The sequence below is a fragment of the Pecten maximus genome, chromosome 8 (assembly GCF_902652985.1).
Source record: "Pecten maximus chromosome 8, xPecMax1.1, whole genome shotgun sequence".
Taxonomy (NCBI): Eukaryota; Metazoa; Mollusca; class Bivalvia; order Pectinida; family Pectinidae; genus Pecten; species Pecten maximus.
The window spans coordinates 43,248,124-43,390,359 of NC_047022.1; the positions used below are offsets into that span (position 1 = coordinate 43,248,124).

The window sequence follows — 142,236 nt, forward strand, 5'->3', positions numbered from 1 at the left end:
AATGATACATAAACGGAGTTTGCTAGGAGTTGTGGTTTAATACTGACGTGAAGGGTCATCTATAAAGCAAAATAATGTTGAATTTCAAACAGGAATTAATATATAAAAAAAATGCACAAAAATAGTCATGTAATATACCAAAATGTTTGTTTGGACATGTTGTTTCTTACAATAACCAGTAATTTGCTGTAGATGCTATCAGTTTCTTCTACAGAGTTAATTTGTGGTAAGATGTAGCATGGAATAATTCTGAGTCACAAAAATGACCAAACCTAAAAAAAAAAACAGTCAAACTGTTATGCTCACAAATGTCTGAAGCACAGGGTAGGAGCATTTGTTTGACCAGTTTTGACTGCATGTAAGTATAAACACTTATTTTGTTTTGACCATGAAATGCAAATGGCGGCTGTGAAAAATATTTCACCAATATGGCATAAAGCTAGGCATATCAATCAATAAAAATGTTCCTATATCATATTTTAAAGATATCTAATCATAGTAAGACAGACTTTTCAAATTGTTAAACTGGTGAGTTTGTGGCCTCTTTCTGAAATAGGCATATTTTACCACAAACTCGAACGTTGAACATTTCATTCTAAAAGCTGTCTTCTATTTGTGTCTAGAGTTCTTTATAGTGTCTCATAAGAGCATTTTTGATGTCTGAAATACCTCCTTATATGCTATATTTGTGTGATATTATTCACGACCGCCATTTGCATTTCAAAGTTCAAATAGAAACAGTGTTTATACATATAATAAAGTCAAATCTAGTCAAACTAATGCTCCTATTTTGTGCTTTAGACTCTTGTGAACAAAACGACATGGGTATTCTGTGCAATATATGCGATAAAAATGAACTAATTATGTCCCCCTGAAACATGCATTTTTGTTTGTTTTGGTAAAATTTTAAAACATCTTAACAAACTACATGTCAACAGCAAGTCCTAGGTTCGCCACGATACAAACTAAAAGTTGATCAAGTTATTTCTGTTTAATTGCATCCTAGTAGGAATTTATAGGCTTGTAAAATATCACTGTTTTGACTTGATTTGCTGTTTAGATGCCCCTTAAACATGGTGATAAGAATTAATGGTTGAGTCCGGTGAGGCGCCTATCACAGACATACACAATACACAGATATTATACTAGTTTGGGCACTGAGGTCAACGGCTATCATCTCATTGTTTTCTAATGAGACAGTCAGAGACACCCGATAGAGAATCGACCCACCTTGAATGTGAAAAGGGCGTGTCTTTACTACATATCTCGATCATTTTGTGACGTCATGAATATCAAATTGGTCCTTAAAAAGTGTTAAATATAGAAAGTGGTGTGCATTAACTACAGATTTTGATCATTTCGTGACGTCAGGAAAATCATATTGTCCAAACCAGATGTTCTATATAGAAATTGGTGCGCCGAAACCCAATATTTGAATCATTTTGTGAGGTCGGTAAATTCAAATTGGTCCTAAACATTGTTTAAAGCAGAAAAGGTTTTTTTTACGTCATAGGAAAGCTATGACGTAAAAAAAACCCTTTTCTGCTTTTCTGTTTTAATCGGGAAATCAAATTGGTTTTAAACAGATGTTTAATAAAGAAAAGGATGCTTTAACTTCTTAATTTGGTCATTCATTGGAAGTCAATAAATTGGTCCTAAACAAATATTTGATGTAAAAAGGGTTTGCCGAAACTCCATATTTGGATCATAAAAAGAGTGTGCTGAAACTCCGTATTTGGATCATAAAAAGGGTGTGCCGAAACTCCATATTTAGATCATTAAAAGGGTGTGCCGAAACTCCATATTTAGATCATTAAAAGGGTGTGCCGAAACTCCATATTTAGATCATTAAAAGGGTGTGCCGAAACTCCATATTTAGATCATTAAAAGGGTGTGCCGAAACTCCATATTTAGATTATTAAAAGGGTGTGCCGAAACTCCATATTTAGATCATTGAAAGGGTGTGCCGAAACTCCATATTTAGATCATTAAAAGGGCGTGCCGAAACTCCATATTTAGATCATAAAAAGGGTGTGCCGAAACTCCATATTTAGATAAGTTTGGGAGTCAGGAAAATCAAAGTCCTAAGCAGATTTTTATATAACGGGAGGTCTCTTAATTCCATGAATATAGAATGGGGTATGTCTTAACTCCATAAATATAGGAGGAAAAGTGTCTTAACACCATGAATATAGAAAGAGATGTGTCTTAAATACATGAATATAGAAAGAGATGTGTCTTAACCCCATGAATATAGAAAGAGATGTGTCTTAACCCCATGAATATAGAAGGGGATGTGTCTTAACCCCATGAATATAGAAGGGGATGTGTCTTAACACCATGAATATAGAAAGAGATGTGTCTTAACTCCATGAATATAGAAAGAGATGTGTCTTAACTCCATGAATATAGAAGGGGATGTGTCTTAACCCCATGAATATAGAAGGGGATGTGTCTTAACACCATGAATATAGAAAGAGATGTGTCTTAACACCATGAATATAGAAAGAGATGTGTCTTAACACCATGAATATAGAAAGAGATGTGTCTTAACCCCATGAATATAGAAGGGGATGTGTCTTAACACCATGAATATAGAAAGAGATGTGTCTTAACCCCATGAATATAGAAGGGGATGTGTCTTAACACCATGAATATAGAAAGAGATGTGTCTTAACTCCATGAATATAGAAAGAGATGTGTCTTAACTCCATGAATATAGAAGGGGATGTGTCTTAACCCCATGAATATAGAAGGGGATGTGTCTTAACTCCATGAATATAGAAAGAAATGTGTCTTAACACCATGAATATAGAAAGAGATGTGTCTTAACACCATGAATATAGAAAGGGATGTGTCTTAACCCCATGAATATAGAAAGAGATGTGTCTTAACACCATGAATATAGAAGGGGATGTGTCTTAACCCCATGAATATAGAAAGAGATGTGTCTTAACACCATGAATATAGAAAGAGATGTGTCTTAACACCATGAATATAGAAAGAGATGTGTCTTAACACCATGAATATAGAAAGGGATGTGTCTTAACCCCATGAATATAGAAGGGGATGTGTCTTAACTCTATGAATATAGAAGGGGATGTGTCTTAACTCCATGAATATAGAAAGAGATGTGTTTTAACTCCATGAATATAGAAAGAGATGTGTTTTAACTCCATGAATATAGAAAGAGATGTGTTTTAACTCCATGAATATAGAAAGAGATGTGTTTTAACTCCATGAATATAGAAAGAGATGTGTCTTAACTCCATGAATATAGAAAGAAATGTGTCTTAACTCCATGAATATAGAAAGAAATGTGTCTTAACTCCATGAATATAGAAAGAGATGTGTTTTAACTCCATGAATATAGAAAGAGATGTGTTTTAACTCCATGAATATAGAAAGAGATGTGTCTTAACTCCATGAATATAGAAAGAAATGTGTCTTAACTCCATGAATATAGAAAGGGATGTGTCTTAACCCCATGAATATAGAAGGGGATGTGTCTTAACTCCATGATTATAGAAAGAGATGTGTCTTAACTCCATGAATATAGAAAGAGATGTGTCTTAACTCCATGAATATAGAAAGAGATGTGTTTTAACTCCATGAATATAGAAAGAAATGTGTCTTAACTCCATGAATATAGAAAGAGATGTGTCTTAACTCCATGAATATAGAAAGAAATGTGTCTTAACTCCATGATTATAGATAGGGATATGTCTTAATCCCATGAATATAGAAAGAGATGTGTCTTAACTCCATGAATATAGAAAGAGATGTGTCTTAACTCCATGAATATAGAAAGAGATGTGTTTTAACTCCATGAATATAGAAAGAAATGTGTCTTAACTCCATGAATATAGAAAGAGATGTGTCTTAACTCCATGAATATAGAAAGAGATGTGTCTTAGCCCCATGATTATAGATAGGGATATGTCTTAATCCCATGAATATAGAAAGAGATGTGTCTTAACCCCATGAATATAGAAGGGGATGTGTCTTAACTTCATGAATATAGAAGGGGATGTGTCTTAACTCCATTATTATAGAAGGGGATGTGTCTTAACTCCATTATTATAGAAGGGGATGTGTCTTAACTCCATTATTATAGAAGGGGATGTGTCTTAACTCCATGAATATAGAAAGAGATGTGTCTTAACTCCATTATTATAGAAGGGGATATGTCTTAACCCCATGAATATAGAAGGGGATGTGTCTTAACACCATGAATATAGAAAGGGATATGTCTTAACTCCATTATTATAGATAGGGATATGTCTTAACTCAATGATTATAGAAGGGGATGTGTCTTAACCCCATGAATATAGAAGGGGATGTGTCTTAACCCCATGATTATAGAAGGGGATGTGTCTTAACTCCATGTTTATAAAACGGGATGTGTGTTAACACCATTGATATAAAACTGCGATGTGTCCAACTCCATGTTTTGCTCATTTCTTGGATATTCGATAATCTTCAAAGAACATGAGATACGGTGTGTATATGAATATTCAAAAGAATGTCAAAGTGAGATACCGGAGTAATGGCTCATGGTAACAGACGTCATTGTTTGGGAGTATACATTGATATATTCTTGTGACTTCGACCATCTATACTACGTTTGTATCAATAAACTTCATAACACCAGCTAAATGTTGATGTTTAAATCTGGGAGTTTAGTTAGGTGGTCTGGTATATAGCGCGTCACTTGACCTGTTTAGAGGACCCTTCAAAGCTATCTATTGTATGAGATAAACAAAAATGTTTACATGGTATAGGGATCGTTATCAGCGTTGTACACATTTGTCATCAAGTTACCACTTGTACTGAGGAAGTCCGGATTAAGTGACCAGGACGATCTGGCTATCTCCAGATAGCAAATTGCAAACTTAAAACGTAGAATAAATGTCAAACATATTCAGATATTAAGTATCATTTCTGTTCTTTTTTATCAAAATGTTTTTATAACAACAATGAAGAATACGACAACGTAATTCTGACTCAAAATCGAGAAAAAAAATGGAGGCAAAAATGCAAACAAAATATAGATTTTCTTGGAGACCGTTAAAAAAGTGCTAGGAGAATAAGATCAGTTGTTCAGGAATTGTTCTCTTAGAACAAGGGTTGTGACGATGAATCCGCCATGCATATCGACAAACAGCTAACACGTCGGCATTTATTTTAATAGCATTCAGTATGTTGGTCAATGTCTTCAAACATTTAGCTAGGTTAAATTATGTATAAGATATTATTCTATTTTTTATTTGGTTACACCAACTGAGCACTCTTTGATTTAGTTTTTTTGTTTTTTTTTTCAGTTTCTGTTTGACTTTCGTTTCACCTTGGACAGAAGAAGCAGTAATAGTCTGACTTTCTGGTAATGAATGGCTGGGCGTTGTTATCTGATCCTATAACTGAATACTTTCAGCTAAATATAGCGGCGCGTGAGTTGTTAAATACCAACATATGTCGCACTGAAATTAACAAGCAATGTTTTAATGGCAACATCTGCTCCCGCTCCACAATACTGTTAATGATACATTGCCTGTTTAATTGGTTGATGAGTGTTCTGACGTCATAAATTTCTTTTCTTTGATAACAGATATAATCCAATACAGGAAGTGCTCTATACAATTATTTATTTCTGGTACGAGAACTCGATGATAGACTTCTATATCGTGATACCAGGTGTGCTGAATGGATCGCTAATTAGCTCTCAGGTATATCTATCTGGTATTGTGTAAAGTTGTATAGGTTTTGTAATATGTTAAAATAGAGGACGACTTATCATTAAGATGTCACAAGAATAACAGCAAAGTTACAAAGTTCGGATACACAATACACATATAACGCCACACAGTAGTCTCTGTAGAGGAAACACCGTTTGAATTGTGATTCGTCTGTCTTATGCATAATTAAATAGTGATTCTTTAGTAAGTATTGTCTTATATTCTGAAAAACAGCAGTCATGTGATCAACACAATCGTATACTCATATTCCCGAAGGTTCATGACATGTCAACCTTGTTTAATCCATATGACATAATCACTAATCTTTTGTATAACTAACTCTATAAAGGATTGTACAAAAAACAGACATCAACGTGAATAGCGACTTTAAATTCAAATTAAGTAAAACATACAGTCGAATGAGATATCAGATAAAAACTACTACATGCAACTTTTTTGTCTTTCAAGGACCCGACAGTGTTGCTAGGGACTCGAATACCTGATGGTGGTGCTAGAGACTCAATGACCCGACATTGGTGCTTGGGATTCAAGGACCTGGCAGTGTTGCTAGGGACCCAAGAACCTGACAGTGTTGCTAGGGACTCAAGGACCTGACAGTGTTGCTAGGGACTCAAGGACCTGACAGTGTTGCTAGGGACTCAAGGACCTGACAGTGTTGCTAGGGACTCAATGACCCGACATTGGTGCTTGGGATTCAAGGACCTGACAGTGTTGCTAGGGACTCAAGGATCTGACAGTGTTGCTAGGGACCCAAGAACCTGACAGTGTTGCTATGGACTCAAGGACCTGACAGTGTTGCTAGGGACTCAAGGAACTGACAGTGTTGCTAGGGACCAAGAGCCTAACATTGTTGCTAGGGACTGAATGACCCGACAGTGTTGCTTGGGACTCAATGACCCGACAGTGTTGCTAGGGACCAAGAGCCTAACAGTGTTGCTAGGGACTCAATGACCCGACAGTGTTGCTAGGGACCAAGAGCCTAACATTGTTGCTAGGGACTGAATGACCCGACAGTGTTGCTAGGGACCAAGAGCCTAACAGTGTTGCTAAGAACTCTAGACCCGACAGTGTTTCTAGGATCTTAATGACCTGACAGTGTTGCTAGGGACTCAAGGACCTGACAGTGTTGCTAGGAAATCAAGTACCTGACAGTGTTGCTAGGGACCCAAGAACCTGACAGTGTTGCTAGGGACTCAAGGACCTGACAGTGTTGCTAGGGACTCGATGACCTGATAGTGTTGCTAGGGACTCAATGACCCGACAGTGTTGCTAGGGACTCAAGGACCTGACAGTGTTGCTAGGGACTCAAGGACCTGACAGTGTTGCTAGGGACTCAATGACCTGACAGTGTTGCTAGGGACTCAATGAACTGACAGTGGTACTAAGGACTCAATGACCCGACAGTGTTGCTAGGGACTCAATGACCCGACAGTGTTGCTAGGGACCAAGAGCCTAACAGTGTTGCTAGGGACTCAATGACCCGACAGTGTTGCTAGGGACCAAGAGCCTAACATTGTTGCTAGGGACTCAATGACCCGACAGTGTTGCTAGGGACCAAGAGCCTAACAGTGTTGCTAAGAACTCTAGACCCGACAGTGTTTCTAGGATCTTAATGACCCGGCAGTGATGCTAAGGACTCAAGGACCTGACGGTGGTGCTAAGGACTAAGAGCCTGAAAATCCAGAAGATAAAAATCAAATAAAAACTAAAGGGAAAAAGAAAGAAAGGTCATCAGCCCAATAAGTAAATCCTATTGTTATCGTAGAAGTCCCCAGCTCCCTGTAGACACTGGTTGTGGGTGGTAACAAGTTTGTGCACATAGATATTATATATCGATTTTGTTGAACGCTTCGTTGGATGATGGGTAGTATTGGTGTGAGAAATAATTCATTATGGAATATAAGGATGCAGAGATACTGTTCTCCTATACCAGAGATACTGTTCTCCTATACCAGAGATACTGTTCTCCTATACCAGAGATACTGTTCTCCTATACCAGAGATACTGTTCTCCTATACCAGAGATACTGTTCTCCTATACCAGAGATGCACCGTGCACAAAACTGAAATAAACCTTCCTTGGATGTCTTACCTTATATCATACATCACTGAGATTAATGAATTAATGACTCTAGCTAATTTCCAAGCGATTAGAATGTATACATTCTATTAAAATTTTATTTATGTTTTCAGATAACTTAACTTAGGATATAAAAACGAATTGCGCCAATGAAACACCATACACCAAGTCATGGAATCTAGTCATGTTTTACTGCATATATTTCTCTCGTTATTTTTGATATGCATGTATTGGGTATTACATAAATGGTTGGTTTACATTTAAAAGTACAATATTTCTCATGTATAATTTTTATGTATCAATATTCATTCAACACTATGAAAAGGAAAACACAAGGGTGGTTAACGTGATGGGAAATGAAACGTAAAACAAGGTGTAAGTTAACGAGATGAGAAATGAAATGTAAAGCAAGGTGTAAGTTAACGAGATGAGAAACGAAATGAAAAACAAGGTGTAAGTTAACGTGATCAGAATTAAAAAATGAAAAAAACAATGTGTAATTTAAAGGGATCAGAATTAAAATGAAAAACAATGTGTAAGTTAAAGGGATCAGAATTAAAATGTAAAGCAAGGTGTAAGTTAAAGGGATCAGAAATGAAATGAAACACTAGCCAGTTATTACTTTCTGAGTTAAGCCATTGTACATTGATGTATCGTGATGTATCGTGTGTGTCAATCATTGCCTGTGTGACCCTGTATGGTCAAAGATAGACAAAATGACACACTGCATGTCAGTAACGATTTATTTAATTACACAAAATTAATAAAATATCATAGATATGATTTGGATGCAATGCTCCACCTCACTAATAATGTCTCTGTCATCACTGAACGTGAATGACCATATTAGCATATCAAAAAACTTATATGTAGCATATTATGACGAACAAACAGCTGAAACATTTACATTAAAGCGAGCGCAAGATAATTTTAAAATATATTAGTAAAACAATAACAACTGCATACCATATTAAATATTAAGACACAAATGAAATAAGTTTTAAGGATGCACGGCAAAAATAAACGGACAGAGAAGGGATCTAGAAATGGTTACTGGAGGAGAACACATAATTTTATGTCAAAATTGATTAGTCGTTGACCATTTCAGAACAATCAGAAGGACTCCTTCCTTTCCTTAACTATCTTACCTCAAATGGTGTTTGCTAGGATCAAATAAGTATGAGAAAAAAACTGAACGAGAATTCCACGTAAGTAGATGTGGTGCCTGCACAGAAAGGGAATTACAAGAGTTATTGTATGGAAACAGATTTCTTTTTATAGTAACTGTACCCTTGACCTTTGACTCTTTGATCAATTCCATCAATTCCATGCAAACACTTGGTAAGGAAAAACTATGAAGTTGGAGGTCGAGTGTCCCAAAAGCACTTTAGTTATAGCACGACAACAAATTTTCTATTTTTTTTTTTTTTTTTTTTGTAACAGTGACATTGATCTTAAGAGTGTAAAGAAAGATTTGCATGAAATTTGAGTTTAATCGGCCAAAGGCATTTTGAGTTATCACACGGAAACAAATTTTCTATTTTAGTAATGGTGACCTTGACCTTTGACCTTCGGACCTGAAAATGTATCCCAAGCAAGCACGATTGGTAAGAAAGATCTGTATTAAGTTTGATTGTAACCGACCCGAGGAAACTTGAGTTTTCGCGCGGAAACAACTTTTCTATTTTCAGTAACAATGACCTTGAGAATATTGTAGACTTAGAAAAGTTAGATGAGAAAAAAAGGATTTGGAAAAGATAAGAGTTCATAAAATAAAAGGGAGTATAATACGTGCAAAAGCTTTATGGCTTGATGAGGAAAATAGACATTTTTTATCAAAAATTATTCCAAAGTTACAACTGGAGAATGGGGAAATTCTAACTAATCAATATGATATATTAAGTGAGGTAAAACAATTTTATGAACAGTTATACTCTGTTGATAGTGAAGTCAAGGATATAGATTTGGATGAATTTTTAGAAGATTTTAATGTTCCTAGATTAGATGGTGATGAAGCAGTCAGGTTAGAAGGTATCATTACCCTTAAAGAAGCATCTGAAACCCTTAAAAGAATGAAAAATAATAAGAGTCCGGGCTCAGATGGATTCACATCTGAATTTTTTAAATGTTTTTGGAATCAGATTGGTAACTTTGTGGTTCGGGCATTAAATTATGTTTTTTTAAATGGTCAGCTCTCTATTACTCAACGTCAGGGAATAATCACTTGTATACCCAAGGCTAACAAATCAAAGTATTTTATAAAAAATTGGAGACCTATTTCTTTATTAAATATTGTATACAAAATTGCTTCTGGTTCAATAACAAGTATCAGGCCGTTATTTAGGAGAAAATACCCGCCTGGTTTATGATATTATGCAATACACTGAGGAAAATAAAATACCTGGAATGCTATTAATGGTTGATTTTGAAAAGGCTTTTGATTCTGTTTCTTGGAAATTTATAGATGAAGTACTCAGATATTTTGGAACTGGAAATGATATAAGAAATTGGGTCAAAGTTTTGCATTGTAATTCTAGCTCTACTATAAACCAGGGGGGTAATTTATCATCTTTTTTTAGAATAAGTCGCGGTTGTCGTCAAGGTGACCCGATTGCTCCTTATATTTTTATATTATGTGCGGAAATATTGGCTATCCGGCTTAGAAATAATACGAATATTACTGGTATAAATGTCAATAACTGTCCAATATTAAACTCTCAGTACGCAGACGACACTACTTTAATATTAGATGGTTCTGAAAAATCACTGAAAGGGGCAGTTGATGAATTAGATATCTATGCAAAAATTTCTGGTCTTAAAGTAAATGTTGGTAAAACTGAGGTTGTCTGGATAGGTAGTAAAAAATACAGCAGTGATGTTCTCCTTCCAAATATGAATCTAAGATGGGGGGTTGATAAATTTACCCTTCTTGGGATAGACTTTCATGTAGATCTGTATAAAATACCTAAAATGAACTTTAATAAAAAAAAAAATAGTAAAACTCAAAGCTCTTATCAAGTGCTGGAGTAGAAGACTACTCACTCCCACTGGTAGAATTAATATAATCAAATCTTTATTAGTTTCTCAGATGAATCACCTTTTTATTTCCTTACCTAATCCACCTGAAAGTTTTATAAAACAGCTCAACTCGGTTCTTTTCAACTTTCTGTGGAATAGTAAAACTGATAAGGTTAAACGGGATGTCATTATTCACAATTATCAAGAGGGCGGGCTAAAAATGATTAGCTTAATGTCATTCATTGAATCGCTGAAAATAAGTTGGGTCAGAAGGATTTTTAGGTCAGAAGGAAAATGGATAAATATTTTAAAATCTACAGTAGATCCTCATATCTTGGCAAACTCGGGTAATGAGTATGTTTGTCAAATTCAAAGAAATTGTAAAAATGTGTTTTGGAAGGATGTTTTTAGAGCTTGGTATAAATTAAGAACAAAGGAAGAGCTGGTCAAAAAGGAGAATTTCTCATTACTTAAGACACCCTTATGGTATAACAGAAATGTGTCTGTAGGGAATAAAGTTGTTTTTTTTCGTAAGTGGTTTAAAAATGGCTTTATGATAATTAATGATTTGTTGAAAAATGACAGAGATTATTTGTTCTGGTCTTTTAAGGAATTTTGTGATCTATATGGCACAATAACTAACTATTTAGAGTTTCAAGGTTTGGTAATAAGTGTAAAGAAATATCTGAAGCAATTTAATTTACTAAATGAAGGTATAGTATACCCCATTATACCATTGCATCTTGAAATAGTTTTAAAAAGGAAGAAGGGAGCACAAGACTTCTATAGCATACTTAGTAAAAATAGTACTTCAATAACTGCACAAACAAAATGGGGAACTATATTTGATTATAATCAGGAAACTTGGGCTAAAATATATGCTATCCCTTTCAATGTAACTAGAAATACAAAATTGCAATGGCTGCAATTTAGAATTAATCATTTTATTTTAACAACCAATTCCTATTTATACAAAATTGGCCTTGTAAATAACCCACACTGTGTTATTTGTATGACAGAAAGGGAGACAACTACCCACATTTTTTGGGAATGCAGGGAAGTACAGATCCTTTTGACCAATTTTGAAAACTTATTAAGTGCTCTCTATATTCCTTTCTCACTAAATAAAGAAACAGTGATCTTCGGTTTCACAAACCAAACCGGAATTTATACTCGAATTGATAATGAAATTGCTTTATTGATTAAACAGTTTATTTACAAAGTAAGATGTTTACACAAGTCACTTAATGTTACATCATTATTAATTTCAATTCAAGAGTACTATAAGGTTCAGAAATATAGTGCTCGTGGTAAAGGGGAACAGTATTTTAAAAGATTTATTTGTGATTGGAAAAAATGGTCAAAACTAGTAGAGCTTGATCTCACCTAATACTGACAATTGTCCATCATATATGTGTATGTTAAATATCCATCCATTCTTTTTATGCTTTACATTGTCTTAAAAAGGCCAATCTCTATTTAGTCAGATTTTGTAGTTAAAGATTGCTGATTTTGATAATGATAAATTAGTCATGTAATATTAAACAGAACATTATCAAAGGTTCGCAGCAGGGATTTTTAATTAAATTCTTTATCCAGTCTGTCTGTCTGTCTCTGTCTGTCTGTCTGTCTGTCTGTTCATTTGTCTATCTGTCTGTCTGTTCATTTGTCTATCTGTCTCTCTCTCTGTGTGAGTGTGTGTGTGTGTGTGTGTGTGTGTGTGTGTGTGTGTGTGTGTGTCACAATAGATCTTAAAGAAATATGAGGTATGTTGTTTTTGGGGTTTTTTTATTAATTTTTTTGTGAGAGGATATGATAGATGTAATTGGCTGAATCAGTGTGGAGTCTGGTCAATCATGTCAATGACTCTGTTGATGTGGAAAGAGTTGATATGACCAACACAGACACTTAGCCCTTGACATGATTGATCAGGCTACCAGGAAACTGAATATGTTTGTGTGTGTTTGTATATTCTGTGTCGGTGTATGAGGATGTGTGTATGTTCTGTATGTTTGATGATGATGATGATGATGATGATGATGATGAGATGATGATGATGATGATGATGATGATGATGATGATGATGAAAGACATAAATTGTGATGGTGAAAATGAAAGTATGAAAAACATACCGATTGGAATCGATGTATGTGTGTGTGTGTGTGTGTGTGTGTGTGTGTGTGTGTGTGTGTGTGTGTGTGTGTGTGTGAATATTATTGTATTTATGTATTAAAAATGCCTTAGAAATTAAAAATTAAAAAAAAAACAATGACCTTGACCATTGAGCATCGGACCTGAAAAGCAATCCAAAGCAAGCACATGTGATAAGGATGATCTGCATGAAGTTTGAGTTTGATCGGCCAAACGTATAGCGTGTGCTTTTCGCAGGCGACATAATAAAAAATGAATAAATACAAGATGCACCGGAGTGTTACATCCTCTGGGTTTTTTAGCGGTATATTGACTTTGACAAAGAATATAATGAGTGATAGAATGGGCTTGAGTTGGACAGTGTTAGTTCAACCTCGACAAACCTCTCAAAATTAAGTTAAGTTCATGCTCTCTGACGTTGAGATTGAAATTAAGTAAAATGTGGAGCGTTTTGGCTCATATGTAATTTCGAATAGAATCTAAACAGACAAAATTCCGGCTAAAAACTGTGCAAACAGAACATGATGTATGTTCTAGCCGGCAAGGGTTGTTTTTGAAAGCTTCACAAAACAAGGAAAAAGGATTTCCTTCGAGTGCGAAAATTTCTATAAGTGTCTTCCGCAATAGCTGATCTGGTTGACTCCTTGAAGTCCCTCTTAAAACGTACCCATGCAAAGTCTACAGGAATGGTATCTGAAAATATATAAACGACTATAATGGAGTAATACAGAAACACATACAGATACACCTTAACTAACAGAGGTGAGAGAAGGAAACAGACTGCTGGAAACGACATCCTCTACCAACTCAGTAACTTCTGTCGAGCGGAAGAACTCCTGCTGGTGTACCAGATAAGTGATCTGGGTGGCGATTTTACAACACCAACGATATCCTGCGCTCTGATTTCAAATTCAAAACAAGCATCAAAGTAAATGAGCCATCTGAGACAACTCTGCGTGGACTCCACCCTAGGCCTACCTTAATTAATGACGGATTTAGTGGTCACGCAATATCACAATTAGTTTGCCTTTGAAATTACTTGCCCCGAGTTTGATACTAGCTATCACTGTTAGAAGCTCTTGGACATTGATACTTGGTGGCAGTTGGAGAAAGGTGCCCGGGAACTCGGAATGGAAATATCTTCCTATAAAGTATTTTCCACTACTGGTCATGCAGGTATCCATCTGATGCCAGCTAGGTACTAGGAGTTGAAGACATGCCATTACAAGTGTTCTTTCTGACCTCATCTGATAATCTCAACAACGGCTAGGGCGTATCCCCTGGTCAATTGACGCAGTGCGCAGGTGTGACTGATGCAATGCCTACCTTGATGAACACAGGCTGCTATGAAATGGACTTTCCTCAAAGGGGATTGAATTTCTTTCAAGGTAGCATGATCTTTACCTAACCACTCGATGGGTTACATAAATCTTGTAATCTGAACTCAGGGACTTCTAGTACCCTTAGTGTCTTACATTCCTAAGAATACCATACACATGTCAGGAGGTTATGTCATCTCAGATTCGATGAAATCACACTCTGAGAGAAAAAAACCCGAATCTCAAGAATGCAAAATAATCGAAGTAGTTGAGGAATTGTGATCCTTCCCGTAGCATAAGGAATGAAATAAGACATTTTACTCTATGACATCTAAAAGTTGCTGGACGCAAACCCATCGATAGAACCATATCGAAATATATCTTACCCTTCCAGGTAAAACCAAGAAAACGAGCTCCACGTTCTATGGGGCTTTGTCTGTCAGCCTTCCTCAAGTACCTTTAAAACAAAAGACAGCCTCTCCGTTTTTCCTTGATTATGTCTACCAGGTCTCGGGAAAGACAGGGATATAGGTTCAACCAAATAAAAAACCTTTGGTATACAGTTCTCAATTTACTTCGAATCAAGAAAACTAAACTCTAACATAATACGTCTTTCTTCTGGGTCCCTTTTTGGAACAAAGTTCATAAGGGAGATCAGCATGGTAAGGGAAAGGGTTGTTTATCAAATGGAACAAAAACCGACTTGCTAGCCAACTCACTATATCTCGGGGAAAATCCGTGACTCTGGGTCCTGTTCCTGGCATAGGGAAAAGAGTGGGTATTACAACCCTATTGGGATACCAAACTCGACAAATTGGAGAACCTCCTGAGCTGAGTACAGCTATAACCTGTTCTTTATATATTTGATGTTAGTGTCTGACTTCACAGGTATCTTTGTTTTTAATAAAAACTGGGTTAATCCTGTACTACACCGAGAGGCTCTTTGCAAACTTCCAGTAAACAATCTCCTACAACGCTAATAGGATTATGCGTGTGTATAACATAGCTTTCGGGTTTTTTAATTTTTCTGTGTCATCACCTGTTTAAACAAAATTTGTACTTCTATACTTCTCACCTAATTCTATCTTTCGAGCCAGGCCGTATACTATTAGAAAAAGGCTTTCTATATTCATATATAAATGCATTACGATAATAGACTACCTTTTGAAGGAAGACCGTCCTTTCATTTTTCTCTAATGCGGAGTGTATTTTGGAATTGATTTCAAGCTCTCCAGCAAGTAATTCAAAGGTGAGATCCTGAAATTGCGGATTTTTTCTAACGCATTCATTCTAAAGGAATTGACGGGGGAAAGCTTGAGGGTATTTCACTACGTCGCTGGCTTCACATTTTAAACTTGATTGAAGTTTTAAGTTTTTGCTATTCGCGCGTCTCGATTTGTATTTACACACTGATGAGGCGATGGACGCCGTATCCGAGTCTGCGTCATAGCCAGAATTCAGGGTATCCGGAAGCAGACGAGACATCTTATTAAATCTACTGACCAGCTGGTCCATTTTTCTACATTTTATTAGATCTGCTAACCAACTGGTCAATATTACTTGATTTCGTTAAATCAACGTCAGGTGGCATACCTGAACCGGTTGATATCAACCTCTTTCTCCTGCCGACATTCTGCTAACTGTCTTTGCAGGTCACCCCGTCTTCTTCTCTGCTTTTTAGGAATTTAAATACTCTTGCCATTTCAACCTTTGCTCCAGCAAGGCAGTTTTCCTATCTGCTTCGTCAAGACGCTTGTCTAGTTCATTTATTCATTTATTGTTTGCATATTCGACGAGAGAAGGTCGAATTTCTAAGGCAATTTATGGAGGACAAAACCAGACAGATCAAACACGCTATCGTTCTCATACCCTTCGTGAAAGGAACGGCAAATTATTTTCGGCTGAGATCTGAGCTTTCTTTGCGGATGTAATTTGTATCGTTCGTGTGGAAGTTTATTGTTTCGTTGATAGAATGTGATCTGAAACAATGTCCCATGTCGTATTGCAAACTCGAGGTCGACGTCGTAGGCATTGAAATTGGATTTTTCCTCCTGGGCTCCGAACTTCAAAAAGGTGAACTAAAAATGTTTTTGAATGTCCAAATATTGCGCTCTGCCGACCTAGACGGCGACTAATCTCTATGGAAGACACTGATTGGATCACCGGAGTTAACACCAGTTCACTGAAAACAGACCAATGTACAGTACAAGTTACAACGAAACATCCAAGGCTTATGGGCATTCAATTAGACTTTTTTTAAATGAGCAATATTACCACTGAGTCCTAGAAGGACAAACCAGCTGTATGATGCCTCGAAATCCATATTAATTTGTGTTTTATACAAGTCATTAAAGGAATCAACTTGATAAGATGAAAATGCAACATCTAACATGCAAATTTTAATTAATGTGTATTAGACTTTTTATCAAAGCAAATATTTTAAAAACTTAAAAGCGTTTTTCAAAGTATAAATCTGAATCAAGATCATATTTACTCTCTTCAACACTTAGTAGGCTGCTAATTACGTCGAGCAGCTGTTCCTGATACAGAGAAATGAAATATTAATCTTCAAATAAATGTTGGTATATTTCATAAGCAATATTCTGCCCATATTATTTTATTCCAGAGTCCAGACATTTCTTTGGTCAACAAAGATAATTCATCATTTACTTGTGTCAAAAATCCATTCCGTTTGCTGAGAGATACATATGCATTTGGATTGTAAGCTTCACAGGTCGACCTTTAGGTTGTACAGGTGGACTGTAATTTGAACAGGTGGTTTGTAAGTTGATCTGGTGAACTGTAAGTTGTACAGGTGGACTGTAAGTTGTACATGTGGACTGTAAGTTGTACAGGTAGACTGTAATTTGTACAGGTAGACTGTAAGTTGTACAGGTGAGCTATAAGTTGTACAGGTGGACTGTAAGTTGTACAGGTGAGCTATAAGTTGTACAGGTGGACTGTAAGTTGTACAGGTGGACTGTAAGTTGTACAGGTGAGCTATAAGTTGTACAGGTAGACTGTAAGTTGTACATGTGGACTGTAAGTTGTACAGGTGAGCTATAAGTTGTACAGGTAGACTGTAAGTTATACATGTGGACTGTAAGCTGTACAGGTGAGCTATAAGTTGTACAGGTAGACTGTAAGTTGTACATGTGGACTGTAAGTTATACAGGTAGACTGTAATTTGTACAGGGAGACTGTAAGTTGTACAGGTGGACTGTAAGTTGTACAGGTGGACTGTAAGTTGTACAGGTAGACTGTAATTTGTACAGGGAGACTGTAAGTTGTACAGGTGAGCTATAAGTTGTACAGGTGAACTGTAAGTTGAACATGTGGACTGTAAGTTGTACAGGTGGACTGTAAGTTGTACATGTGGACTGTAAGTTATACAGGTGGACTGTAAGTTGTACAGGTAGACTGTAAGTTGTTCAGGTAGACTGTAAGTTGTACAGGTGAGCTATAAGTTGTACAGGTGAACTGTAAGTTGTACAGGTGGACTGTAATTTGAACAGGTGGTTTGTAAGTTGATCTGGTGAACTGTAAGTTATACAGGTGGACTGTAAGTTGTACATGTGGACTGTAAGTTGTACAGGTAGACTGTAATTTGTACAGGTAGACTGTAAGTTTTACAGGTGAGCTATAAGTTGTACAGGTGGACTGTAAGTTGTACAGGTGAGCTATAAGTTGTACAGGTGGACTGTAAGTTGTACAGGTGGACTGTAAGTTGTACAGGTGAGCTATAAGTTGTACAGGTAGACTGTAAGTTGTACATGTGGACTGTAAGTTGTACAGGTGAGCTATAAGTTGTACAGGTAGACTGTAAGTTATACATGTGGACTGTAAGCTGTACAGGTGAGCTATAAGTTGTACAGGTAGACTGTAAGTTGTACATGTGGACTGTAAGTTATACAGGTGGACTGTAAGTTGTACAGGTGGACTGTAAGTTGTACAGGTAGACTGTAATTTGTACAGGGAGACTGTAAGTTGTACAGGTGAGCTATAAGTTGTACAGGTGAACTGTAAGTTGAACATGTGGACTGTAAGTTGTACAGGTGGACTGTAAGTTGTACATGTGGACTGTAAGTTATACAGGTGGACTGTAAGTTGTACAGGTAGACTGTAAGTTGTTCAGGTAGACTGTAAGTTGTACAGGTGAGCTATAAGTTGTACAGGTGAACTGTAAGTTGAACATGTGGACTGTAAGTTGTACAGGTGGCCTGTAAGTTGTACAGGTGGACTATAAGTTGTACAGGTGGACTGTAAGTTATACAGGTGGACTGTAAGTTGTACAGGTAGACTGTAATTTGTACAGGTAGACTGTAAGTTGTACAGGTGAGCTATAAGTTGTACAGGTGAACTGTAAGTTGTACAGGTGAGCTATAAGTTGTACAGGTGGACTGTAAGTTGTACAGGTGGACTGTAAGTTATACAGGTGGACTGTAAGTTGTACAGGTAGACTGTAAGTTGTTCAGGTAGACTATAAGTTGTACAGGTGGACTGTAAGTTATACAGGTGGACTGTAAGTTGTACAGGTAGACTGTAATTTGTACAGGTAGACTGTAAGTTGTACAGGTGAGCTATAAGTTGTACAGGTGAACTGTAAGTTGTACAGGTGAGCTATAAGTTGTACAGGTGGACTGTAAGTTGTACAGGTAGACTGTAATTTGTACAGGTAGACTGTAAGTTGTACAGGTGAGCTATAAGTTGTACAGGTGAACTGTAAGTTGTACAGGTGAGCTATAAGTTGTACAGGTGGACTGTAAGTTGTACAGGGAGACTGTAATTTGTACAGGTGGACTGTAAGTTGTACAGGTGGACTGTAATTTGTACAGGTAGACTGTAAGTTGTACAGGTGAGCTATAAGTTGTACAGGTGAACTGTAAGTTGTACAGGTGAGCTATAAGTTGTACAGGTGGACTGTAAGTTGTACAGGGAGACTGTAATTTGTACAGGTAGACTGTAAGTTGTACAGGTGAGCTATAAGTTGTACAGGTGAACTGTAAATTGTACAGGTGAGCTATAAGTTGTACAGGTGGACTGTAAGTTGTACAGGTAGACTGTAAGTTGTACAGGTGGACTGTAAGTTATACAGGTGGACTGTAAGTTGAACATGTGGACTGTAAGTTATACAGGTGAGCTATAAGTTGTACAGGTGAGCTATAAGTTGTACAGGTGGACTGTAAGTTGTACAGGTGGACTGTAAGTTGTACATGTGGACTATAAGTTGTACATGTGGACAATAAGTTGTACAGGTGAGCTATAAGTTGTACATGTGGACTATAAGTTGTACATGTGGACTATAAGTTGTACAGGTGGACTGTAAGTTGTACAGGTGGACTATAAGTTGTACAGGTGGACTGTAAGTTGTACAGGTGAACTGTAAGTTGTACATGTGGACTGTAAGCTGTACATGTGAGCTATAAGTTATACATGTGGACTATAAGTTGTACAGGTGGACTGTAAGTTGTACAGGTGGACTGTAAGTTATACATGTGGACTGTAAGTTGTACAGGTGGACTATAAGTTGTACAGGTGGACTGTAAGTTGTACAGGTGGACTGTAAGTTATACATGTGGACTATAAGTTGTACAAGTGGACTATAAGTTGTACAGGTGGACTGTAAGTTGTACAGGTGGACTGTAAGTTGTACAGGTGGACTATAAGTTGTACAGGTGGACTATAAGTTATACATGTGGACTGTAAGTTATACATGTGGACTGTAAGTTATACACGTGGACTGTAAGCTGTACATGTGGACTGTAGGTTGTACATGTGGACTGTAAGTTGTATAGGTGAACTGTAAGTTGTATAGGTGGACTGTAAGTTGTACATGTGGACTGTAAGTTGTATAGGTGGACTGTAAGTTGTACAGGTGGACTGTAAGTTGTATAGGTGAGCTATAAGTTGTACAGGTGGACTGTAAGTTGTACAGGTAGACTGTAATTTGTACAGGTAGACTGTAAGTTGTACAGGTGAGCTATAAGTTGTACAGGTGAACTGTAAGTTGTACAGGTGAGCTATAAGTTGTACATGTGGACTGTAAGTTGTACATGTGGACTGTAAGTTGTACAGGTGGACTGTAAGTTGTATAGGTGCGATATAAGTTGTACAGGTGAACTGTAAGTTGTACATGTGGACTATAAGTTGTACAGGTAGACTGTAAGTTGTATAGGTGGACTGTAAGTTGTACATGAGGACTGTAAGTTGTATAGTTGCGATATAAGTTGTACATGTGGACTCTAAGTTGTACAGGTGGACTGTAAGTTGTACAGGTGGACTGTAAGTTATACAGGTGGACTGTAATTTGAACAGGTGGTTTGTAAGTTGTTCTGGTGGACTGTAAGTTGTACAGGTGAGCTATAAGTTGTACAGGTAGACTGTAAGCTGTACAGGTGGACTGTAAGTTATACAGGTGGACTGTAAGTTGTACAGGTGAGCTATAAGTTGAACATGTGAACTGTAAGTTGAACAGGTGAAATGTAAGTTGTATAGGTGAACTGTAAGTTGTATAGGTGAACTGTAAGTTGTACAGGTGAGCTATACGTTGAACAATGGAACTGTACGTTGTACAGGTGAAATGTAAGTTGTATAGGTGAACTGTAAGCTGTACAGGTGGACTGTAAGTTGTATAGGTGAACTGTAAGTTGTACAGGTGAGCTATAAGTTGTACATATTTACTGTAATATTTACAGGTGAACGAAAACAAATGCATATTTGCCGTCAATGTCTCGTTCGATCATTGAACTACCCTGATAGTATATTAATATTCGTTATAAATGAGCTCTATAGTCATATTACACGCTTGCTATTGATAACGACTAAACAAATCACAGCAGAACTACCAGATGTGCTCTTTGCATTTTCCTGCCTGAATTATGTTCGAATTGGCTTCAAATAAAACGAGTTATGATTCCCGGGTGTTTACGAGTCCCGGTCGATTCCAAATTCAAGGACTTATATTCCCATTATCCCATTTTCGTGACAAGCTTGATGAAGACCATAGAAACGTTCAATGATCGATATCATGTTCTCATTTAGAAATATCATATATCACTGTGAAATATGAAGTCTGTTGTGTTTGATGTTGATATGCTTCGTGCTTTATGTTGATAAATCATGTTCGACCACGAGGAAACCATCCTGTTACACTGTCTAAACAGGAACACACACTTATACGCTTTGTCTAAATATTGACGATGTAATATACAACAATATAAAAATGATTTCACTTGTACCAAATATCCCAAAACATTTCAGTTTAATCTGACACGCTTAATTGATACAGTATAACAATACAAGTTAACCGTGTAATGATTAGTACACGTTAGTCGTGTATTGATATAGAACAAGGTCATCAGCTTTAATTAGTACACGTTAGTGGTGTATTTATATAGAGCAACGTCATCAGTTTTGACTAGTACACGTTTATCGTGTATTTATATAGAACAACGTCATCAGCTTTGATTAGTACACGTTTATCGTGTATTTATATAGAACAACGTCATCAGCTTTAATTAGTACACGTTTATCGTGTATTTATATAGAACAACGTCATCAGCTTTGATTAGTACACGTTAGTCGTGTATTTATATAGAACAACGTCATCAGCTTTGATTAGTACACGTTTGTCGTGTATTTATATAGAACAACGTCATCAGCTTTGATTAGTACACGTTAGTCGTGTATTTATATAGAACAACGTCATCAGCTTTGATTAGTACATGTTTATCGTGTATTTATATAGAACAACGTCATCAGCTTTGATTAGTACACGTTAGTGGTGTATTTATATAGAACAACGTCATCAGCTTTGATTAGTACACGTTTGTCGTGTATTTATATAGAACAACGTCATCAGCTTTAATTAGTACACGTTTATCGTGTATTTTTACAGAACAACGTCATCAGCTTTGATTAGTACACCTTTATCGTGTATTTATATAGAACAACGTCACCAGCTTTCATTAGTACACGTTAGTCGTGTATTTATATAGAACAACGTCATCAGCTTTGATTAGTACACGTTAGTGGTGTATTTATACAGAACAACGTCATCAGTTTTGACTAGTACACGTTTATTGTGTATTTATATAGAACAACGTCATCAGCTTTCATTAGTACACGTTTATCGTGTATTTATATAGAACAACGTCATCAGCTTTAATTAGTACACGTTTATCGTGTATTTATATAGAACAACGTCATCAGCTTTGATTAGTACACGTTAGTGGTGTATTTATATAGAACAACGTCATCAGCTTTGATTAGTACACGTTAGTCGTGTATTTATATAGAACAACGTCATCAGCTTTGATTAGTACACGTTAGTGGTGTATTTATATAGAACAACGTCATCAGCTTTAATTAGTACACGTTTATCGTGTATTTATATAGAACAACGTCATCAGCTTTGATTAGTACACGTTAGTGGTGTATTTATATAGAACAACGTCATCAGCTTTGATTAGTACACGTTTGTCGTGTATTTATATAGAACAACGTCATCAGCTTTGATTAGTACACGTTTATCGTGTATTTATATAGAACAACGTCATCAGCTTTGATTAGTACACGTAAGTCGTGTATTTATACAGAACAACGTCATCAGCTTGAATTAGTACACGTTAGTGGTGTATTTATATAGAACAACGTCATCAGCTTTGATTAGTGCACGTTAGTGGTGTATTTATATAGAACAACGTCATCAGCTTTGATTAGTACACGTTTATCGTGTATTTATATAGAACAACGTCATCAGCTTTGATAAGTACACGTTAGTGGTGTATTTATACAGAACAACGTCATCAGCTTTAATTAGTACACGTTAGTCGTGTATTTATACAGAACAACGTCATCAGCTTTCATTAGTACACGTTTATCGTGTATTTATATAGAACAACGTCATCAGCTTTGATTAGTACACGTTAGTCGTGTATCTTGTTCCAGGGGAATATCCTGTACGCTACTCAGCAAAAAATGGCGCTGTCTTTCGTCTGGAAGATATTCAAATTTTACATACTCTGTTACGTGTAAGAAATTGACCAAGAAGTCTAGAATTTTATCACGACTTATGAATAATGCCGGACACTGGATAAGAAAGTTCGTTGTGATATCGTCCGCTTGTTTTTTATAGAGTCTGCACACCTAGTTTCCATGTATAATTAGGATAATGGAGACTCAAAAGCCAGAGAGGGTTAGGACCGTGTACGGAGTGAATGCTGCTATAAGTTTTTGACACAATTGAGTTGTCCATAGCGTTCCGCCATTTATTGAAATAATAGTCTTCCACAATCCTATTTACGAAGTTTCTCCATGAACCGCGTGTGGGACAAAAACCGTCAAACATGAAATCGAACAAAAGTTAGTTTATATTTAGTCTAAGCGCTGTAAGGAAGATGTCTGGTATGAAACTTTCCACTTGAAGCATCTTATCCCCGAATATGAAAACGCAAAGCCGAATCAGGAAGAGAGTTTTCCAGACATATTTGTTACTTGCAGCGCAGAGCTTGTTCCAAAATAACAGTTTTCTTTTATCGACTTCGCCATGAATATCAAGTAGACCGATGGCACGAGTTGTAACAATTGTTTGTGATGTTTTCTCAAACCCTTGGCATTTCCGAGCAGCATATCGTTGAACTATGTCGAGTTCTTGTCGAGAATATTGCATAGGGTTAGCCCACAATTCAGATCCGTACAAAGCACGCGATTGTACTATACTTTTGATAAGCTTACAGCTTATTAACGGGTTCATGCCGTCTCCGTGAACACCAACACTGATGAGTGAGTTCAATGATTGTCTCCCCTTTGAGCATGCTATTTTTATGTTCTCGTCACAGTGAAGATTTGGGGATCAAGGTTATCCCGGCATATTCTTTTGTTGTAAGCCACGGAGTAGGTTTTCCTGCGAGCGTACAATCGATTCGTGGACCGCGTTTTGAGTAACCACACTGAAACTGCAGTAGGGAACTTTTTCCTGGGTTATAATTTAGGCACTATTTCCGGGAGAAATTATGAACAGTGTCAAGGAGGTTTTGCAGGTTTCCAATGGAGCAGTCCATGAGTAAAGTGTCATCCGCAAGAAATATAGCTGGTATATGTAAGTTATGAACAGTACGTCCAAGGCTAGATGAGTCAATTTCGTGAATTAGGTCATTGATCATGACCAGAAAAAACCACGCAGATAAAGTTCGACCTTGACCTACCCCTTGTTCAACTGGGTATGGACTTCCGGTTTTACCGTCATGTAGTACGCATGACGTGACTCCTTTAAAAGAATTTGCTATAGCTTAGAGAGGAGCCCATTTATCCAGACACTGTTAAAAGCGTTCGCGTTATCCAAGAATGCCGCGTATACTTTCGTGTTGCGTTCGAGGTGATGACATACAGCTTCTTTCATAGTGAAGGCAGCAACAATACTTCCACAATCTGGCCTAAACCCTTGTTGAAGGCGATGAGGAAAGTCGATTTTTGAACACACTTTTGCTATTCTTTGATATAGGACTTTTTCAAATAATTTCTGTAGGACATGAGTAAGAGTTATGTCTCGGTAGTTGTTTATGTCCAAGCGATCTTTTTTTCCGCCTTTAAATAACGATATAACAATTCCATGTTTGAAGCACGCAGGGTAGTCTTCAACGTCAAATATGGTGTTGTAAAGACGAGTAATTAGTGTTAAGAGTTGTAAACCTCCATATCGAATGTGTTCCGCTACAAGGTAGTCGTGGCCACTGGCTTTCCCGTTACTCATTTCCTTAAGGGCATTCGACACCTCTGGCTGAGTGATACTCTTAAGACATACCTTATTAAGATTAAGATGGCTCTTGTCATAAAGCGTATTAATATTGGAGTCTATATGCTGTTTATGTACAGCATCAAAGTCTTCGCTTTCCGACACGCTAGCAAGCCTACAGTAATGTTCCGTCCACAGTGTACGGTTGACATCAGCGTCTCGAGATATCGTACCGTTAATGCTTATCTCGGATGACTCATGGCCCCGGATTTTCCGCGCACGAACCGCCTTGTAGAAAGTCCCGCTATCAATTTATGCAGCTTTCTGTAGTTCATGCAGTTGTTCCTGCTCGTATTCCCGTCGTGCAGCCGTAAGTGCCTTTACAAAGTCTCGTTTGGAAACCTTGTATTGTCTGTACGAATGGAAATCCATTCCACGGGGGCGTCCCTCAAGAATCCAGCTCAAACGTTTTTCGCGCATTGTGGAGTGCAAGTTTTTAACTTGTCCATATTTCCAATACGGCTTTAAAAATGATCGGTATTTTTTCCTCGGGAGCGTTTCTTTTGCGGCTTCATGTATACAGCTTGCAATGAGTTTGAACTTTTCGTCAAGAGATACCACATCAACAGTTGTAGAATGCAGACTTTTGGAGTCACGAAGCTTCACACTCAATCATTTTGTATAATCAGACTTCTGTTCAGGGGAACATTTCTTCCAATTAACGGAGAATACGCTGCATTCATGTTTAGTAGCGATAGCAGGCACGTTATAATGCAATTGTATCGGAAGATGGTCAGAAACGTTCAAATAGTGATCGTCCAGGATAGTACAGCCAAGAACACAATCAACTTTACGGTTTTCGATTAGAATATGATCAATGAACGACTCGTGTCCGTCTTTGGACATATACGTTGCAGACCCGCCACTAGACCAATCTTGAGAATTAACTGAGACAAGGTTATGATCACGCATGAAGCTCTCTAAGTGGAGACCTCTTTCGTTTGCGGCGAGATCATTTTTCGTTCCAAATGCTTTGCTGATTTGAGTGTTAAAATCCCCAAGTAGAATAGCTTGTCCTTGCTCTGAGAATCGATCATACAGATCCCATACACATCTGAGAGTGTCTATATGAATCTGTATAGAAACATTGATAGATGGTAACAATGCTCCGATAACGAATATGTGTGACTTGTCGCGAAGCTGGACAGAACAACATATAACTCTATCGTTGCCTTCGTCAATAATCGGCGAAACGTTTATATTTTTCCTCCATAAAAGAGCTATTCCACCGAAACCTCTCTTACATGATCTCCTTTCGGGTTAAATGTGATCACTAGATTTAGTTACAACAATTCCTTTTCAAATTACCTGTTGTTATTAGTGTTACCGGACACCGAGGCTTTCTATCCTGCTTTTAAGTCATTTCTAAATGTCTTATTGTGCATGACTTTAAAAAATAATCCGAGCATTTTTCTGAACCCCTTGATTATAGCTCTCTGAATCATCACAAAGACATCAAACACACCATATTAATTGAAAACGCTAATGCTGATAATATATCAGAAATTCAGCTAATGTTAGACTTAGTAAGGCCGGCTGTGTGAGATTATGATGTAAGGCTACGGGATGGTCTACTTTAAGAAAGTTGTGTAGGGTTCGGGTAGAGCTAGGATATCAATAGGATATTTATTCGTTGCCAACTGAGGGCATACCACTGTATACGCAGTCAAAATATGGTACAATCATTTTTACATCAAACAAATCGTTCAAATACAGCACAAAGAAAATAAAATTCAGGATGTTTTGCTACGTCGGTAACTACTGCAGCCGTGGTAGCTATGATAATATAATTCCAGTGAATCTATATAAAGACACCAGTATTGTTAACAAAATTACAAGAAACGACTCAACATTTTTGTAATACCTTTTACGTTTTTAATTAATTGATATATTCACAATCCACAATTAGCCAAGCATAGCGTGTATTGACACAGATATAGTAGTGAGGTGATCAAAATGTTCTCTAGAAACTGTACGCTTCAGCCATTTCTGGGTAGCTAGTGGAGAATACATGCACCAATTTCCGCAATATCAAGCTTAGGTTTGGACAAAATACAACACGTTAGCTTTTATTGTGCAGAGATCATCGGGTAACAGGAGAAAGCGCTAAAATTGCGTTGACCAGTCCTTTCAAAATGACGCCGTCTAGTTGACGTTCTGGTTACGTCACAAACATATGACGTCATAATGATAATTCGCTGAGACTTTTTTCACTGCGTATAAGCTAATTAATTCGTATTCACCGTTTACTATAGACTGAAAAAGGGATAGATGTAAAAATTCCTTGATAAAATGATTCTATGTCTATATATATCTACAGTATAAAATGATTCTATGTCTATAGATATCTACAGTATATCATGATTCCATGTCTACAGTATCTACAGTATAAAATGATTCCATGTCTATAGTATCTACAGTATCTACAGTATAAAATGATTACATGTCTATAGATATCTACAGTATCTACAGTATATCATGATTCCATTTCTATAGATATCTACAGTATCTACAGTATAAAATGATTCCATGTCTTTAGATATCTACAGTATCTACAGTATTAAATGATTCCATGTCTATATATATCTACAGTATAAAATGATTCCATGTCTATATATATCTACAGTATCTACAATATAAAATGATTATATGTCTATATATATCTACAGTATAAAATGATTCCATGTCTTTAGATATCTACAGTATCTACAGTATTAAATGATTCCATGTCTATATATATCTACAGTATCTACAATATAAAATGATTATATGTCTATATATATCTACAGTATAAAATGATTATATGTCTTTAGATATCTACAGTATCTACAGTATTAAATGATTCCATGTCTATATATATCTACAGTATAAAATGATTCCATGTCTTTAGATATCTACAGTATCTACAGTATAAAATGATTCTATGTCTATATATATCTACCGTATAAAATGATTCCATGTCTATATATATCTACAGTATCTACAGTATAACATGATTCTATGTCTATATATATCTACAGTATCTACAGTATAAAATGATTCCATGTCTATATATATCTACAGTATCTACAGTATAAAATGATTCTATGTCTATATATATCTACAGTATCTACAGTATAAAATGAGTCTATGTATATAGATATCTACAGTATAAAATGATTCTATGTCTATATATATCTACAGTATCTACAGTATAAAATGATTCCATGTCTATATATATCTACAGTATCTACAGTATAAAATGATTCCATGTCTATAGATATCTACAGTATAAAATGATTCCATGTCTATAGTATCTACAGTATAAAATGATTCCATGTCTATAGTATCTACAGTATAAAATGATTCTATGTCTATATATATCTACAGTATAAAACGATTCCATGTCTATATATATCTACAGTATAAAATGATTCTATGTCTATATATATCTACAGTATCTACAGTATAAAATGATTCCATGTCTATATATATCTACAGTATAAAACGATTCCATGTCTATATATATCTACAGTATAAAATGATTCTATGTCTATAGTATCTACAGTATCTACAGTATAAAATGATTCCATGTCTATATATATCTACAGTATAAAACGATTCCATGTCTATATATATCTACAGTATCTACAGTATAAAATGATTCCATGTCTATAGTATCTACAGTATAAAATGATTCTATGTCTATAGATATCTACAGTATCTACAGTATAAAATGAGTCTATGTATATAGATATCTACAGTATAAAATGATTCCATGTCTATAGATATCTACAGTATCTACAGTATAAAATGATTCGATGTCTATAGATATCTACAGTATCTACAGTATAAAATGATTCCATGTCTATATATATCTACAGTATCTACAGTATAAAATGATTCCATGTCTATATATATCTACAGTATCTACAGTATAAAATGATTCCATGTCTATAGTATCTACAGTATAAAATGATTCCACGTCTATAGATATCTGCAGTATCTACAGTATAAAATGATTCTATATCTATGGATATCTACAGTATCTACAGTATAAAATGAGTCCAAGTATATAATTATATATATCTATAGTTTTAAATGCCTCCATATTTATAGATATCTACTAGTATGAGTCTATATCAATACATATACATTTCTACAGAACAAAATGAGTCCATGTCTATAAATATACATATCTACAGTATCTACAGTATAAAATGAGTCAATGTCTATAAATATACATATTTACAGTATCTACTGTATAAAACGAGTCAATGTCTATAAATATACATGTCTACAGTATCTATTTATAAAATGAGTCAATGTCTATAAATATACATACCTACATTATCTACTTATAAAACGAGTCAATGTCTATAAATATACATACCTACATTATCTACTTATAAAATGAGTCAATGTCTATAAATATACACATCTACAGTATCTACTGTATAAAACGAGTCAATGTCTATAAATATACATATCTACAGTATCTATTTATAAAATGAGTCAATGTCTATAAAACGAGTCAATGTCTATAAATATACATATCTACAGTATCTACTGTATAAAATGAGTCCATGTCTATAAATATACATACCTACATTATCTACTTATAAAATGAGTCAATGTCTATAAATATACACATCTACAGTATCTACTGTATAAAACGAGTCAATGTCTATAAATATACATATCTACAGTATCTACTTATAAAATGAGTCCATGTCTATAAATATACATATCTACAGTATCTACTGTATAAAATGAGTCCATGTCTATAAATATACATACCTACATTATCTACTTATAAAATGAGTCAATGTCTATAAATATACACATCTACAGTATCTACTGTATAAAATGAGTCCATGTCTATAAATATACATATCTACAGTATCTACTGTATAAAATGAGTCCATGTCTATAAATATACATACCTACATTATCTACTTATAAAATGAGTCAATGTCTATAAATATACACATCTACAGTATCTACTGTATAAAACGAGTCCATGTCTATAAATATACATACCTACAGTATCTACTTATAAAATGAGTCAATGTCTATAAAATGAGTCAATGTCTATAAATATACATACCTACCTTATCTACTGTATAAAATGAGTCCATGTCTATAAATATACCTATCTACAGTATCTACTGTATAAAATGAGTCCATGTCTATAAATATACATATCTACAGTATCTACTGTATACAATGAGTCCATGTCTATAAATATACATATCTACAGTATCTACTGTATAAAATGAGTCCATGTCTATAAATATACATACCTACATTATCTACTGTATAAAATGAGTCAATGTCTATAAATATACATATCTACAGTATCTACTTATAAAATGAGTCCATGTCTATAGATATGCATATCTACAGTATCTACTGTATAAAATGAGTCCATGTCTATAAATATACATATCTACAGTATCTACTGTATAAAATGAGTCCATGTCTATAAATATACATATCTACAGTATCTACTGTATAAAATGAGTCCATGTCTATAAATATACATATCTACAGTATCTCCTGTATAAAATGAGTCAATGTCTATAAATATACATATCTACAGTATCTACTGTATAAAATGAGTCCATGTCTATAAATATACATATCTACAGTATCTCCTGTATAAAATGAGTCCATGTCTATAAATATACATATCTACAGTATCTACTGTATAAAATGAGTCCATGTCTATAAATATACATACCTACAGTATCTACTATATAAAATGAGTCAATGTCTATAAATATACATATCTACAGTTTCTACTTATAAAATGAGTCAATGTCTATAAATATACATATTTACAGTATCTACTTATAAAATGAGTCAATGTCTATAAAATGAGTCAATGTCTATAAATATATATACCTACAGTATCTACTGTATAAAATGAGTCAATGTCTATAAATATACATATTTACAGTATCTACTTATAAAATGAGTCAATGTCTATAAAATGAGTCAATGTCTATAAATATACATATCTACAGTATCTACTGTATAAAATGAGTCCATGTCTATAAATATACATACCTACAGTATCTACTGAGAAAACGAGTCAATGTCTATAAATATACATATCTACAGTATCTACAGTATAAAACGAGTCAATGTCTATAAATATACATATCTACATTATCTATTTATAAAATGAGTCAATGTCTATAAATATACATACCTACAGTATCTACTTATAAAATGAGTCCATGTCTATAAATATACATATCTACAGTATCTACAGTATAAAATGAGTCAATGTCTATAAATATACATATCTACAGTATCTACTGTATAAAACGAGTCAATGTCTATAAATATACATACCTACATTATCTACTGTATAAAACGAGTCAATGTCTATAAATATACATATCTACAGTATCTACTGTATAAAATGAGTCCATGTCTATAAATATACATATCTACAGTATCTACTGTATAAAATGAGTCCATGTCTATAAAATGAGTCCATGTCTATCAATATACATATCTACAGTATCTACTGAGAAAATGAGTCAATGTCTATAAATATACATATCTACAGTATCTACTGTATAAAATGAGTCAATGTCTATAAATATACATATCTACAGTATCTACAGTATAAAATGAGTCAATGTCTATAAATATACATACCTACAGTATCTACTTATAAAATGAGTCAATGTCTATAAATATACATACCTACAGTATCTACTGAGAAAATGAGTCAATGTCTATAAATATACATATCTACAGTATCTACTGTATAAAATGAGTCATTGTCTATAAATATACATATCTACAGTATCTACTGTATAAAATGAGTCAATGTCTATAAATATACATACCTACATTATCTATTTATAAAGTGAGTCAATGTCATTAAATATACATACCTAAAATATCTACTATATAAAATGAGTCCATGTCTATAAATATACATACCTACAGTATCTACTTATAAAACGAGTCAATGTCTATAAATATACATATCTACAGTATCTACTGTATAAAACGAGTCAATGTCTATAAATATACATATCTACAGTATCTACTGTATAAAATGAGTCAATGTCTATAAATATATATACCTACAGTATCTACTATATAAAACGAGTCCATGTCTATAGATATACATATCTACAGTATCCATAGTATTTATTGTATAATTTTTTATTTTTTGTCCATTTTTATAGATCTAGATTGTTTTGAAAATAGCAAACGAGTCGCATTAATAACCAGGAGAAATATCAAATAGGGAACATCCGGTTCAACCTTTATAGAATCGATACGGAAAATCGAACAACATAGGCATGTTACTGTCAAACGTTGATGACAGTCAATATTATATCAAAGGAAATATCGGGGGAAAACATCAAAACGTATTTAATAAGACACTCTAAAACAGTATGCTGCATTGTATAATGTATAATTAGACAAATAATAAATATTCAAATTCAGACATCTGTTGAATATTTTAAGCTCTATTTTTATCCCTAGACAGTCAATAACAATAGAATTCCCGATACACTAGATGTTATCATTTAGTTATTACCTTTCTCCTTCCTGGTATTAAACGTGATAGTTCATTGGTTGGTGTCTGGTCGTTAGTAAACGATGTGTGACAGGCAACATTTGATACCGTATTAATAGTATCGGTCGATCAACAGCTCTCAATTGTAATGTGGTTTCAATATTAACCATTATAAACAGCCGTCTGTAATAGTGTGTTATGGTATCAATCATTATAAACAGCCATCTATAATAGTGTGTTATGGTATCAATCATTATTTACAGCCGTCTGTAATAGTGTGTTATGGTATCAATGTTAATCATTATAAACAGCCGTCTGTAATAGTGTGTTATGGTATCAATCATTATAAACAGCCGTCTGTAATAGTGTGTTATGGTATCAATGTTAATCATTATAAACAGTCGTCTGTAATAGTGTGTTATGGTATCAATCATTATAAACAGCCGTCTGTAATAGTGTGTTATGGTATCAATCATTATAAACAGCCGTCTGTAATAGTGTGTTATGGTATCAATCATTATAAACAGCCGTCTGTAATAGTGTGTTATGGTATCAATCATTATAAACAGCCGTCTGTAATAGTGTGTTATGGTATCAATCATTATAAACAGCCGTCTGTAATAGTGTGTTATGGTATCAAATGTTACTCATTATAACATCGTCTTTGCCACGATTCCAGCTTGACCTAGTTTCCCGAAAAACTGTTATTACTGTTAGCGGCCATCTTGGGACAACTAGATATCCAATGCCCAGGTTTCGTATAATAGTAATAATCAGATAACTGCCACCCAGATCACTGAGCAACTTCTGAGCTGTACGTCGCAAACTCATGCCTGGCAAATGGTTATTGTCATGACCTTGAGAAAAGGATTTCTGGAATATGCTATCCCTACTCAAATCAAGAGCTGATTCACCTTGTTGGGAAGGTATGGAGGGCAGTTTCCTACGTTTAGTGCGTAATGAGCTAAGCGGTGTTTTCACTGACGACTGAGAACTCAGAAAACTTATTCAAGCTTCTACGGGAACTAGCCATTGTCAAAATTTGTCAAAATTTTACAAAAATGATAAAGTGAAATATTTAGTTCAAAATTAAATGTATAAAAATGGATCATGATTCACAATACTTTGCCATCCTGGTCACGGCACCAAAATGTTTGTAGAAGGGCCGTGGGCAATCCCATGAGAGAGTGTCAACTCGCGTTGTATTTCAAATGTATAAATGAAAACTTACTGAACCGATGACACCCCAGTCATGTCCTGCTCCTACAACCCCAGATTCCATGTGCCAATGGTATGGAGTGAAAAGATCACCAAAATAATTACATATATAAACAACACCCTGCTTAACTATACAAATACTTGATAACTCATCAGGAATAATAATATACAACATTCCGCCGACGGAACGGTAGTTAACGTTTTATATTAGGACCATAACTCCTGTCACTACATCCCGCTGTCGGGACGACCTGTAGGGAGGCTTACCTTACATGACAGCTACACGATATAGTGGGGTGCCGACCATAAGTACAGAGAGCTCACACCCCGAACTACCGAGCTTTATACCCGAGAAAATAGTGCCTAACAAAGATTCTACAAGTCCTAAAAGAACAAACGATTGGTCCCCGAAACGAACAGCCAATCAAAAGCGGCCTCAAATAAAACCACTTCCGCCAGCGGCGAAATAGGATAACAAACAGGCAACAAAATTGCATGTACCAAAATACCGGAATCGTAAGGCTACAAACAATACACGGTACTACAATATGGAATTTAGAGGTGACTATCCCGGCTACCTAAATAACAATTTCACGATATACAGGGGTGTGTATGACTCTTACTTGTGCATATGAATCCTTGTCGATTTCTGGAGTCATAGCTGGTTCACTTTCGAAAAAATATGTCCTGCACGTGAGTCTCGCCTTGTGATATAATTTTAGCTAGATACATTATATCCTTAGTAATTAATACAAATATGTTGTATAGAGAATAAATGCAAAAAAATCTTACAAAACAAAGTTTATTTTGGCAGGAAAGACGAGAAGGCGAGCCGTCTCGCCTTTCGTTCACACCGCTCATTTCCGACCCAAAAATAAACCTTGTATTGTAAGAACCTAATCATGTATTCTGTTTATCTTGCAGCTATTTAACAGTAGCTGTAATTCAAGTCAAACAAAGCAAAGCTGTACCCTTTTTAACTGAAGCGATGCATCCGCTATGTCGCGTAGGAAAATATCCATTAATAAAAACTGTGTTTACTTTCTTCGGAAATGTCAATGCGCAGTTACAATATAGTTGCATTTTTTTGTTACCTCAAAGTGTAACTTCACTCATGTGCATGAAAATATCACACAAATACTATTTATTGCCGATAATGAACTGTTTAATACCATAACAATTCCATAAGTCAAACAAGTAAACAATTTGCACATGCACAAAAAACTGTTTATCTGTCACGTCACTTTAAAGCTGTGATTTCCGATACTCAGGACGTGATCTACGTCGACGTACATAACCAACTATAAAGTTGTAAAGACTTTTCTTTATAGGCCTGCTTGACTTAGCATTACACATTGATAAGGAATCTGAGACAAACATAACAAATAATATCAAGATACACATAGAGGTAGATAGTAGACGGACCTCACATAAGGGAATGAAAGAAGTTATAGAAGGACCACTCTCTCACAATATTGAATTAATATTCGTTAAGATTGTCAAACATCAATAAAGATAAGAGACGCGAGAATGGAGAGAAAATGTGGTTGATTTATGTAAATGAAGGCAAGCCAATAACAGTTTAACAAAAAAAATGATAATAAAGAAAAACAAATAAAGTTTAAAATCTTCCCAATCAGAAACGTCCTTTTATATCTTCTTTGGTTTGTTTGGGAAGATGGCAGTTAACAAACCAGGAACAAATATTGATATCATGCCTACACTGCTCTCTGGCAGGGTATATAAACCCTATCCCATTACCGATAATGTAGTAAACCCCGATGTGATTCACATCCCGCGGAATTATGTCTATTAAAGATTTGTAAGGAGGAAAAAAAAATTAACAAAAATAAAACATGTATATTGAGGATTCTGATACCTATCATCAATAAGTCCTATGATGTGTTTATAAGTGTCCAGATCCGTCCCCAGTCACTGCGATGTGTTATGAGTGTCCAGATCCGTCCCCAGTCCAATGATGTGTAATGAGAGTCCAGATCCGTCCCCGGTCCTATGATGTGTTATGAGTGTCCAGATCCGTCCCCAGTCCTATGATGTGTTATAAGTGTCCAGATCCCTCCCCTGTCCTATGAGGTGTTATGAGTGTCCAGATCCGTCCCCAGTCCTATGATGTGTTATCAGTGTCCAGATCCGTCCCCGGTCCTATGATGTGTTATGAGTGTCCAGATCCGTCCCCAGTCCTACGATGTGTTATGAGTGTCCAGATCCGTCCCCAGTCCTATGATGTGTTATGAGTGTCCAGATCCGTCCCCAGTCCTATGATGTGTTCTGAGTGTCCAGATCCGTCCCCAGTCCTATGATGTGTTATGAGTGTCCAGATCCGTCCCCGGTCCTATGATGTGTTAGGAGTGTCCAGATCCGTCCCCAGTCCTATGATGTGTTCTGAGTGTCCAGATCCGTCCCCAGTCTTATGATGTGTTATGAGTGTCCAGATCCGTCCCCAGTCTTATGATGTGTTGAGTGTCCAGATTCGTCCCCAGTCCTATGATGTGTTATGAGTGTCCAGATCCGTCCCCGGTCCTATGATGTGTTATGAGTGTCCAGATCCGTCCCCGGTCCTATGATGTGTTATGAGTGTCCAGATCCGTTCCCAGTCCTACGATGTGTTATGAGTGTCCAGATCCGTCCCCAGTCCTACGATGTGTTATGAGTGTCCAGATCCGTTCCCAGTCCTATGATGTGTTATGAGTGTCCAGATCCGTCCCCAGTCCTATGATGTGTTATGAGTGTCCAGATCCGTCCCCGGTCCTATGATGTGTTAGGAGTGTCCAGATCCGTCCCCAGTCCTATGATGTGTTCTGAGTGTCCAGATCCGTCCCCAGTCTTATGATGTGTAAGAGTGTCCAGATCCGTCCCCAGTCTTATGATGTGTTGAGTGTCCAGATTCGTCCCCAGTCCTATGATGTGTTATGTGTGTCCAGATCCGTCCCCGGTCCTATGATGTGTTATGAGTGTCCAGATCCGTCCCCGGTCCTATGATGTGTTATGAGTGTCCAGATCCGTTCCCAGTCCTACGATGTGTTATCAGTGTCCAGATCCGTCCCCAGTCCTACGATGTGTTATGAGTGTCCAGATCCGTCCCCAGTCCTATGATGTGTTAGGAGTGTCCAGATCCGTCCCCAGTCCTATGATGTGTTATGAGTGTCCAGATCCGTCCCCAGTCCTGTGATGTGTTATGAGTGTCCAGATCCGTCCCCAGTCCTGTGATGTGTTATGAGTGTCCAGATCCGTCCCCAGTCCTGTGATGTGTTATGAGTGTCCAGATCCGTCCCCTGTCCTATGATGTGTTATGAGTGTCCAGTTCCGTCCCCAGTTCTATGAGGTGTTATGAGTGTCCCGATCCGTCCCCAGTCCTATGAGGTGTTATGAGTGTCCAGATCCGTCCCCAGTCCTATGATGTGTTATGAGTGTCCTGATCCGTCCCCAGTCCTATGAGGTGTTATGAGTGTCCAGATCCGTCCCCAGTCCTATGATGTGTTATAAGTGTCCAGATCCGTCCCCAGTCCTATGATATGTTATGAGTGTCCACATCCGTCCCCGGTCCTATGATGTGTTATAAGTGTCCTGATCCGTCCCCAGTCCTACGATGTGTTATGAGTGTCCAGATCCGTCCCCAGTCCTATGATGTGTTATGAGTGTCCAGATCCGTCCCCAGTCCTATGATGTGTTCTGAGTGTCCAGATCCGTCCCCAGTCCTATGATGTGTTACGAGTGTCCAGATCCGTCCCCGGTCCTATGATGTGTTAGGAGTGTCCAGATCCGTCCCCAGTCCTATGATGTGTTCTGAGTGTCCAGATCCGTCCCCAGTCTTATGATGTGTTATGAGTGTCCAGTTCCGTCCCCAGTCCTATGATGTGTTATGAGTGTCCAGTTCCGTCCCCAGTCCTATGAGGTGTTATGAGTGTCCAGATCCGTCCCCGGTCCTATGATGTGTTATGCGTGTCCAGATCCGTCCCCAGTCCTATGATGTGTTATGAGTGTCCAGATCCGTCCCCAGTCCTATGATGTGTTATGAGTGTCCAGATCCGTCCCCAGTCCTATGATGTGTTATGAGTGTCTAGATCCGTCCCCAGTCCTGTGATGTGTTATGAGTGTCCTGATCCGTCCCCAGTCCTATGATGTGTTATGAGTGTCCAGTTCCGTCCCCAGTCCTATGATGTGTTATCAGTGTCCAGATCCGTCCCCGGTCCTATGATGTGTTATGAGTGTCCAGATACGTCCCCGGTCCTATGATGTGTTATGAGTGTCCAGATCCGTCCCCGGTCCTATGATGTGTTCTGAGTGTCCAGATCCGTCCCCAGTCCTATGATGTGTTATGAGTGTCCAGATCCGTCCCCAGTCCTATGATGTGTTATGGGTGTCCAGATCCGTCCCCAGTCCTATGATGTGTTATGAGTGTCCAGATCCGTCCCCAGTCCTATGATGTGTTATGAGTGTCCAGATCCGTCCCCAGTCCTATGATGTGTTATGAGTGTCCAGATCCGTCCCCAGTCCTATGATGTGTTGTGAGTGTCCAGATCCGTCCCCAGTCCTATGATGTGTTATGAGTGTCCAGATCCGTCCCCAGTCCTATGATGTGTTATGAGTGTCCAGATCCCTCCACAGTCCTATGATGTGTTATGAGTGTCCTGATCCGTCCCCAGTCCTATGATGTGTTATGAGTGTCCAGATCCGTCCCCAGTCCTATGAGGTGTTATGAGTCATTATCTTTATGTTCAGTTAACTGTTATAAATACCTCGTAATTGTATGACTCTTTATTTGGACCCTCACTTTATCTACGGTGTTTTTTGGTCTTCTTTAACAAACCACCGTTTTTATTCTTTGCTCTCCTTTGAAAACGTGTATGCGTGGTATACAAGTATTGGAAACCCCTCATTAACAACAACTAGCTGTATATAGTAAATACTCATGATTTCAGCATGCCTTAACGTGTTATCAGATCGTCTGTGTCCAATGCTAAGTAGTGTTTTAACGAAGCAAGTCGACTAATCACAAAGTACATTACGCATTCAAAATCTTTGTTATCATACTGTTTATTGAAAGTCCCATTCTTCACCGGTCTCTGCCTAGAGTAATGGTTGCCAACAGACGAGAAAACATGACTCCTATTCTACGTAAACAATTACAATGTCCCAGATGATTGGTCACAACGTCGAAAACGACTTCATAATTCATATGTTTATTCAATCGGTACAACAAGCTCTAGATTTTGAGTCTTTAAGATGAATTATCGATGATATACCAGTCTTAAGCGATCTGTTCCGTCAAGTCATTCAATCAATTCTTAAAACTTAAATCATCGCATCCTTATTTTAATGGTGTAGGTTATGGTGTTATATTAGGGAGCTCTCCCTTATTGTAAAGGTGTACGACCTGGTGTTATAGAGCTCTCCCTTATTGTAAAGGTGCACGTCCTGGTGTTATATTAGGGAGCTCTCCCTTATTGTAAAGGTGTACGTCTCGTTGTTATATTAGGGAGCTCTCCCTTATTGTAAAGGTGCACGTCCTGGTGTTATATTAGGGAACTCTCCCTTATTGTAAAGGTGTACGACCTGGTGTTATATTAGGGAGCTCTCCCTTATTGTAAAGGTCTACGTCCCTGTGTTATATTAGGGATCTCTCCCTTATTGTAAAGGTCTACGTCCCTGTGTTATATTAGGGAGCTCTCCCTTATTGTAAAGGTGTACGTCCTCGTGTTATATTAGGGAACTCTCCCTTATCGTAAAGGTGTACGACCTGGTGTTATATTAGGGAGTTCTCCCTTATTGTAAAGGTGTACGTCCTAGTGTTATATTAGGGAGCTCTCCCTTATTATAAAGGTGTACGTCCTGGTGTTATATTAGGGAGCTCTCCCTTGTTGTGAAGGTGTACGACCTGGTGTTATATTAGGGAGCTCTCCCTTATTGTAAAGGTATACGTCCCGGTGTTATATTAGGGAGCTCTCCCTTATTGTAAAGGTGTACGTCTTTGTGTTATATTAGGGAGCTCTCCCTTATTGTAAAGGTGTACGTCATGGTGTTATATTAGGGAGCTCTCCCTTATTGTAAAGGTGTACGTCCCGGTGTTATATAAGGGAGCTCTCCCTTATTGTAAAGGTGTACGTCCCGGTGTTATATTAGGGAACTCTCCCTTATTGTAAAGGTCTACGTCCCTGTGTTATATTAGGCAGCTCTCCCTTATTGTAAAGGTGTACGTCATGGTGTTATATTAGGGAGCTCTCCCTTATTGTAAAGGTGTACGTCCCGGTGTTATATTAGGGAGCTATCCCTTAATGTAAAGGTGTACGTCATGGTGTTATATTAGGGAGCTATCCCTTAATGTAAAGGTGTACGTCCTAGTGTTATATAAGGGAGCTATCCCTTAATGTAAAGGTGTACGTCCCGGTGTTATATTACGGAGCTCTCCCTTATTGTAAAGGTGATTTTATATTATGTCTGGAGGTGTACTATATCTGGAGGTGTACTATGTCTGAAGGTGTACAATGTCTGGAGGTGTACAATGTCTGGAGGTGTATTATGTCTGGAGGTGTACAATGTCTGGAGGTGTACAATGTCTGGAGGTGTACAATGTCTGGAGGTGTACAATGTCTGGAGGTGTATTATGTCTGGAGATGTATTATGTCTGGATGTGTACTATGTCTGGAGGTGTACTATGTCTGGAGGTGTACTATGTCTGGAGGTGTACAAGGTCTGGAGGTGTATTATGTCTGGAGGTGTACTATGTCTGGAGGTGTACAATGGCTGGAGTGTACAATGTATGGAGGTGTACAATGTCTTGAGGTGTATTATGTCTGGAGGTGTACAAAGTCTGGAGGTGTACTATGTCTGGAGGTGTACAATGTCTGGAGGTGTACAATGTCTGGAGGTGTACAATGTCTGGAGGTGTACAATGTCTGGAGGTGTACAATGTCTGGAGGTGTACTGTGTCTGGAGGTGTACTATGTCTGGAGGTGTACAATGTCTGGAGGTGTACAATGTCTGGAGGTGTACTGTGTCTGGAGGGTGTACTATGTCTGGAGGTGTACTGTGTCTGGAGGTGTACAATGTCTGGAAGTGTACTGTGTCTGGAGGTGTACTATGTCTGGAGGTGTACTGTGTCTGGAGGTGTACTATGTCTGGAGGTGTACAATGTCTGGAGGTGTACAATGTCTGGAGGTGTACTATGTCTGGAGGTGTACAATGTCTGGAGGTGTACTATGTCTGGAGGTGTACAATGTCTGGAGGTGTACAATGTCTGGAGGTGTACTATGTCTGGAGGTGTACAATGTCTGGAGGTGTACTATGTCTGGAGGTGTATTATGTCTGGAGGTGTACTATGTCTGGAGGTGTACTATGTCTGGAGGTGTGCAATGTCTGGAGGTGTACTGTGTCTGGATGTGTACTATGTCTGGACGTGTACTGTGTCTGGAGGTGTACAAAGTCTGGAGGTGTACAATGTTGATTATAAAGTATTCGTTTAAATCAATGTATATTAACATACTGTTTACATTTTCACTTTATTCTTGATAGATTCGTTTTAGTTACTTCATTTTTTATATTTGGCCATGTAACATCCTATCTCTCAGTTCTCACACAACACTGAATATACTGCCTCCTTAGACAGATATGAAACACAACATCCGGAAAAACAATGATTCAGCGATTTGTCATTTTATCTGAAGGGCGTCTGGGAATGTGCTGTATATTCTACTGACATCCTTATGTTTATTCAGCCAAGTGGAGCTATTAAAAAATGAACCCTGGCGTTGTTATTATTTTTATGCTAATGTGATATCACAACACCAGTACGACAAACATATAGTATAAAAGATATGATGAAGCACGCAGAAGATAAGTTTAAAAATCTGCTCTTGTGAAAAGTCAAAATTTTCTCATGGCGAACTTTTTAAATGTTTTACCTCATTGTAAAGGGGATACAGAGATATGAAAAATGAAAAGAAAATCATATGTCGATGTGCTCGTTTTTGACCTATGGTGGATCAAAGATAAGAATTTGACATGATATATGATTTTATGTGAATTCTGCTGTTTTGACCATACTCAAAACAAATCAAAGCAATATTTTATAAGTGTGTTATCGGATATGTATGAATGTTTTTAGATTTGACAAACCTGGTATATTTTTTAGAAATTTATAAGTTAGATTGACCAAGCTTTTCGGAGGTAAATTCTAAAGTGCTCCAGTTATATTAAAATGTGAAAATAAAATGAAAAAATGGCTATTTTCTCATTTTCTTGTGTATTATTTTCAATGTTTTGAATATTGCAAAATTTTAAAGCAAAAATGAATTAGAAACATTCAAAATTGCCAACGCAATGATGATTTAAGTGAAAACCTTAAGTCCAATAATGTGAAATTTGAGCTATGCACAAAATGCAAGAAAAACACATATTCAAAATGACCGCTAAATGGTTTTTGATTTTTGGAAATTCTTCAAAAAAACAAACCTACTAGCATAAGAAGTCCGAAATTTTGACACATTTTTCAGAAACAACCTTGTTATAAAATTCCCAAAATTTTGTTCCATATTAAAAATAATTTTCATGCAAGATCGAAACGAGACTTTAACGTGACTGAAACCTCAGAAGAGCATATCCTTAAGTGTGTAGAACGAAGATAAGTTCATACATATATACTAATTGCTGGCCTCTAAACCTTCTTAGAACTACCAAGTAAACGTAAGCAATGATACAAATGTATTAACGCAATTCTGTTATTTATAGAACACTTTACATCTTTTGGTGTCATGCTTGGATTCTAATTCGATATAAATTGATATCAGTTACTGCCTCGCCGTGGTGTTGTCTTTGTCTGTTAGTGACTGCCTCGCCGTGGTGTTGTCTTTATCTGTTAGTGACTGCCTCGCCGCGGTGTTGTCTTTATCTGTTAGTGCCTGCCTCGCCGCGGTGTTGTCTTTATCTGTTAGTGACTGCCTCGCCGTGGTGTTGTCTTTATCTGTTAGTGACTGCCTCGCCGCGGTGTTGTCTTTATCTGTTAGTGACTGCCTCGCCGTGGTGTTGTCTTTATCTGTTAGTGACTGCCTCGCCGTGGTGTTGTCTTTATCTGTTAGTGACTGCCTCGCCGCGGTGTTGTCTTTATCTGTTAGTGACTGCCTCGCCGTGGTGTTGTCTTTATCTGTTAGTGACTGCCTCGCCGCGGTGTTGTCTTTATCTGTTAGTTACTGCCTTGCCGTGGTGTTGTCTTTATCTGTTAGTGACTGCCTCGCCGTGGTGTTGTCTTTATCTGTTAGTGACTGCCTCGCCGCGGTGTTGTCTTTATCTGTTAGTGACTGCCTCGCCGTGGTGTTGTCTTTATCTGTTAGTGACTGCCTCGCCGCGGTGTTGTCTTTATCTGTTAGTGACTGCCTCGCCGTGGTGTTGTCTTTATCTGTTAGTGACTGCCTCGTCGTGGTGTTGTCTTTATCTGTTAGTGACTGCCTCGCCGCGGTGTTGTCTTTATCTGTTAGTGACTGCCTCGCCGTGGTGTTGTCTTTATCTGTTAGTGACTGCCTCGCCGCGGTGTTGTCTTTATCTGTTAGTTACTGCCTTGCCGTGGTGTTGTCTTTATCTGTTAGTGACTGCCTCGCCGTGGTGTTGTCTTTATCTGTTAGTGACTGCCTCGCCGCGGTGTTGTCTTTATCTGTTAGTGACTGCCTCGCCGTGGTGTTGTCTTTATCTGTTATAGTGACTGCCTCGCCGCGGTGTTGTCTTTATCTGTTAGTGACTGCCTCGCCGCGGTGTTGTCTTTATCTGTTAGTGACTGCCTCGCCGTGGTGTTGTCTTTATCTGTTAGTGACTGCCTCGCCGTGGTGTTGTCTTTATCTGTTAGTGACTGCCTCGCCGTGGTGTTGTCTTTATCTGTTAATTACTGCCTCGCCGTGGTATTTTCCTAATAGCTGTCTTCTCCTTGCTTCTTTATTTGTTCCTTTGCTTTCTTTATTAGTGTTTTATCTTGTCGGTGTCTCCTTGACACTTGTCCTCACTTGATTCTGACGTTTACGAGGACAGCACGACTCATTTCGTTACCTCGACTGATACCACATCTAAAGTCACGCTACACCAAATCCTTCTATCTCAGGACTGATGTAGTTTTAATGTTAATGGCGCGGCTTAGTTTTGTATGTATACGTTTCTCAGAACATTAGTATGACGATCTTGTAGAACTCGCTTTTTTTAATTATGAATGGCTTACTCTTTTTTATTTGGAACACTAATGGAAAGTCAAAACGTTGAAATATTCAATACAAATGGATGCCAGTAACAAGGTTTGCTACAGAAATCTTTTGGTGCATAAAACGTACAAGTCATTGAGTACATTCTGACTGTGTGAGTCTAGTAATTAAAATTATATTATATAATATTATATACTACTATTCACATATACAGATGTAGTTAAATAGTTTGTTTATACAAATGTGTATTCCATGCATGCGTACATTATATCCAACGTTCATTAAAAAGAACAGTGTTTTCTATCAATATATTTTTTGCCCCATTCGATCCTGTTTTAATTTCCAGCTAAATATTTTAGTATTTTGAGAATAACACATGTATGCGTGTTTCCTTGTTTACCGGAAGTCGCCGTGTAGAGGTTTACCGGTTTCCTAGTAACCACTTATGTAATGTTTCAGATCCCGCGATCTAACATCAACAAAAGTAAAAACTTCCGGCTTTCAAAATGAAATGAAAACAAAATGAAACACATTTTATGCGTTCAAAAAGACATTTTAAAAGTAAAATCTGTAAATGAATAAATATAAGTAAATAATCTGAAGTTGTATCTATAACAACTGTCCAAAGGTTTGTATATTTACATTGTATTTTGGTATTGACATAACAACTTCCAGCTGGGCCCAGTTGTTCAAAAGGTGATTAGGCTAATCACATTTTAACAACATTTTTCAAATCCTGATATAATAATTTCTGGTAGAACTAGCTTGACAAAACTTAATGAAATTCTGTAATTCTTAATTCTCTTCCTACCGGCATAATTTAAAGACATATACTCACAGGTTTTGCAACAAATGAGAAATGTAATTTTCACTAATCAAGTGATTAAGCTAATCACCTTTTGAACAACTGGTTCAGGTGAACATATGTACAGTGTAATCACATCACATGACATACCAAAGACAATGTCGCTAAATTTTAGGCTTTAAATTTTCCTACGAAAATTACAAGATTGATATTGGTTTGTTTGGTTTGTTTTTGTTTAACGTCCTATTAACAGCCAGGGCCATTTAAGGACGTGCCAGGTTTTGGAGGTGGAGGAAAGCCGGAGTACCCGGAGAAAAACCACCGGCCTACGGTCAGTACCTGGCAACTGCCCCACATAGGTTTCGAACTCGCAACCCAGTGGTGGAGGGCTAGTGATAAAGTGTCGGGACACCTTTACCACTCGGCCACCGCGGCCCCTTACAAGATTGAATATCGTCCCTTGCGAAAAAGCATATGTGCTTACACCAACGATAACGAAACTTGTAGCTTTAGGACACCTTATAAGTTACACACTTGTGGTTAGAATGTTAGAAACACTATATTTATCACACAGTCATATTGTCAGTTTTAACTCTGTGGTGAAAACAGGTGTGTGGGCAACATTCTCTATGGTCAAAGTAATTAATAACAAGCTATTCGGGAGACATGTAGATGTTTTATATTATGTCTTTAATACTATACTCCTATTGTTAGGAGCTATATATACAATTCACAAATATCAACATATAGACAATATATACAGGTAGTTACATATGTACAATTTATATCTTATATGTATTTACACGTGAACCCAGCCGATATTGTAACGCAGATCAGATTACAAGGGGATATAAGAGTTATCTTTATAATGTACAATATGGGGGTTCCGATCGCTGTAACAGGAACCCTCATCTTGTAATTAACCTTTAATAACCGGAACAATCGATGAAAAATGACTTCACTGAGCACCGCCTCGCTACTAATTAGAACGATATAGGGTGGCACACCTTTGAGTCAGATGTTCTCAGTCCCCCGCTGTCAATATATGGAGCTATTTTGAGTTGGAGATATATACTTTAATGAATATCATATCTCCAAGCCGGGTAAATACATAGAGACCGTTATCATTTCACAGAGTGAATGACAATAAATGTTTGGTATCCTATAAAATCGCCCACCTGGTCGGCACACAATAGCACTACATGTACAACTCCGTGTGTATCAACGGTTCCGTGTCCTTTAGAGGTCGGTTTAGTTCTATTTACACACAGACACGAAGTTGTTAAAATAATCAGTTAATTATAAGAAAACGTAGAACAGATGTCTCGATTTTCCCCGAGATCTAAAGCATATATTCTTCTGTCTGCGGTTCTCCGCACAGCTCCGGACAATTGCTCATAATATCCGGTGTCGTGTTAAGGAATTGTCGGACCTGGAAAATAAAAGTACGTGATTATTGATAACAGCTGAAATCAGCTAGTCACGCATCCGCATATGTGACCAGGCACAATTTTCATCATCGTTCCAAGTAACTTAGAAATTAAAAGAAAAAGAAACTATGAAAGGATTATTGGATTGAAGAGGTGGGATTTTCCCTAGATTCTTTAATGCTTCCCTATCGAAATTTTTAAGTTTGGAAATATTGATAAGACTGGGTCCAGTTGTGATATGAAGTCCGCGGTATAATGCTTTATTATATTAACACAGTAATGAACTGGTGAAATTACTGAATCAGTTTATAGGTCATAATGATTAACAAACACTTTGTCTTTGTTTTCTGTCATAACGTCTGTATACAATGATCCGTTTAAATTCGATATGGGGACATGTTTAACTTTCTGTAAAGTGGTGATGGTATCTATCCCGTTTGAAAAGTCGTAAAAATGCTTGAAAAAATTCTATAAAGCCACATAAAAGATATATAATTATGGTAGTATGCCGACCGTTGAGATTATTGTTCCTTTTTATATATTTATTTTGTTTATTTATTTATTTGTCACTACACAAAGGATGTGCTGCTGCATCCTGTATAACCAATCATTAACTTGTGACAAATCGAAAACAGCAAAATGGGTCTAACCAACCACTTACAAAATGCCTGTGAGTCAGACAGGGAAGTACCTTGGTGGGATAGCTCTGCTAAGTTGTGCATATTAAACAAAAATGTCAGCTAGATTTGTAATCGATTAAATCTCTTCTATCTAAAAATATTCACTGACGCTGTTTCTTCCATCAAGGGATTTTCTTTTGGTTTTCAATGAAGAAATTTCAGGAATCATTGCTTCTTAATATATGTATTTAACTTCCTTTTAACTAAATTAATTACAAAAACAAACATACCCTTTGCATCAGCATGCGCGTGTACTTAAAGTGTATGTACGTTCTTGCTGAGCACGTGAGGAGGGAAAGTGTGTCTGGCTTGATGCAATGGTTAGCGAACTCCCAGCATGCATCACGAAGTTCAGGGAAATCATAGGTGTGGGCGGCGTTCATCAAACCTAAACAGATTTCACATAAAGAATTTAAATCTCACCTGATATTTAAAAAAAGAACATAAAAATAACGTCCATAGCGCATGATAAACATTTCGTTACTACAGTAATTAGTAACACTTCAAGCGCAGGGACATTTCTGGGTTTTTCTTTAATATAAGATAGACATCTTCTTCGATTGTTTAAAGAGTCGTCTGGATAACAGAATTTCTGGAGGTATAAAATCTTATTCTACCATGTTTGCTATGTAACGCCAGTTTTGATTGGGTTAAAAACCATGTATTATTTTCCAATAACCCACGCTCGTGCCAATAATACACGCTCGTGAGTCACGGCTGTTACAATTTTAAATATCTAATATTCACCCGTTTCATAAAAGGTTACTATAGCCGAGTGGGCTAATGGGTTAGTCTCTCAATATATTTTTATCACGACGCGAGTTCGAATCCTACGGAGGCCCCCACTTTTTTTTCTTCTTTTTTTATCCTTTTTTTTTTTTTTTTTCAAAATCAATGCCATATGATAGATGCTCTTGATCGTAGTACTGTATTGCCTGTATATTTCATCAACAAATAATGCAATACTCAAGAAATAAATTACAAGGTTTTCCCGGGGTTTCTTTGCTGTTTTTCTTTTAGAAAGAGGTCGATCTCAGAACTAAACAGTACATGGTAGAATAGAAATAATCAACTTTGACTCGTGTATTGTTGCAGGATATACAACTCGGACTCGGATATTTTGCAATTTTAATTAATAACTCAGGCCTGCGGCCTTCGTTATTAATTTAATTGCAAAATATCCTCGTCCTCGTTGTATATCCTGCAATAATACACGAATCATCGTTAATTATTTCTTAAATAAAAGAGACCAAAGAAGCCCGCAAAAAGCGACATAAGTTGAAATTTCCCATCCCATAAAAAATATTTGTATATGTATTGACGTACTATTTTGATTATTGAATAAATATTGTTTAAACTAAGTTTAAAATTCCGGGACACTTACCGACGACATTAGATATATTGACAGCTACCGTTCCACAGTGGACATAACACATGAACCGTTCAAACACGGTGATGTCAAAGTTCTTCACCTCCACCTTTAGCTTCTGCACGACTTCATTGTTATACATGGCCTTGACCTTTTCGGTGGATGACGGGCTGAGGAGGTGCTGGATTTTCTTAAAAGCTTTCTTAATTGTCGACTTTTTCTTTTCCGATTTTTTCTTTGCGTCTCTAGTTGCGGCTAATAAAATTTGATACATATGCCTGAAAATAAGAGAATAGTAAGTTTAATGTTATACTCGCTTAGAATTAATGTATAAAGGGAGGTAACTTCTGTTTAATAAAGTTCTTCATCGTATACACTGCTCGTGACGAAAGTGGCACTTAGGGTGCGTATAGAAGTATATACTAGTATATAATTAACGCCAACGAAAGAAAACAAATGACAACAGGGACTGAAAATGATCGTTTGTAAGACTGGAAGTTACATACCAAATACAGAGGCGAGGAGTGATTGGGGTTTTTTTCGTGACGCAATAATTTATAAGACAAAAAGAGAAGATAAAACATTAATTGGAGTGTAGTAATAGTCTAAAGTATGTAGCTATTGGGGTGTAGTAATTAATGTAAAGTATGTTAATTGATATGTTGCCACAGTCTGCTATCAATCTAATTAAGATTACACCTGTGATTTCCGATCCTCTACATTACTCTACGATACACGGCAATACTTGTAGTAGAGGAGCCGAAATTACAAGTATATTTTTAATTAGATTGATTCTACTATTATTTTCAATCAATCATAATTACTCGTTTGTTTTTTTTGGAGATGCACATGAAATACCTTTAGTAGACATTCAATGTATTTGTATCTAAAATGTACTGTTTACCTGCTTCTTGTTGCGAGAATGGCTTTGATTCCGTACACAGGCAGCTGGTCTTCCCCCACGAGGAAGGTGACGTCACACAGGTCAGGGACAGAAATGACGTATTTCAGGTCTTCACACAGACTCCTTGTATCCTTGACAACCATTACATCTTGTTTGCTTCGTTCATTGCTCCAGAGGCTGGCTAAAAGTAAAACGTTTCATATGTCTTAAACATGCCCTTAAATGTAATTGATGACGAATGTTCAAAAAGAAATCAATATTGTAATCTCTGATCAGCAATACCCGTAAAGTACATTCTGTTATGATAGAACATCCTGTTCCCTACCGTTAAAGTTCGCATGGCCATGTCGTTATTAGTATGTATATACATATCAATATTTCAAATGAATAATTTGCGATTGGAGATGCCTTTTATCCTATCTTTTAGAATGTATCTTTTATTTCATCGAACTTTATAAAATCAACGTTAAGATATATATGAACAAGTTGTCAAATTGTTGTTTAGCAGTCGGATAGGGCGAACCTTGACAATCAGTATTGAGATAAGATGTCTGCATCTGGTTATTATTTATGAAAAGTATTAGTATCTATTCCATAGTAGGCGAGTAGGGGCTAATGCTTTCTCCTAAATACTGACCAGAGGCAGACGCATGCGAGATAACTTAATAAATTGTAGTTGTCCTCAGAAACCCATGAAATGTTAATTATTCACTTAATTTGTTGGATGTCACCATAGTAACTAGTTTCTTTAAAGTATCAAGCAATACACATTACCTTGACTAGCGCTGGATTTCCTCGACATTGCCATTTCTTCTGTCTGTCTTTAGCCCTGTTAGTATTGTATTAAGTCAGTAGAGACAGTGTTGATGGTACAGTCTGTCCATCACAGTTATATACAGAATTACCCTATGGAGCCCGAGTATTCCTCGCCATTTAACAGTAGTACAATGTACTTATCTAAAACAACAGCAGCTCGTGCCTGACCACGAGCGTCTGTACGGGCCAGTGGTCACTGTGTGTCCAGTTAAATATGTGTCAAGTAAAATTGACAGGTGAAATTGTCAGGCCAATCAAACCTAATCTTTAAACCATTAAAACGTTTATCAAAACAACCTTACCTAACATCGGTCGACACAATTGACTTTACAAAAGACTTGCTTGTATTACGGTATTTACTCACTGTCCAGACTGACTGTGATTTCTGGACTAGATATAGGATATTATTATTGTCCAGCTAGCGGTGGGTCAATATTGGTCCTGTCTAGCGTCATCACTCTGTGTAGGATTGGGGGGAAACATGTCGGACATTCGTGTCATATTGTTTATCAGTTTATCTCATCTAAGAATCGTCGGTAATAGCAATAGAGTCCAGATCGTCGGGACAGCTAATCCTATTGGCCGTGGCTATACCTGTATAATATTCTATAGGTCGGCTCCGAGTTTCTTTTAACGTAAGTGGGATATAGATTAAATCAACTTTATTTATAATTACTTTAAAAGAATCATTTATTATTAGAGTTTTGTAAACTAAACACCGCGCCACTTACATGTTTTTTTCGTGATATTACAAGTCTGATCGACAATTCAAATAAAATTATCCGGTGCTGTCTTTTTTTTAATAATCCTGGACTCTAACGCCACTATATAACAAGGGACGTACATATATACACATTTTATTTTTAATATTAACAATTGTTTACAACGCTGTTGTCTATAACAGAATTATGGAGACAAAATTACATAAGTATATGTTCCTGTTCATTTTGTACATCTCATCAGAGACATATATATACACATCTATATATGTCTCTGATCTCATCTTATCATTCTGGTTTTATAAAGAAATCGACATTAAACTTAATTGTTTATCACGACATTACATACACTAGTTCGATGCATTTGGCACACTAACTGGAGGCGACACTGTTAATGTTTTAGACACGGACCTAGACATATGTGGTTTCAGTTGTCAAACTTCAATAGTGGTTGGTAGACCTAAGCTTCGATCATTTGGTCTCTTTGTCGTGAAAGGGAAGTACGGAAGCGTATTAGGGCCACTATAAAAAAAATTAAATCGTACGTACGATTTAATATTTTTTTGATATTGGCCCTAATACGCTGCCGTAGGGAAGCACCTAGCTAGGTAGTAAGAAAAACAAGACATTGTACATGTTATGCTGATAGAGCTGGAATCCGAGGGGAAGTAATACTTTGAGATCTTATTCCGACTCGATAATGTGTCCGGGGTCGTCTTGACCATTTCACGACCCTAGCTAATAATCCTTACAGACGATCATTGGCGCTAACAGCAAGGGTGAGTTTCTGCTGATGTGCGCAGCTTGTCTCAGTAACGCATCCTGTGTCTATACGAAAACTGTGTGACGCGACGCGTTTTTGTTTTTTTGTTTGTTTTTTTGTTTTTTGTTGTTGTTGTTTTTTTTGTTGTTTTTTTTCTGATAAAACTACAGATGAATATATCTCCAGACAGGAGAAAATAAAGATTCATTAATTGACTTGTTTAAGGAACACCTATAGCCTCAAAATGTCACAGTACTTGGACCGAGAAAATGACCTACAGTGTTATTGTATAGATATTAAATACGATATCATTTGTCACTTGAAGAAAAACTTATTCTGGAAGACCAGTGTAAGCAGGAAATCAGTGACGAACCTACCGCCTATATAAAAGTGAAATTGGTACAAGTTACTGTGTTAAAAATGTTAGAAATAGATATCACAGAAGGATTGTGTCTAATTTTAGGAGTGGTTCTCTGCCATAAGCTATTGGAACTGGTAAACTGGAACTGAAGAAAGAAAGGAAATGTAAATAATGTACATCAAATTTTGTTGATGATAAAACTCATTGTTTTAATTGATTTTGAATCTGATATTAGACCTATAATCTTTGATAAGGCAGAAGTGATATTACAATTTTTTTAAGTAGTACAGATAAAGTGATCTTTCTTATGAAAGAAGATTACATGTATTTTCAAAAGATGTCGCAAAGCCATTGTTTTATCAGCGAAAACAGAACTTTTTATCAAATGTTTATTAAAATGATTATCATAAGAAAATATTACATGTACACAGTAGTATATAGGTCGCTGTTGTACAGTAATAGTGTCTCATAAGCCAAATATGGCTGGGTATTGATATATTTTAAAGAATATGTGACACTTTCATAAACATATCTGAATCTGAATCCTATAACGAATCATTATGGATAGGACAAGTTCCGTAATTACACAATTCTCGTGGTTGCCCTTCGATAGACATTTTCAACTACTATTTTTGCATATTTTAATTCTTATAGCTGTTTTATACGTTACTAAATGAAAATCTAACCATTTAGTCCCTTTAAGAACAGTTGACCAAACTTGGGTATATTAATTCTATCTTTTAAGCCTTACCTGACTTTTATAGAGCCATTGTTGTTATGTCCAAGTACATTAGTACATTAGTTGTGGGAAAACGTCAAGATACATCAAAGAAGTCAAATAAGACTTATATCGATGTCTTCCAGTGATACAGTGATTCAAGTACAATGTATGAAAAGTTCCGAACGACGATACCTAGATTTCTATAGGTCCTATTTTTTTACATATTGATTGCCGTCAAAATCCACACCAAAATCTTTTCATGTTCAACTTAAAAAGAAAAAAAAAGTTTTCTTTTCCATCTGATGCTTTTAAAAAGCGGGTGGGATACTCTTGTTCAAACTTCCTATGTCCTTTGTCTCTGTAGTGAGATTTGAAAGTCAGTCGATGACGGTACATCAGTTAGGACAGTGTTACCTGGTCTTTTTTTCGCGGACGTACAGTATATGTACTCCGACAATGTGTACATAGTGACTTTCGTATGGCTTTACGACTAGATTGTTAGAGAAGGGTATCGTGGCATGGAACAATATAAACCATTCAGAAAGGAGATAAAATAAATATTGCTGTGATATATTTAATTTGTCGTGATATCCATGATGACTAATTGATTGACTAAATTAATTCCCGCCAAGTGTCAAGTAAAAAGAAAAAAGTCAAATCGGGTCGTCCGCGTAAAAGACAGATCCCCAGTTGAATCATTTTGACCAATCAAATTTGAGCATTTTAGCCAGTGCTGCAATTCAAGATGTCTGCGCCCATGGCGATTGGGTGTCGAAAACATCCCCGGCTCTTTTCGAAGCATATATTGCACAAATACCGTCATCTGCTGAGATATTTGTCAAGTATATTTATATTTTAATATTTATATTTTATTAGTTGAAATATATGTTATCTCACATTAACGTTTAGTCGGTCTTCATATATATTTCAATTTATAGAACCAGAAAATTAGTAATCTTCAAAATTATCAGACATTTTTTTTTGTTATGGCCAACCTGAAATCGGCAACCTCACATAACACATTAAATAGTGTGTCATTTTCGAATCGAAATAATGTTATTTATCTTCAGACTGTATCGTTGTTCAGGGCACAAACTGAGACTGTCTGTTGATTGACAGCTGCATGTGCGCAGATACTGTATCAGGTCGGGGAAACCCCTGGATCGGCGTATAATACATCGATCGACCTATTATACGCCGATCCAGGGGTTTCCCCGACCTGCATGGCTACAAGCCACTGGTTACCTGATACATTGTACTTTTACCTGATTATATAAACTTATTAATTACTCACTTAGTCTTACTTAGTTGTTACTGGACTCGGACCTGAAGGCCTCTATAGTCAGATCCAAATCCCTGGAATCAGTTGAAACATCATTATCACTCCGGTTTGGATCTTTATGTTTGCATTGACCTTAAGCTTCCTTTTCCAATATTTGTCCTGGCTCCAGTCTGTTTTCAAATGAGTTGAGCGATGGTGCCTGTACAACCTCATTTGATTGCAAATTCCACTCATTCACAACCCTGTTTGTAAAAGAATAGTTCCAGTGTCCAGTCGTGATCTCATTTTCTCCAAGTTGTAGGAATTCCCTCTCGTTCATTTCTCATGTGATGACATTTCTTGGGATGAAACCTCAATAGTCACTTGTCAGACCAATTCTGAAGGTTTTCCTAGTCCTTCTGTAAATTCACCTTCTTCCTGGTATTACTATATAACTTTATGTCATCTAATAAGGCTATCGAGTCCACAATATCTGGAAGGTCATTGTTGTATACAATAAATAGTGTCGTTCCAAGAACACTTCCCTGAAGTATTTCACTTGTAACTGGTTTCCAGTTTGATGCATGTCGATTTACAGACACCTGTTACTGCCTATCTGTTAAAAATTCTCAGTTTTTATACTGTTCTGACAACCCATACCCTTCCAACTTTCCCATTAGTCTTCTGAGTGGCTCCATGCCAAATGCCTTCATATAATCCCTTTATATTGTAAAATTTCAGATTCACAGAAGGAAAGAGAATATGACCTTGTTGTGATTGGTGGCGGCTCTGGAGGATTGGCTTGTTCAAAAGAAGGTATGTTACATCTATATGTGTACACTAAAAAGTGAAGCTATGATATATTTGTAACCTGTGAAGACCAGGTTAGTGACACAGTTTACCTAGCACCATAGATATGTTGACATATTCATACCTTTTAATATGATACAGATAGTAGAACTTAAAGTGCACTTGCCTACTAATATACTCATAGCAGGAACACAACGCATCTCGAAACGATAATGAATGTTAATTGAAACGATGGTATTGTACATCGTAGTGCCAACCCACGCGTGTATGACCGATATCGGACCCAGAGTGACGAGTAGTAAACTATGAAGTGTATGCAAATATTTTTATTTGCACATTTACAAAGAATAACAACCCATGTATTTCGTATTTACTATTATATTTTAAATAATGTTGTTTTTTTTTAAATATATTTTTAATGCAAATAACGTAAACAATCATATAGCGCCCATTTTGAGTACCGACCTGACGATCTGCATGTGTATAAGAAGGGCCAAAACCCAACTCCGCCTATACGAATACTCCGGTTATTTGCATATTTTGTCATGGAAAAAGGGCTATGCAAATAAGCGGGTTGCTCTGTATATAATTACATGTATATGGTTAGGCCAGCTCTGTCATCATGATGGTAGAAAAAATGTACGCTCCAAGTAACAACAGGACTACTTAACGATACAGTTGTTAGAATCTGTTGGCTTAACTTGAAAAAAGAAAATGAAACGTAAAGTAAATTATCAATGTAAATGAAATAAGAATAACTACAGATGTGAAATAGAAGAACTGTTTTTATGTTGAACTTTTTCTCTTTTCAGCTGCACAGTTAGGGAAGAAAGTTGCTGTGCTTGATTATGTGAGTCCATCACCACACGGTAAGTTAGATACTATCCACACTTTTATAGTTCTCATTCAAACAATCATAGTCATGTTCCTCTCTTCTGTAGATCAGAGTTTATAAATCCCAAAATCCAGGTATCTTGTATATAGCTTGATCACAGGATCGATATAGAAGTCAAATGATTGCTAAATCATACTATTATGTGCAGTGTATGCTTCATAGACACACAACTCTGTTATAAAGACTCAATCATAAATATTATTTTATCTGGGGTCTGATTTATCTGTATGTAACCTCAATCATACATTACTGTAACTGGGGCCAATTTTTCAAAGTGTCCAATTCTGACCAAGATCTACAGATTGCTATCTCAATATTCCGGACAAAGGATTACTAATCATCCATTCTGTAGACATCAGACTTGTCTCTCATTTGGAAAGACTGTTGTTAAGTAAAGGATTACTGATTATTTTTCCAAAGTACTAAATACTGTGAGTAAATCAGGGAGTCTATACTGCCAGGTAGTCCTGTTCTACATTTGTTTCGTTATAAGGAGTATTCACGACATCAGCTTGATTTTATTGCATGTCTTTAGTGTTGTTGTAACTTGTCACATGGTCCCTGTGATGTAGGTTGGTCTGGTAGATGTGGGGAACGTAAGTAACATTATATAGGTTTATCTTTGTTTTTGTTCTTGTTTATGTTCTTGTTTTGTTTATTATTTTCCAAGTTTTTGTTGTCTGATTTAAATGCTTTAGTAGACAACTGAATATAAACAGATAACTTATGCGAATAATGCGAACATTTGAACACCCAGAGGATTGATCAGCGGTATCTAAAGTATATATTATATATTACACAGGAACCCAGTGGGGCCTCGGTGGTATCTAAAGTATATATTATATATTACACAAAACCCAGAAGGACCTCGATGGTATCTAAATTATATATTATATATTACACAGGAACCCAGTGTGGCCTCGATGGTATCTAAATTATATATTATATGTTACACAAAACCCAGAAGGACCTCGATGGTATCTAAAGTATATATTATATATTACACAAAACCCAGAGGGACCTCGATGGTATCTGAATTATATATTATATGTTACACAGGAACCCAGTGGGGCCTTGGTGGCACCTGTGTCAATGTTGGCTGTATCCCCAAGAAGCTGATGCACCAGGCAGCCCTGCTGGGACACTCTATACAGGACAGCAGGTCATATGGCTGGGACGTCCCAGAGTCTGTTAACAATGACTGGTAAATCTCTCATCTTTTACGATGTTATTCTCTGCAGGGGAAGTTTGGTGTTTGTAATTTAAATGTTTTTGGTTGACTAAGAAAATATATAATGTTTCTAATTGTAAAGAAACGCGTAATAACATTTGTTATGATAATAATGTTTTTTCCAGGAGAAAAAGCAATAATGATCATAATTGTTATTGTCATGTTTTTCCAGGGAAAAGATGTGTGGAGCTGTGCAGAATTATGTCAAGTCATTAAATTGGGGTCATAGAGTGCAGTTAAAGGACAAGTAAGATTTAAGTTGCAATATTGTTTTATCTCATCAAAGGTCAAGGACAGGTCAAATACCACCAACCTATCAGATCTTTAAGTTAATCCAGCTGATTTATATCATTGCTATTAAAACATTAAGTGCAAAGGTCAATGGGAACTTAGGTCAAATTTTTGATTTAAAGTAAAACATTTCATCCTGTATTTTGATGGATGTGATTGCCAGAAGTACAGGTCAAGTCTGATGATTCTGTCCTGAGGATTATTAGTTTTAAAGGTGATGAAATTTTTTTTTTTTTTAATTGGTTTTTTTTTCCTGTTTAGGAATGTAGAATACTTGAATGCCCTTGGATCCTTTGCTGACCAACACACTATCAGAGCCGTTGATTCTAAAGGTCAAGAGGTGCATATAAATTATAGTTAATCAACCTTTATGATAAAACTATTTCATATGCTGTATCAGTCTCATTAGTTCAATTTGAACCAATGTAGGAAAAGGATTGTATTCAAGGAAGTTATATTCAAGTATCATGAATCTTGCAACGTGACAGTTTTTTTTTTTAAATATTAATATTTGAAACCTTCAGGATTTTGCTCTGGAAATGGTGAACATCGGCACATATGTACATGAAACTCACTCAAAAATCACTCAAAAAATGAAGTGAAAAATGTTAAAACAAGGTTTATATGTAAAACTATATCATCATGCTTTTATGTGACTTCCATAATAGAAATTGCAAAGATACCCTGGCTTTCACCTGGTGGTTTTCTGTAATATATTTCCTATTGACAGAGACAATAGGTACTTTATCATGACATCAGTCTGTTGATGTTTGTTACAGAGATCACTTACTACAGAACATGCTGTTATTGCTGTTGGAGGTCGCCCTACATTACCTACACAGGTAAGTCACTCAAATAGGTAAGTCACTTCGACAGGTTAGTGACTATTACAAGTAAGTCACTCAAACAGGTCAGTCACTCAAACAGGTCAGTCACTCAATCATATAAGTCACTCAAATAGGTAAGTCACTTCGACAGGTTAGTGACTATTACAAGTAAGTCACTCAAACAGGTCAGTCACTCAATCATATAAGTCACTCAAATAGGTCAGTCACTTTGACAGTAAAGTTACTAATAGAAGTAGGTCACAAACAATTGAGTCACTCAAGCAGTTGAATCACTCAGACAGGTGAGTCACAAACAGTTGAGTCACTCAAACAGTTGAGTCACACAAACAGGTGAGTCACTTAAAAAATTTAGGTAGTCAAATAGGTGAGTCAGTCTTTCATAGTTACTACGTTGTTTAATTTTATTTGATGGATATAATGTACGTACCTACTGCTGTTAGAACAGAGAAGAATAGGTTCTAGAATTTCTTGAAATTATAAGTTTTTGTTCAAGTTGTTTTGAAAATGAAATTTTATTCCAAAATGACTCAACACAAGTTTTTTGTGACTTTTGACAGATCAATAACTTTATTTTTAATCAACAGTTCTTTTTGCTTTCTTATTTGTGTTTTTACAAGGGAGGTAACTCTGTTGGGTTTCCTTTTACAACCATTTTATTTACACTATGTAATGTGTAATGTTTTTGACTGGTCTATAAACGGTTCCTTTGTCATCCCCAGATCCCAGGAATGGTAGAACATGCCATCACAAGTGATGATATATTTTGGATGAAGAAACCTCCCGGAAAAACGTAATTTTCCCTTTTGCATCAACTGATTAATCTTCATGCATTAAGTGATGAAGAATTGGTATTTTTCTCGATTCGATGTTAATTAAATCTTTAACTCCTGCAATACTTTATTCTCTTCTATCAAATAAAAACATACCAGAAGATTTTAACATACATTGGAAACTTTTCCCACTGCAAGACTTTATTTTTGATAGAGTTTAGCGAAAGCGATATAAAAGTTAACTTCACAAAGAAAACAGAACAATTCAATACATCATACATATTGTTATCACTGTCCTAAAGCCATGGAAGTTTAATTTAGAAACAAATTATTACAGAGGAATTTGATGCTTCATAAATTAGGTCCATCATAACTATTTCTAATTTAAAGTTTAAGGGACTTAAACGCAATTTTCATTTTTTCTTTCAGGTTAGTTGTAGGCGGAAGTTGTATCCTTTTTTTAGCTTATCTGCCTAAAGGACAAATGAAATGATACTATTAGACATTGTTGGTCATTTCCCAACATCATTCAATAGATCTACATTGTAGACATTTTATTCACAAAGAAAAAAAAATTATAGGAAAGAGGAGAAAAGATAAGATCCCCTCAAATTAGTCGCTTCTTATGATCATTCAATTGGGACAGACGGTACAATTATTACACCCTACCTTAGGGCAGAGTATGTGTAAGGGTTTCGAGGAATGATAAATACATTGGTATTATTTTCAAAATAGTTGTTTGGTTGCTTTGGTGATTTTGTCACTATACACAGGTTTTGGTACAAATGCAGGGGCCGCGGTGGCCGAGTTGTTAAGGTGTCCCGACACTACAACACTAGCCCTCCACCTCTGGGTTGCGAGTTCGAAACCTACGTGGGGCAGTTGCCAGGTACTGACCGTAGGTCGGTGGTTTTTCTCCGGGTACTCCGGCTTTCCTCCACCTCCAAAACCTGGCACGTCCTTAAATGACCCTGGCTGTTAATAGGACGTTAAACAAAAACAAACCAAACAAACCAAATGGTACAAATACCCTGATAGCTCCTGGAGACCTTAGATCAGTTTTTAAGTAGGAACAATTAGCTTGCTTATCTGTTCAACTTGACATGTTGGCATGGAGTAGGCTGTTTGGTTTGACGTTCAGTTTGTGAAGCTGTTGCTTCCTATCAGATTAACGATGGATATATCCTGTACTTGCAAAACATGCTTATATTACAGGTGTAAACTGTATCCAGTGGTTGTGATGATATTCACAATGGTTTTTTTTTTTTATAATTCTGAATATTGTATTGTAACTTCAAACTAAAGGTGGGACTCCTCTTTGCGACAGTGTGTCAGGGGGTCCCATCAGAAATTAATCAGAAGAATTTTAAAAAAAACTATACTGCTGCACTTGTGTAAATGTTAGTTTGTTTATTGCAATATTTGATGAAGTTTTATAGAATTTTTTGTTATTACAAAACTCCTTGACTACAGAAAGACATTGCGTTGGAGTCTGCTGGGTTCCTCACTGGTCTGGGGTTTGACACCACTGTCATGGTTAGATCTATATGTCTGAGGATGTTTGACCAGGTAGGCATTCTGTTGAAACTCATCATTTGATAAAGATTCTTCTCTGGAGTTGTTGCCCTTTGTCCAGAAATCGGATCACCCTAAGTACTTTATGTTGTAACTAAATATGGTGCTCTATCGGATGTCTTGTTTGATAAAATGAAAATTTATGTTTATTAAAATCTACTGTGTAATTATTTTGTAGCAATTGGCAAATTTAGTAACAGATTATATGGAAAACAACGGAACAAGGTTTCTAAAGCAATGTATACCTTTAGGAGTTGTGAAAAATGGAGAAGGAAAATTGGAAGTTACATATCAGGATGGAAATGGCAACCAAATTCAGGAGACATTTGATACGATCCTCATGGCTATAGGTAGGTAGTACTGAGGTGGGGTTTAATACGATCCTCACGGCTATAGGTAGGTAATACTGAGGTGGGGTATGATACGATCCTCATGGCTATAGGTAGGTAATACTGAGGTGGGGTTTAATATACGATCCTCACGGCTATAGGTAGGTAATACTGAGGTGGGGTTTAATACGATCCTCATGGCTATAGGTAGGTAATACTGAGGTGGTAGGTAATACTGAGGTGGGGTTTAATACGATCCTCATGGCTATAGGTAGGTAATACTGAGGTGGGGTTTAATACGATCCTCATGGCTATAGGTAGGTAATACTGAGGTAGGGTTTTAATACGATCCACATAGCTATAGGTAGGTAATACTGAGGTGGTGTTTAATACAATCCTCATGGCTATAGGTAGGTAATACTGAGGTGGGGTTTGATACGATCCTCACGGCTATAGGTAGGTAATACTGAGGTATAATACGATCCTCACGGCTATAGGTAGGTAATACTGAGGTGGGGTTTGATACGATCCTCATGGCTATAGGTAGGTAATACTGAGGTGGTAGGTAATACTGAGGTGGGGTTTGATACGATCCTCACGGCTATAGGTAGGTAATACTGAGGTGGAAGGTAATACTGAGGTGGGGTTTGATACGATCCTCACGGCTATAGGTAGGTAATACTGAGGTATTATACGATCCTCATGGCTATAGGTAGGTAATACTGAGGTGGTAGGTAATACTGAGGTGGTAGGTAATACTGAGGTGGGGTTTGATACGATCCTCACGGCTATAGGTAGGTAATACTGAGGTGGGGTTTGATACGATCCTCACGGCTATAGGTAGGTAATACTGAGGTATTATACGATCCTCACGGCTATAGGTAGGTAATACCGAGGTTGGGTTTGATACGATCCTCACGGCTATAGGTAGGTAATACTGAGGTGGGGTTTAATACAATCCTCATGGCTATAGGTAGGTAATACTGAGGTGGGGTTTGATACGATCCTCACGGCTATAGGTAGGTAATACTGAGGTGGGGTTTGATACGATCCTCATGGCTATAGGTAGGTAATACTGAGGTGGGGTTTGATACGATCCTCATGGCTATAGGTAGGTAGTACTGAGGTGGGGTTTAATACGATCCTCATGGCTATAGGTAGGTAATACTGAGGTGGGGTTTAATACGATCCTCATGGCTATAGGTAGGTAATACTGAGGTGGGGTTTAATACGATCCTCATGGCTATAGGTAGGTAATACTCATGAGGTGGGGTTTAATACGATCCTCATGGCTATAGGTAGGTAATACTGAGGTGGTAGGTAATACTGAGGTGGTAGGTAATACTGAGGTGGGGTTTAATACGATCCTCATGGCTATAGGTAGGTAATACTGAGGTGGGGTTTAATACGATCCTCATATCACAGTAATATAAGGAGTGACACTCTAGGGAGATTTTAGGTGACAGTAATTTACACAGGGACACAAGAGGGCTTAATAGGGTTTAATACAACATTATAATAAGGGGACACATTGGGGTGATATAAGGTTTAATACGGCATTATAAGGGGACACATTGGAGTGATATAGGGTTTAATACGGCATTATAAGGGGAGACATTGTGGTGATATAGGGTTTAATACGGCATTATAAGGGGACACATTGGGGTGATATAGGGTTTAATACGGCATTATAAGGGGACACATTGGGGTGATATAGGGTTAAATACAACATTATAAGGGGACACATTGGGGTGATATAAGGTTTAATACGGCATTATAAGGGGACACATTGGGGTGATATATGGTTTAATACGGCATTATAAGGGCACACATTGGGGTGATATAGGGTTTAATACGGCATTATAAGGGGACACATTGGGGTGATATAGGGTTTAATACGGCATTATAAGGGGAGACATTGGGTGATATAAGGTTTAATACGGCATTATAAGGGGACACATTGGGGTGATATAGGGTTTAATACGGCATTATAAGGGGACACATTGGGGTGATAAGGTTTAATACGGCATTATAAGGGGACACATTGGGGTGATAAGGTTTAATACGGCATTATAAGGGGACACATTGGGGTGATATAGGGTTTAATACGGCATTATAAGGGGACCCATTGGGGTGATATAGGGTTTAATAGGGCATTATAAGGGGACACATTGGGGTGATATAGGGTTTAATACGGCATTATAAGGGGACACATTGGGTTGATATAGGGTTTTAATACGGCATTATAAGGGGACACATTGGGGTGATATAAGGGTTTAATACGGCATTATAAGGGGACACATTGGGGTGATATAGGGTTTAATACGGCATTATAAGGGGACACATTGGGGTGATATAGGGTTTAATACGGCATTATAAGGGGACACATTGGGGTGATATAGGGTTTAATACGGCATTATAAGGGGACACATTGGGGTGATATAGGGTTTAATACGGCATTATAAGGGGGCACATTGAGGTGATATAGGGTTTAATACGGCATTATAAGGGGACACATTGGGGTGATATATGGTTTAATACGGCATTATAAGGGGACACATTGGGGTGATATAGGGTTTAATACAACATTATAAGGGGACACATTGGGGTGATATAGGGTTTAATACAACATTATAAGGGGACACATTGGGGTGATATAGGGTTTAATACGGCATTATAAGGGGACACATTGGGGTGATATAGGGTTTAATACGGCATTATAAGGGGGCACATTGAGGTGATATAGGGTTTAATACGGCATTATAAGGGGACACATTGGGGTGATATATGGTTTAATACGGCATTATAAGGGGACACATTGGGGTAATATAAGGTTTAATATGGCATTATAAGGGGAGACATTGGGGTGATATAGGGTTTAATACGGCATTATAAGGGGACACATTGGGGTGATATAAGGTTTAATACGGCATTATAAGGGGACCCATTGGGGTGATATAGGGTTTAATAGGGCATTATAAGGGGACACATTGGGGTGATTTAGGGTTTAATACGGCATTATAAGGGGACACATTGGGTTGATATAGGGTTTTATACGGCATTATAAGGGGACACATTGGGGTGATATAAGGTTTAATACGGCATTATAAGGGGACACATTGGGGTGATATAGGGTTTAATACGGCATTATAAGGGGACACATTGGGGTGATATAGGGTTTAATACGGCATTATAAGGGGACACATTGGGGTGATATAGGGTTTAATACAACATTATAAGGGGACACATTGGGGTGATATAGGGTTTAATACAACATTATAAGGGGACACATTGGGGTGATATAGGGTTTAATACGGCATTATAAGGGGACACATTGGGGTGATATAGGGTTTAATACGGCATTATAAGGGGGCACATTGAGGTGATATAGGGTTTAATACGGCATTATAAGGGGACACATTGGGGTGATATATGGTTTAATACGGCATTATAAGGGGACACATTGGGGTGATATAAGGTTTAATATGGCATTATAAGGGGAGACATTGGGGTGATATAGGGTTTAATACGGCATTATAAGGGGACACATTGGGGTGATATAAGGTTTAATACGGCATTATAAGGGGACACATTGGGGATAGGGATGTATAAGGTTAGTTATAGTACAATAGGTTATTTGGTTGATATCAAATTAATATTGCAGACAGATTTGGGAGATATTTGATTAAATACGGTATTGGGAGATTTAATTTAAACATTGTGATAAAGAGACTTAATAGACAGACTAGACTCTTCTCACCTTCTATTACAGGACGATACTCGGTAACAGGGAAGCTAAATCTACAGCAGATTGGTGTTGTTACGGATGATGTTGGCAAGGTCGTCGGGGGTCATGGTGGTGACCTTGAAAGGAGCTCTGTACCTCATATATTTGCTATCGGAGATGTTTTACATGTAAATAAATTTCTCTTGCATAATACGCACAATGTTTGCTTGTAAAACAAGACTGGGTATATATAATGTATTAGTATTGGCCTGAACAGAGGGGGCTATATTTAAACAGAGGCATTTTACCTGTAATCATACCTGACTAGAGATACCGGATACCTGTTTGTGTCAGCCCTGTACTGAATGCACTAACACAGCACTTTCACGCTTCAGTGCACAACATATTTATGTGTTTATCTTCAAATCCTATTATAAGGTAGTGCCAAGCATGAAAAAGAAACTAGTGAGTTACAAAACATAAAAGTAACATGTTCCTGTTTCTTTATAGAAGATAGAAAAGGGTTTTAAATCTTCAGAGCTTTTATAGAATGTAAAGAGACTTCGTTTATAGCTACATAAAGTCAATCAATGTCAAAATAAGGACAGGACCTGTTTTTTCTGTAAACGTTTGCTAAATTTGTTTTTAAGTTGGCTATAAGATATTATACCTCTGAGTTAGCTTTTATTGACAGAAGTAAAACATGGAATGTTAAAATTTTATCATTTATTGTATCAAAGCATCAGAAAGTTTTCAAATACAGTGTTTTTAACGTCAATTATATCAGAAATGTTTACCAATAAGGTAACAAATATAAGATATCAAATAAGAATTTGACAGATATTCATGAATGATGAAGTTTGACAATTATTGATGACTATGGACTTTGGTGTGTTACAGGGAAGACCTGAACTAACCCCAGTAGCTATTAAAGCAGGCAAGCTCTTGGCACATCGTCTATTTGGTGGAGCCCAAGCACAGATGGATTATGATAAGGTATTAATTATATAGGTACTCTTATTGAGTTGGCAGAAAAAATAATAAACATTTTGTCCCTTTAAATAACCAAAGAATTTTACGTCACCTGAGCGATGCTCAAGTGACCTATTCTAATCGTCTTTTGTCTGTTGTCGTCCGTCGTACATCGTGCATCGTCAATCATCCTTCATCCGTCTGTAAACAATTTACATTTTCGACTTCTCCAAAACCGCTGAACCAAATTCAATTAAATTCAGCAGGAAGCTTCTATGGCTAAATGTCAACCAAAATTGTGAATTATATGGTCCCCACCCCCAAGGGGTCTGATGGGCGGGGCCAAAAAGTGTCAAATTTACTAAAACTTCAAAAATCTTCTTCTCTACTCTCAGATATGGTGGAATCAAAGACTCTTAATAGATGAAAGGGTCTCAAGATTCTTTTACCAAATTGTGAATTTAATAACCCTTTGGTGTCATGTTTGCCACTGGGGAGGGGGTAAACTTTACTATAGTTTATATAGGGAAATCACATTTTTGACTTTTCTTTGTTGGATTTGTATTGGAATTCATTCTAATTTGGTTAATATTATCAGTATGGGATGACAGTTTGATGATATGCACATGTTGGCCCTGACTGAACCCCTCAGCTGATTGGCAGGGCCAAAAAGGGTCAATTGAATTTAATTAAATACTTCAAATTTCAGGTGAAGGGTCAGGCCCATGGGCCTCTTTGTTGTTCTCTTCTAGTAATAATACTTTGAAATTGAAACAGAAAATTTAAATATAAAAACAATAAAGTCAGCAAAGAACCTAGGCCACAAAAGTGAAAATGGAATGAAGTAGATATCCAATCTAGCAGCACCAGACACAAAAGCTGATAACAGAAGATTAGATCATTTTCTGGATATATAGCAAAAACTATGGACATACTGTTACTGTTTGTAGGTGGCTACCACAGTTTTTACCCCACTGGAGTATGGTGTCGTGGGTTTATCTGAGGAGGAGGCATTAGCTACATATGGAGAGAGTGACATAGAGGTAGGTATACAGCTACATATGAAGTAACATAGAGGTAGGTATACAGCTACATATGGAGAGAGTGACATAGAGGTAGGTATACAGCTACATATGGAGAGAGTAACATAGAGGTAGGTATACAGCTACATATGGAGAGAGTAACATAGAGGTAGGTATACAGCTACATATGGAGAGAGTAACATAGAGGTAGGTATACAGCTACATATGGAGAGTAACATAGAGGTAGGTATACAGCTACATATGGAGAGAGTAACATAGAGGTAGGTATACAGTTACATATGGAGAGAGTGACATAGAGGTAGGTATACAGCTACATATGGAGAGAGTGACATAGAGGTAGGTATACAGCTACATATGGAGAGAGTGACATAGAGGTAGGTATACAGCTACATATGGAGAGAGTGACATAGAGGTAGGTATACAGCTACATATAGAGAGAGTGACATAGAGGTAGGTATACAGCTACATATGGAGAGAGTAACATAGAGGTAGGTATACAGCTACATATGGAGAGAGTAACAGAGGTAGGTATACAGCTACATATGGAGTAACATAGAGGTAGGTATACAGCTACATATGGAGAGAGTGACATAGAGGTAGGTATACAGCTACATATGGAGAGTAACAGAGGTAGGTATACAGCTACATATGGAGAGAGTGACATAGAGGTAGGTATACAGCTACATATGGAGAGAGTAACATAGAGGTAGGTATACAGCTACATATGGAGAGAGTGACATAGAGGTAGGTATACAGCTACATATGGAGAGAGTAACATAGAGGTAGGTATACAGCTACATATGGAGAGAGTGACATAGAGGTAGGTATACAGCTACATATGGAGAGAGTGACACAGAGGTAGGTATACAGCTACATATGGAGAGAGTGACATAGAGGTAGGTATACAGCTACATATGGAGTAACATAGAGGTAGGTATACAGCTACATATGGAGTAACATAGAGGTAGGTATACAGCTACATATGGAGAGAGTGACATAGAGGTAGGTATACAGCTACATATGAAGAGAGTAACATAGAGGTAGGTATACAGCTACATATGGAGAGAGTGACAGAGGTAGGTATACAGCTACATATGGAGAGAGTAACATAGAGGTAGGTATACAGCTACATATGGAGTAACATAGAGGTAGGTATACAGCTACATATGGAGAGAGTGACATAGAGGTAGGTATACAGCTACATATGGAGAGAGTAACATAGAGGTAGGTATACAGCGACATATGCAGTAACATAGAGGTAGGAATACTGCTATATGGAGAGAGTGACATAGAGGTAGGTATACAGCGACATATGGAGAGAGTAACAGAGGTAGGTATACAGCTACATATGGAAAGAGTGACATAGAGGTAGGTATACAGCTACATATGGAGAGAGTAACATAGAGGTAGGTATACAGCTACATATGGAGTAACATAGAGGTAGGTATACAGCTACATATGGAGAGAGTGACATAGAGGTAGGTATACAGCTACATATGAAGAGAGTAACATAGAGGTAGGTATACAGCTACATATGGAGAGAGTGACAGAGGTAGGTATACAGCTACATATGGAGAGAGTAACATAGAGGTAGGTATACAGCTACATATGGAGTAACATAGAGGTAGGTATACAGCTACATATGGAGAGAGTGACATAGAGGTAGGTATACAGCTACATATGGAGAGAGTAACATAGAGGTAGGTATACAGCGACATATGCAGTAACATAGAGGTAGGAATACTGCTATATGGAGAGAGTGACATAGAGGTAGGTATACAGCGACATATGGAGAGAGTAACAGAGGTAGGTATACAGCTACATATGGAAAGAGTGACATAGAGGTAGGTATACAGCTACATATGGAGAGAGTAACATAGAGGTAGGTATACAGCTACATATGGAGTAACATAGAGGTAGGTATACAGCTACATATGGAGAGAGTGACATAGAGGTAGGTATACAGCTACATATGAAGAGAGTAACATAGAGGTAGGTATACAGCTACATATGGAGAGTAACATAGAGGTAGGTATACAGCTACATATGGAGAGAGTGACAGAGGTAGGTATACAGCTACATATGGAGAGAGTGACATAGAGGTAGGTATACAGCTACATATGGAGAGAGTAACATAGAGGTAGGTATACAGCTACATATGGAGAGAGTAACATAGAGGTAGGTATACAGCTACATATGGAGTAACATAGAGGTAGGTATACAGCTACATATGGAGAGAGTGACATAGAGGTAGGTATACAGCTACATATGGAGAGAGTGACAGAGGTAGGTATACAGCTACATATGGAGAGAGTGACATAGAGGTAGGTATACAGCTACATATGGAGAGAGTAACATAGAGGTAGGTATACAGCTACACATGGAGAGAGTAACATAGAGGTAGGTATACAGCTACATATGGAGTAACATAGAGGTAGGTATACAGCTACATATGAAGTAACATAGAGGTAGGTATACAGCTACATATGGAGAGAGTGACATAGAGGTAGGTATACAGCTACATATGGAGAGAGTAACATAGAGGTAGGTATACAGCTACATATGGAGAGAGTGACATAGAGGTAGGTATACAGCTACATATGGAGAGTAACATAGAGGTAGGTATACAGCTACATATGGAGAGAGTAACATAGAGGTAGGTATACAGCTACATATGGAGTAACATAGAGGTAGGTATACAGCTACATATGGAGAGAGTGACATAGAGGTAGGTGTACAGCTACAAATGGAGAGAGTGACATAGAGGTAGGTATACAGCTACATATGGAGAGAGTGACATAGAGGTAGGTATACAGCTACATATGGAGTAAAATAGAGGTAGGTATACAGCTACATATGGAGAGAGTGACATAGAGGTAGGTATACAGCTACATATGAAGTAACATAGAGGTAGGTATACAGCTACATATGGAGTAACATAGAGGTAGGTATACAGCTACATATGGAGAGAGTGACATAGAGGTAGGTATACAGCTACATATGGAGAGAGTGACAGAGGTAGGTATACAGCTACATATGGAGAGAGTGACATAGAGGTAGGTATACAGCTACATATGGAGAGAGTAACATAGAGGTAGGTATACAGCTACATATGGAGTAACATAGAGGTAGGTATACAGCTACATATGGAGAGAGTGACATAGAGGTAGGTATACAGCTACATATGAAGTAACATAGAGGTAGGAATACTGCTATATGGAGAGAGTGACATAGAGGTAGGTATACAGCGACATATGGAGAGAGTAACAGAGGTAGGTATACAGCTACATATGGAGAGAGTGACATAGAGGTAGGTATACAGCTACATATGGAGAGAGTAACATAGAGGTAGGTATACAGCTACATATGGAGAGAGTAACATAGAGGTAGGTATACAGCTACATATGGAGTAACATAGAGGTAGGTATACAGCTACATATGGAGAGAGTGACATAGAGGTAGGTATACCGCTACATATGGAGAGAGTAACATAGAGGTAGGTATACAGCTACATATGGAGAGTAACATAGAGGTAGGTATACAGCTACATATGGAGAGAGTGACAGAGGTAGGTATACAGCTACATATGGAGAGGGTGACATAGAGGTAGGTATACAGCTACATATGGAGAGAGTAACATAGAGGTAGGTATACAGCTACATATGGAGTAACATAGAGGTAGGTATACAGCTACATATGGAGAGAGTGACATAGAGGTAGGTATACAGCTACATATGGAGAGAGTGACATAGAGGTAGGTGTACAGCTACAAATGGAGAGAGTGACATAGAGGTAGGTATACAGCTACATATGGAGTAACATAGAGGTAGGTATACAGCTACATATGGAGAGAGTGACATAGAGGTAGGTATACAGCTACATATGAAGTAACATAGAGGTAGGTATACAGCTACATATGGAGAGAGTAACATAGAGGTAGGTATACAGCTACATATGGAGTAACATAGAGGTAGGTATACAGCTACATATGGAGAGAGTGACAGAGGTAGGTATACAGCTACATATGGAGAGAGTGACATAGAGGTAGGTATACAGCTACATATGGAGAGAGTAACATAGAGGTAGGTATACAGCTACATATGGAGAGAGTAACATAGAGGTAGGTATACAGCTACATATGGAGTAACATAGAGGTAGGTATACAGCTACATATGAAGTAACATAGAGGTAGGTATACAGCTACATATGGAGAGAGTGACATAGAGGTAGGTATACAGCTACATATGGAGAGTAACATAGAGGTAGGTATACAGCTACATATGGAGAGAGTAACATAGAGGTAGGTATACAGCTACATATGGAGAGAGTAACATAGAGGTAGGTATACAGCTACATATGGAGTAACATAGAGGTAGGTATACAGCTACATATGGAGAGAGTGACATAGAGGTAGGTATACAGCTACATATGGAGAGAGTGACAGAGGTAGGTATACAGCTACATATGGAGAGAGTGACATAGAGGTAGGTATACAGCTACATATGGAGAGAGTAACATAGAGGTAGGTATACAGCTACATATGGAGTAACATAGAGGTAGGTATACAGCTACATATGAAGTAACATAGAGGTAGGTATACAGCTACATATGGAGAGAGTGACATAGAGGTAGGTATACAGCTACATATGGAGAGAGTAACATAGAGGTAGGTATACAGCTACATATGGAGAGAGTGACATAGAGGTAGGTATACAGCTACATATGGAGAGTAACATAGAGGTAGGTATACAGCTACATATGGAGATAGTAACATAGAGGTAGGTATACAGCTACATATGGAGAGAGTAACATAGAGGTAGGTATACAGCTACATATGGAGTAACATAGAGGTAGGTATACAGCTACTTATGGAGAGAGTGACATAGAGGTAGGTATACAGCTACAAATGGAGAGAGTGACATAGAGGTAGGTATACAGCTACATATGGAGAGAGTGACATAGAGGTAGGTATACAGCTACATATGGAGAGAGTAACATAGAGGTAGGTATACAGCTACATATGGAGAGAGTAACATAGAGGTAGGTATACAGCTACATATGGAGAGAGTGACATAGAGGTAGGTATACAGCTACATATGGAGTAAAATAGAGGTAGGTATACAGCTACATATGGAGAGAGTGACATAGAGGTAGGTATACAGCTACATATGAAGTAACATAGAGGTAGGTATACAGCTACATATGGAGTAACATAGAGGTAGGTATACAGCTACATATGGAGAGAGTGACATAGAGGTAGGTATACAGCTACATATGGAGAGAGTGACAGAGGTAGGTATACAGCTACATATGGAGAGAGTGACATAGAGGTAGGTATACAGCTACATATGGAGAGAGTAACATAGAGGTAGGTATACAGCTACATATGGAGTAACATAGAGGTAGGTATACAGCTACATATGGAGAGAGTGACATAGAGGTAGGTATACAGCTACATATGAAGTAACATAGAGGTAGGAATACTGCTATATGGAGAGAGTGACATAGAGGTAGGTATACAGCGACATATGGAGAGAGTAACAGAGGTAGGTATACAGCTACATATGGAGAGAGTGACATAGAGGTAGGTATACAGCTACATATGGAGAGAGTAACATAGAGGTAGGTATACAGCTACATATGGAGAGAGTAACATAGAGGTAGGTATACAGCTACATATGGAGTAACATAGAGGTAGGTATACAGCTACATATGGAGAGAGTGACATAGAGGTAGGTATACAGCTACATATGGAGAGAGTAACATAGAGGTAGGTATACAGCTACATATGGAGAGTAACATAGAGGTAGGTATACAGCTACATATGGAGAGAGTGACAGAGGTAGGTATACAGCTACATATGGAGAGAGTGACATAGAGGTAGGTATACAGCTACATATGGAGAGAGTAACATAGAGGTAGGTATACAGCTACATATGGAGTAACATAGAGGTAGGTATACAGCTACATATGGAGAGAGTGACATAGAGGTAGGTATACAGCTACATATGGAGAGAGTGACATAGAGGTAGGTGTACAGCTACAAATGGAGAGAGTGACATAGAGGTAGGTATACAGCTACATATGGAGTAACATAGAGGTAGGTATACAGCTACATATGGAGAGAGTGACATAGAGGTAGGTATACAGCTACATATGAAGTAACATAGAGGTAGGTATACAGCTACATATGGAGAGAGTAACATAGAGGTAGGTATACAGCTACATATGGAGTAACATAGAGGTAGGTATACAGCTACATATGGAGAGAGTGACAGAGGTAGGTATACAGCTACATATGGAGAGAGTGACATAGAGGTAGGTATACAGCTACATATGGAGAGAGTAACATAGAGGTAGGTATACAGCTACATATGGAGAGAGTAACATAGAGGTAGGTATACAGCTACATATGGAGTAACATAGAGGTAGGTATACAGCTACATATGAAGTAACATAGAGGTAGGTATACAGCTACATATGGAGAGAGTGACATAGAGGTAGGTATACAGCTACATATGGAGAGAGTAACATAGAGGTAGGTATACAGCTACATATGGAGAGAGTGACATAGAGGTAGGTATACAGCTACATATGGAGAGTAACATAGAGGTAGGTATACAGCTACATATGGAGATAGTAACATAGAGGTAGGTATACAGCTACATATGAAGTAACATAGAGGTAGGTATACAGCTACATATGGAGAGAGTGACATAGAGGTAGGTATACAGCTACATATGAAGTAACATAGAGGTAGGTATACAGCTACATATGGAGAGAGTGACATAGAGGTAGGTATACAGCTACATATGGAGAGAGTGACATAGAGGTAGGTATACAGCTACATATGAAGTAACATAGAGGTAGGTATACAGCTACATATGGAGAGAGTAACATAGAGGTAGGTATACAGCTACATATGGAGTAACATAGAGGTATGTATACAGCTACATATGGAAAGAGTGACATAGAGGTAGGTATACAACTACATATGAAGTAACATAGAGGTAGGTATACTGCTACATATGAAGTAACATAGAGGTAGGTATACAGCTATATGGAGAGAGTGACAATGACATATAATGACAATGAGTTTTGTGTTTCTACTGTAGGTATACCATGCTTATTACGTACCTTTGAGTATTGTGTTTCTACTGTAGGTATACCATGTTTATTACATACCTTTATAGTATTGTTTCTACTGTAGGTATACCATGCTTACTACGTACCTTTGGAGTTTACTTTACCTGGACGAGATGCCACCCAATGTTATATCAAGGTAAGTTTGATTATGTGAAATAATGAACACGTGTACCTATGTGTTTTTTTTATTGTTTTGATATTTTGATAATATGTAGATTTTCCGGGTTTTAATGTGTTTTTTATAAACAATCGATATCGTTATTTTAAGTTAAGTGGTGTTGCAATCTATATCCATATAGCTCATTTCTGTTCTTTTTTGTACTATATTTGTATTGCCTGTATCTTGCATACCTGTGGATTTTGGGATTTTCAATTAATTTAAAGAATGAAGGTTTTCATAATCGTATATCTTTCTCACTGTGACCCATCATGTTATACAGAGACATTTAGGTAGTTTGACAACATTCGTCTTTCCTACTGATAATGTGCTGATTAGAAACATAAAATATGAGAATCTTTGGCTATTATGCTTGATATTGTAATTCAGGGCATCCAGTTGACCCTTTACATTTAGCAAATCACCATTTCTCAGAAATATGAAGGGGTCAAAACATTATGTCAAACATAGACATGCTCCTTCAAAGTGAAGAGTCAAATCTGATTTTTGAGAGTCAAAAACTTACTCTCAAGGGTCTACTGGATGCCAAGTAATTTGACCCCAGTGAAAGAGAAAAATCGGTAAATATGAAGTATGATAATTCATCTGCCCTTCTGCAATATAATATTAAGAATGATTTACTTTTGATAATTAGAAGTAAGCATCATTTGTTTACATGTTTATTAAGGTTATATGTCAGAAGGGAGAGGATGGGAGTGTCCTAGGCATTCATCTTACCGGACCAAACGCTGGAGAAATCATTCAAGGCTTCTCCGTGGCAATGGGGTATGTATGATTCAGAAATTACTTTGGTCTCAATTTTTGTTGTATGTTATTTTGTATTTAGAATTACAAAAAGTTCTCAGTTTTTATTCGTATCTATGGAAATATATATCTTGTCTCAAAAGGACCTATCCATAATGGTTGTTGATATATCTTTTTTGTTATTATGATAGTATACTAGCAGAAAAAAGAAACACAAGTTATAATTTTACTTGACTCTTTAATGATGTGTTCATGATGTGTGATGTGTTCATGATGTGAGTTTCTCGATTATTTCATCATCACTGAATACATTTTCATGATTTTTGTTGTCTCGTCATAGACAGTGCTTGCATGAATACCGTTAAAACAAGGGTACCATACGCCGTTTCCTGATCCAAATCAGTAGCATGTGTGCCCACCTCTGGCATCAGTCACTGCTCTTACTATCCTTCACATTTACCCCATCAAGGTGTTTATTGCCCTTTGAGGGACATTATAAGGGCCTGCATGAGTTGAGCGACGTTATATGGGACATTCTTTTAAACTCTCCTGTCTAGCTCGTCCCACAAATACTCCATTGGGGACATATCTGGACTGTCTGGTGGCCAATGAAGAACTAGGACATTGTTTTGAGCCAGAAAGTCGCGACAAATCCTAGCAACATGGGGCCTCGCATTGTCCTGCTGCAACATAAGGTTATGTTGATGAATAAGTGGAACAATTGTGATTTCAAGACCTGTTCCTGATATCTCACAGCTGTAAGCTTACCATCGATAACCACGAGAGGTGCTTTTACGCCTTGAGATATCCTGCCCATACCGTAAGACCCACCCCGAATCTGTCACTTTCCGTTCCGCCTCAGTATATTGCTCACTACAACATTCTCCATATTACCTATAAAGAGTATAGCGAGACTCGTCAGTGAACAACACGTACCTCCAATGGGCCAAATGGAATTGATCAGGTGCATGTGCAAGCAGCCACGTTGGCATTCTCACTGCATAAATGACGGACCAACATTTGGATGTCGTGGCCGTAAATGAAACTACTACACCCAATTCCTCGCTGTTCATGTTGTCCTGACTGACTGTGTGCTGACAACTTGACGTGCTGCTCCATCGTCGTCTGATATCGGCTACAGAGATGCAAGAGACGTATGCCTCTATCTTGACATCACGACGTAATGCGCAGGTATTCGCTCCTGGAATGGTCACCAAATCTCCCTAAGGCCCTGAGAGGCCGGACTAAGTGGGATATTGCTCTCTCATGTACACCATATTGATGGGCTACATGATGTTTGGAATGCCGCGTCATTAACAGAGCAATGGCCTTACCCCTTTTCTCAATCAGGGCATTTCACTTCGTACGATCGCTTCGAAAAGAAACTGATTTGTAATGTTTGGTGTGAAATGCTTTACCGCCACATATCGTGCAAGAGTACCCTGGATGTACGCTTTCTTGAAAAGTCTGCTGAAAGCATGCAACGTTGAGTGGGGTCACGGTCGACTGTTTTTTAACTGATGAATATTTTCACAGTGCACGGAGGAACGGGCCGTGGTGGCCAAGTGGTTAAGGTGTCCCGACATTTTATCACTAGCCCTCCAGCTCTGGCTTTCAAGTTCGAAAGCCACATGGGGCAGTTGCCTGGTACTGACAATAGGCCAGTGGTGTTTTCCGGGTTCTCCGGTTTTTCTCCACCTCCAAAACCTGACACGTCTTAAAATGACCCTGGCTGTAAACCAAAGTGCACAGAGGTAGCTCAGTGTGAAATCTTATCGAATTTAGACAATGTGTCTACAAGTTATATAAGGAAAACCAAACTTGTGTTTCTTTTTTCCACTAGTATATGATTATAAGCGCCATCATTCCAGACTGCCTTCATATTAACTTATATGCTCAGCAGCATATTGTTTTTAATGAATTTGGTGATAGATACTTTTTCAATACTGATACTCTGAGGGGTTGAAATACGTTAGCTTCAGTCAATGCCCTAGCTGTCCACAGTTCCTGTTAATGAAATAAATACTTCCTGCTAATGAAATAAATACCTCCTGCTTATGAAATAAATACCTCCTGCTTATGAAATATTATATATACATAACAGATGATTCGTTACTGCTTAAACATGTATGGCAAAGCATTTCTATACGGGACGCATCAGGCTTTGATAATCTATGTTACTGATCAAAGTTGTAAACAATTACTTGTGAATAAGTCTTTTGTTATGATCCAAACAATGTACAAAAATAAAGAATTTAAGGTCAGTAATGATTGATGATATTCTTCAGATTTATTTCATGACTGGTGTTGCGGGGGTTTTAAAAACGCTAAGTCGTCTTGGTCACAAAATGATGTCTTCAGACAAAGGCTATCAAAACGCTAAGTTGTATTTGTCACAGAGTGACATTTCTAACGGGTTCCGGGGTGTCATGACATCTTTTCACTTGCTTTCATGCTTCCTAGTCTTAGTTCCCGGTCTCCAAGGTTACGGTTCTTAATTGTGTCTTCAGGTTTACAGCTGCTCTTATATCTTCGATATTTACGGCCATAGTTATCATCTCTCCAATGTTATGGCTGTGGTTAGGTCCCCAGGGTCGCAATAGTTGTAAACTTATAACTTCTTAACTTTTCAGATGAAAATGTCCGCTATTACTAGATATTACCATGGTGTGTAGTCAGTTTAGAGTTGTGTTATATAATCCACACCATGGTGTGTAGTCAGTTTAGAGTTGTGTTGTATAATCCACACCGTGGTATGTAGTCAGTTTAGAGTTTTGTTATATAATCCACACCGTGGAGTGTAGTCAGTTTATAGTTGTGTTATATAATCCACACTGTGGAGTGTAGTCAGTTTAGTGTTGTGTTATATAATCCACACGGTGGTGTGTAGTCAGTTTAGAGTTGTGTTATATAATCCACATCGTGGTGTGTAGTCTGTTTAAGTTGTGTTATATAATCCACACCGTGGTGTGTGGTCAGTTTAGAGTTGTGTTATATAATCCACACCGTGGTGTGTAGTCAGTTTAGTGTTGTGTTATATAATCCACACCGTGGTGTGTGGTCAGTTTAGAGTTGTGTTATATAATCCACACCGTGGAGTGTAGTCAGTTTAGAGTTGTGTTATATAATCCACACCGCGGTGTGTAGTCAGTTTAGAGTTGTGTTATATAATCCACACCGTGGTGTAGTCAGTTTAGTGTTGTGTTATATAATCCACACCGTGGTGTGTGGTCAGTTTAGAGTTGTGTTATATAATCCACACCGTGGAGTGTAGTCAGTTTAGAGTTGTGTTATATAATCCACACCGCGGTGTGTAGTCAGTTTAGAGTTGTGTTATATAATCCACACTGTGGTGTGTAGTCAGTTTAGAGTTGTGTTATATAATCCACACCGTGGTGTAGTCAGTTTAGTGTTGTGTTATATAATCCACACCGTGGAGTGTAGTCAGTTTAGAGTTGTGTTATATAATCCACACCGTGGTGTGTAGTCAGTTTAGAGTTGTGTTATATAATCCACACTGTGGTGTGTAGTCAGTTTAGAGTTGTGTTATATAATCCACACCGTGGAGTGTAGTCAGTTTAGAGTTGTGTTATATAATCCACACTGTGGTGTGTAGTCAGTTTAGTGTTGTGTTATATAATCCACACCGTGGTGTGTAGTCAGTTTAGTGTTGTGTTATATAATCCACACCGTGGTGTGTAGTCAGTTTAGAGTTGTGTTATATAATCCACACCGTGGTGTGTAGTCAGTTTATAGTTGTGTTATATAATCCACACCGTGGTGTGTAGTCAGTTTAGTGTTGTTATATAATCCACACCGTGGTGTGTAGTCAGTTTAGTGTTGTGTTATATAATCCACACCGTGGTGTGTTGTCAGTTTAGTGTTGTTATATAATCCACACCGTGGTGTGTAGTCAGTTTAGAGTTGTGTTACATAATCCACACTGTGGTGTGTAGTCAGTTTAGTGTTGTTATATAATCCACACCGTGGTGTGTAGTCAGTTTAGAGTTGTGTTATATAATCCACACCGTGGTGTGTAGTCAGTTTAGAGTTGTGTTATATAATCCACACCGTGGTGTGTAGTCAGTTTAGTGTTGTGTTATATAATCCACACCGTGGTGTGTAGTCAGTTTAGTGTTATGTTATATAATCCACACCGTGGTGTGTAGTCAGTTTATAGTTGTTATATAATCCACACCGTGGTGTGTAGTCAGTTTAGTGTTGTGTTATATAATCCACACCGTGGTGTGTAGTCAGTTTAGTGTTGTGTTATATAATCCACACCGTGGTGTGTAGTCAGTTTAGTGTTGTGTTATATAATCCACACCGTGGTGTGTAGTCAGTTTAGAGTTGTGTTATATAATCCACACCGTGGTGTGTAGTCAGTTTAGAGTTGTGTTATATAATCCACACCGTGGTGTGTAGTCAGTTTAGTGTTGTGTTATATAATCCACACCGTGGTGTGTAGTCAGTTTAGAGTTGTGTTATATAATCCACACCGTGGTGTGTAGTCAGTTTAGTGTTGTGTTATATAATCCACACCGTGGAGTGTAGTCAGTTTAGTGTTGTGTTATATAATCCACACCGTGGTGTGTAGTCAGTTTAGAGTTGTGTTATATAATCCACACCGTGGTGTGTAGTCAGTTTAGAGTTGTGTTATATAATCCACACCGTGGTGTGTAGTCAGTTTAGTGTTGTTATATAATCCACACCGTGGTGTGTAGTCAGTTTAGTGTTGTGTTATATAATCCACACCGTGGAGTGTAGTCAGTTTATAGTTGTGTTATATAATCCACACCGTGGAGTGTAGTCAGTTTAGAGTTGTGTTATATAATCCACACCGTGGTGTGTAGTCAGTTTAGTGTTGTGTTATATAATCCACACCGTGGTGTGTAGTCAGTTTAGTGTTGTGTTATATAATCCACACCGTGGTGTGTAGTCAGTTTAGAGTTGTGTTATATAATCCACACCGTGGTGTGTAGTCAGTTTAGAGTTGTGTTATATAATCCACACCGTGGTGTGTAGTCAGTTTAGTGTTGTTATATAATCCACACCGTGGTGTGTAGTCAGTTTAGTGTTGTGTTATATAATCCACACCATGGTGTGTAGTCAGTTTATAGTTGTGTTATATAATCCACACCGTGGTGTGTAGTCAGTTTAGAGTTGTGTTATATAATCCACACCGTGGTGTGTAGTCAGTTTAGTGTTGTGTTATATAATCCACATCGTGGTGTGTAGTCAGTTTAGAGTTGTGTTATATAATCCACACCGTGGTGTGTAGTCAGTTTAGAGTTGTGTTATTAGCTCACCTGTTCCGAAGGACCAAGGTGAGCTTATGCCATACCGTGGCGTCCGTCGTCCGTCCGTCAACAATTGACTTATTTGACTTCTTCTTCATAACCGCTGATCAGAATTTGAACAAATTTGGTCAGAAGCATCCCTATGGGTAGGGGACTCAAAATTGTACAAATAATGGAGCTGACCCCCTGGGGGCCTCTGGGGTGGGGCCAAAAGGGGTCAATTTGACTATATTGATATAAACGACTTCTTCTCTGAAACCAAGCAATGGCTATCGCTCATATTTGCCAGGTAGCATCACTATGGGGTGGGGATTCAAAATTGTACAAATGAAGGGGCTGACCCCCCAGGGGCCTGAGGGGCGGGGCCAAATGTGGTAAATCTGGCTATATTGATATAAACGACTTCTTCTCTGAAACCAAGCAATGGCTATCACTCGTATTTGCCTGGTAGCATCATTATGGGGTGGGGATTCAAAATTGTACAAATGATGGGGCAGACCCCCCAGGGGCCTGAGGGGCGGGGCCGAATGTGGTCAATTTGGCTATATTGATATAAACGACTTCTCTGAAACCAAGCAGTGGATATCGCTCATATTTGCCTGGTAACATCACTATCGGGTGGTGATTCAAAATTGTACAAATGATGGGGCTGACCCCCAAGGGGCCTAAGGGGCGGGGCCGAATGTGGTCAATTTGGCTATATTGATATAAACGACTTCTTCTCTGAAACCAAGCAATGGCTATCGCTCATATTTGCCTGGTAGCATCACTATCGGGTGGTGATTCAAAATTGTACAAATGATGGGGCTGACCCCCAAGGGGGCAGAGGTCAGGGTCAAAAGGGGTCAATTGGTTTAAACAAGTTCTTCTCTGAAACTAAGCAATGGATATCACTCACATTTGTTTGGTAGCATCCCTCTGAGGTCGCAGATTAATGCACTTTTTTGAATTTTCAGTATTGAAATAAAACCCATGTACATGTACCCATATAAAATGCTTATGATATATATTGACATAGCAATACCAGCGACAAATATACGTCAGCATCATTCTTGTTTTATATCTCATGAAACCAGGTGAGCGATACAGGCGCTCTGGGCCTCTTGTATAATCCACACCGTGGTGTAGTCAGTTTAGAGTTGTGTTATATAATCCACACCGTGGTGTGTAGTCAGTTTAGAGTTGTGTTGTTTATTCCACGCTGAGAATTATCTTGTATTGTCAATCAGTGATTACCAATCATTATGGATACAGTTATTACCGGTAGTCTGTTATTTACACTGTCTGCTGTTTATGGTTTTCGACTTTTCGGTTGTTTTTATCTGTTATTTACTTTGATTTTCGGCTGTTTACATCTGTTTATTTTGGTTTTCGGTTGTTTTGATCTGTTTACTTTGGTTTTCTGTTGTTTAGATGTGTTGTTTACTTTGGATTTATGTTGTTTACTTTAGTTTTCGGTTGTTTTGATCTGTTGTTTACATTCTGTTCTGTTGAAATCATACTAGCTGATTTTACTCTGACGAGACGTAGACAGGCCTACAAGTGGTACTAGACAGATAAAAACGTCGCGATAATTAATGTTCTCAAACCGTGGTCACTCTTACACGGATTTAAATTGATATAACTTTGGAAAAACGATGTTTACAGTGACATGGACGTTTGAAGTATTGTTTATTTTATCTTGCCTAGATAAAGTTACAGATATATTTGTTGGAATCGAGTCATAAAACTATTGAATTAAGAGACTAAATGTCGTTTGCCTCCGAGAGTGTAAACAAAATGTCAAGATAATTTGTGAGAAATCGTTACAATGTGTAAACTGGAGGATACCATGATTAACACTCAGGACACCAATGTCGTAGTATGTTGATACATTGCCTGCTGATCTCGATAATCAGATCAACGGATATCTCCGTGAAGCCCATGGAGAAAACATCAAATATATTATATACATCAACTTGAAAGCTTCCCAACAGCTTGTTCAATATCCTCATTGAATTCAGTAAGACCCATTGTTACACACTTTTCCACATCGAGTGTCCCTTTCCTTCGGACATGATCTCACCTTTGATTTGTTGTTGTACTGTACATATAAATACCGGATATCATATTGATGTTTGCTTATCGTTGATAACACAGGTGGAGGAATGTGGTAGCTGCCCTTCTACTTCCGCTCAATCAATAGTTGTGTGAAAATCTACAGCACGCGCACTTAATTTGTGTTTTAACGTCTGAATCATTAATTGTTAAGGACTTGGTATTGACCAAATAAATATGTAACATCTATTCCAATATTTTCTTATCATCTCTATCAATTTAGCTATTATTTTGCATGCAAGCAGCATTTCATTTCCTTTCCATCAGTTTTACTATCATTTTACATGCATGCAGCGTTTTGTTCTCTTCTGTTTATAAATTCACTATCGTGCTATCTGTCCTTAAAACGCCAGGTGTAACTTTGAATATTACTTGACAAAATAAACTGATATTTTGAAGCCATCAGCTGATTCAGTTGGCTCCTCAAAGGTCATTACTCCTGAATACATTTTTGGATTCATCTCTTGGGCTTTCCGTTGTTCTACCGTCGTAACGAGGGTAAATTGGTGGGTAAAACTATTTCAAACGTTATACTACAAAGAATATCGAATTTAATGAAACATATAGCATTTAAAATAGGTAAGATGAAAAAGTGAATGTTTCCTTACTTTTACAGATAATACTATGCTACTTTTATTTTAACTTTTGATGAATGTGATATTTTGACGTGGAGTGTATCATAACACGTCAGACATTTACCGTAGTCGATTTACAGAGATGATCTGCTTGTCCAACAGATGTGGGGTCACCTGGCGACAGTTGTCTAGCTCTATAGGAATACACCCTACTACGGCCGAGGAGTTGGTCAAGCTTCACATCACAAAGAGTTCCGGTGAAGACCCTGCCGTAACGGGATGCTGAGGTTAATTATACCTGTGATTGTCTCCTAGGGTATATTAATATAGACTATATATAATAAACAGGTGTGTGTATGTGTGAGGGTGTGTGTGCCTTGATTGTTGTTGATGTGCAATATTAATTATTACCAACCTTGAATACATAAACCGCAAAGACACCAACTACATCTGTTAAAGTGACAAGATTAAAAACGGCATCGACGAATCAGTATCATTTTTCTTGCCATAGTTTTTGTTATGCATGGCAATGGCAGACAAAAGCTGAACGGGGTGAAATGAGCCTTTCTACTTTCATATTTATTTTTTTTAAAGCTGTATGTGATATTAATGATTTATCGATGAATATACAAATGAATCTTTATTTAGACTTTAGTTGGCACATATACTGGTACTAGTAAAAGTGATAATCAGTTATTGTTGTGAAGAAGAACATATGTATGTTTCATTATACAGTACACTTAAAAATAGGGCATCGCGTGTGTTTTATTTAGACATGTTTATGTAATCCATTGAACTTGCTCATATCATTTTGATACTCGATTGTGCTCGAGATTATTATTACAGCCCCTGTCATAACACTTGTTTTATTTACAAGATGGTGATTTTAATCAGTATTATTTCATATATTTATATTATATATATAACAAAACACGAGTCTACCTGTCAACATTGTACAAGTGACATTCGGCCAGTACTAAAAAGTATCCTTAAACATCATCTGGTTTTTACAGGTGTTATTCAAAGACAGGAAATCGTAATGTATCAAACTATTCATATTATAAGTTCATTTGGCATAATTTGATTTTTTTTTTAATTTTAACTGGCAAAGACTAAATAGTAATAGTGAATTTATTGATACTGCATATCAGTTATATGTAGCGTTGTTTTATGTGCAAATTAATAGAGACCGTATTCAGGTGTAGTAAGTATTGAATAAACTATCAAATATAAGCCAGAGGTTGAAGTCTGACTGAATCCACTAGTCCTGTAGTTAACGAACAGTATCATTGATATCTAATCGAGCGTCAGTCTATAAAAAGCCTCGTGGCGTGAATACCGTAATGAGAAATAACGATACAATCGTAGCAAGGTGTAACAAGGCTCCTCGCCTCATCTTAATCTCCGGGGAAGGCGTTCTCGTCTTCATTCAATTCACGTAGAATTGACACAGATTCCCAGTCGACGTCCGAATATTTGTATTATATATATATCTTGAAACAAAATAGTACATAAAATATGGGTTTTGTGCCCGGTCTATGTGGTTTAATGTAAAGCGTTGTGAAAACGATCATGTGTTAAGGTTACAATGCACCTGCATTACATGAATTATTCGATGATTTATTTATGAGTGTAATATACATGTATGACAGCTTTTTGATAATGTTTGAGAGATATACCAGTATGTGAAAACTGTATGTATCCTTTCTGTATATGCCTTATGGGACGTCACAGGGACACGTGTTCTCGTTTGTGTGATATTCAAGCGTCACGTGACTTGTATGATGGTTTTGGTTATAAAATTGCTAACGCAGTGGACCTAACCGGATGTTGGTACCGATGACCTTGAATTAATAAATACTTATTAAATGTTGCTGATTATCTATTCTGTCTTTATTGTTTATCAAACATATTGATAAGAACGCATTTTCCTTTGTGTTCTCTTTATTATTGTCGAGAGCCACTTGTTCTTTTGTCGTCGTTGTGGATAAGAAGCCTAACTTGACATAGTTTGGCTACTACACATACATGTATTTAGTACCATCCTCATTTTTTACAATGAAGTGAATTAACGGCAATACTATCAAAGGTGTTTTTTTAATGAATTAATTGTAGTTCCAAGTTTGTAAATTAGATGGGAAAGAACTTTTTTAACTTGGAAATTACCAAACTGGCTATACCTTTCTCTATATTTCTTTTTACATTTTAGATATTTATTTTCCTGCGGTATAAAAAGGGGAAAAAACATTTCCAATATTGGTAAAATCACTAGTGGGGTATACATACGGTATCATACTGAGCTGGACAAAGAGCTCCTTAGGTATTGTGTAATCAACATGCTATCAGCCAATATATGTCTGAGTTGTGACATTCCAGTGCATACACCTGTACTTTGAGTGGTAATTGGAAGGAGAAGTTATTTGGGTTAAACAATTTTAATTACCTGAGGAACTCGAACATTACGTCAGCTGTATACTATGGCCATCGATTCGGCCTTCACCTATTTGTGATTGGCTATTAATTCTGATTATCGTAAACTTTGTCTTGCAAAAGACTGTTGTGTTTGTGTCAGACTGAGATCGATTAGTTAGAAATCTATCAGCAGATACAGCTGTTTTATCTACGAGTTTATGTTACAAATTGGCCCGAGTTCAAGCTCCCTTTTGTGATGGAGGCATTTGGAGCTTCAGAACCATGATTACAGATAACGGTACATGTATGAGCAAATCAATCAGTTCAACAAAGGCCAAAATATGTGTTGTAAAATGGCCATTTGTTCAACACAGCTGGTCGCTATGGGGAAATAACGATGAAAAGTGTTTAGAAACTTTGCTTAGTTGGTATGTATTAATGTAAAACAATGGAAATGATTTGTTAAAAGTTTTCCTAGTAGACGCTTGTAGAACGTATAACACATATTCCAAATATACCAGGTAAACCCATTGTTTCCTTAAACATGAGCAATTAAGTAACATGTCTCCTGTAGAGTTCCGAATGACGGTTTCTATTATGATTTTAGCCTATACCTGACAGTCAATTGGACTTCGTTAGTAATCAAAGCAATATTAAATCGCGTTTAGTTGGAACAGTACATGTGCTGTCATAACCAAACCTTGAATATACATTATTATGTACTTATATCTATGCATGGAAATAAATGTACACATTTCACACTCAAATTCTACAGTCTACAATTAATTTGAATGTGGGAGGCAGACGCATAATATAGTTATAAATTGCATGTAATGCTATTTAATCCGGTAGAATACATTTATTTAGAATGATCAACTATGGTAAGAATTCGTGATACACCCGGGGTAAAGAAGGATGACACTATTTCTAAAATCCGAATTTTCATGCCCTCTTACTACGCTTTTAATCGAATTGCCACGAATGTTCTTGTACGAGTTCAGATCAAAAAGGAGGTCACTGTTACCATGTACAGAATTCTGACTTTCTCGCTCTACTAACTCCATATTTATCTGATTTCTGTGACACTTCGAGCACCTTTTTACAATTTTCACCTTTTGTGCGAATTTGCTTATCAATATCACAGTGTCCAAAATGGAGCTCACCGTTACTACACATAGAATGTTTAACACCCTTACCAAGATACTTTTTTTATCTGATAAATCTAAATACGTGTTGCATTTCTGATTATGTCCTCACGCAAGGTATTGTCTTCGCTGACTTGTCCACCTTTCTTCCGGACAAGGCAACACCTTTACGCTAACCACGTAGTTGACGTTTTAATTTCTGATGTGTAACATGGACGAAACGGGGACAATATTTAGTTATTCTATGCAATATTAACATTATTTTATCCCACTTAACTGTCCTGAAATGTTTCACTTCTGCTGGTTGTTCAACAATAAAAAGATAGCTTCTATAAGTTAGCTTAGTATATTCTGAACGCAGGTATAATGGCCTCTTAATTGGGATCGTAGTCCATGTAATATTCAAACAAAAAGATGTGTTAGTGCTTTATGATGTTACATTACAAGATTGTCCAGACGGTTTTCGAAACTGATTAAATTGGGGCTTGAACTACATTTTCTAGGAAAGATTTCCAGCTGTCCACAGTTTTTGAGGGAACGAATATTTCCACATGTCCAGTCTACTTTTTGATCTATCTAGGCTGAGTAAATTTCTCCTGTTCCTTCTCTTGCTTTATTGGCAAAGGTCCGCGTGATGCTGTTGACTCATATCTTCCCTTCAAGATTTCGACAACTTCAGTCATGTCGCCCCTATTACGTCGATATAGTAACGTCGGGACTATAAGGCTTCATACGGAAGATTTTTCATTTCTGGCAGTAATTTTGTAGCTCTCAATGAGACTTTCTAGCAGACCAATGTTCCGATGTTTGTATGATTTTCATATGTTGCATATAACCCAAAATCGGTTCGAATTGAGGCCTTCTACAGTAAACAGAATGTTTGTTTTTTTCTTCTCCAAATGTGTGTATGATCCTCTGATGGCTCCGAGTATTCAGTACACTTTGTTTACGCCTGTTTGTAAATTATTTCCAAAATTTATTAATTTTATCGACAATTATTCCAAGGTCTTCTTCCTTATTTTCTTCTGATAACGTTACTGTTGTTCTCAGGCCATCAACATCCTGATACAAATGTAAATTGTGGGATTTATCCTTCTTTCCTAAATACATTGTTAGCTCACCTGGACCAAAGGTCCGGGAGCTTATGCCATGGTGCGGCGTCCGTCGTCCGTCAACATTTGCTTCAAATCGCTACTTGTCAAAAAGCTCTTATTGGATTTTGACCAAATTTGGTCAGAAACATTCTTCGCGGAAGGGGATCAGATTTTGCATAAATGGTGACTCTGACCCCCAAGGGGCCTTAGGGGCGGGGCCCAATAGGGGAAATTGAGACAATTCCTTTAAATCGCTACTAGTCATAAAGGTTTGAATGGATTTGAACCCAATTTGGTCAGGAACATCCTTTGGGGAAAGGGGACATATTTTGCATAAATGGTGACCTTCGACCCCTGAGGGGCCAAAGGGGCGGGGCCCCATAGGGGAAATAGAGGAAATTTCTTTAAATCGCTACTTGTCATAAAGTTAAGAAAGGATTTGAACCCAATTTGGTCAAAAACATCATTGGGGGAAGAGGAACAGATTTCGCATAAATGGTGTTTCTGACCCCTGAGGGGCCAAATGGGCGGGGCCCCATAGGGGAAAAAGAGGTAATTCCTTCAAATCGTTACTAGTCATAAAGTTATGAATGGATTTGAACCCAATTTAGTGAGAAACATCCTTGGGGGAAGGGGAACAAATTTTGCATAAATGGTGACTTTGACCCCTGAGGGGCCAAATGGGCGGGGCCCCATAGGGGAAAAGAGGTCATTCCTTCAAATCGCTACTAGTCATAAAGTTATGAACGGATTTGAACCCTATTTAGTGAGAAACATCCTTAGAAGAAGGGGAACAGATTTTGCATAAATGGTGACACTGACCGTCTTGGGGCCAAAGGGGCGGGGCCCCATAGGGGAAATACAGGTAATTCCTTCAAATCGCTACATGTCATAAAGTTATGAATGGATTTGAACCCAATTTGGTCAGAAACAATGTTAGGGGAAGGGTAACAGATTTTGAATAAATGGTGACTCTGACCACTGAGGGGCCAAATAGGCGGGGCCCCATAGGGGAAAAAGAGGTAATTCCTTCAAATCGCTTCCAGTCATAAAGTTATGAATGGATTTGAACCCAATTTAGTGAGAAACATCCTTGGGGGAAGGGGAACAAATTTTGCATAAATGGTGACTTTGACCCCTGAGGGGCCAAATGGGCGGGGCCCCATAGGGGAAAAAGAGGTCATTCCTTCAAATCGCTACTAGTCATAAAGTTATGAACGGATTTGAACCCAATTTAGTGAGAAACATTCTTAAAAGAAGGGGAACAGATTTTGCATAAATGGTGACACTGACCGTCTTGGGGCCAAAGGGGCGGGGCCCCATAGGGGAAATACAGGTAATTCATTCAAATTGCTACCAGTCATAAAGTTATGAATTGGTTTGAACCAAATTTGGTCAGAAACATCATTGGGGGAAGAGGAACAGATTTTGCATAAATGGTGTTTCTGACCCCTGAGGGGCCAAAGGGGCAGGGCCCATAGGGAAAATAGAGGTAATTCTTTTAAATCGCTGCTAGTAATAAAGTTATGAATGGATGTTCTAAAAACAATTCTTGAGGTCTTTCAGACCCTTAGAGAGTCTTGACTTTGTTATTTCTTTAAAGCAGTTGGGATCCCCACACCATAAACATATATAGCATTGTTTGAGATTGACAAATAAAACGAATTGAACATGAACATGAACATTATTTTGACATTTGGTCTAATCCAACCAGGTGAGCGATACAGGCCCCATGGGATGTTATATCTACTATAACAACATAGGTAGGTTATATCTATAATAACAATATAGGTAGGTTATATCTATAATAACAATATAGGTAGGTTATATCTACTATAACAATATAGGTAGGTTATATCTATAAAAACAATATAGGTAGGTTATATCTACATCTACTATAACAACATATAGGTAGGTTATATCTACATCTACTATAACAACATAGGTAGGTTATATCTACAATAACAACATAGGTAGGTTATATCTACAATAACAACATCGGTAGGTTATATCTACAATAACAACATCGGTAGGTAGGATATGGCGTGTGAAACGTTACAATATTCAATAATTTTAAATATGTGTGCAACCATATATATAAAAAATAGATGTATGCAATAATTGTAAATATATGTGCAATAAAAAAATATATGCAATAATTAAAAAAATATATATGCAATGAAATATATTTATGTGCAACATTTATATTTGTGTTAGATAATTACAAATATATATGCAGTAAAAAATATATATGCAATAAAAAATATTTATGTGCAATAAAATATATATTTGTTCGAAAACAAAAATTGTGCAATAAGATTTAGATATATGCGATAATTTGCATTGTTGGATAGCATCTGTGACATCATCTGGGGTTGCTGTAACGGCGTGTTTGATTGGATGAGGAAATCATCCTGGCGCTTCAGCATGCAGTCATAGCTGGGAGGTTGCGGCGATGAAACGAAAGTCAAAGGGGTTTGGAATGAATATTTATGAAGGTGGAAGAGAGTTGTGATTTAGTCAGAACTGATACATTGTCGTATGTCTTAAACGAAGATCAGTAGTTTCCTCATCCAATCAAAAACGCCGTTACATCAACCTCAGATGAGGTCGCAGTTGCTATCCAATAGTGCAACTTATCGCACATATATAAACATTTTATTGCAGAAATATATATTTTTTTCGAAGAAATATATACTTTATTGCACATAAATATTTTTATTGCATATATATATATTATTGCTCGTATATTTTCAATTATTGCACATAAACATTTTTTATTGCATATAATATATTATTGCACATATATTTACAGTTATTGAATATTGCAACGTTTGACACGCCATAGTAGGATATATCTACAATAACAACTTAGGTATGTTACAGCTACAATTGCAACATATGTGATTATAACAACACTAATGCGGTTGGGATAAATGACTACAGATGATAACGTTTGGTCAAACAGTATAGTGTGTGTTATAACTCCACAAATTTCCACAGTATTTGATTCCTGAATGTTGGCACGATCATAATTATTGATGCTTGTATAAAACAGCTTGAAAATCACAATCGGGTGGAAAACACGGGAAATATATGTATGAAGCCCCTAAAAAGTTGAAGAATGAAAACCAGACCATATGTTCCGGAAGGATAGGCGTCTTCTGCTTTATCTACGACTCCAGTTATATATATTAGCATATGTCCCATGTCACTGTCAACATCAAACCAAGTCTCTGGAGAGAAACGCACACGGTACAGTATGATAGCCACGGCTACAAATGAAAGAAGAAAACACTAAATGCCGATAAAGAAATGACGAATCGTGTTTTAAAGAAATGTTCACAATAATGATTCCATATGGAAATTTCTTTCCGAGATTAGAAACTCGGACGTGCTTTATTCTTTGATTTGTTTACGTGTTGGTATCCTCTGCTGTTTTGTGACAAGGACATCACAATCTGGTGTTATATATACCCGAATGATAAGGGAACTAAATCGGATGTAGAACATACCGACAAGACCACCCAGCGAATTAAAACTGACCTATAGTTATTTAGTTGGAACACTGACAAGAACCGAGACATGTGCTTATATAGAATAAACAATACACATTTTTCAGTCTGTTATTTTGTGCTTTTCTGAATCTATATATAGATGTAACTCAGTGCAAGGTTCTAAGGTTTTAAGTCTTTTGTATAACGATTTGTTCCTCAGTACCAGAAAGGAATAGGAGAATATCTTTAATTATAGACACTTCAGACCGCCTGTTGAAATGCGAAAATAAGGAAACAATTATAGTAAAGCAAAACGCAATCCTGACTATAATGATATTATGTGATTTGCCTAATATGCGTTTATTTTCCCTTCGAAGGTCACAGACTAAAACACGGTCAACTGTACCTCCGTGTATACACTTGAGGTTACTCGCCGTAACAAAATCGCCTTAACATTCGCCCCCTGCTGTGACGAGGTTTGTGTAGCTTCACTGGTTTTACTTGTACAATGTAGTCAGACTCAACACACAGGCGTTTGACAAGGGCAATGTTGTGTAAGGTCGTAAGTATGACTTTTTACGTGATTACAATTATTATACGCAATCTTCTTCTGTTTTCTCTGTTCCAGGTACACTGAGCTTTAACTGAGGTAAGTATTGATTAAATAATTTAGATTTTGTACTTTAAAACGTTAGACGGGTATTTAGTTGTGGAACATATCAAATAGCCTAATGTGTTTCTCGTATTACACGGACAAAGTCTGCGTTTATGATAACATAAGTTATGTGTGATACATGTTTTGGGACTTGTATACATGTATGTTTCCCATCTGTTAATTGTTTATCATTGTTGTGTCCAACATCGTCCGTCAATCAAAGGACAAATGCTGATATAAACTTAAATATCCTTGTTTATTATTACTGGAGTAAACGTGTAACAAATTGTCCACGTGCATAGAAAACATTTTATGGCGGGGAGATATAACTGATTAATATCTCCCCGCCATAAAAATGTTTTCATAAAAAGATAAGCGTACTATCTGTTTCTTTGTTTCAGTCTGTAAGTCATCCGCGGATACCCACGGTTGATTGAACTACACTACAATACAAGCGTAGTGTAGTGTTGTCCAATCAAACTTGGGTATCCGACAATGTCTGTATAGTTACTTACTATCTTGTTATTATTTAGATCTCGTTACGGTTTACATACGTATCCATGTCAACACCTACACTGGTGCCAAGTGATACAATTAATGCTGTATTTATAGGGATATCCCGCACAAGTCGAACGTTGATCTGTCCATTCTAAGAAATCGTTTTAATGACATTTAAAGCTTAAATCATATTTTCAGCATCAAAATATTGTTCCTGTCGTTAGTAAATTTGGTGTAAATACCCCTGATCAATATAAGTATACTTATATATATAGATCGTCCAAATATGGTCATTTGGAGATCCAGAAGTGAAGGCTCATTGGATCATACATTTTATGCAAAGTTCTAGGCATATTTTACATCTAAATATCTACAAATCGAAATATCTAAAAATCGAAATATCTAAAAATCGAAATATCTAAAAATTGAAATATCCATGAACGTTAAACACGCATTTTGAAAATAAAGTTGAACAAGCACATGACATAAGTACATGTAGAAATGTGTGGTCATTGTCTTGGTATTCTGTCCATCAGAGGTGGAAAGTAATTCTTAAACATAAAAAGTTCAAAAACTCTCCAATGTCAAGGTCATTAGATCTTTCCGGAAAAGGGACATATAAAGAGTCAGCCACACGATGAATAAAACATATATATGATACAATTGTATCGCCAATCCCACCCTTGTCAACGTCCTGGTGACAAACGTGTCGTGTTGTGTGTATGCGATAACGTGTCGTTAAATAGTAAACTGTTCTGTTTACTTTTTAAATTGTACTTTTTCCGGCATGTTCAGACAGCAGACTAATGTTTACAGTGCTGGACATATGGCCACTGTCGCCCAATGATTGATGTTAGTTTTCAAAACTTAGATTTTTAACGTGTGGATAAGAGATCGGTGGTATAAAGGGGGAAAGGACAGACGAATTTAGTATGTAATACTGGAATGATACTTAATTTTAAATATAGGAGTATCATAAGGTGAGTATCAAAATATCACTCACATATTTATTCATGTTTACTCTCTTCCCTATTTTATATCTACCTCATCCATGACTAAGAATGTTTTTCTCTGATGTGATATTGTACCACACGTGGCTTTGATTTCTATATGTTGTATATATGTACATGGACATGTGATTTTCTCATGTGCGGTTTTACATACGTACATGGCGTCCTTGTCGTAGTTGTACTGACATTTCGATATTCAGTGTAAATTGTTCGCAATAATGCAATAATCGAATGAAGTGTTAATACTGATAGCTGTTTGTCTTACAGTTATTTTTGAATGAGACATCAGCGAATATTCCCTACAGTGATACCTACCTATATCGTAATATAATAGGTTCGTGATGTTAATAAATATAACAACTTGTAAAGGAGATTTCGTTTGATACATAAGTATAATTTGTGTGAAGTGCTCTTTTAGACATGTTTAATCACTTAAACTGCTGACGTGATGATGACCTCAGTATAAACAGTACGGTTGGACGTGATTTACTGTAGTATACGTCCGCCTTCCTGAACAGACTGTATACCCTGGTATGTTTAAGTCATTCTTCTAGGCAGGTGGTAAAGGCAGATATGTTGTTATAAACACAAAGACACACAAATCGTCACAATACTGTCTCCAAACAAATCTAAATCAGCAGGATGATTGTGGTGAGTTGATTCGTGTATCATCATCACGTGAAATTAATTAACAGTGTGTGAAACACGAGACGAAGTATACATAACAATGGCTGTGGCAGTACACAGGGATAATTGTTTAAACTAAGTAGGCTTAGTGTTATTGCGATGATCACTAAAGTCCTGGGTGGATTTAGGCTGGGTAACATGAATGTATTATAAACAGTTTGTTATAAACAGGAAGGCCGTGAGTATAACAATGCGGTGTGTACGTTAGAGTTTATTGTTACAATTGGTAGGATCATAATTCACACTCAGAAGTTCACATGTATACCTTTTGTTTATTTATATCATTGGCCTTGTTGACAGGTAATTATACGTGTGTAATGAATTTTAAGTTTCGTGAGAAATATGTGCATTATATAAGCAAACATGTTTTCTAACAGGTGTATTTGTAAATAACCAAGATGTCGCTACATAAATAGATTGTATACTGAGATCGCTAAGCCACTTTATGAAATAAGAACAAACATTGTTAAGAGTTTTTTTCCTATATCCAATCTATCTCATAATCATAAGTCATGCATTCACTAATACAAGTTAAGGCCTGATGTAATTTAATCGTCAAGTATGGAGAAAGGCGAACAAATATATTGGTGCTACTCAAAAATGTCATTTAAGTACTCTACAGTCTACATAGGGGCCAACCCTGATTAAGTACTAGTGAAGTCCTTGTGAGTGGGAGATATTAAAATCCGACCGTGGTTATATTTGCGGGAGGGGGTTGGGATTCGTATGGGAATCATCCGTGTAATATCTCAATATCATGCTAAAGGGAAAGTTGTTAGAGACAGCCTCAGTATATTGTAAGTGTCGTCACACAAACTGTGTGTCTGATCGTGACTGACTGTACTATAACAAATGGAGACTCACTGAAATTAAAATTTAATGTAATAAACTCTGTCAATGATTTAGTTCAAATATTTTCCATCTTGCCACAAAGTAACACTAAGATGGATATCAATAATTAACACAACTACTCCACCTTCAGAATTATATCATGTTCATTTAAATACCTATAATAATTTATGATGAAGTTTTGCTAACAATAAGCTATTCAGTATATGAAAACTACCACATTGAGTGTGTTGGTGTGTAGACTGACTAGATTTGACAGAGGCTGATCACCTTTGTCCCGGAGGTACAGTGAGTGTGATCCTCTTTGTCCCGGAGGTACAGTGAGTGTGATCCTCTTTGTCCCGGAGGTACAGTGAGTGTGTTGGTGTGTAGACTGACTAGATTTGACAGAGGCTGATCAACTTTGCCCAGGAGGTACATTGAGTGTGGCCTTCAGTACCAGCTGTTTCTTTTTATCTAATTTACACTCGTATTGATTTGTCTGTTTGGTTTCATTATTCCTGCTATTGTTGCAATGTCTAGGAACAAGTTTCCCTGTTGTATGTTGTAAAAATCAGGTACAACACACTTTCCGTAGCCTAGATCAACCAACCTCTACAACAGCACTAGTCTTTCTATATCAGAACATTGACATATGAAAAATTATTATGTATGGGCAAAATGAGTTTCATACCAAGTACTTGTAATAAGAACAATTTAATTTTAAGATTCTTGCGTATTCAACCTTAACGTCTCTAATGAAAACACACGAAGTTTTTTCTTTATGATGTCACCTCATTGTTACTTAATTAATATCAAATCTGTATAGTGTTTATGTTGCAAGTATAAACTTTCATGTTACGTAACATAGAATTGTGTTTGTTACTGCAATGTAAATACAGGTCACCGAAATGTCACTAGCCTGTTTAGGGAGTGAATGTTATCTTCTGCTTCAAACAGATATATAATTATATACTGCGCCTACTTGAGTGCAAGCCTTTTGTTATTTAAGACTTGCATTTTGTAAATATCGTCACAATCGAAGTGATCAGACTAGTTTATCTACTACAAAGTACTAAGTAAACATGTATAATGTAGCATAGTATCTATCCATACTACTGTCTCTGTCGTTGTATAGCAACATTATTTGACATACATGGCTGCCCTCTACACAGGACACATATAGCAACATTGTTTGACATACATTGCTGCCCTCTACACAGGACACATATAGCAACATTGTTTGACATACATTGCTGCCCTCTACACAGGACACATATAGCAACATAATTTGACATACATGGCTGCCCTCTACACAGGACACATATAGCAACATTATTTGACATACATGGCTGCCCTCTACACAGGATATATATCGCAACATTATTTGACATACATGGCTGCCCTCGACACATAATGGTACCACACTTATCATATACTATCTATAGTATCGCCTACATTTGAGGTGCATCTCACCCGAAAGCCTGGTTTGTAGTGATAAAATGGGGATAATGAATAGAGAGGGCTAACTATGATAGTCTTTGATGTCGTTCTTTTTTGTCAGTCATACCCAATTTAGAAACCTTGATACATATGTAAAGACAGGGAGGGTAGACGACCGAAACGGAGTACATTTTATATCCCATTCATTCTTTTCAATCTTCAAATACCTGAGTTAGTATTGCTTACACACCTTGGTTGGTCAAATATGAGTCGTTTAAGCTAAGTCTGTATGTCACTCATTTGGCCATACGGAGGGGTGGAATTTATATAGGAAGATATGTTATTGCCAGTTTCTCCCAACATTTATTGATGGCTCAACATATTTTGATATTTGAATACTGTAATGGAAAAGAAATGTAACATTTTGAATAATAAACACTTAGCTCTTCAATGCTGAAGGAGCGTTAACGACCGTGGGTCTGCTGTTCTCTGTATTTAAGCTGAACATCTCGTGTATTAATATATCAAAACTGTGCCACTGGGGATACATCCAATTTACAAAAACACTTAAAGAATTCACGTATTGAATTATGTTTTGTTCACGGTTGAACACCCTTCTTTTTCACGATTCACCTGCTAGGTTCACGACAGTCATTATTTTCCTATAATAACAAAAATACCTCAGGTTGAAAACACCTTGTCGGTGGGACGAAATCTATTTTTAGTCGGTGTGATCAGCTGACTGTATGTGTCGGTGACGATTCCCTTACCTTAACTGACGCGATATATGGTAGACGTCACGTTAAGCACATGGTTAAATTTCTGGAGCATTCTATGTTGAGGATAACAAGTGATCTTATATAGAATAACTAGGATATATTGGAGATGGTGTGGTACTGCATGTGTGCAAATTACCAGTGATTTGTATTGTCAACGTGATTCGCCTAAATCAATAGACTATTTTTTTCTGTTTCAGCACGCTGTGCGCTATATGCATGGATGTTGGCGGTTAATGGACAAAGACAGCTTGTAACGTGACACTCAGGTAAACTTTTGTTAGCATTGTTACATATGCAGGCGTTATCATTAATATTGTTTTTGCAATCGAATAAGTTTACTGATGATTGTGTGTATGGTTCTTGATTTTGACCTTTGAGTTTAATAAGATACCCATTACGAGCCCTGGTGGTAATTATCCGTACTACATATCTCTGTAACAGGCTGACAATGCCACACATGTTTTGTAAATATCATGGGAGAATGTCCTAATTAGTATATCAACAGTATCTAAGAGTGTGTAGAAGATCATGTGACTCTCTTAGCCTAGTGGTAATATTCCTTTAAGCCTAGTGGTAGGATGTCGACAAGGAGGGAGAGTCCCATAGCGGGCAGGATATTTTTCATTCATCCTTTCTACGACACAGGTATCAGTATGATACATAAATATGGGATACATATGACTCTATACAGTGCACTTTTTAATCGAATTTGAAACATATACATCTTATATTTCAGAATAATCGAGGAAAAATAAGACATGACCTTACATAATTGGACAAACAAACAAGTGTGGTACTTGTTATTATGTCCTGTGCTTCTTGGTGACAACACTGCACGTGCTATCTGAAGGAATGACAGTTGACAGCGTGTGAAAGCTTAATTATACGATAACGTCCATGCGATTGATGAAGCAACGTATTTAATCAATAATACAGAGAAAATTAGGCTGATGCGTCTTTATGCCTTCCATAATCCGATACCTCTGATGGTATATTTAACCGGTGTGGTATGTCTAGACGTCGCGCGAGCGGATACAGTTACCGATGGAAGGCACACACCTGATTTGGCAAATTTCTCAACAATTCAAAATCGTTCGGACTTTGTCATTTCGAAGGAGAGTGCCAGTTCTACTACTTTTCACGATACGGACCTACCTGAATGGTTAGACGGATATCAAACGGAGCCCAAGAAAAAGTCCAACCTTAACCTGGCGTTCTTACCAGGACTGGCAGTTCTCTTCCTGTTCATATTCGTATTTTTCCGGGCGTGTAAATGGTACAGAGAAAGTTCAAAGATCAAAGAAAGGGGCTGCAGCTATGACGTTGCTAGCTATGTAATTCTAGTCCAAGGAGATAAGAATTTCCACGATGTAGATATTGGTGATAATTACGATACAGTGAACTCATTTAATTCCTACCTAAGATCAGGCGCTTATGAAACGATCACGTCATCAAAATCTCTTCAATATCGCATGGATTCTCAAATGTACGACACTGTCACGTCATATTCGAACTATCTGCAGAAAATAGAAAAGGAGAGTAACCTTGAAATAGAATTGAAGGAGATTTCATCAGATGGCAGTCCATCGCCGAAACGGACATATTTCACGAAAAAATCTGCGAAATGTCGAGTAAAACTACCACAGGAAAGCAGATTTTCTATCAAACCAGCTCTTGACAACTACATGAGATTAAAAGGTGCTAATCAAAAATCTCCGATGTCGCCAAAAAGTGTGCGATATGATAGTGTGGACCGCATAGACGGGACTCCACGGAAGATGGTATCGAAGACGAACGTAACGGTTAATGCAGCCTCCTCGGAGTCCCTGTTACAATCTAACAGGACATACGGACGACAGATGAGCACGGACAGCCAAAGGTCTAGCCCTGCGCGAAGTGTAGTTAATATAATAAGGTTAGAAAACCTGCGGAGAAGCGTCTCTGAAGATACGTCTAAGTCGATACAACCGCGAGATGAAATTATAAAGAAAACATGTAGCAAAATCAAAAACAGTTGCTCAACTAGTACAGACGAAAACCGAGAGTTTATACAAAACAACTTGTGTAATAAACCAGTACGCATGGTGGATGCAGAAACCCAGTGTCAAATTACGTCACCATCATTGTCCTCGAAACGTAGAGGGCGCGTGGTGTCCCTTCGTTCTGATACCGAACACGATTCTGATGCAAATGACACGGTCAAAATTACCTCGCATGTAAATACTGCTGCTATTACTAGTGTTACCGCGATGGATCAAATCGCTGCCGAAAAACACACAGAGAACAGTGATAATTTACCTGATCCTGTAGTTCTGGACGATTTACAAGACAACCTGTCACCTCCCTTGGTGAAGCCGACAGTCTTTTCAGTGTGTGCAGTAGTGCATAATGTTGACACTGTGGCGATCCCTTCAGAATACGCCTGTGAAACTCAGTCACCTGACAACAATCCGTATACAAATAGAGACTCAGAAATGGAGGGTGAAATGAAAAACCAGGATATGGATACTTACGGTGATAAAAACTGTCAGTCAAATGGATTAATGTTTAATGCTAATGGGACTGATAATACTTTGATCGAAAATGAAAAACTTCATCCATCCATGTCAAATGGTTTGGAAAGTCGGGATTATAAGAAAAGTGAAAATGGATGTTGCCAGGTTAATGGGACGTGTTTGCCATCTGTGGCAACGTTATCATCGGAGGGTTCAATATTTGAGAAAAGTTGTCTGCTCAGTAACGGGAAAGGAAACACGTCTCATTGCATTGCCAGGAGAAGTTCCTTTCAAAACATGTCAAAATCAAAACACGACAGTGCTATTGAAATTCAAAATGAGCTCAGTCAAGGTGCATATATCGAAATGGTTCATTAGATGTCATTTGAAATGTAATATTGTAACACATAATGTTAAAATTTCCATAAGTTAAAAGTCTAAATTTATTCTAAAGAATTTTTCACGGATTTATTTGAAGGAAGCTTAAATACTTGCTAGTATATTGCGAATGTGTTATTTTAAAGGCATTTGAAATGCACGTTGTTTTTGCAATGGGGGTTAAGTTAAAACGTTTAATTATCAAATGCAAATGTTCAAGTTTAGAAAGAGAAGTACATGTATAGCTATATGTGTCCGTGTAGAGCTATGTAGGAATGTGGTGTCGTTAATTTACAAGATAGATTCTATCATATAAAAGGTAACCTCGTTTTTCTACTGATATTTCATATGAGCTAATTGTTTCCCCTGTTTGTATAACTGAATCTGTTTGTGTTCTATAATGTACCTATTCCAAGACATTGTTGTACATTAAGATTTATATCAGACTAGACTTAAACAGGTTCCACTGTATAATAGAATAATTCCATTACTAGTATGATATCCGAATCCAACCACTGTATAATAGAATAATTCCATTACTAGTATGATATCCGAATCCAATCTAATCCTAACTTTGCCTTTATGTCTCTACTTTCTCTACCTTTGCCCATTTCCAACTCGTTTTTCTTAACATCCTGCATCCCCACCTACAGTGTCTCCACCCCAACACTCCCTTAATATCACTTGTTTGTCGTTCCCTATTCTCTATTTACAGCCTGCTTCGTTAACTGGGGATATTTTCATTATTTGTTTTATCTTATAAGACAGAAACGTGAGACGAGGGTCCATTGTATTTTTCATTCTGATTTACTTCTGAAGAGACGTGTCCAGCACATTGTGTTTTTCATTCTAACTTACTCCTGAAGACACGTGTCCAGCACATTGTATTTTTCATTCTAACTTACTCCTGAATAGACGTGTCCAGCACATTGTGTTTTTCATTCTAACTTACTCCTGAAGACACGTGTCCAGCACATTGTATTTTTCATTCTAACTTACTCCTGAAGACACCTGTCCAGCACATTGTGTTTTTCATTCTGACTTACTTCTGAAGAGACGTGTCCAGCACATTGTGTTCACCTCTTATTTTTGTTTGCATCAACCTGCCTTATTTGAAAAACTGCCAAGTATTTGTTTTATTGTTTGCTTTATTGTTTACAGGTTATTGTGTAAAGGAAGCTGATAGCCTCGCCGAGTGTAGGCTTTAAGGTTCTAAACAGATTCGTATTGCTATCATGATTTTATTTATACTATGTATAAGTTTTGTATACCAGATCCTGATTAACAGGCTAAAAACATTAAAACATATTAATATACAATTCATAATTGGAAGCATGTACTTTGTAGTTTTTATTACGTTCGATATGTCTATCATAGCATTACTGTTAATGCGTTACTGTTGTTTGATGTGTTTGCCCTTCCATCATTGTCACAAGGAATACCAGATCATTAGAATACACTGTATACCGCATTCAGTTCAAAGTTAGTATTGAATTTCTTCCATGACGAAATAGTGAAATTTGCGTTGAAGAATTCATACAATTCTAAGGTCGGGTCAATTCGATCTAAATATTAACCACCGCATTTTGTTTCCTAACGGTATGTGAATTAAACTTATATTTCGAAAATGTACCTTTACCAGCTTTATAATAACGATCCTCTGTGGGCACGAGATAAAATCTTCGTAATATTGGAATAGCTATACGGAGATCTGTTGTAACAAGAGTGCGAGATATTTGTCACATTTTCACGGAGATCTTTGCTTTTGTTAAGACAGAAATATACGATTACACTACATCAAACATTGTGAACTGTGCTTCCTCTATTCAGGACGGCAGACGATGTTACGTAACAAACTCCAGACAATTATCTCGTTTTGATATGCTAGTGTGTCCCTCCGACCGGAAGCGGTTAGAAAGCTATTTAAAACGAACAATTAACTTAAGACGTTTTGGCGAGGAATTATTGAAGTCAATAATTATTTAAATTACATTCGTCTTATCTATCATAACTCCGGAGATACATTTCGATGAGAGTTTTAAAATCATTTGTTTCGCTACTGTATTATATATGTAACCTTTTTGTGTTTGCCCCTTTTCTGTAGGGACGGGATCTTCTAGTGGACAGTTGTCTGTATTGTACGGTAAGACCCCTTGTGTACAGTTGTCTGTATTGTACGGTCAGACCCCTAGTGTACAGTTGTCTGTATTGTACGGTCAGACCCCTAGTGTACAGTTGTCTGTATTGTACGGTCAGACCCCTAGTGTACAGTTGTCTGTATTGTACGGTCAGACCCCTAGTGTACAGTTGTCTGTATTATACGGTCAGACCCCTAGTGTACAGTTGTCTGTATTATACAGTCAGACCCCTAGTGTACAGTTGTCTGTATTATACGGTCAGACCCCTAGTGTACAGTTGTCTGTATTATACGGTCAGACCCCTAGTGTACAGTTGTCTGTTTTGTACGGTCAGACCCCTAGTGTACAGTTGTCTGTATTGTACGGTCAGACCCCTAGTGTACAGTTGTCTGTATTGTACGGTCAGACCCCTAGTGTACAGTTGTCTGTATTGTACGGTCAGACCCCTAGTGTACAGTTGTCTGTATTATACAGTCAGACCCCTAGTGTACAGTTGTCTGTATTGTACGGTCAGACCCCTAGTGTACAGTTGTCTGTATTATACAGTCAGACCCCTAGTGTACAGTTGTCTATTATACGGTCAGACCCCTAGTGAACAGTTGTCTGTATTATACGGTCAGACCCCTAGTGTACAGTTGTCTGTATTATACGGTCAGACCCCTAGTGTACAGTTGTCTGTATTGTACAGTCAGACCCCTAGTGTAGAGTTGTCTGTATTATACGGTCAGACCCCTAGTGTACAGTTGTCTGTATTATACGGTCAGACCCCTAGTGTACAGTTGTCTGTATTGTACGGTCAGACCCCTAGTGTACAGTTGTCTGTATTGTACAGTCAGACCCCTAGTGTACAGTTGTCTGTATTGTACGGTCAGACCCCTAGTGTACAGTTGTCTGTTTTGTACGGTCAGACCCCTAGTGTACAGTTGTCTGTATTGTACGGTCAGACCCCTAGTGTACAGTTGTCTGTATTGTACGGTCAGACCCCTAGTGTACAGTTGTCTGTATTGTACGGTCAGACCCCTAGTGTACAGTTGTCTGTATTGTACGGTCAGACCCCTAGTGTACAGTTGTCTGTATTATACGGTCAGACCCCTAGTGTACAGTTGTCTGTATTATACAGTCAGACCCCTAGTGTACAGTTGTCTGTATTGTATATTCAGGCCCCTAGTGTACAGTTGTCTGTATTATACGGTCAAACCCCTAGTGTACAGTTGTCTGTATTGTACGGTCAGACCCCTAGTGTACAGTTCGCTGTATTGTAATGTCAGAACAGTTACCTTCCAACTGCAAACATATTAGTATATAGGTATGAAGTGCTAAACATAGAATTTACTGATATTTGCTGTTGTTTGATGTCAGAAATCATCAGTTTATCTACAAACTCAATCTATAAAATATGATGTCATATTATGTTCTGTTTACATTACTCAGGGTAAGATGATTGATGTCAGTCGTTGAATTCAATTAAAACCATCTAAATCACTGCAATTACTTAATGTCAGTCGAGTTGTAATGATGTATACGTGTCTAACTCAATAACTTAATGTCAGTCGAGTTGTAATGATATATACGTGTCTAACTCAGGGTACCGGGTATGTAATCGATTAATTTGCTAAACACGTAATAAACGACATCGCTTCAGTATTTCGGCTCCGTGTTCTAGTTAACGTATTTAACTCAGGGTGTTGTTAATCGTATTACTGCCGATAGTTCATATTGTCGCGACTGTTATTTCAGTTCTAATCGCGAAAGACACAATGTCATTATTTCCTGCTGGTTTCTAGTTTAAGATCTTTTTTTCTGTAGAGTTAGTATGAAAACAAAATTTCTTGAAATTTAATTGATTTCAGTATAGTGATAACGATATGGTCGATGTTTAAACGGGTTTTAAATTTTAGGGAGATTTTTCAACAAATGAAAACGAATTATACACACACAAAAAAATGTTTAATTTTAATTTGTTTAAACATTTCCGTGTGGACGCCTACATGTATGTATGCATTGTAATCTGTGGTAAGTGGTTGATCAAACTCGTGACACACACATACATCATGTTGAATGTTAAAGTGTTTAAGGAAATACAGTTGATAACAGGAAACATGTCGTGTTTTAGCTGACTTATAAAGTTTGTTGTTAGCACACACTCGGGATTTGTGTATTAAAAGGTCACATTATCTAGAGGTCGGCGATAGATCAATGACTGAAGGGATTAGGGTACAATTACAAAATAATACACAAATAATATAACTTACATATATCTTATAGTATGTATGCTTACCTTGTGATGGGAAATGGTTGTTTTATTTACAGTTATCTCAATAACACTGTTGATATCTTGCTGTAGTATGTTTTAATTATGGAACTGTTTTGAGTAATAGATACAATTGTCGTACATTGTGTGTGACGCGTCAGGTCTGCAATACTCTGTGTTTAAATCATTGCTTGGAGCAGTGTACATAGTGAAAATGTAAGTTGTTTATTTTTCTAAATAAAATGTTGAGTTTAAGACAATGGATTATTACTTGTCCGCATATACCGTAGTAGATATTGTTTATATTACAGAAAACGTTCATCCTATTGACATGGCACGACAACACCTCCCGCGATAACAATATACAGCTGTATAATGATTACATTATATACTATTTGTCTAGCACATGGCATTCGTCTATGAAGGTCTTGGTTGCGAATTGATCCTTTTTTTCCCGGTTGACACTTTTCCGTGAAAACCCAGTTCCTTTGAAATTGATTGAACGGGTTTCCTCCTTGTCATCAACAACAGCAACTTATCTTACAGCATTGAATACAAGAGTGTCACCTATACCGATTCAGTGTGATGAAGGTAATTAAAACATAAGGTCAGAAACTATCATATACCTGTTTGTGAAAATTATGGTGAGGATTTAGAGGTTTGACTGTTGATAAAGGGTGGTGTTTAGGGAGAGTCCTAGGAGAGAGTATCCTTGTCATCATTAGAAAAGCAAACACGGAATCAAAAAAATGAAAAGTACTCACAAGAATTCCAAAGAGAAACCAGAAAATCATCCGGGGTATGTTGTGGTAAGGTAAATAGAGATTAGTAGTCTAAATCTGAGATTTAATAAACTATTAAAATGGCGGTTAGTAGTCTAAATCTGACATTTAATAAACCATTGAAATGGCGGTTAGTAGTCTAAAACTGAGATTCAATTAACTAGTGAAATGGCGGTAAGAAGTCTGAATCTGAGATTTAATAATGAATAGTATATTGTAATTCGATGTTGACCTGGTTCCGTATTTCGGAGTGGCTATATCAGTGATGTCCACAGGTTCCTGTAATTAAACAAGCATTGTTTGCATGACGATGGGTATTGTATTACAAAATCACTTATTCGGACACGAAACCAGAATATCAACAACAAATCAGTTACCAATTCAAATTCCAGGTCATACAGATGTCCTTGCGATTTTTTTTAAATCAAATAGCCTGTATATTTAATTCACTCTCGTTGTATTTGGCTACCTTGCCATATAAATTACAGAACACAGCTGCAAATCCATGTTTTAAATATTTTCGACATAAAAAACTCCGGTTTGTATCGGTATAATAAAACGGGTATGATATGAGATTTAAGGAAATATAGTCAGTTTCTGGCTCCACTCGACCATGCCTATTTCCACGCATCAGCTTCGCTTTGGGAAATAGACCCGGTTCGGGAAACTGGAGAGTTGCTATATCCCTCATCCCCGTATTTTAACTGTACTAACACATCTCTCTTGCAAACCATTGTATCAACGAATCTCGGTATAAGGGAGATAACTGTTTTTGGTGTATTCAAAATATTCTCTTTTGCTTTGGAAATGTAAACGAATAGTTTTTTTATGATCCCATGAATTAAATATATCATTGGTTAAGGTATCTGTATAAATGTTGTCATATTATTTGTTTCACTGTTAAGATATCAATAGTATAGGTATCTATTATTTGCTTCGCTATAAAAATGGCATTTGAAGCATTTGGTGGTTCTCTTTGCTCGCAACCGAATTTACTGTTGGCATGGAATGCTTTTCAAATAATGTAATGTCCTGACCCAAAATTATATCTTTATTTTGTGTTAGTGATACTGGTTGCCTTCCAGTTGTTTAGGTCACATTCGTTCCTAACACTGTAGACAATTATACATGTCGTGTGCCCAGTACTAGGTTCTATGATTTCTATTAAAACTAGAATGCCTTTATACGAAGACTAAGCAATGTTGATGCGCTAATCCGCCATACAACACGACTTACCAGACTCGCCTATTGGAACCACGATGGTTCCGCTTCCTTTGCACACGAGACCGGGACCACACGGACATGCGTACTCCATACCGGTAGGGGGCGTATGGATATATCTAGCGTAACAACCTGTTGGAAAAAAATGTAAAAAAAATGAAAATCCAAATATATATATAGACATATACATAAATCTGATCTATTAAATATCTCATTTCGTCGATTAAACAAATATAACAATTGCAATAACATATTTCGTTTAAATATCTACTTTATATTTTGTTTTCTATTTATTTTAATGTGCGTCTAATTCCGGAGGATTGGCAATTCATTATGGTATACAGTAGGATAATGTGTTATTGTCCTAAATTTCCATATCAATGCTCTTGTAATGTATAATATTCAATTTGTGAACATAATTCTACCTTTTTGCGGGGTGGCTGGATAAATTGTTCATGATCAGTTAAAGTTTTTGTGCAAGTTTCTTCAGTAGAGTCTACACTTCAGTCACCTAATACGTTAATTACGTAATTCATGTGTATGTTCTGGTAACTTATGTCTATGTTAGGGTAATCCATGTTTATGTTAGAGTAATTCATGTTTATGTTAGGGTAATTCATGTTGATGTTAGGGTAATCCATGTTATGTTAGGGTAATCCATGTTTATGTTAGAGTAATCCATGTTTATGTAAGGGTAATCCATGTTTATGTTAGGGTAATTCATGTTTATGTTAGGGTAATCCATGTTTATGTGAGGGTAATTCAGGTTTATGTTAGGGTAATCCATGTTTATGTTAGGGTTATTCATATTTATGTTAGGGTAATTCATGTTTATGTTCGGGTAATTCATATTTATGGTAGGGTAATTCATGTTTATGTTAGGGTAATTCATGTTGATGTTAGGGTAATCCATGTTTATGTTAGGGTAATTCATGTTTATGTTAGTATAAGTCATGTTGATGTGAGGGTAATTCATGTTTATGTTAGGGTAATCCATGTTGATGTATGGGTAATCCATGTTTATGTTAGGGTAATTCATGTTTATGTTAGGGTAATTCATGTTCATGTTAGGGTAATTCATGTTTATGTTAGGGTAATTCATGTTTATGTTCAGGTAATTCATGTTGATGTTAGGGTAAGTCATGTTGATGTGGGGGAAATCCATGTTTATGCTAGGGTAATTCATGTTTATGTTAGGGTAATCCATGTTTATGTTTGGGTAATCCATGTTTATGTTAGGGTAATCCATGTTTATGTTAGGGTAATCCATGTTTATGTTAGGGTAATTCATGTTTATTTTAGGGTAATTCATGTTGATGTTAGGGTAATTCATGTCTATGTTAGGGTAATTCATGTTGATGTTAGGGTAATTCATGTCTATGTTAGGGTAATCCATGTTTATGTTAGGGTAATTCATGTTTATGTTAGGGTAATTCATGTTTATGTTAGGGTAATTCATGTTGATGTTAGGGTAATCCATGTTTATGTTAGGGTAATCCATGTTGATGTGAGGGTAATTCATATTTATGTTAGGGTAATCCATGTTTATGTTAGGGTAATTCATGTTTATGTTAGGATAATTCATGTCTATGTTAGGGTAATTCATGTTGATGTTTGGGTAATCCATGTTTATGTTAGGTTAATTCATGTTTATGTTAGGGTAATTCATGTTGATGTGAGGGTAATCCATGTTTATGTTAGGGTAAGTCATGTTTATGTTAGAGTAATCCATGTTTATGGTGGTGTAATTCATGTTTATGTTAGGGTAATTCATGTTTATGTTAGGGTAATTCATGTTTATGTTTGGGTAATCCATGTTTATGTTAGGGTAATCCATGTTTATGTTAGGGTAATTCATGTTCATGTTAGGGTAATTCATGTTCATGTTAGGGTAATTCATGTTCATGTTAGGGTAATTCATGTTTATGTTAGGGTAATCCATGTTTATGTTTGGGTAATCCATGTTTATGTTAGGGTAATTCATGTTCATGTTAGGGTAATTCATGTTCATGTTAGGGTAATTCATGTTTATGTTAGTATAAGTCATGTTGATGTGAGGGTAATTCATGTTTATGTTAGGGTAATCCATGTTGATGTATGGGTAATCCATGTTTATGTTAGGGTAATTCATGTTTATGTTAGGGTAATTCATGTTCATGTTAGGGTAATTCATGTTTATGTTAGGGTAATTCATGTTTATGTTCAGGTAATTCATGTTGATGTTAGGATAAGTCATGTTGATGTGGGGGAAATCCATGTTTATGCTAGGGTAATTCATGTTTATGTTAGGGTAATCCATGTTTATGTTAGGGTAATTCATGTTTATGTTAGGGTAATTCATGTTTATGTTAGGGTAATCCATGTTAATATTAGGGTAATCCATGTTTATGTTTGGGTAATTCATATTTATGTTAGGGTAATCCATGTTTATGTTAGGGTAATCCATGTTTATGTTTGGGTAATCCATGTTTATGTTAGGGTAATCCATGTTTATGGTAGGGTAATTCACGTTTATGGTAGGGTAATCCACGTTTATGTTAGGGTAATACATGTTTATGGTAGGGTAATCCATGTTTATGTTAGAGTAATTCATGTTTAAGTTAGGGTAATCCATGTTTATGTTAGGGTAATCCATGTTTATGTTAGGGTAATTCATGTTTATGTTAGGGTAATCCATGTTTATGGTAGGGTAATCCATGTTTATGTTAGGGTAATCCATGTTTATGTTAGGGTAATCCATGTTTATGTTAGGGTAATCCATGTTTATGTTAGGTTAATTCATGTTGATGTTAGGGTAATTCATGTTCATGTTAGGGTAATTCATGTTGATGTTAGGGTAATCCATGTTTATGTTAGGGTAATTCATGTTTATGTTAAGGTAATTCATGTTGATGTGAGGGTAATCCATGTTTATGTAATGGTAATTCGTGTTTATGTTAGGGTAATTCATGTTTATGTTAGGGTAATCCATGTTTATGTTAGGGTAATCCATGTTGATGTTAGGGTAATCCATGTTTATGTTGGGGTAATTCATGTTTATGTTGGGGTAATCCATGTTTATGTTGGGGTAATTCATGTTTATGTTGGGGTAATTCATATTTATGTTAGGGTAATTCATGTTGATGTTAGGGTAATTCATGTTGATGTTAGGGTAATCCATGTTTATGTTAGGGTAATCCATGTTTATGTTAGAGTAATCCATGTTTATGTTAGAGTAATCCATGTTTATGTTAGGGTTATTCAGGTTTATGTTAGGGTAATTCATGTTTATGTTAGGGTAATCCATGTTTATGTTAGGGTAATTCATGTTGATGTTAGGGTAATCCATGTTTATGTTAGGGTAATCCATGTTTATGTTAGGGTAATCCACGTTTATGTTAGGGTAATCCATGTTTATGGTAGGGTAATTCATGTTGATGTTAGGGTAATTCATGTTTATGTTAGGGTAATCCATGTTTATGTTTGGGTAATCCATGTTTATGTTAGGGTAATCCATGTTTATGTTAGGGTAATCCATGTTTATGGTAGGGTAATTAATGTTTATGGTAGGGTAATATTCATGTTTATGTTTGGGCCATGTATAACTCCTGACATCACTGACGAATCCTAGACAGACGAAGCGACTATTATGATGTAGTTCATCGGCGTATAATGTTGTTCAAAAATGTTACATTGTTGTATTAAGTTCTTTCTTAGACAATGTGAAGATTTCACATCCATTATATAATGTCGACCTTAGATCTAGTGAATGATATTGTGCAAAATATAAACACAGGAGCTGTAGGTTTATTATGAAATTGCTTACACAATCGACGAATTCCAATTAGCTTTTCCCACATTAAGTGTTAAATTGCATTTCAAGGTTGTTTTTTAACAGTAATTCTTATCATGTACTTACTAGAACCATCCTGGCCCAATGGCCGACAGGTACCAGCCGCCATGAGACCTCGCTTTCCAATCGGCTGGTTGTTTGCTACACAACATTCGCCATGCCCACAATCTGAGGCAGATGTACAGTCCTCTGCTGAGACAAACTACAAAGGAAAGGAGTGCAATAAATGTACAGAAACTAACGTATACATAATCACATTTGAACATGTTAGTATGTAAAGAAAAGTTATTACAATTGATTAAATATATATTGTTGACAAATTTTTTTTTTTCATTTTGAAATGTTTTTATTCATCCTTTTGCATTATTGTGAGTACATCAAATACATAGAAAAAGCATTAATTATAGAATATGACAAAACAAATTGATTTGCGGTATTTTAGATAACTACATTTCTCAGGATTTTGTAAATTTGAAGCATGAAACAAAGACAATGACACTAAACCTATCACGTTAACCTTTTTATTTCACCTTTATCGAAGTTTCGTGTGCAATATTTTGTTTTCTATCCATCATGATTAACTAATACGAGTCATCTTAAATGATCTCCTGTGTCAGTAGATAGGTAACCGAGTCACTGTCACAACATTTATATAATGTTTAATCTCCTGTGTCAGTAGATAGAGAACCGAGTCACTGTCACAACATTTATATGATGTTTAATCTCCTGTCAGTAGATAGAGAACCGAGTCACTGTCACAACATGTATATGATGTTTAATCTCCTGTGTCTGTAGATAGAGAACCGAGTCACTGTCACAACATTTATATGATGTTTAATCTCCAGTGTCAGTATAGAGAACCGAGTCACTGTCACAACATGTATATGATGTTTAATCTCCTGTGTCAGTAGATAGAGAACCGAGTCACTGTCACAACATTTATATGATGTTTAATCTCCTGTGTCAGTAGATAGAGAACCGAGTCACTGTCACAACATTTATATGATGTTTAATCTCCAGTGTCAGTATAGAGAACCGAGTCATTGTCACAACATTTATATGATGTTTAATCTCCTGTCAGTAGATAGAGAACCGAGTCACTGTCACAACATTTATATGATGTTTAATCTCCTGTGTCAGTATAGAGAACCGAGTCACTGTCACAACATTTATATGATGTTTAATCTCCTGTGTCAGTAGATAGAGAACCGAGTCACTGTCACAACATTTATATGATGTTTAATCTCCTGTGTCAGTAGATAGAGAACCGAGTCACGGTCACAACATTTATATGATGTTTAATCTCCTGTGTCAGTAGATAGAGAACCGAGTCACCGTCACAACATTTATATGATGTTTAATCTCCTGTGTCAGTAGATAGAGAACCGAGTCACTGTCACAACATTTATATGATGTTTAATCCCCTGTGTCAGTAGATAGAGAACCGAGTCACTGTCACAACATTTATATGATGTTTAATCTCCTGTCAGTAGATAGAGAACCGAGTCACTGTCACACCATTTATATGATGTTTAATCTCCAGTGTCAGTATAGAGAACCGAGTCACTGTCACAACATTTATATGATGTTTAATCTCCTGTGTCGGTAGATAGAGAACCGAGTCACTGTCACAACATTTATATGATGTTTAATCTCCTGTGTCAGTAGATAGAGAACCGAGTCACCGTCACAACATTTATATGATGTTTAATCTCCTGTGTCAGTAGATAGAGAACCGAGTCACTGTCACAACATTTATATGATGTTTAATCTCCTGTGTCAGTAGATAGAGAACCGAGTCACTGTCACAACATTTATATGATGTTTAATCTCCTGTGTCAGTATAGAGAACCGAGTCACTGTCACAACATTTATATGATGTTTAATCTCCTGTGTCAGTAGATAGAGAACCGAGTCACTGTCACAACATTTATATGATGTTTAATCTCCTGTGTCAGTAGATAGAGAACCGAGTCACTGTCACAACATTTATATAATGTTTAATCTCCAGTGTCAGTAGATAGAGAACCGAGTCAGTCACAACATTTATATGATGTTTAATCTCCAGTGTCAGTATAGAGAACCGAGTCACTGTCACAACATTTATATGATGTTTAATCTCCAGTGTCAGTAGATAGAGAACCGAGTCAGTCACAACATTTATATGATGTTTAATCTCCAGTGTCAGTATAGAGAACCGAGTCACTGTCACAACATTTATATGATGTTTAATCTCCAGTGTCAGTAGATAGAGAACCGAGTCACTGTCACAACATTTATATGATGTTTAATCTCCTGTGTCAGTATAGAGAACCGAGTCACTGTCACAACATTTATATGATGTTTAATCTCCTGTGTCAGTAGATAGAGAACCGAGTCACTGTCACAACATTTATATGATGTTTAATCTCCTGTGTCAGTAGATAGAGAACCGAGTCACCGTCACAACATTTATATGATGTTTAATCTCCTGTGTCAGTAGATAGAGAACCGAGTCACTGTCACAACATTTATATGATGTTTAATCCCCTGTGTCAGTAGATAGAGAACCGAGTCACTGTCACAACATTTATATGATGTTTAATCTCCTGTCAGTAGATAGAGAACCGAGTCACTGTCACACCATTTATATGATGTTTAATCTCCAGTGTCAGTATAGAGAACCGAGTCACTGTCACAACATTTATATGATGTTTAATCTCCTGTGTCGGTAGATAGAGAACCGAGTCACTGTCACAACATTTATATGATGTTTAATCTCCTGTGTCAGTAGATAGAGAACCGAGTCACTGTCACAACATTTATATGATGTTTAATCTCCTGTGTCAGTAGATAGAGAACCGAGTCACCGTCACAACATTTATATGATGTTTAATCTCCTGTGTCAGTATAGAGAACCGAGTCACTGTCACAACATTTATATGATGTTTAATCTCCTGTCAGTAGATAGAGAACCGAGTCACTGTCACACCATTTATATGATGTTTAATCTCCAGTGTCAGTAGATAGAGAACCGAGTCACTGTCACAACATTTATATGGTGTTTAATATCCTGTCAGTAGATAGAGAACCGAGTCACTGTCACAACATTTATATGATGTTTAATCTCCTGTCAGTAGATAGAGAACCGAGTCACTGTCACAACATTTATATGATGTTTAATCTCCTGTGTCAGTAGATAGAGAACCGAGTCACTGTCACAACATTTATATGATGTTTAATCTCCTGTGTCAGTATAGAGAACCGAGTCACTGTCACAACATTTATATGATGTTTAATCTCCTGTCAGTAGATAGAGAACCGAGTCACTGTCACACCATTTATATGATGTTTAATCTCCAGTGTCAGTATAGAGAACCGAGTCACTGTCACAACATTTATATGATGTTTAATCTCCTGTGTCGGTAGATAGAGAACCGAGTCACTGTCACAACATTTATATGATGTTTAATCTCCTGTGTCAGTAGATAGAGAACCGAGTCACTGTCACAACATTTATATGATGTTTAATCTCCTGTGTCAGTAGATAGAGAACCGAGTCACCGTCACAACATTTATATGATGTTTAATCTCCTGTCAGTAGATAGAGAACCGAGTCACTGTCACAACATTTATATAATGTTTAATCTCCAGTGTCAGTAGATAGAGAACCGAGTCAGTCACAACATTTATATGATGTTTAATCTCCAGTGTCAGTATAGAGAACCGAGTCACTGTCACAACATTTATATGATGTTTAATCTCCAGTGTCAGTAGATAGAGAACCGAGTCAGTCACAACATTTATATGATGTTTAATCTCCAGTGTCAGTATAGAGAACCGAGTCACTGTCACAACATTTATATGATGTTTAATCTCCTGTGTCAGTAGATAGAGAACCGAGTCACTGTCACAACATTTATATGATGTTTAATCTCCAGTGTCAGTAGATAGAGAACCGAGTCACTGTCACAACATTTATATGATGTTTAATCTCCTGTGTCAGTAGATAGGGAACCGAGTCACTGTCACAACATTTATATGATGTTTAATCTCCTGTGTCAGTAGATAGAGAACCGAGTCATTGTCACAACATTTATATGATGTTTAATCTCCTGTGTCAGTAGATAGAGAACCGAGTCATTGTCACAACATTTATATGATGTTTAATCTCCTGTGTCAGTAGATAGAGAACCGAGTCACTGTCACAACAGTTATATGATGTTTAATCTCCTGTGTCAGTAGATAGGGAACCGAGTCACTGTCACAACATTTATATGATGTTTAATCTCCTGTGCCAGTATAGAGAACCGAGTCACTGTCACAACATTTATATAATGTTTAATCTCCAGTGTCAGTAGATAGAGAACCGAGTTACTGTCACAACATTTATATCATGTTTCTTTTTATACTTAGGAGCCGTCAAACACATGTGATAAACGTCAACAATCAGTTGAATAATCTGATGTATAGAAAAATTACAACATCTGAATCGAATCTTAACATTGCTCACGGGTAATGTTCAATCAAATGTTAACATTTCCCAGTGGGAATGTTCAATCAAATTTTATCAGTTCTTAGGGAGATTTTTTAATCAAATATTAACAATTTCTCAGTGGAAATGTTCAAGTAGGATTTCATTGGTTTATAAAATATGTTTTGACTGGATTTGCTGATTAGATTCTTCTTAAAAGACCGCCATTTATTATTGTGATTAGTTAATTGTTCGCATTCAATTTATTTATTTTAAATCAGGACATGAAAACTGGATATGGAAAACCGGTGACTAAAAAATATCTATTTAAAGAACAAAACAACAAGAAATACTCATTTATTCTTTATTTCGTTTACTTAAATATGGTATCCCGATACAAAATGGCGTTTCCAGTTTTATCATATTCTACAAGTGATGAGTGCAAACACCTGAAAAGCCATAGAGAAGAAACAAGTTAGTAGCATTTTTAGCTCAAGATACATTTAAAACAAATAAATGATGTACTTCACAGAGAGTCGTTTAGTGGAAATATTTCATTTTAATTAAAAACGTCAATTTTTGCAATACAAGTAAATGAAAAATGAATTTACGTAACCGATAACTATTTACCTGATTCCCCAAGGGGTACCTCAAAAACACCACTTCCTTTACACGTGAGGTGACCGTCACATGGACAAGAGGTTACGACGCCAGAGGGCGGTGTACTTGCACTTCCGTAACGGGTCAGGCAGTCTAGATATGACAAATATTTACATTGTAAGTTAATGTTTATCTTGTCCACACTACACCGCGGAAGTATTTTTTTCATCAACTCATTTGTTTATTTTGTAAATTCCATTACCATAAAGAGAAGTGTATTTTAATTAACGGAATTTCAAAAAGAAATGTTGGAATAAATTATTCCATTTGTAAATCGAAAATATATGTTAACTGCGAAAATATAACAATTTGTAAAATGATTATTTACATCTTTTTTATAATTCATGTATTGTTAAATCAAGTATCCAACAATAGAAACACACTCACGTGAGCCTTCCTTGCCCAGAGCCTGGCAGTGACCCGTTACAATAAGAAGCATCCGTTTCCCTATCGGCTGGTTGTTTGTAACACAGCATTCATTAGCTCGACAATCAAGGTGGGAGTGACATCCTTCTGACACACCAAACTGATTTAATAATGGTAACATACAGTAGTGGGAGTGACATCCTTCTGACACACCATACTGATTTAATAATGGTAACATACAGTAGTGGGAGTGACATCCTTCTGACACACCATACTGATTAATAAGGTTAACATACAGTAGTATTTCGTGTGAATTTGGTCGATCTCCCGCATGGGTATGTACAGACTAAGGATCTATGTGATGCGTTTGATACCAACAGTTGTCAGGAACGTCAATATCTAATATGGATGTTATATGATGTTAGTAGAATTGACGGAGGATCTAGGGGCCTGTAGTGTAGATACCTAGAGGGTGACGGAGGATCTAGGGGTCTGTAGTGTAGATACCTAGAGGGTGACGGAGGATCTAGGGGTCTGTAGTGTAGATACCTAGAGGTGACGGAGGATCTAGGGGTCTGTAGTGTGGATACCTAGAGGGTGACGGGGGATCTAGGGGTCTGTAGTGTAGATACCTAGAGGGTGACGGAGGATCTAGGGGTCTGTAGTGTAGATACATAGAGGGTGACGGAGGATCTAGGGGTCTGTAGTGTAGATACCTAGAGGTGACGGAGGATCTAGGGGTCTGTAGTGTAGATACCTAGAGGTGACGGAGGATCTAGGGGTCTGTAGTGTAGATACCTAGAGGGTGACGGAGGATCTAGGGGTCTGTAGTATAGATACCTAGTGGGTGACGGAGGATCTAGGGGTCTGTAGTGTAGATACCTAGAGGGTGACGGAGGATCTAAGGGCCTGTAGTGTAGATACCTAGAGGGTGACGGGGGATCTAGGGGTCTGTAGTGTAGATACCTAGAGGGTGACGGAGGATCTAGGGGTCTGTAGTGTAGATACCTAGAGGGTGACGGGGGATCTAGGGGTCTGTAGTGTAGATACCTAGAGGGTGACGGGGGATCTAGGGGTCTGTAGTGTAGATACCTAGAGGGTGACGGGGGATCTAGGGGTCTGTAGTGTAGATACCTAGAGGGTGACGGAGGATCTAGGGGTCTGTAGTGTAGATACCTAGAGGGTGACGGATGATCTAGGGGTCTGTAGTGTAGATACCTAGAGGGTGACGGGGGATCTAGGGGTCTGTAGTGTAGATACCTAGAGGGTGACGGGGGATCTAGAGGTCTGTAGTGTAGCTACCTAGAGGTGACGGAGGATCTAGGGGTCTGTAGTGTAGATACCTAGAGGGTGACGGGGGATCTAGGGGTCTGTAGTGTAGATACCTAGAGGGTGGCGGGGGATCTAGGGGTCTGTAGTGTAGATACCTAGAGGGTGACGGAGGATCTAGGGGTCTGTAGTGTAGATACCTAGAGGGTGACGGGGGATCTAGAGGTCTGTAGTGTAGCTACCTAGAGGTGACGGAGGATCTAGGGGTCTGTAGTGTAGATACCTAGAGGGTGACGGGGGATCTAGGGGTCTGTAGTGTAGATACCTAGAGGGTGGCGGGGGATCTAGGGGTCTGTAGTGTAGATACCTAGAGGGTGACGGAGGATCTAAGGGCCTGTAGTGTAGATACCTAGAGGTGACGGAGGATCTAGGGGTCTGTAGTGTAGATACCTAGAGGGTGACGGAGGATCTAGGGGTCTGTAGTGTAGATACCTAGAGGTGACGGAGGATCTAGGGATCTGTAGTGTAGATACCTAGAGGGTGACGGGGGATCTAGGGGTCTGTAGTGTAGATACCTAGAGGGTGACGGATGATCTAGGGTTCTGTAGAGTAGATACCTAGAGGGTGACGGGGGATCTAGGGGTCTGTAGTGTAGATACCTAGAGGGTGACGGAGGATCTAGGGGTCCGTAGTGTAGATACATAGAGGGTGACGGGGGATCTAGGGGTCTGTAGTGTAGATACCTAGAGGTGACGGAGGATCTAGGGGTCCGTAGTGTAGATACCTAGAGGGTGACGGAGGATCTAGGGGCCTGTAGTGTAGATACCTAGAGGGTGGCGGGGGATCTAGGGGTCTGTAGTGTAGATACCTAGAGAGTGACGGGGGATCTAGGGGCCTGTAGTGTAGATACCTAGAGAGTGACGGGGGATCTAGGGGTCTGTAGTGTAGATACCTAGAGGGTGACGGAGGATCTAGGGGCCTGTAGTGTAGATACCTAGAGGGTGACGGGGGATCTAGGGGTCTGTAGTGTAGATACCTAGAGGGTGACGGGGGATCTAGGGGTCTGTAGTGTAGATACCTAGAGGGTGACGGGGGATTTAGGGGTCTGTAGTGTAGATACCTAGAGGGTGACGGAGGATCTAGGGGTCTGTAGTGTAGATACCTAGAGGGTGGCGGAGGATCTAGGGGCCTGTAGTGTAGATACCTAGAGGGTGACGGAGGATCTAGGGGTCTGTAGTGTAGATACATAGAGGGTGACGGAGGATCTAGGGGTCTGTAGTGTAGATACCTACAGGGTGACGGGGGATCTAGGGGTCTGTAGTGTAGATACCTAGAGGGTGACGGGGGATCTAGGGGTCTGTAGTGTAGATACCTAGAGGGTGACGGGGGATCTAGGGGTCTGTAGTGTAGATACCTAGAGGGTGACGGGGGATCTAGGGGTCTGTAGTGTAGATACCTAGAGGGTGACGGAGGATCTAGGGGTCTGTAGTGTAGATACCTAGAGGGTGACGGAGGATCTAGGGGTCTGTAGTGTAGATACCTAGAGGGTGACGGGGGATCTAGGGGTCTGTAGTGTAGATACCTAGAGGGTGACGGAGGATCTAGGGGTCTGTAGTGTAGATACCTAGAGGGTGACGGGGGATCTAGGGGTCTGTAGTGTAGATACCTAGAGGGTGACGGAGGATCTAGGGGTCTGTAGTGTAGATACCTAGAGGGTGACGGAGGATCTAGGGGTCTGTAGTGTAGATACCTAGAGGGTGACGGGGGATCTAGGGGTCTGTAGTGTAGATACCTAGAGGGTGACGGAGGATCTAGGGGTCTGTAGTGTAGATACCTAGAGGGTGACGGAGGATCTAGGGGTCTGTAGTGTAGATACCTAGAGGGTGACGGGGGATCTAGGGGTCTGTAGTGTAGATACCTAGAGGGTGACGGGGGATCTAGGGGTCTGTAGTGTAGATACCTAGAGGGTGACGGGGGATCTAGGGGTCTGTAGTGTAGATACCTAGAGGTGACGGAGGATCTAGGGGTATGTAGTGTAGATACCTAGAGGTGACGGAGGATCTAGGGGTCTGTAGTGTAGATACCTAGAGGGTGACGGGGGATCTAGGGGTCTGTAGTGTAGATACCTAGAGGGTGACGGAGGATCTAGGGGTCTGTAGTGTAGATACCTAGAGGGTGAGGGGGGATCTAGGGGTCTGTAGTGTAGATACCTAGAGGGTGACGGAGGATCTAGGGGTCTGTAGTGTATAGATACCTAGAGGTGACGGAGGATCTAGGGGTCTGTAGTGTAGATACCTAGAGGGTGACGGAGGATCTAGGGGTCTGTAGTGTAGATACATAGAGGGTGACGGAGGATCTAGGGGTCTGTAGTGTAGATACCTAGAGGGTGACGGAGGATCTAGGGGTCTGTAGTGTAGATACCTAGAGGGTGACGGAGGATCTAGGGGTCTGTAGTGTAGATACCTAGAGGGTGACGGGGGATCTAGGGGTCTGTAGTGTAGATACCTAGAGGGTGACGGGGGATCTAGGGGTCTGTAGTGTAGATACCTAGAGGGTGGACGGAGGATCTAGGGGTCTGTAGTGTAGATACCTAGAGGGTGACGGGGGATCTAGGGGTCTGTAGTGTAGATACCTAGAGAGGTGACGGGGGATCTAGGGGTCCTGTAGTGTAGATACCTAGAGGGTGACGGGGGATCTAGGGGTCTGTAGTGTAGATACCTAGAGGGTGACGGAGGATCTAGGGGCCTGTAGTGTAGATACCTAGAGGGTGACGGGGGATCTAGGGGTCTGTAGTGTAGATACCTAGAGGGTGACGGGGGATCTAGGGGTCTGTAGTGTAGATACCTAGAGGGTGACGGGGGATCTAGGGGTCTGTAGTGTAGATACCTAGAGGGTGACGGAGGATCTAGGGGTCTGTAGTGTAGATACCTAGAGGGTGGACGGAGGATCTAGGGGTCTGTAGTGTAGATACCTAGAGGGTGACGGAGGATCTAGGGGTCTGTAGTGTAGATACCTAGAGGGTGACGGAGGATCTAGGGGTCTGTAGTGTAGATACCTAGAGGGTGACGGGGGATCTAGGGGTCTGTAGTGTAGATACCTAGAGGGTGACGGGGGATCTAGGGGTCTGTAGTGTAGATACCTAGAGGGTGACGGGGATCTAGGGGTCTGTAGTGTAGATACCTAGAGGGTGACGGAGGATCTAGGGGTCTGTAGTGTAGATACCTAGAGGGTGACGGGGATCTAGGGGTCTGTAGTGTAGATACCTAGAGGGTGACGGGGGATCTAGGGGTCTGTAGTGTAGATACCTAGAGGGTGACGGAGGATCTAGGGGTCTGTAGTGTAGATACCTAGAGGGTGACGGGGGATCTAGGGGTCTGTAGTGTAGATACCTAGAGGGTGACGGAGGATCTAGGGGTCTGTAGTGTAGATACCTAGAGGGTGACGGGGGATCTAGGGGTCTGTAGTGTAGATACCTAGAGGGTGACGGAGGATCTAGGGGTCTGTAGTGTATAGATACCTAGAGGTGACGGAGGATCTAGGGGTCTGTAGTGTAGATACCTAGAGGGTGACGGAGGATCTAGGGGCCTGTAGTGTAGATACATAGAGGGTGACGGAGGATCTAGGGGTCTGTAGTGTAGATACCTAGAGAGTGACGGAGGATCTAGGGGTCTGTAGTGTAGATACCTAGAGGGTGACGGAGGATCTAGGGGTCTGTAGTGTAGATACCTAGAGGGTGACGGAGGATCTAGGGGTCTGTAGTGTAGATACCTAGAGGGTGACGGGGGATCTAGGGGTCTGTAGTGTAGATACCTAGAGGGTGACGGGGGATCTAGGGGTCTGTAGTGTAGATACCTAGAGGGTGGCGGAGGATCTAGGGGTCTGTAGTGTAGATACCTAGAGGGTGACGGAGGATCTAGGGGTCTGTAGTGTAGATACCTAGAGGATGATAGAGGATCTAGGGGTCTGTAGTGTAGATACCTAGAGGGTGACTGGGGATCTAGGGGTCTGTAGTGTAGATACCTAGAGGGTGACGGAGGATCTAGGGGTCTGTAGTGTAGATACCTAGAGGGTGACGGGGGATCTAGGGGTCTGTAGTGTAGATACATAGAGGGTGACGGAGGATCTAGGGGTCTGTAGTGTAGATACCTAGAGGATGATAGAGGATCTAGGGGTCTGTAGTGTAGATACCTAGAGGGTGACGGAGGATCTAGGGGCCTGTAGTGTAGATACCTAGAGTGTGACGGAGGATCTAGGGGTCTGTAGTGTAGATACCTAGAGGGTGTCGGGGGATCTAGGGGTCTGTAGTGTAGATACCTAGAGGGTGACGGAGGATCTAGGGGTCTGTAGTGTAGATACCTAGAGGGTGACGGAGGATCTAGGGGTCTGTAGTGTAGATACCTAGAGAGTGACGGGGGATCAAGGGGTCTGTAGTGTAGATACCTAGAGGGTGACGGAGGATCTAGGGGTCTGTAGTGTAGATACCTAGAGGTGACGGAGGATCTAGGGGTCTGTAGTGTAGATACCTAGAGGGTGACGGAGGATCTAGGGGTCTGTAGTGTAGATACCTAGAGGGTGACGGGGGATCTAGGGGTCTGTAGTGTAGATACCTAGAGGGTGACGGGGGATCTAGGGGTCTGTAGTGTAGATACCTAGAGGGTGACGGAGGATCTAGGGGTCTGTAGTGTAGATACCTAGAGGGTGACGGAGGATCTAGGGGTCTGTAGTGTAGATACCTAGAGGGTGACGGGGGATCTAGGGGTCTGTAGTGTAGATACCTAGAGGGTGACGGAGGATCTAGGGGTCTGTAGTGTAGATACCTAGAGGGTGACGGAGGATCTAGGGGTCTGTAGTGTAGATACCTAGAGGGTGACGGAGGATCTAGGGGTCTGTAGTGTAGATACCTAGAGGGTGACGGAGGATCTAGGTGGTGTATTGCCCTTTAATGTTAATAAATGACATAATTTTCAATGTAGGATTTCAAAATGATGGCAAGTAAATGTATCAATATTCAAACGTGATATACGCGTTACTTGAATGTACCACGTGACTTTTCTCCAACAGTAAGGACCCTAGCGCTTCCTTCCGAGCAAGCTATAATAATATAGGTTGACGTACCTTGTTCACAATTGTTGTGAGACAAATAAAGTCTATAGTTTTTACGACAAACATGATGTTCTCACCATAAACACCACCGTTACGAGGAAGAGAGTGATACCAGCTGGTCTGAACGTCATCCTAGCACGTAATATGTCCAAGTCAGGTATCGGATGTGTATGTGTGCCAGGTAGTAATCTTATCAGTTAGACTGGTGTTAGATTCCAAGATTTTAACCACTGGAACGTACCAATGACAAATATAAATAAAACTGATAAGGCTCCTTCCAGGTGACACTCTTTTCTCTAAATCCGAAACAATCACTTTATCTTCTGATTAGCTAAGAAAGTTTTAACAACACTCGACAATAAACTTATACCTGAATTAGACCAATTCCTTATTCTACAGGCCCCATTGTTATAATTGTCATTAATTATGACATTCTCTTGTTACTGCTGTTGGACAGTTGTGTTAATATGTCGATAGCAGATGATGACCAAGTCAATGTGAACACTTTAACGTCTTCTTTCTACAGACAACATAAGGTAGGAGACGAAAAACAAGAAATAGGAAATTCACGATTGAAAGATCAAAATAGAAGCTATCATACTTCATCGACGACACTCGCAAAGCTAGGGGACGAAAAACAAGAAATAGGAAATTCGCGGTTGAAAAATCAAAATAGAAGCTATCATACTATTTATTGAATGTCATCCTTTTATATTCCGAGAAACGTAGATGTCGATGTGACCAGCTGATATAGAAGAGTTTGTAGTGTTAGTGTTATAGATTAGGTATATACAGTCGACGTTAACTTCCAATACATCGTCGGTCTTCTTTCCTTGCTTATGTTCTCTTTGATTTAAAGTTACAGGTGTGATGTTGGTATAAATTGGTTTTTACACACAGAATACACAACAGGTCAAAGTTAACGTAAACATTGTTTATTATCCTATACAGTTACAGACTGTTTTATTAAAGCTTTAAACATTCCATCCGTCCACTGTCTTTAGTGATGAGTACATACACCTACAAACAAAAAGGAAATCACACACGTTTTACATGTACACTACCTGATATTCCACCTAATCTCAATATCCAAATATCCTTGTTTTTCCATGAGAATCTTTGTTTTGATGATATTTTCTTTTTTTGTTCACAGGTCGATATTGTTTTCTTGGTTTGTTGCTACACAATGTCATATTAAATATAAGTAAAGGAATCATCTCAAAACTATGGCGACATGACAGGTTTACTTAACCCAGGTAAACAATGACAATACAGGTATCCCTAACCCAGGTAAAACAATGACAATACAGGTATCCCTAACCCAGGTAATCAATGACAATACAGGTATCACTAACCCAGGTAATCAATGACAATACAGGTATCCCTAACCCAGATAATCAATGACATTACATGTATCCCTAACCCAGGTAATCAATGACAATACAGGTATCCCTAACCCAGGTAATCAATGACATTACAGGTATCCCTAACCCAGGTAATCAATGACAATACAGGTATCCCTAACCCAGGTAATCAATGATATTACAGGTATCCCTAACCCAGGTAATCAATGACATTACTGGTATCCCTAACCCTGGTAATCAATGACAATACATGTATCCCTAACCCAGGTAATCAATGACATTACAGGTATCCCTAACCCAGGTAATCAATGACAATACAGGTATCCCTAACCCTGGTAATCAATGACAATACATGTATCCCTAACTATGGTAATCAATGACAATACAGGTATCCCTAACCCAGGTAATCAATGACAATACAGGTATCCCTAACCAAGGTAATCAATGACAATACAGGTATCCCTAACCAAGGTAATCAATGACAATACAGGTATCCCTAACCAAGGTAATCAATGACAATACAGGTATCCCTAACCCAGGTAGTCAATGACAACACAGGTATCCCTAACCCAGGTAATCAATGACATTACATGTATCCCTAACCCAAGTAATCAATGACAATACAGGTATCCGTAACCCAGGTAGTCAATGACAATACAGGTATCCCTAACCCAGGTAAACAATGATAATACAGGTATCCCTAACCCAGGTAATCAATGACAATACAGGTATCACTAACCCAGGTAATCAATGACATTACAGGTATCCCTAACCCTGGTAATCAATGACATTACATGTATCCCTAACCCAGGTAGTCAATGACAATACAGGTAACCCTAATCCAGGTAATCAATGACAATACAGGTAACCCTAACCCAGGTAATCAATGACATTTCAGGTATCCCTAACCCGGGTAATCAAAGACAATACAGGTATCCCTAACCCTGGTAATCGAAGACAATACAGGTATCCCTAACCCAGGTAATCAATGACAATACAGGTATCCCTAACCCAGATAATCAATGCCATTACAGGTATCCCTAACCCAGGTAATCAATGACATTACAGGTATCCCTAACCCTGGTAATCAATGACAATACATGTATCCCTAACTATGGTAATCAATGACAATACAGGTATCCCTAACCCAGGTAATCAATGACAATACAGGTATCCCTAACCAAGGTAATCAATGACAATACAGGTATCCCTAACCAAGGTAATTAATGAAAATACAGGTATCCCTAACCCAGGTAGTCAATGACAACACAGGTATCCCTAACCCAGGTAATCAATGACATTACATGTATCCCTAACCCAAGTAATCAATGACAATACAGGTATCCCTAACCCAGGTAATCAATGACAATACAGGTATCCCTAACCAAGGTAATCAATGACAATACAGGTATCCCTAACCCAGGTAATCAATGACATTACAGGTATCCCTAACCCAGGTAATCAATGACATTACAGGTATCCCTAACCCAGGTAATCAATGACAATACAGGTATCCCTAACCCAGGTAATCAATGACATTACAGGTATCCCTAACCCAGGTAATCAATAACAATACAGGTATCCCTAACTATGGTAATCAATGACAACACAGGTATCCCTAACCCAGGTAATCAATGACATTACAGGTATCCCTAACCCAGGTAATCAATGACATTACAGGTATCCCTAACCCAGGTAATCAATGACATTACAGGTATCCCTAACCCAGGTAATCAATGACAATACAGGTATCCCTAACCCTGGTAATCGAAGACAATACAGGTATCCCTAACCCAGGTAATCAATGACAATACAGGTATCCCTAACCCAGATAATCAATGCCATTACAGGTATCCCTAACCCAGGTAATCAATGACATTACAGGTATCCCTAACCCTGGTAATCAATGACAATACATGTATCCCTAACTATGGTAATCAATGACAATACAGGTATCCCTAACCCAGGTAATCAATGACAATACAGGTATCCCTAACCAAGGTAATCAATGACAATACAGGTATCCCTAACCAAGGTAATTAATGAAAATACAGGTATCCCTAACCCAGGTAGTCAATGACAACACAGGTATCCCTAACCCAGGTAATCAATGACATTACATGTATCCCTAACCCAAGTAATCAATGACAATACAGGTATCCCTAACCCAGGTAATCAATGACAATACAGGTATCCCTAACCAAGGTAATCAATGACAATACAGGTATCCCTAACCCAGGTAATCAATGACATTACAGGTATCCCTAACCCAGGTAATCAATGACATTACAGGTATCCCTAACCCAGGTAATCAATGACAATACAGGTATCCCTAACCCAGGTAATCAATGACATTACAGGTATCCCTAACCCAGGTAATCAATAACAATACAGGTATCCCTAACTATGGTAATCAATGACAACACAGGTATCCCTAACCCCGGAAACCAACGAAATTATAAGGTGACACAACAATCTTCATAATTAACTACCTCAAACAGCGAGTGCTCGAAAGGCCAGCGTTCCTGTGCTTTGTATATATGGCTTATTTCATTATTATAACGTCAACGATTCAAAGAAGGTGTCAGTCAGCCAATTAAAATATAGGCATTTCCATACCGACAGGAACTGTTGTGAGCTACTGATTTAATTTTTTTTTTTTTTTTTCATGTAGATGAAATCTGATCTATTCTGCATCAAGTAAAGACTGAGTACCCGATTCGCCTAGCGGGACTTCAAAATAGCCGCTTCCTTTACACATCAGCCCAGCACCACATGGACATGCGTACACGATATCAGAGGGTGGTGTTGTGAGGCCTCCTCCGTACCGTACCAGACATCCTGAAAACACATCTAATGTGAAGGTCTGGACAGCAAGGCATTTTATCTTCTCTCGGAACTCATGTCGTGATCGTAAAATAATTTGCAAAATTGATAATTAAACTAATGATAATTGATAATTGAACTAACGATAATTGAAAATTGAACTATCGATAATTGATAATTGAACTAACGATAATTGATAATTGAACTAACGATAATTGAAAATTGAACTATCGATAATTGATAATTGAACTATCGATAATTGATAATTGAACTATCGATTGTGTTTCTAACAGAGCGGGTGGCTATCAACTACCAATCCTCCACACATGTGCCTGTTAAAATTGAAGGAAATATAAAGATGGATTGATCTCGAGGTCACCGTCACTCCGTGATCTTCAAATTAGTGATTTGGTCATTGCATACATATATATTTGTCATCTATCAAATAGATAATTTGTATGCCTTCGATTTCGCCATAACAAAACTAAGATTCCAGGTGTTGAGAGAGCGAGAGGGAATGTCACCCTTGGAATATGGAGGATGCCGATACTTTAACTCACGTGCTCCTTGTTGGCCCATAGCTTGGCAGTGTCCGGCCTCTAGGAGGGACATTCGTCTCCCCCTGGGAGGATTGTTGGAGACACAACATTCGTTGGACCCACAGTCTTGTTGTGAATAACAGCCTTCTGATGAACCAAACTAACAAAGAAAAGTCAATTGTTTTATAACCGGATTTGACCTAGATTTGTATGACGGGTGTCGTCGTGACCGAGATTTGTATGACGGGTGTCGTCGTGACCGAGATTTGTATGACGGGTGTCGTCGTGACCGAGATTGGTATGACGGGTGTCGTCGTGACGTAGATTGGTATGACGGGTGTCGTCGTGACCTAGATTGGTATGACGGGTGTCGTCGTGACCGAGATTGGTATGACGGGTGTCGTCGTGACCTAGATTGGTATGACGGGTGTCGTCGTGACCTAGATTTACATATTTGCCCCTCGTTTTGTCGATTCCAAGTAAGAGTTAAGGTTTCGTTATTATGTTGGGTATGTTGTTTTTGACAATCTCTTCATACACAGTGTTTGTTGACAATAAATATTGTCAATGATATATAAAGGTAGGTTATCAAACCATTGAGTATTTACACTAACATATATTGTATTGCTAACAGATACTCTATTATAAGAGAAATGATAACTAATCCGTTTGATCTACATAGATCTGGAGGCTTTGATACCGACATAAAACAATTATGTAAACTAACTTATATTATTAATATTAACAGTCACATTGGCTTAAATCGTGTAAACCAGTGTCGTTGGTTTTATTTATTTGTTTTTGAATAGCAGAAGAAAATACACTATTACAGAAGGATACCGAATCAATTATACAGTGACATTACGTCATATAGTCTAAACTTTGATTTACGTAAACACATTTACATGTTAAAATATACTATCGATAATAATACTGTCGATAGTGGAACTACCTGACACGGGCATTCGGTTCATAACTGATCTGATATCATGATAACCTTATTTATAGGCGACAGTGCGGAGATACATACATGTTATTTAGGGAGCAGCACTGACTGTCAACAACTTATCGAAAACACCACCAATGATACTGGAACAAAACGTGGCCTTGACCTCAACATTGCCGAGATAACTTACCGAAAACAGTACCAAAAACACCAGGACAAAACTCGCCGCCATCATGGAATATTGCTATGTGATGGTAGTCTACAGATCCCCTTATCTGAACATACAACATTTACTGAAAGGTCATATCATACGCCTTTTCAGAAATAAATAGGAAATCCTCAGCAAAGGCTATAATGGACACCTCTTCATACTGAAATGCTGCACAGACAGCTTCACTTGGGACACCCAATAAATTAGAGATTTGAACATCTTTGTCTGCTTGATCGAAGGCCGCATATACATAAACGGGATATTTGTTGACAAAATTGTTAAACAATGTATTAGACTATATCTCGCAAATTAGCTATATTTGCCTCTCTACAGTCTAAGTACAATATGACAGACAATATTGGGTGTATGCTACCTAGGGCTAGGGTTAAGCTTAACCGCACTAACATTAGTTTATTGAAAACTAAATGTACAGGTGTATGTATGTTAAGGTTAAGAATTAAATACGACGAGAAAATATAAACTTAGAACTTACACGTTATATCTAGCTAAAATTATTTTTTTTGTGGTAAGTTTAAAAATAGATATGTTTTAATCAAAAGCCAACACAGTAATAATATTCACATAACATTAGCTAATTGATGCAAATCATGAGTGTATGAAGTAAGCATGATTTTAAACAATACAGGTTTGCTTTAGAGATAGCAACAAGTGATTTTAAGATTGTTTAAAATTCAATTCCAGTTCAATTTGTAAGTACATTATTTGATCTCACCCTGAGGTGTTTGACGTATAGCAGTTTTCCATGAAATTCACCTTTAGATATAAGACATATCACTTTCATATGGTGAGAACCATTGTAATGACGAGAAAATAGTACACTGATGAAATTATACACAACTTAGCTCCACGAAAACGACATATTCTCGATGAATGAACCAACGATAATAAAGTGATCATGTTGGGAGTATGAGAGAAATATCTATGTGCTTTTTCTGTGTGCATTGTGGTTTCGACTTTTGCCATGATAAAGTTTGATTTCAGTTACTCGTTACTAGTTTCATTCTTCAAATTAATCGTTATTCAAGTAATTTCTCGATTGTATTCATCGATCATATTTTACGAAAATTATAATCGTTCCGAAGACTGCATGCGATTAATGCGATTTCGACGGATAAACACACTGATTTCGACGGATAAACACATTGATTTCGACGGATAAACACTCTGATTTCGACGGATAAACACTCTGATTTCGACGGATAAACACTCTGATTTCGACGGATAGACACATTGGTTTCGACGGATAAACACACTGATTTCGACGGATAAACACTCTGATTTCGACGGATAAACACTCTGATTTCGACGGATAAACACTCTGATTTCGACGGATAAACATATTGATTTCGACGGATAAACACTCTGATTTCGACGGATAAACACTCTGATTTCGAGGGATAAACACTCTGATTTCGACGGATAAACACATTGATTTCGACGGATAGACACATTGGTTTCGACGGATAAACACACTGATTTCGACGGATAAACACATTGATTTCGACGGATAAACACATTGATTTCGACGGATAAACACATTGATTTCGACGGATAAACACATTGATTTCGACGGATAAACACTCTGATTTCGAGGGATAAACACTCTGATTTCGACGGATAAACACATTGATTTCGACGGATAGACACATTGGTTTCGACGGATAAACACATTGATTTCGACGGATAGACACATTGGTTTCGACGGATAAACACTCTGATTTCGACGGATAAACACATTGATTTCGACGGATAGACACATTGGTTTCGACGGATAAACACATTGATTTCGACGGATAGACACATTGGTTTCGACGGATAAACACTCTGATTTCGACGGATAGACACATTGGTTTCGACGGATAAACACTCTGATTTCGACGGATAAACACATTGATTTCGACGGATAGACACATTGGTTTCGACGGATAAACACACTGATTTCGACGGATAGACACATTGATTTCGACGGATAAACACATTGATTTCGACGGATAAACACATTGATTTCGACGGATAAACACATTGATTTCGACGGATAAACACTCTGATTTCGAGGGATAAACACTCTGATTTCGACGGATAAACACATTGATTTCGACGGATAGACACATTGATTTCGACGGATAAACACATTGATTTCGACGGATAGACACATTGGTTTCGACGGATAAACACACTGATTTCGACGGATAAACATATTGATTTGGACGGATAAACACTCTGATTTCGACGGATAAACACTCTGATTTCGACGGATAAACATATTGATTTCGACGGATAAACACTCTGATTTCGACGGATAAACACTCTGATTTCGAGGGATAAACACTCAGATTTCGACGGATAAACACATTGATTTCGACGGATAAACACTCTGATTTCGACGGATAAACACTCTGATTTCGACGGATAAACATATTGATTTCGACGGATAAACACTCTGATTTCGACGGATAAACACTCTGATTTCGAGGGATAAACACTCTGATTTCGACGGATAAACACACTGATTTCGACGGATAAACACTCTGATTTCGACAGATAAACACTCTGATTTCGACGGATAAACACACTGATTTCTTCGGATAAACACATTGATTTCGACAGATAAACACTCTGATTTCGACGGATAAACACTTTGATTTCGACGGATAAACACATTGATTTCGACGGATAAACACTCTGATTTCGACAGATAAACACTCTGATTTCGACGGATAGACACTCTGATTTCGACGGATAGACACATTGGTTTCGACGGATAAACACACTGATTTCGACGGATAAACACTGATTTCGTCGGATAAACATATTGATTTCGTCGGATAAACACACTGATTTCGACGGATAAACACATTGATTTCGACGGATAAACACTCTGATTTCGACGGATAAACACTGATTTCGTCGGATAAACATATTGATTTCGTCGGATAAACACACTGATTTCGACGGATAAACACATTGATTTCGACGGATAAACACTCTGATTTCGACGGATAAACACACTGATTTCGACGGAGAGACACACTGATTTCGACGGATAAACACTGATTTCTTCGGATAGACACATTGGTTTCGACGAATAAACACACTTATTTCGACGGATAAAGTAAACACACTGATTTCGACGGATAAACACATTGATTTCGACGGATAAACACTCTGATTTCGACGGATAAACACTGATTTCGACGGATAAACACTGATTTCGACGGATAAACACTCTGAATTCGACGGATAAACACACTGATTTCGACAGATAAACACACTGATTTCGACGGATAAACACACTGATTTCGGTATATACTTATTTATTGTATGCAGATACTAGTTTTATAAACTAGGGTCATCTTGATTTAATTTGAATAGCATCCACAATCCGTGTATCTACGTTCGAAAAAAAGTTCAAATATGACCGGTATGAATCTGCAATGTTGTAATACGGTATTAAAATAATGATACGCGACATTACTAATGAAATGATGTCTCGATCACCATGGTAACGGAGTGACCCCTAGCGTCATATAGTGACGTAACAACTGTGTAATGCGGTTCTCGTATTAAATTGCGTGTAATCTGTACACTCTCTTTAATTACGTCCGTAATTTCTGAAAGTGGACATAATCTATATATGATAATAGTGTTATCACCGTTGTCTTGTTTATAATGGCCACCATCCAGAGATAACGTGTGACACCTTCATAATGATACTCATATCAAAGTTATATTGTTTATAATGGTCACCATCCCGAGATCACGTGTGACACCTTCACAATGATACTCATATCAAGTTGTGATGTTTGACATTTTATAGGATGCCTTCTAATATCAAACATTTATTCCTGTACATGAACAGTAAACTTTTTAATTAATTGTAACTGTATATGAAATAATGTCGGTTTTATATCTACCGTCCATACGTCATATGTCGGGTACTTAGCGGATGATAATATCTGGAGCGTATTTGCGTTATAAGTTTGAATCCAAGTTATCTTTAACGCCTGGACTGATGATCAGACAACCGACCAACCCCCACCCACCCACTCACGAGAACAACACTGGACGTATTCTGAAACAGTCGGAAAAGTTTCAGAATTTTGTGTGCAATCACTGTGTTTTGGGCCCCATTTGACCTTATTAAGACGTGAGGTTGCACATGTAGAACAAACGTGCTACTTCCTTGTATGGCATCTTCAGACTGAATAAGTAAAAAAATATATGTAAAGTTGAAATTAAACTGGAGAGAAAAAAAAACAAGCAAAATAACAAAAACAAAAACTTTAGGTCCTGTAACCCTCTCTAGTTTAGGTCCTGTAACCCTCGCTAGTTAAGGTCCTGTAACCCTCTCTAGTTAAGGTCCTGTAACCCTCTCTAGTTAAGGTCCTGTAACCCTCTCTAGTTAAGGTCCTGTAACCCTCGCTAGTTAAGGTCCTGTAACCCTCTCTAGTTAAGGTCCTGTAACCCTCTCTAGTTAAGGTCCTGTAACCCTCTCTAGTTAGGTCCTGTAACCCTCTCTAGTTAAGGTCCTGTAACCCTCTCTAGTTTAGGTCCTGTAACCCTTGCTAGTTAAGGTCCTGTAACCCTCTCTAGTTAAGGTCATGTAACCCTCTCTAGTTAAGGTCCTGTAACCCTCGCTAGTTAAGGTCCTGTAACCCTCTCTAGTTAAGGTCCTGTAACCCTCTCTAGTTAAGGTCCTGTAACCCTCGCTAGTTAAGGTCCTGTAATCCTCGCTAGTTAAGGTCCTGTAACCCTCTCTAGTTAAGGTACTGTAACCCTCGCCTGTTAAGGTCTTGTAACCCTCTCTAGTTTAGGTCCTATAACCCTCTCTTGTTTAGGTCCTATAACCCTCGCTAGTTTAGGTCCTGTAACCCTCGCTAGTTTAGGTCCTGTAACCCTCGCTAGGTAAGGTCCTGTAACCCCCGCTAGTTTAGGTCCTATAACCCTCTCTAGTTAAGGTCCTGTAACACTCGCTAGTTTAGGTCCTATAACCCTCTCTAGTTAAAGTTATGTAACCCTCCCTAGTTAAGGTCCTGTAACCCTCTCTAGTTAAGGTACTATAACCCTCGCTAGTTAAGGTCCTGTGACCCTCGCTAGTTTAGGTCCTGTAACCCTATCTAGTTAAGGTACTATAACCCTCGCTAGTTAAGGTCCTGTAACCCTCGCTAGTTTAGGACCTGTAACCCTTGGTAGTTAAGGTCCTGTAACCCCTCTCTAGTTAAGGTCCTGTAGCCCTCGGTAGTTAAGGTCCTTTAACCCTCTCTAGTTAAGGTCCTGTTACCCTCGCTAGTTAAGGTTCTGTAACCCTCGCTAGTTTAGGTCATGTAACCCTCGCTAGTTAAGGTCCTGTAACACTCTCTAGTTAAAGTTCTGTAACCCTCGCTAGTTAAGGTCCTGTAACCCTCGCTAGTTAAGGTCCTGTAGCCCTCGGTAGTTAAGGTCCTTTAAGCCTCGCTAGTTAAGGTCCTGTAACCCTCGCTAGTTTAGGTCCTGTAACCCTCTCTAGTTAGGGTCCTTTAACTCTCTCTAGTTAAGGTCCTGTAACCCCTCGCTAGTTAAGGTCCTGTAAGCCTCGCTAGTTAAGGTCCTGTAACCCTCTCTAGTTAGGGTCCTTTAACTCTCTCTAGTTAAGGTCCTGTAACCCCTCGCTAGTTAAGGTCCTGTAAGCCTCGCTAGTTAAGATCCTGTAACCCTCTCTAGTTTAAGTCCTGTAACCCTCTCTAGTTAGGGTCCTTTAACTCTCTCTAGTTAAGGTCCTGTAACCCCTCGCTAGTTAAGGTCCTGTAAGCCTCGCTAGTTAAGATCCTGTAACCCTCTCTAGTTTAGGTCCTGTAACCCTCTCTAGTTAGGGTCCTTTAACTCTCTCTAGTTAAGGTCCTGTAACCCCTCGCTAGTTAAGGTCCTGTAAGCCTCGCTAGTTAAGGTCCTGTAACCCTCTCTAGTTTAGGTCCTGTAACCCTCTCTAGTTAGGGTCCTTTAACCTTCTCTAGTTAAGGTCCTGTTACCCTCGCTAGTTAAGGTCCTGTAACCCTCGCTAGTTAAGGTCCTGTAACCCTCTCTAGTTTAGGTCCTGTAACCCTCTCTAGTTTAGGTCCTGTAACCCTCTCTAGTTTAGGTCCTGTAACCCTCTCTAGTTAGGGTCCTTTAACCTTCTCTAGTTAGGGTCCTTTAACCCTCTCTAGTTAAGGTCCTGTAACCCTCTCTAGTTAAGATCCTGTAACCTTCGCTAGTTAAGGTCCTGTAACCCTCGCTAGTTTAGGTCCTGTAACCCTCGCTAGTTAAGGTCCTGTAACCCTCTCTAGTTATAGTCCTGTAACCCTCGCTAGTTAAGGTCCTGTAACCCTCGCTAGTTAGGTCCTGTTAACCTTCTCTAGTTAGGGTCCTTTAACCTTCTCTAGTTAGGGTCCTTTAACCCTCTCTAGTTAAGGTCCTTTAACCCCTCGCTAGTTAAGGTTCTGTTATCCTCTCTAGTTAAGGTCCTGTAACCCTCTCTAGTTAAGGTCCTGTAACCCTCTCTAGTTTAGGTCCTGTAACCCTCTCTAGTTAAGGTCCTGTAACCCTCTCTAGTTTAGGTCCTGTAACCCTCTCTAGTTAAGGTCCTGTAACCCTCTCTAATTAAGGTCCTGTAACCTTCTCTAGTTAGGGTCCTTTAACCTTCTCTAGTTAAGGTCCTGTAACCCTCTCTAGTTAAGGTCCTGTAACCCTCTCTAGTTAGGGTCCTTTAACCTTCTCTAGTTAGGGTCCTTTAACCCTCTCTAGTTAAGGTCCTGTAACCCTCTCTAGTTAGGGTCATTTAACCTTCTCTAGTTAGGGTCCTTTAACCCTCTCTAGTTAAGGTCCTGTAACCCTCTCTAGTTAAGGTCCTGTAACCCTCTCTAGTTAGGGTCCTGTAACCCTCGCTAGTTAAGGTCCTGTAACCCTCTCTAGTTAGGGTCCTTTAACCTTCTCTAGTTAGGGTCCTTTAACCCTCTAGAGTTAAGGTCCTGTAACCCTCTCTAGTTAAGGTCCTGTAACCCTCTCTAGTTAGGGTCCTTTAACCTTCTCTAGTTAGGGTCCTTTAACCCTCTAGAGTTAAGGTCCTGTAACCCTCTCTAGTTAGGGTCCTTTAACCTTCTCTAGTTAGGGTCCTTTAACCCTCTCTAGTTAAGGTCCTTTAACCCCTCGCTAGTTAAGGTCCTGTAACCCTCTCTAGTTAGGGTCCTTTAACCCTCTATAGTTTAGGTCCTGTAACCCTCGCTAGTTAAGGTCCTATAACCCTCGCTAGTTAAGGTCCTGTAACCCTCTCTAGTTTAGGTCCTGTAACCCTCTCTAGTTTAGGTCCTGTAAGCCTCTCTAGTTAAGGTCCTGTAACCCTCTCTAGTTAAGGTCCTGTAACCCTCTCTAGTTTAGGTCCTGTAACCTTCTCTAGTTAGGGTCCTTTAACCCTCTCTAGTTAGGGTCCTGTAAGCCTCTCTAGTTAAGGTCCTGTAACCCTCGTTAGTTAAGGTCCTGTAACCCTCTCTAGTTTAGGTCCTGTAACCCTCTCTAGTTAGGGTCCTTTAACCCTCTCTAGTTAAGGTCCTGTAACCCTCTCTAGTTAATGTCCTGTAACCCTCTCTAGTTAAGGTCCTGTAACCCTCTCTAGTTAGGGTCCTGTAACCCTCGCTAGTTAAGGTCCTGTAACCCTTTCTAGTTAAAATAGCACCTTAGTCACTCCTCTTTACAGCGCTGTTATGATCATGAGCCTGATTGATCACAATTGCAGGAGACGCCTTTCTTTTTGTATACCGTGACATTGCTATTGTTGAACTCTGAGGAAGCGTTTGGACCGTTACCCACGTAAAGAACACATTGACAGATGATAATGTGACATTGTTATATTGTGCGAAGAACACTTTAGAAATGTCGACGTTTCTGTATAATAACTCTCCTTTTCAGTCTGTTTATGCTGAATGGCCTTGTGATACTCTGGTATTCCTTTAATCAAGGAGGAGATGACACTTAGTTATGATGATCTACAAACGGAATAATATCTATTTGTTTGTCTCCTGGGTTTATCGTCCCATGAACAGCCAGGGTCAGAGTATACTTTTGTCTGGCATTAAATCCGCAAGACAAGATTTAAAACCTGCAAATATTTAGCATATTGAATCAGATAAAATATACCCACACTAATAAACGTGACACTTAATTATCGGTATATTGCTACATTATCTATAAACGATTGATGTTGTCACACTCACCAATTTTTCTAGCATGCAAGATTTATTAGAACATACATTTGTTAATGGTTTAATGACAAAATACAGAAACATCTTTTCATGAAACAAGGACGAACAAACGGCGATTGATATACAATGTAATACAATCAACTTCAGCAACAGCCTAGATGATAAAATTGAAGTAAAATTATTTTTGTCTACATGACTTTCACTTGAGTGCCGCATTTGAATACGGTGTTCAAAATGGAGGTCAAAGCAACAACATTTTCCGGCGGCTCCTTATCTATCAAATTGTCCAACCTTATGCACATATTTTCTTCAAATTGGTAGACGAATCCGCAGGGCTACACGCATGGTGAGAGTTACTACCAAACGATTTACAAAGAGAGCTACACTTATGGTTATCAAAGAATCTTCTGATTCCGTCAGAACCTTCATCGCGCGACCCATATCTATTGTCAATGGAATGAACAATAGGGACTGAGAGAGTTAGTGAGTTACCTCCCCTTACGCCCTTCAGGTTACACATGACGAGGCCATTGTTACTTTTAAAATAGGAAAAGTGACAAAGAGCCTCAAGTAAAGGGAAGGCATTATCGCTGGTTCCTGTTTTGTCGACGAACGTTTCGAATTTTCCTTCCAATCTCTCCTCTATGAATATCACTTCTCCCTTCCGTAATCGTCTTGGATTTCTTGAAAGCACTCGAAAAAATGTATTCCACCCAGAAATAGATTCCATTGTGGTCGCCAATGGCCTTGTGAAATGTATGCGAAACCCAGACTTATCGATACTGTCTTTAACGGCGGAAATTTTCATAAAATCGTCCAACAATTCTCCAGCTTTTCGTGATAACATTATTTCATGTGGCAACGTGTCTGAAGAGCACGGACGTATGTTGGTCTGGATGACTTCTCGTGGAACCTTGATAACGGCCTTTTTTCTGCTGAACCAGTCACCAGGTACACACATTACACTTTTATATATGATCATGTGTAATCCAACAAAAAACGGATAAAATTCAAAATTCGCAAACCATGCAACGCCGTCTTTGTCTTTTGTAACAGATGTATATGTCTCGTTTCCCATATCTTCTATTGTTTTCTGAACCTGAAGGTATAGACTTGAACAATTAAAGACCTATCACAAGAAATGTACGATATCCTAATCAGGTGTCCCAGTATGTACATCACCCACAATGTTTTGGGTTTTTTTTAACGAAAACATATTACATCAAAGCAGTCAAAAACTACCATCAGTGTAAGATAGTTTAAAGGAATGCTGAGCAAATACATGTCTAGGTTCATAGATAATACCGCCTGTTGTATAATACTTACTTCAACCGTTTCACACCGAACTGCGTCATTCAAAGTATATATGTTTGTTTATGTACATGACCGTTAATACCTGTCTATAGTTTATTTGTTTTATTGGCTTGACTCGAAATAGGATACGGTTTTGTTAATGATGATGTCAGATAGAAAGTACAGCATTACAAAAAAAAGTACTGATAGGAAGAGTCCACGTATCCTTTATCAAGCCGACTATCTATATATTAGCTACCTAATGGGATTTCTAATTTGATATATGTCAGTCTAGAAATAAGGCGTATGTAAGTCTGTATCTATAACAAAATCATATCGCAATGACATCATCTTTCAGTACATCTTTATATAGGAAAAGTTCGAAGGCCAACTTACTAGCAGCCTTCACCCGTTGCCGGGCTCTTCCGGTAAGGTTTATTTCCCCGTTAATCATCGTCATATATAAAACATAGTAACATAAATGCAAAGGAAGACAGTTTATGACTCGTGCCCTGACCGGGCCTCGGACTCACGATCTATGGCACCCAATCGCCTAGTCAGAAATACCATAGCTTATACCACTGCGCTACATCAACGTTCTTAAAAAAGAACGTTTCAATAGTGCAGTGATGGTAAGCCCGATATCAAGGTCACCAACCTGGAATAAAACAAAATTTCAAATGTAAGATAAAGAGCATGAATGTCTTGTTTAAGATACATAATGAAGACAATGATAATTTTTTAATGGTCATTATGATATCATTTGGTAATATACTACTTCGTTATGCGATGTGTATGACTTATTTGATGTTTATTGATATGCCTAGTGACAACGTTCACCACCATAGTTCTCATTTTGAGAATTTTAAGTAACCTGGGTTTGACCTAGATTTGTATGGTGGGTGTCTTCGTTACCTAGATCTGTTTGCACCTGTTCAAGTGTCCTCATGCAAATCTGTACTTCTTTTGTTCGTAATGAAAATATATATCCCCCAAATACTATGTTTAGTTTCCGAATTCTATCAAACAACTAACGGAATCATTAAAAAGTCTATGTAATTTTCTTCATTACATTGTGCAAATATTTCGGTCTCCGTGTTAACTAGTTATACCTATTGTATTCATGAAGGTACGATAGTCTTGAATATAGAGGAGTATCTTTTCATGACCTCTATTTGAGTTCTTGGAAGCATGGGAGTTTCCCATGAAATTAGTCATGAAATATCAGCAACATTATGTTCTTACATTGAGAACCAGGATAACGACCACAACGATACCAACAGGTACACCAATGAGAACAAAGGTAACGACCACGATACCAACAGGTACACCAATGAGAACAAAGGTAACGACCACGATACCAACAGGTACACCAATGACAACCAGGGTAACGACCACGATACCAACAGGTACACCAATGAGAACCAAGGTAACGACCACGATACCAACAGGTACACCAATGAGAACAAAGGTAACGACCACGATACCAACAGGTACACCAATGAGAACCAGGATAACGACCACGATACCAACAGGTACACCAATGAGAACCAGGATAACGACCACGATACCAACAGGTACACCAATGAGAACCAGGATAACGACCACGATACCAACAGGTACACCAATGGCAACCAGGATAACAACCACGATACCAACAGGTACACCAATGGCAACCAGGATAACAACCACGATACCAACAGGTACACCAATGAGAACCAGGGTACACCAATGAGAACCAGGATAACGACCACGATACCAACAGGTACACCAATGAGAACCAGGATAACGACCACGATACCAACAGGTACACCAATGAGAACCAGGGTAACGACCACGATACCAACAGGTACACCAATGAGAACCAGGATAACGACCACGATACCAACAGGTACACCAATGAGAACCAGGGTAACGACCACGATACCAACAGGTACACCAATGAGAACCAGGGTAACGACCACGATACCAACAGGTACACCAATGAGAACCAGGATAACGACCACGATACCAACAGGTACACCAATGGCAACTGACACAATGTTTTCTTCTTTAGAGTTTAAAAACGCAGACAAATCACAAATTGTAAGTGGTTAATCGACAACAAAAGCTTGAACGTGATTGGTCTGGTTTGCTTCACTGTTACCAGACTCAAAACAATTATTTTTGCCTTTTTCTGTTGGTTACTGTTAAAAGGATACATCTGGGACAGATATATTACCTCTTTGTAAGGTCATCCATATTTAAATTAACATTTCTAAACTTGTTTTCAAGGCCACGTGTAATTGAGTTGAAACTAGAAACGTAGGACAAAAGATAATTCAACATCGTGGATATTTTGAAAATTTATTTAATACATTTAATGCATGTAACAATAAATAATCAAAAGCAATAATACATTACCCCAGATCAATAAAACAAAATAAGGTGTAGTTGGTAAAGACAACATTTATAATAGATATGATAACAAGCTGTATTAGTTAAGTGGAGCCTATTTCTCTAGCAATACAACTAATCTACAATAAATCATGCATTCTATAAAAGTTAAAAATGATCCAGACATATTTATTCATATATGTTCATTGTAAAAATATTGCTGGATTATGAACTTGGAAAAAACTGATTATCTAATTGGATGATAAATAGCTGGGTTTTCTATCGGGAACAAAGGAGGCTGAATTATCTCATGGGATGCATGGAAGTGGTTGGATTTACCCCCGGGTAGAGGTCCCAATTCTGTGTGATACAATCTTCTTCATTTTAGATTAAGGTTTTCAAATGCAAAGAAATGTATTGTCTTGCATCAGATCTAGGAATAGCTGAGTTAGTCTTTAAGCCAAGGTTGGTGTACAATACTACTGAAAATATATATCTTACTTTGCCTAAGTACATGATGGAAGTATTTCTATCATATAATAATCCATGTTCATAATCTATCGGTAATGTTAAATCATGCTATTTAATTCACTGTTTGAGAATATCATAACGTCTCTTTGTCTTTGTTATTTAATGCTATAAACTACTGGAAATGAAGGTGGCTGGATTATCTACTGGGAAACAAGATGGCTGGATTTTTTTCTTAGCAGAAAGATGAAGGTGCCTATCTGATGCAATGAAAATAGCTGAGTTATCTGTGGAAATGATGGTAGCTGAGTTATCTGTGGGAATGATGGTGGCTGGGTTATCTGTGGGAATGATGGTCGCTGGATTATCTGTGGGAATGATGGTGGCTGGATTATCTGTGGCAATGATGGTGGCTGGGTTATCTGTGGGAATGATGGTGGCTGGGTTATCTGTGGGAATGATGGTGGCTGGGTTATCTGTGGGAATGAAAATAGCTGGGTTATCTGTGGGAATGAAAATAGCTGGGTTATCTGTGGGAACGATGGTGGCTGGGTTATCTGTGGGAATGATGGTGGCTGGGTTATCTGAGGGAATGATGGTGGCTGGGTTATCTGTGGGAATGATGGTGGCTGGGTTATCTGTGGGAATGATGGTGGCTGGGTTATCTGTGGGAATGATGGTGGCTGGGTTATCTGTGGGAATGATGGTGGCTGGGTTATCTGTGGGAACGATGGTGGCTGGGTTATCTGTGGGAATGATGGTGGCTGGGTTATCTGTGGGAACGATGGTGGCTGGGTTATCTGTGGGAACGATGGTGGCTGGGTTATCTGTGGGAATGATGGTGGCTGGGTTATCTGTATAACAAGCTGTATTAGTTAAGTGGAGCCTATTTCTCTAGCAATACAACTAATCTACAATAAATCATGCATTCTATAAAAGTTAAAAATGATCCAGACATATTTATTCATATATGTTCATTGTAAAAATATTGCTGGATTATGAACTTGGAAAAAACTGATTATCTAATTGGATGATAAATAGCTGGGTTTTCTATCGGGAACAAAGGAGGCTGAATTATCTCATGGGATGCATGGAAGTGGTTGGATTTACCCCCGGGTAGAGGTCCCAATTCTGTGTGATACAATTTTCTTCATTTTAGATTAAGGTTTTCAAATGTAAAGAATCTATTTTCTTGCGTCAGGTCTAGGAATAGCTGAGTTAGTCTTTAAGCCAAGGTTGGTGTACAATACTCCTGAAAATATATATCTTACTTTGCCTAAGTACAAGATGGATGTACTTTATAGATTATATCATATAATAATCCATGTTCATAATCTATCGGTAATGTTAATTCATGCTATTTAATTCAGTTTGAGAATATCATAACGTCTCTTTGTTTTTGTTATTTAATGCTATAAACCTCTGAAAATGAAGGTGACTGAATTATCTAATGGGAAACAAGATGGCTGGATAATTTTCTTAGAAGAAAGATGAAGGTGGCTATCTGAGGCAATGAAAATAGCTGGGTTATCTGTGGGAATGATGGTGGCTGGGTTATCTGTGGGAATGATGGTGGCTGGGTTATCTGTGGGAATGATGGTCGCTGGATTATCTGTGGGAATGATGGTGGCTGGATTATCTGTGGCAATGATGGTGGCTGGGTTATCTGTGGGAATGATGGTGGCTGGGTTATCTGTGGGAATGATGGTGGCTGGGTTATCTGTGGGAATGAAAATAGCTGGGTTATCTGTGGGAATGAAAATAGCTGGGTTATCTGTGGGAACGATGGTGGCTGGGTTATCTGTGGGAATGATGGTGGCTGGGTTATCTGAGGGAATGATGGTGGCTGGGTTATCTGTGGGAATGATGGTGGCTGGGTTATCTGTGGGAATGATGGTGGCTGGGTTATCTGTGGGAATGATGGTGGCTGGGTTATCTGTGGGAATGATGGTGGCTGGGTTATCTGTGGGAACGATGGTGGCTGGGTTATCTGTGGGAATGATGGTGGCTGGGTTATCTGTGGGAACGATGGTGGCTGGGTTATCTGTGGGAACGATGGTGGCTGGGTTATCTGTGGGAATGATGGTGGCTGGGTTATCTGTGGGAATGATGGTGGCTGGGTTATCTGTGGGAATGATGGTGGCTGGGTTATCTGTGGGAATGATGGTGGCTGGGTTATCTGTGGGAATGATGGTGGCTGGGTTATCTGTGGGAATGATGGTGGCTGGGTTATCTGTGGGAACGATGGTGGCTGGGTTATCTGTGGGAATGATGGTGGCTGGGTTATCTGTGGGAACGATGGTGGCTGGGTTATCTGTGGGAATGATGGTGGCTGGGTTATCTGTGGGAATGATGGTGGCTGGGTTATCTGTGGGAATGATGGTGGCTGGGTTATCTGTGGGAATGATGGTGGCTGGTAGTGAAGGTGCATGATGAATTGTCTAAGATCTACTAAAAATAAATTGTGTATATACATATATTCAAGACATGTACATGATGTATTGCTAAATCTAACTAAAAATAAATTCTAAACATTAAAGAATTCTACTAAAATAAGCTCATT

General features: G+C 38.0%; 6 protein-coding genes across 10 annotated transcripts in view; 2 read left to right on the forward strand and 4 right to left on the reverse strand.

The window, feature by feature from the left end:
- Positions 1-45,539: 45,539 nt before the first annotated feature.
- On the reverse strand, positions 45,540-50,293 carry LOC117333743 (serine-enriched protein-like). The gene is made up of 5 exons (XM_033893168.1): positions 50,026-50,293; positions 49,252-49,432; positions 48,363-48,625; positions 47,209-47,366; positions 45,540-46,300 (listed from the first exon to the last, which is right to left on the reverse strand). Exons 1-5 carry the CDS (start codon positions 50,057-50,059, stop codon positions 46,211-46,213), a joined length of 726 nt encoding a protein of 241 aa, XP_033749059.1. The 5' UTR covers positions 50,060-50,293; the 3' UTR covers positions 45,540-46,210.
- A 3,082-nt stretch (positions 50,294-53,375) lies between these two features.
- LOC117333586 (thioredoxin reductase 2, mitochondrial-like) lies at positions 53,376-84,306 on the forward strand. The gene is made up of 17 exons (XM_033892940.1): positions 53,376-53,473; positions 54,634-54,708; positions 55,515-55,571; positions 56,657-56,801; positions 57,001-57,075; positions 57,381-57,459; positions 57,899-57,961; positions 58,687-58,757; positions 59,167-59,186; positions 60,215-60,306; positions 60,491-60,662; positions 64,414-64,556; positions 65,269-65,364; positions 66,291-66,383; positions 73,594-73,665; positions 74,375-74,472; positions 82,586-84,306. The coding sequence occupies exons 1-17, from the start codon at positions 53,377-53,379 to the stop codon at positions 82,707-82,709; spliced, it is 1,572 nt and encodes a 523-aa protein (XP_033748831.1). The 5' UTR covers position 53,376; the 3' UTR covers positions 82,710-84,306.
- Positions 84,307-92,428: 8,122 nt separating this feature from the next.
- Positions 92,429-100,972, forward strand: LOC117333588. Of its 2 annotated transcripts, XM_033892941.1 has the most exons (3): positions 92,429-92,704; positions 96,669-96,737; positions 97,208-100,972. In XM_033892941.1, exon 3 carries the CDS (start codon positions 97,422-97,424, stop codon positions 99,342-99,344), a length of 1,923 nt encoding a protein of 640 aa, XP_033748832.1. In that variant the 5' UTR covers positions 92,429-92,704; positions 96,669-96,737; positions 97,208-97,421; the 3' UTR covers positions 99,345-100,972. The 2 variants fall into 2 exon arrangements, with proteins under 2 accessions (XP_033748832.1, XP_033748833.1); XM_033892942.1 differs by lacking the exon at positions 92,429-92,704 and having other exon boundaries at positions 95,809-96,737.
- LOC117333589 (astakine-like) lies at positions 100,437-121,646 on the reverse strand. 4 transcript variants are annotated; one of them, XM_033892946.1, is made up of 4 exons: positions 121,497-121,646; positions 109,635-109,770; positions 105,752-105,868; positions 100,437-104,794 (listed from the first exon to the last, which is right to left on the reverse strand). In XM_033892946.1, exons 1-4 carry the CDS (start codon positions 121,548-121,550, stop codon positions 104,775-104,777), a joined length of 327 nt encoding a protein of 108 aa, XP_033748837.1. In that variant the 5' UTR covers positions 121,551-121,646; the 3' UTR covers positions 100,437-104,774. The 4 variants fall into 4 exon arrangements, with proteins under 4 accessions (XP_033748837.1, XP_033748834.1, XP_033748835.1 ...); XM_033892943.1 differs by lacking the exons at positions 100,437-104,794; positions 105,752-105,868; positions 109,635-109,770 and adding exons at positions 114,372-114,470; positions 114,652-114,774; positions 115,069-115,207 and having other exon boundaries at positions 121,497-121,625; XM_033892944.1 differs by lacking the exons at positions 100,437-104,794; positions 105,752-105,868; positions 109,635-109,770 and adding exons at positions 114,372-114,470; positions 114,652-114,774; positions 115,069-115,207 and having other exon boundaries at positions 121,432-121,539.
- Positions 121,647-122,337: 691 nt separating this feature from the next.
- LOC117333590 (U3-aranetoxin-Ce1a-like) lies at positions 122,338-127,370 on the reverse strand. Its single transcript, XM_033892948.1, has 4 exons — positions 127,285-127,370; positions 126,170-126,308; positions 125,499-125,624; positions 122,338-122,439 (listed from the first exon to the last, which is right to left on the reverse strand). The coding sequence occupies exons 1-4, from the start codon at positions 127,327-127,329 to the stop codon at positions 122,420-122,422; spliced, it is 330 nt and encodes a 109-aa protein (XP_033748839.1). The 5' UTR covers positions 127,330-127,370; the 3' UTR covers positions 122,338-122,419.
- Positions 127,371-139,161: 11,791 nt separating this feature from the next.
- Positions 139,162-142,236, reverse strand: part of LOC117332350 (cell surface glycoprotein 1-like) — a 3,330-nt gene continuing 255 nt past the window's right edge. Inside the window, exons 2-3 of the mRNA XM_033891236.1 lie at positions 141,178-142,114; positions 139,162-140,527 (exon numbers count right to left, since the gene is read on the reverse strand). Of these exons, the coding sequence (XP_033747127.1) occupies positions 139,842-140,527; positions 141,178-142,114 (1,623 nt within the window). The 3' untranslated portion in view covers positions 139,162-139,841. The remainder of the gene's footprint in view (positions 140,528-141,177; positions 142,115-142,236) is intronic.

What these genes read in the sequence shown, in the direction of transcription:
- LOC117333743 (XM_033893168.1), bottom strand. Translation starts at nt 50,059, where the DNA reads ATGGCAATGTCGAGGAAATCCAGCGCTAGTCAAG. An exon ending in ATTCTCGCAACAAGAAGCAG is followed by an intron (nt 48,626 to 49,251) that starts GTAAACAGTACA and finishes TCTTATTTTCAG; the next exon opens with GCATATGTATCAAATTTTAT. An exon ending in CGCGCATGCTGATGCAAAGG is followed by an intron (nt 46,301 to 47,208) that starts GTATGTTTGTTT and finishes TTTATTTTCCAG; the next exon opens with GTCCGACAATTCCTTAACAC.
- LOC117333586 (XM_033892940.1), top strand. Translation starts at nt 53,377, where the DNA reads ATGTCTGCGCCCATGGCGATTGGGTGTCGAAAACATCCCCGGCTCTTT. An exon ending in GAGTCTGTTAACAATGACTG is followed by an intron (nt 56,802 to 57,000) that starts GTAAATCTCTCA and finishes ATGTTTTTCCAG; the next exon opens with GGAAAAGATGTGTGGAGCTG. An exon ending in GGCTTCTCCGTGGCAATGGG is followed by an intron (nt 74,473 to 82,585) that starts GTATGTATGATT and finishes CTTGTCCAACAG; the next exon opens with ATGTGGGGTCACCTGGCGAC.
- LOC117333588 (XM_033892941.1), top strand. Translation starts at nt 97,422, where the DNA reads ATGCGTCTTTATGCCTTCCATAATCCGATACCTCTGATGGTATATTTA.
- LOC117333589 (XM_033892943.1), bottom strand. Translation starts at nt 121,550, where the DNA reads ATGACGTTCAGACCAGCTGGTATCACTCTCTTCCTCGTAACGGTGGTG. An exon ending in TCTGGGCAAGGAAGGCTCAC is followed by an intron (nt 114,775 to 115,068) that starts GTGAGTGTGTTT and finishes TGTCATATCTAG; the next exon opens with ACTGCCTGACCCGTTACGGA. An exon ending in GGTACCCCTTGGGGAATCAG is followed by an intron (nt 114,471 to 114,651) that starts GTAAATAGTTAT and finishes ATGGCTTTTCAG; the next exon opens with GTGTTTGCACTCATCACTTG.
- LOC117333590 (XM_033892948.1), bottom strand. Translation starts at nt 127,329, where the DNA reads ATGATGGCGGCGAGTTTTGTCCTGGTGTTTTTGGTACTGTTTTCG. An exon ending in TGTTTTTGGTACTGTTTTCG is followed by an intron (nt 126,309 to 127,284) that starts GTAAGTTATCTC and finishes TTTCTTTGTTAG; the next exon opens with TTTGGTTCATCAGAAGGCTG. An exon ending in TATGGGCCAACAAGGAGCAC is followed by an intron (nt 125,625 to 126,169) that starts GTGAGTTAAAGT and finishes ATGTGTTTTCAG; the next exon opens with GATGTCTGGTACGGTACGGA.